The sequence below is a fragment of the Denticeps clupeoides genome, chromosome 1, assembly GCF_900700375.1.
Source record: "Denticeps clupeoides chromosome 1, fDenClu1.1, whole genome shotgun sequence".
In the NCBI taxonomy this organism is placed as follows: domain Eukaryota; kingdom Metazoa; phylum Chordata; class Actinopteri; order Clupeiformes; family Denticipitidae; genus Denticeps; species Denticeps clupeoides.
In genome coordinates, this window is record NC_041707.1 from 33,312,926 (window position 1) to 33,457,104 (window position 144,179).

Genomic DNA, 144,179 nt, shown 5'->3' on the forward strand with positions numbered 1-144,179 from the left:
AAATATCAGATGAGAGATTATGAAGCAGCCCGTATATGCAAATAAGTGTGTTTGTGTGTATGAATGAATGAATGTATGTCCACACCTATTTATTTATTTGGAAGGTTTGGTGAAGTCTGTGCAAAAGGATTTTTATGCTCTCTACTTATTAAAAAAATTTTCTTAAATAAAATGAAAAGTGTGTAAACACTGTGAACTCTGCATTAATAAAATTTTTATAACATTACACTCATGTCTACTGCCTGTCATGTACTGCTACTTCCTCATTCCTTTTCTTTTTTATTCCTCGCTAGACAATTCCCAGAATGCTCCACTTTATGTCTTTATTGTGGTAAAACAGTTTCAATTTATTTCGTAGGTCAATTTGGGATTTTATTTCTATTTAGACTTGTTGACGAGAGTTTTGCACTTGTATCCTTTTTTAGCATTTAATACGTTATGTTACTCAATGAACTACATGTTTACCACTGCATGATACGTCTGTCCATGGTTCAAATTACAGGAGAGCTGAAATGATATGTCATTTTTTTCCACCCATTATCCAAACATGTCCCCTCTGATTCAAGATTCAAGATTTTTATTTGTCACGCATAGTAATAGCAGTACAACCAGCAGTGAAATGCATCCTGAGCTTCTCTCTTTTTAACTGTGCATAGAAAACAAAATATAGTAAAAGAAATTAAAAGGGCTAGTAAAAAATGTAAGCAAACAGTCATCATGGGTAGTGGCTATGGCTTCTGCTAAAGTGCATAGTGCACAGACGAGTGTAATGATCAGTGTAACCGTAACAGATTGCAGTCAACAACAATAAACATTCAGATGGCCTGGTTGGGAGATGTGAGGTGTGGTGACATGTCCTTGTTTAGCATGCTTATGACCTGAGTATAAAAACTCCTTCTGAGTCTCTCAGTCCTGGCCAAGAAGCTTCAGTCTTTTGCTTGATTTTAGGTATTGAAATAGATATTCCGTCATTATTTTGCTGTGATTTGTCTTTCATAACCTTAATAACCTGGGTCCTGAAACTCTAATAACCTGGGTCCTGAACTTTTTCAGCAGTCTCAGGTGGTTCAGGCAATGTTTTGCCCATTTGGTCTGAACCTGGATTTGCTTAGACCACGTCAGGTCCTCCAATATGTAGACACCCAGGTACTTGAACCTGCTCACCCGTTCTACTGGAGTCCCACTGATATTGAGCAGCATGTAGTCCTGTCGCTGTCTCCTGCAGAAGTTCACCACCAGCTTCTTGGTCTTACTGATGTTCAGCTAGAGGTGGTTCTCCTGACAATGCAATGCAAGGTTCTCTACCACGTCAATGTAGGCTGTGTCATTGTTGTTTGAGATGAACCCCACTGAGGGTGGAGTGCAGGACGTGGGAGATAGCGTCCCCTGAAGACCTGTTGGAGTGATTAACATTATTCATATGAAGCCATTAAACTGTTATAATCTTTCTGTCTATTTTACTGACAGTATTAACCTTAGTGTTGTAGTAATAACAGAATGTTGTTTTACAGCAACCCTATTATTGATCACATTGCCACGCAGTTTCATATACAGGGGTGCAGTGGGAGTGGGACACAGGGGAACCCTCTTCTTCCAGCTGACCGAAAAAAAAATATGATTAAAAAGAACAATCCCACTTCTCCAATGTGTCTCTGCTTCCATTGACCTATGTTCAGCCCACTTCCCACTTCATGTACACGCAGTAGTATAAAGGAGTTATGAGATCCTTGCTTATCCACCCACTTACTTGAACCTCCTTAGATCTTCCCAGTTATATGATAATATCCCCCTTTCTCTCTCTCCCTCCTTTCATTCATGTGAGAAATAACTCCCCCCATCACTAGGGTGCCCCATTAAAAATTGCCACAGTAATTCTGCTGCAAAAACACTGTTGGTGAGAGAAAATTGTCTTTATTATTCAGGATACAGACTTGGCTGTGGGGCATTCCTTACCCACAAGAGGAAGTAATTGTAATGAGGCAGATGTTTAATTATTGTTATTTTAAACACTGCGCATTATAACAAAGCACATATTATATTACCCGCAATCATATCCATGTCCCTCATTTAACATGTGTAATTAATATTTCTGTCTGATAAATGTAGCACTTACATATTTGTACAAAACCTTGTCATTTCTGTTAACTCATCCCAAATTATAGACAAAAGACTGATGGGAGAGGGGGGTTGAGTTGGACGTTCTAGATCCTAGATCCAGGAAGCTCAAACAGAACATGGCATTATTGCTGGTCATGACAGGCCGGTGACGTGCTGCGGAGTGGATGGAGTCTTACTGTGGGCCCAGCTCACCCAGGAAACCACCTACACTGGTCACATCAGAAACACCAGGGAGGAGCAACAAGGAGGTTTCCCGGTCTGGCCTGGAGAAGAGATGGTAGCAGATGCTGTTTTCTGATGGATAACTTTGGTCTTGTCATTGATTTGGATGTTATTTTCTACCTATTTAATGATTGTTGCATGAAAAGTGTAATTCGTTCCCGGACGCCAGAGCCAAGGATGCAAACCAGGAAGGCAAATTTCAGAACCCATACTGACGGCTTGCTGCCAGATACCACAGCATATCTTCAGAGGTGTATGGTGTTCTTAATGTTTGCTTTAGAAGAGGTACTAGACCACTGGAGAGTGATCACAGGCTGATAGGATTGGATCAGTCTCTTAACAATAGAAGCAGCCACATGGGCTGCTGAGAAGGAAATTAATAATTCAGCTGAGGACTCTTAGATGACTTAGATGGCATCATCTACCAATATGTATGTTTTATGTAAGAACCACAACAGTCAAATCCATGAAAAATTTCCAGTTAAAGAGAATTTGTGAGGCGCTGCTTTTCATTTTTCCTTTAATTGTAAATTCATACCCATTGGCAATGAGGCAACGATGAGCCCTTTATCACTGAGGACCACTGTGATTCAGAAACTTCATTTTATGAACGCAGTAATTACATGGTACAAATCCTTGGAATGAAAGTAATCAGGGGTTAAAGATTTGAAATGTTCCACCAGGACACTGGTGGATGGGATGATCTATCTATCTATCTTTAAAATGATTGACAAATGAAAAAATGATCTGCACAGATCATTTAATGCTTGTACTGAAAATGCTTGGTCCCTGACTTATTGAAAACACTATATACTTTCTACTGGAAACTGTGAAACTGGCCTTAAATAAAATTAGGGAACTATTCAAATGGGCCATCAAATTGACATTACACTAGTGGACAAGGCCGAAGCAATGCTTTAGATTATTGAAATAGGGTCTCTTGACTGTTCCTTTCCAGTACCACTAATTTGCCTCGTAAAGCCTACAGAGGAAATTAAGCGGTTTCTAAACTGTATTTAAACTTCACCTAATGCACAGAGTAATTTAATAGAAATCAGTAATCCAAAAATTAGTCTTTGATGAATGATTTCCCCTGTGAGTCATTAACTGCAGCATTTAACCTGAAGTCCCTATCTCGCTCTTCCACCCTCACTCGCTCTTTCTCTCGCTCTGATTAAAAGTATTAAGTGTTACAAGCAAAGGTGAAATATATATTTGTGGTCAAGCTGCATCCCTAGAAGACTTCATCATGTAGACAGTGTCCATACATCACAGGCAAACGTGGTGACAGCCGGTCGTAAGCGGTGCAGTAAAGAAGAGAGCAATGATCCCAGCCCCCAGCAAGCCTGGCCAGTGCTTCAGAGGAGAACACAGCGTCTCAGGAGCGAAGCCTTGTTGTGAAGGTTTGCAAAAGATGACGTTTTCAAGCTGACCCTAAGCAGATATTTGCTAGTCAAAGATGACCTCAGGATTTACATAAATAAACAGATCTTTAATGATGGCTGTGGTTTGACGCATCCATTAATGAGGAAGTAGAGGGTGTAGTAGACCACTCAATTTACAAAAACTTCATTAAAGGTCCTTTTATTTATTTAACATTTACGTTACCATGCAAATCAGGCCCATAGTGCAGTGAATATCTCAAACTTGACAATAGTAGCCACACAGAAACAAGGCGAAAGGCTCTGTCGGAAAAGTCAATCGCTACCTGTAGAGATCGTGTTCATGATATGAGCACTAAAGGACCCCACATGGACGTCCATCTGCCTGCCTGCCTGAGAGGGCAGATGTCTCCCACCATACGGCCTCTTCTCCTCGTTCAGGGGTCCCCTACTCTGATGCAGGAGCTCTTTTAATCAGATCGCTGCGCTTAGCAGCAAGTGGAGCATCCACCCGCTGTTCTTTCCCATGTCCACCTGCACGGGACCGCAGCCTGTACAGCCATTTATAGACCTGCGTGTACACGGCATGCTGGGATGGAGACGTGATGGGATCAGACAAGATGCAAATTTCTCCCATCAGGAAAAAAGACTGAAGTAGTATGTGCAAATGAAGTAGTATGTGCTTGGGACAGTGTGCAAATCCAAGCACCAAATGTGTTTTTACATTGTTATTACATAAGTATGGCATCTGACAGGTGAGGAATTACTCAAGTTTCATGACAATGGGAAACACAGAAGGTGGGTATAAACCAAGGTGCAGGGAATTTAGGCTTAATTGTTGTGAAGATCATTCAAAATGTTCTGTCAAAGACCAGGGGGAGATCCCACATCTCACCTGCCTGCCTGTTGGCTCCAGAGCATAAGTATTTCAAACTGGTTTTTAAATTTGTTTTCAATGATCTGGAAGGTGTTTTTTTATTTGTTTTTTTAAGACTCCCTCTAGGTCACTGAGGTCCTCAGACATTGGGTCTGAAAATTGAATAAAAACCCCTTAAGACCCCACACTGATATGTACCTTGCATTGCTATCAGCACATATGTGCATATCAGCACATATCAGTGGTGGCCTAGCGGCTAAGGAAACGGGTTCAAACCTGCCACAAGTGCCACTGAGGTCCCCTTGAACTAGGCTGTGTTCTCACACACTGCTCTCTTGGTGTCAGGATCCGGTCCGAAATGGGGGTTACTCCGGTCCGGATCAGGATCAGGATCCGGACCGGAGTTTAATTGTTGTCATGTGTAATGTTCCCTAATCGTTTTCACATGTGTTAATTGTATAAAGCTGCCCTGTTCGTTTCTGTCCGCTGTCAGGTCTTTGAAGTTATGTTCCGTGTTCACCAGTGTCTACGTCTCGGATGTCTCCCCTGTCCTGTGATTTACAATTAAACCCCGGTTTCGTGATGTCAGGTGAAAGCGTCCTTCATTCCACGTCTTCTCCTCACTCTTCGTCCTCCTCTCCGTTCACCCGCCGCGTCATGCCCGCATGGACGTGACACTTGCCACCTTTCATGTCTGCTCACTGCTCAGTAAGGGTGATATGTTAAAAGCAGAGGACACATTATGTTGTGCACCACATGCTGTGCTGTGTTGTGCTATGTATTCACTTTCGAAAATAGCTGACCCGTAAAGAGAGCATGGCAGTCTTTGACCTGTACCTGGAGATGGTTGGCCTACAGATTCAGTTTCGGCTAAGCATCAATCATAACCCCAGCAATTTAATTATTTATGCATTTATTTTCACGTTTCAATGATTTCATCAAGAAGGCAAATTAAGTTCTACTGCAAAGAGAAAACAAAAAAAAAAGTCTGCCAGTCAGCAATTCTGCTGTACAGGAGGAGAAAAAGGCCCAGGAGATGTAAGACAGGTTCAAGGTGCGGGTGGACGGCGCATATGCAGTCAGACAACACAATTAAACCTACCGCTGACAGCCGAACCCCAAACAGGAGCTAGCAGCAAAAAAGCTGACAGCAACGCATAGCCATAATGATGTATCTTTTCTGCCGAGCTTGTCTGTGCACAGAACCAAAAAGCCTCTCTGTCACGTCGCGTGACGAGCCAAATCCCCCGCAGCAACGCAGGAGTGAATGGAAAAGAAAGCAGACTATTGACCGGCAGGGTGGTTTTGTGGGAGCGAAGACAGGATTAATGCCAGAGGAATTTTTGTTGGCAGCCGCAGTTGTCCTCAACTATTGGAACATGTGTTTTGGAGGCACTGTTGCATCAGCAGTCAATCACATGTACAGTCCCAAAACTGGGATCTTTGGAAATAAGCTAACATTTCTCTTTGCTTTGCTTGTGATGTTCCAATTTAATGTATAAATGATCTAAATCCAATAATACTTAAAAATAACAATTTATTACATTTCAAACAATTTATTAATTTTTTTCCCCCTGTTCTCCAGTTTCCTCCCAACATCTAAAGGCATGTACGCCAGGGGAATTGGCAACTCTGAATAGGCCATAGGTGTGAGTGATTGGTGTGTGTATGTGTGTGTGTGTGTGTGTGTGTGTGCACTGTGCAGGGCTGGGGCCTCACCCTGGGAGAGTCCCCCTGTGATCCCAGTGTCCCAGGATGGGATCTAAGCGGTTATGGAAAGTGAGTGAGTAAGTATGATTTACGTATAGTTTATCGTGGATTAGCAGTCAAGCTTAAAGTGGGAATTTGAGAACATTCCTCTTCACAGACTGGGGACTGAAGATGCTGGATGTAGCGAAAAATCTTTGCGTTGAATTAGAAACATGTCAGTTAGATACATGCCCAACAGGAGATATCTTGAGTGTATTACCGCTCAAATATAATTGTTAGGATTGGCTCCACGTGCTGCTTCCAGCTGTAGCCTACGGCTTTTAAAAGCCTGGGACTCCGCCCCTCTGCAGCATTTTGGTGAAATCTTAGTGGAGCCTGCACCGGTTTGAGTTGTGTTAAGAAGTTCTGAGTTCTGGCGATCGGAACACGCCTGCGGGCAAATTTTTGTTCTCCCCGTTGTTCCCACTGTTTTCGCCCATCGTGCCCATTTTTATTATTTATTAATTTATTAATAAATCATTGTTTCCCTTATGTCCCGCCTCTGCGTGTCCTTCCCCGACGTGACAATATGACGTGACAATAATGGAATCCACTGATAGTTTTGTCAGTATGTCAATATTAACATTTGTATTATACAAACCCAATTCAGAAGTTGGGACAGTATGGAAAATGCAAAAAAAGTAGTGATTTCTAAATTTACTTTGACTTTTATTTCATTGCAGACAGTATCACCCCAAAATATTTCATGTTTTGTAAGGTCAACTTCATTTCATTTGTAAATATTTAGACCTGCAATATGTTGAAGATGGGACAGGAGCAATTTAGAGCTAGTAAAAAGGTGAATTGGTTAAATAATCATATGATTTTAACCAGTTGATGATTGAGAAGATTGTAAAAATGATTTGGTATAAAAGCAGCATGCAAGAAAGGTATAAACCTTTAGATGGGCCAAGGATTGCCAGTTTGCCCACAAATACATAAGAAAATCATTAAAATCATTTAAAAACATTTCCTCAAAGAAAGATAGGAAGAGATTTTAATATTTCCCCTTCAACAGTCCATAACACAATTAGAACATTAGGAATTTCACTGCGTAAAGAACAACCATGATCTCCAATTCCTTGGGCGGCTATATCAAGCTATATCACCACATGGACTCAGGACTACTTTGGCAAACCTACGTCAGGTACCACAATACGTAGTTGTTACATCCTCAAATGCCAGTTACAACTGTTCTGTGCCAAAAGGAATATGTTAACAAAGTCCAGAAAATTCTCTGAGCTTGGAGGCATCTGGGATGGACCATCGTACAGTGGAGTGGTCAGATGTACTGTGGTCATATGAATCAGTATTTCAGGTATTTTTGGAAGAAATGCATGCGGTGTCCTTTAGACCAAAGAAGAACAATGTGTGGTGCATTCTGAAGCATAAAATGCGACAACAAAGACCCCATACTGTAAGACCTGAAGACACTTCTTCACTTGGTGTCTTCAGTTTCTAAGTCCCTAAAGTGTTCTGAGCAGGAATGGCAACATTACAAAGTGGTAAATGCTTTACCTTTTTTTTTTTTTAATGTTGCTTGAACCAAAATTGGAAACACAAAAATGTGTCTATTTAGAAAAAATTTATCAATTAACACATTAAACAATGTGTTGTTGTATTGTTTTCAATGGAATACAGGGCAAATATAATTTAACATAGTTTGATTTTAAGTTAACTTTTTCTGATTTGGGGTCTATACAACTAAACAATTCACTTGAAAAATACCCTCATCCTTTTATTTTGATTGGATAGCATTTATGGAATTATGGGGTAGGTTGCATCACAGCAATATGGCAGAAAGGACAGAAGTCGAGATCTTTAATACAACCAAAATATATTCTCGGAAAGTAGCTTCCTTACAGCCTAATACTCCTAGTATTAGTAAAAAAAACGTACCACAGGGTACAAAGAAGAATTTAAATTACTTCTAAAAGAAGGATTTAGCAGGATTTTACTTTATGTGTAATTTAATATTTATATATTTAGAATGGCACTGTGACAGATGGAAAGAACATTAAAGAAATGGCGCTCCATGGAATGTAATGTGACAGGTGTTTATCTGTTTACCTCGCTGGACTTTCCAAAAACACAATGCCCATTAATGTCTGAACATGGGGAACAGACAAGCTTTCCGTAAAAACGGTGCTTCATTGCACTGAAATACGATCAGACAGCAGCCTTCCCGTGCAGAAAGACAGCTTCAGCGATGTTTTACGGCACGCTGGCGGCATTAGCGCAGATCAAATGGGCAAGAAGTTGTCCCCAGAGACAGCTGCAACAGTGCATCTCGTGCCATCGTATCGGCACCCAGGCTTTTTTATTCGATGCAAAGTGCACTTAAGGCTTTGAAAGTGGCATGATCGCATTCTTCTACTTATGCAAGCAGAGCCGCCTGGCAGATGTTCGGCAAATGCAAGAGCAGGTAGATGGTGGCAGTAGCCCACTAAACTGTGCATTACTGTCAGGTAGAAGCAAGCAGTAATGCCAGCCTGCTGTCTAACTGCCAGAGTGTAAATAACATGAACGATGCCATATCCATATAAGAAAAGGGTCTGATGTGTCCACTGTGTTCCTGCAGACGTTCCACGTCCCCTTCATTTAACCACATATAAATATATATATATAACCACATATAAATAGAAATGACGGCAGCTTTTTTTTTTTTTTTTTGAGCTGGATCAAATGAATTGTGAGCAGCGAACGCAAATATACTGTTCACGTGACATGATGTCTTCACACAAGCGGAATAAATTTCCTGGCGTGCAGACAACCATGCAGTGCTAGCACACTCAGTTTTTCTAAAGATGAACATGACAAGTATTTTGAGTATAATCATATTTAGTGTCAATGTTTCTATTTAATTTTAAAAACCTTTGGAAAGAATAGGATTGCTTCTGTCAAGTCAAACAGGAACAATAATGGGGTGTTTCATTCCGATTTACCTGGAATCCAATTATTAATGCTTTGATAAGTTCCATGTAAATGCTGCTGTTGAGGTTAATGATAGAACACTGGAGGTGTCACACAGTCTTTGGCTCAAACCCAAGGTAGACAGGAAATCTAACATAAACACAAAAGCAATGTGTGACTATGTGAGTTGCTAAAAAGAATTTATGCATCTGGCCAGAAACAATGCAAAGGGGTGAATGGCAGGAACGTGACACGTCCTTAATTAAACTCTGGTCTAGTCCGAGCTTTGGTCCTGCACTGTGACAATGTCATTAGCTACAACATTTCAACCAAATAACTTAACAAAATTAAGAAGACCTTTCAAATATCTATGAGAGAGATCAAACAATGACTAGCCCATGACATGACGAATGTTGAAGCAGCTCAAAAACCCAACGTTTCAGGCTACTGTTGGTACATCCTCACCTTCTTAAACTAATCACAAAAAATTGGGGGGCTAAATTAATTCATCATCTTGATGCTGGCCACGTATGGTAAATTCACCTACACCCTCAGTTGATCAGATCATTTGAACCACTTGCCTTTGTGACTTAAGCAATGAATGGTAACACTTTTAAGACTTCTGTTGGTTCAGGAAGGACACCATGGTAGGCTGCCGGCTTTTATTGCTACTCTTTACTTTAATAAACACTGTCTGTTTTTAAGCCCCAAAGTTTACACTGGTTATTGTATTCTTTCAATTGCTCTGAAAAAGTGTTCTGGGTGACCGTTTTATTCCAATAAACATAAACATTTTTCATTCAGATATGTAAAATTAGAATGTGTAAATTGCTAAATAGTCAATTCACATGGAAATAATCATGAATTGAATCAAATCAAACTGATTTGGAAAAAAAAAAAAGAATCATAAAATTAATGGCTAGATAAATTGTTTAAAAATAATTATCATTTTGCCTAGCCCTATTCTGGTTATGGGCCTTTTTGAGCTTCGCTCTTCACACTTTGACTATTTTTCCTTGCTCTTGGCAGAGCCCAAAGCCAGAAGATCAGTCTTCGACATTCCGAGCTGGAGACTTTTGTTCCAAAAAGATAATGTACCATCTGAAATTCTTTTTGCTGGATCCAGTCGACATTGTATCATTATAGCTGTGCTCCTCACTGTGGCAAAAAAGCAAATAAAAAAAAAAAGCACTCCTTTTAATATTCAATCTGCGCTGTGAGATTTCACATGAAAGCATGTCCTTTGGACAAATGGTGATTTTCAGGTTTTTGCTATAGTTTGCTTGGATGCCTGTAATAACAACCTCGCCTTTACCCTCCCACACACATGCCCCATCACACACACACACATACACACAATACCGGATCCCTCTGCAGGAAAATAAACATGGTAATGTTTACAGATGAGTGGAAAAGAGTCAAAACATGGCAGAGTATGAACGAATCACTATGGTAAATGTATTACATATCCAGTACATATCCAGGTCCTACATGTCGAGATACACAAACACTAAATACACACACACACATTCGCACCTTTCCATTATACTGGTGCTCATGATGAATCATGCTGACGTAACCTTCAGCACATTCTATGTGTTAGAAAGAAGTGTCAAGGCCCTCAAACAGCAAGGCTTTACACTGGTGTACCAGGAAGCCTCACTTACAAGTTCATGAAGTGGCTCTAGGGGTGCATGGGTGTGGCTACTGGTCACAAGGCTGACTAGGTTGCTTAGATCATCATTATCAAGTTTAGAAGGTTGACCTTGTACCTGATAATGCCAGTCATGTTCATTCAATGACTGCACCTGAAGACTTACATTCATCTGACTACATCACCCGAGACAAGACAAGACGCTTGGTATAAAGTAACCAACCATTTTTAGCATTGTTAATTATGGTTTATTTGATTTTTTCAGATCAATTAGGTTACAAACAGAGTCAGTAAAAAGTAAAAACAATTAGAAAAATGTACATATTAATATGCCTATAAAGTTATAGCAATATCTGTAATATCGGCACCACCGGCTCCCTCTCCCACCTGGTACCGATCATCATCTCCAATCTAGCCATGCCCCCTCGTCATTCATTCTATATTCTTCTGTTGTCTTTGTCAGTTCTCTACCCCCCTCATTCTTTGTGTGTGTGTGAGTGTGTTAAGCCCCCATCTCCACTTTCATGTGTCTATGAAAGTACTTCCTGAAGTACTTACTCTGTATGTCGTATTTCTGTTTTATATATATATATATACACACACACACACACACACACACACACACACACACACACACAAAACTTTTGGCCTGTACTAGGTTGGCCTAGTACAGGCCAAAAGTTTCGACACACCTACTCATTCAATGTGTTTTCTTTATTTTTATGACCATTTACATTGGTAGATTCTCACTGAAGGCATCAAAACTATGAATGAACACATGAGGAGTTATGTACTTAACAAAAAAAGGTGAAATGATTGAAAACATGTTTTATATTCTAGTTTGTTCAAAATAGCCGCCCTTTGCTCTGATTACTGCTTTGCACACTCTTGGCATTCTCTCGATGACCTTCAAGAGGTTGTCACCTGAAATGGTTTTCCAACAGTCTTGAAGGAGTTCCCAGAGGTGTTTAGCACTTGTTGTCCACTTTGCCTTCACTCTGCGGTCCAGCTCACCCCAAACCATCTCGATTGGGTTCAGGTCCGGTAACTGTGGAGGCCAGGTCTCCATTTTCTGTGAAGTACATAACTCCACATGTGTTCATTCATAGTTGTGATGCCTTCAGTGAGAATGTACCAATGAAAATAAAGAAAACACTTTGAATGAGAAGATGTGTCCAAACTTTTGGTCTGTTCTGTATATATCTAAAATAAAACCCTGTGGTCTACATCTGTGCCTGGATCCAATTCTGCGTTTGTGTAATGACAATATCTCTCAACTGGAAGATCAAGCTAAAAGATCTTTTGGGCAAATTGATTAGGTCAATATTTTCAACCGATTGAAATCTATGAATTGTTGGAGCTGAATGGATTTTCTTTCCCGGACACAAGTTAAATGCTGCAAACATACCTATGACGACACATGCCAAAAAAGAGTTCTGAATAACCAGATGATTTAATCACGCTATGCAGTGAGCCACTTACGAAGAATACGCTCTTGGCTTGTTAGGTTTGGGAATGTCTTGTACTCTTTTTGAAATAAAATGTAAAACTCGGTACTGGCAGGTTAATTTAAAATCCGGTACTGGCAGGTTACTTTCCCTGCCGCTGATACTGCTGCATGTTCAGTTCTTAAACACATGAAGATGATTTCCATTTTTATTCATACCAATAGAATCAACATGTGTTTGAAATCATTAAGAGGAAGTACGACAGGTCTGTTATCTGAATGCAATGTCTTCCCCTAATGCACTTTCCTCCCAGTAGGTGTTCAATTGTGTGTGCGCTTGTGTGTGTGTGTGTGTGTGTGAGTGTGCGCACGCATGCATGTGTGTGCTTCTACAAATTCTACAAACAGCGTGGACTTTGCTTTTAACAATGTCTGATGAATATTTAAGTGTCCCCTTGCACTGGAAAGGAAGTCCCCACCAAAAAGAAGCCATTTCACCCTAAGCAATCATTAATTACAGAATAGCGAAACGTCGATCTGATGCTCCCGCCTGCCTGATGCCCCCCAGCTTTTAATTAAATAAATTACTGCACACTCTCTTCCCACCGATCACTGCTAAGGGAATAGTTTTTCCCTCAGCACAGAGTGAAACAGGGAATTAGAAAAAAGTGGCAGGGCAACGGAAGCATTATGGCTTTGGAAATAATTTTAAAATAATTTAAATAAATTCTGACCAGAAGGGATAAATGCAATTTTAGTTTACATTTGTAATGCTATCTTGTATTCCCCAAAAAATAATTATGTGGGAGGCTATATGAAACAGAATAAAAATACCACCCAAACCAATCAGTTCAGAAACTTTTGTGCAAAGTATATTACCACTTCAGGATATTCAAAGATGAGATATCCCCTTATTAAATATTTGTTTGTCCTACATGATAATATGAGACAAATCAATAAATCTGAGACTTTCACTTTTTCATTCCACATAATCCTCAAATCTCACTCATGACTAATTTTCCAAACTAGTGACTCCTCTCCTCTTGGCTTTCCTCTCAAGCTCTTTATCCTGTGCATTTTTAGCTGAACTTCCACGCAAGCAATGAATCATACTGAGCAATACAATTTATTATGGATTTTGACTTGTGGAAAATATGCTGACATTTAGTTCTCTAAACTTTTTTCTATCACCACGTACCGGATACCATGATGCTGAAATGACACAAAGTTAACGAGACAAAACTTCATCCCACATCCTACATCCATACAGCACATGTCCTTCAAACCAAGGATGTCACCGCTGGACACATGATGATGATAGCCTTGGGCCTGTACTGGGGGAACCAGTGCCACAAATGTCCAAACTCCCTGTGGGATGCACACATCCCACACACACACAACACGCACTCTTCATCCCATGATTGGAGTCAGCAGGACACAGTCCTATTTCTCCAACCTAAATGAACCAGCCAAGGTTATTTGAAAGCCACAGGGGTGGGACTCTGGAAGAAAAAGTGAGCGACTGAGAAAGTGAGAGAAGGAGGGAGAGACGAACGGAGAGGGGGGCCGAGAGACTCATCCCTCTCCCTCGGAGGGCTTTTAAAATGTACGGACAGGCTGAAATTGCTGGGTTAAATGGGGAAGATGGGTTGAAAATGGGGGTGCTGTTTCTCTTCTTCACAGCCCTGGAGTGTTTATCTGGCAAACTGTGTGATGCTCTTGTTCTCCGGAGAGAACAACCGCAAAATAGATCTTCACTGCCTTTTATTGCATTCCACACTTTATCCACCATATGGCACTTTCAGGTTATTTTGTTCGATAAAATAACCTTGGGTATGTTACTTGCTCTGTTCATCTAAACTTCATTGCAAAATTCCAACAGAATAACCGAAATTGTTAAACAAAATTCCTAAAATGCATGTGCTACACTCTCTTATGTGTTAATTGCAGTTCATCTCATTTATTTAATTGTACACATTAGTGGTTGTGAATAATGGGTATCGTGGGTGAGGGAATCTACACACACACACACACACACACACACACACACACACACACACACACACACACACCTGCTTTCACAAGCAGCTGAGCTTCATTTGAGCATGAAAGCACACCAAGTGTGAGGCAGCATCTGAATAGCACTGCATACGTTCAGCCTGAGGCTCGCCATTGGGATGCTGCCGGCTCTGGATTTTTATATGTACCACACCCGCTCCACCCCTCACTCCAAAGCAGTCAGTATGGAAATAAAAATGGAAAAGATCATTTCAGTAAAGCTCACAAGGGTCCGTGTGTAAGACCCCTTCACAGTGTAGGCATGCGTTTCATATCAGTAGCTGTCGATGTATAAAATTGTGATCCCCCTTCCCATAATCCCCAGGCTTCCCTATAGCGATATCGCGGCCTTAAAGCACAATTACCGACTAGCGCCTTGCCGAGCTCTGCATAAGCTGCGTAATCGTTATTATTTCTGAGGCTGGGGAACAAAACCCCTGCAGAGCAGAGAGAGATCTGAGTGACAGGCGGGTCATGTGATACACTCAGTCGAGTGTGTGTGTGTGTTTAAAATTGGCTCTGCTCCCATTCTACAACCTCTTACATGCTGTTTCCACTTTAAGCTCCTCTTGGCCCTTTTATTGACTCCTTCTCCACTGTCTCCCTTCTTTCGCCCCTGTTCCTGGCGTCCTGTTTTGGTGGTCTTTCTATCGTACAGTGGGCATATGGACATGTCTTCCAAATAACAAGGGAATTTGCACTCTTGTTGGAGTGGCTCTTTTTAAATGAGGACGTGTTTGGGATTTTGTCAGCAAAATGACATTTAGCTTTTGGCCAATAAAAAGTATGAAGTCTGACGCACATTCGGTTTTTCGAACTCGAACTGAACGTGCACTTTTTTCATTTATATTGCTTGTGTTTGAGTGAGCAGCTGATTCTTTAACGTAATCATATGAAACTGACCTAGCTTAACAAACTTGGACACTCACATTGACATTATTTGCATCCCTGTGCTTTAGGCTTTGCATTAGATCATCAAAATAGAGCCATCCGAATCACGCATAGTCTGGGTTTGATGCAGTGTCAGTTGACTTTGCCAGTGTTTTAATGCTTTTTGAATGTCATTGTGTCACTGCAGGAAAGATTACACACTTACACACGCACTCACACACACACTTTAGTTTGGGGGAAAAGGCTTTGAGGAAAATGCTTCAAAAACACAGCGACACACTGGGACCCTGTTGCAGCAGATGGGGCTTTAACTGGCACCGTTTGGTTGAAGTACCTGCTGGAGGGTCTGGCAGCTGTCCCCTCCTTAAATCCTAATATCGCCCTTTCACCCTCTCCCGCCTCCTCCTCCACCCACCATCAGCGTCCTTGGTCCATTCTTTGAAAATCCGTCACATTGTCCATGCCAATGTTGGAATGAATCCAACTAGCTAGAGAGGCCTAATTAATTCTATTGAAATTTCCATGCTTCCCTAGTCCCGTTCATGAGGCAACTCTTCAATAAATAATCATTCACAGCGACAATATTGATGAGTTTTTCAAATATTAGCTCATGATGCTCTTGTGAAAATCTGAATTGTTGAACAACCTCACCTGCTGGGGAGAAGAGAGCTGTAGACCTAGTGGGCGTGGCTTTTCCATTACCAACACCATGGTCTTTACAAAGTGCCCCAGCCAGGCCATGGGCTTCCAGCCATGGGGCATCCTGCAGTGGATAAAGACAACAGAGGACACAGAAATACAAGACATTACACACACACACACACACACACACACAAACACACACAAAAGCATTTGATTATAGTGACTATTCTCTAGCAAAGACAGTGAAAGTGAAGCGATTGTCATTGTGATACGCAGCACAGCACTCGGAGCACACAACAAAATGTGTCCTCTGCTTTTAACCATCACCCTTGGTGAGCAGTGGGCAGCCATGACAGGTGCCGGGGAGCAGTGTGTGGGGACGGTGCTTTGCTCAGTGGCACCTCGGCGAATCGGGATTCAAACAAAGATTTGGGGCCACTTCCTTAACCACTAGGCCACCACTGCCCCAAGGTTAAAGATACTCGAACCTCGGCATAGTTCATCTTTTTCTCTCTCTAACATTTTTCTTTATCCACGTTTGGGACCGGTTATGATTGACATCCGTCAACAGCAACGGCCATGAAGCCTCTATCCCTATAACCTTGGCTTCATATTTCTCAGCGCAGTAAAAAGGTCCGTCCAGGTTCTACTGAGTTATGTCACTCAGCTACAAATGACACTGTGACATATGAGGTCCACCGAATACCCCATTCATCTCTGGATAAAATGCGTCAGCCAAACCGCCTTTGGAGATGAAGAGGCAGCTGAAGTGAATAATTACAGGACAGGGATGTTTTCTGTAATTCTTGCATCATGATCACTAACGTGCACTGCTGTCTTTGATAAGGAGAGTACAAAATTTGTTGTGAATAATTTGTATTATTATTATTATTATTTATGAAACAGTGTGCTTACTGATCAGCAAATTTAGAGGAATTTTTCAGTCTGGAGCAGCAGAAGAAGAAATGAAGCTGTGACTCTTATAGTACTGAAGTAGCTGGTTTAAGAGTCTTAAAGCTGTAGATTTATCACTATTTTATCACTTGCACCTTGCAACTCGCCCATTGTTCATGGTTCATGAGGTTGGGCCACATTTAACAATATATAAATACCGATAATTGGGAATACTACACTTTGTTTGCCCTAGTGTCTTTTTATGGATGACTATGGGAAAAATGACATTTCTTATTCACTCCATGTTCATTTTTACCTGAAATCGCTTTTCGTAACAGTATAGCAGCACTTTAGCACTTTAATTCTTACAACACAGACTTTATCAATTCAACACCGTCAATCCTGTTTAATGTTGATGGATAATGATAAATGATCATGAAATAGCTTCACTTAATTAAAACTGGCGAATGGCGTCATGTACATTTTGTGTCTAAAAGTTGTGTTGCTTCTTTTAAACATCGACCTCAAAATGGTTCTTTAAAGACACGGCCTCCTGAACATGCTACACTTCTTTTTCACCATCATGAAAGTAAACATTAAAATAAATTAGGCTGAGCTTAAACCAAACCCAAACGGTGGAAAGGACAAAAAAACGAAACAAAAATCAATATTTGAAGAGCCCTTCCTTGCGTGTGCATTTTAAACAGAGAGCACCACAGACCTTGAAATTCCAACGTGAATTATTCACATTGTGCTGTGGCAATGATCACCAGAATGGGCCGGGGCAGAGAGACCTCAACCCAGCCCGCCTTTGCCAAAATCCCAATGAAAACTAAATGAGTTTCAGCGCATTTCTTTGCTTCTGGCACTTGAGGTCCCATTGTTTTCTACGTGTTGGATGTTTGAACAGTACAGCATTCAGTTATGACCTCATTGCTATTCCAAAACCTCCCAGCAAACATCCATAGCTCTGTAGAAATGGTTGTCCCCACCATACATCTCTCCTAAACAAGATCCCCGATGGCCACTTATTTATTTGCACTAATCATAATGCAGAACACACCGCTTACGCCCGCTTCTGTAGGCGCTGGCAATTAATTCTCCCCACATCGGCATGGATGTGCATGCTAAGAGAAATTCTGCATAAATATGTATGCAAGAATCAACCAAAAGGTTGGGCAAAGAAAGAGATGAGATGCTGTATACTGGCAGTTACTCGTGTACAAATGAACAATACGCCAAAATGTCAGGGAAGAAAAAAGCCAATTCGTCGTTAAATATTGTAACTTCTAGATATTTCCAGCATCTGGATGCCAGATATTTTCTTATACTCCTTTATTCACAGGTCTGGTTCGTATAGTCTTTGGGTCCTGGTGCTCCACGTAGCCTGCCGGCAAGAGGCCTTCCCTTCCAAAACAGTCTGAATTATTCATCGTGCCTGACCAGAGAAATTACCATAAGCTCAGCCAGGTTTCCAGAGCCCCCACCACCTCCCACAAGAGCGTCCTTTTGACCTGAACTACAAACCGAATCAGCCCAGGACGCTCCCATCAATATTTCCATCACAGGCCTCAGACAAAGCAGCCGGTGTACAGCTATCAAGCGAGAGGAGAGAATTTAATTTCAGATGGCGGAGATTGCGGGATGTAATTGTGAAAAATCATTTTGAATTTTATTGCGCCATCGCCAGGGATAATGTCATTGCTTCAAGTGCTGCGCTATGATATGAGGTCTTCAGCAAATACATTTATTAACAGTGGAATTCTGTTGAAACTCAATATAATGAATGAATAAGGTAAGAGTTATCTTAATAAAAAAAGAGTTGGATCTCAATGGTTGGATACAGCGCATGGATCTTGTAGATGTTTCCACAAAGAACCCAAAAAACTTTGAAAGGTTTACACCACTGATTTTTGCACCTGGTGTTCAATTTCTCGCACAAGCTCATCGATTCAGACATTGCAGGACAATTGTTTTAAAAGACACGAGATGACAGAGTACAAACCCATGTCCGCTACAATCAGCCGTACAGCCACTGCTCAATCACAGTTGGAATTTTTGAAAATCGATTAAGCAGTGATGTACGAGCATTACGTATTAGTTGTTGAATAAAATAGTACCAGTGTTCATTTTTTATTAATTTCACAATGAAGTATAAAATGTATGAAGAAAAATGGATTTGGAAAAATCCATCCAGGACATTCCATGTCTTCCCTAACTTAAAACTGAGCTATGAACTCATCTCCGTGTCACCCTGTAAAATGTATTCTGTTTGTTTTGGGTCATCCAGGTTCTTCGAAGATTTACAGTCTGAGTTGGGCCATTGGGCATAAAACAGCAACGGTCTGGTTTGGTCGACAGGCTGGCAGCAATGGTAATGTCATGTAGAGTTTGCGAAATCACAAACTACCAAAAAATAAATAAATACAATTCTAAAACCAATTGCGTTGAAGGGTTTTGCAGTAGTTGGTCTGTGCAGATGGAAATTTGATGGTGTCATAAAAAAGAAACCAAACACAAATGCACGGTAAAATTACTTACAACCAACAATCGCAAAACCAGACACGTGGAATCTGACTGCCTTTACCACCGGGGTCCAGACTGCACCAATTTGCTCACCGACGGTAGATAATTTCATCAATGAGCGGGGGCCGTCATGCCCTGTCACATCCAGGGTATTGACTCTGACGCCGATATAATGAGCCCAGAGGCCAGTATCGGATCAGGCCTGCGGATTCTGCTGATGCATCATTGTGTAAATAAGAGCGTGTCTGTGTTCAACAGCATCGCCTCGCCTCTGGACAGACGATAATTCCCCGGCAAACGTGCAGCCGACAAATCGCTTTGCACACTTTTGTCAGCTTCTAAACAACCAAAAAATAGAAAGGAAGTCCAGGAGACAGCGCGTGCTACATTCTACGTGGACAGTACACATGTGGCTTACCGGTGCAACACTGGCAAAACTGGTTCTTGGGAATGCCACAGTCGTGACTGGTGATCCTCCATTTTAACTGTAATATTATTTTGTTGCATTGGAGGTAGAACCTTACAACAACGTAATTTATTTAATTTCACCATCTCTCCAAACAAACCAGGACAAACAGATGGATGCTGCAGCAGGATGAGCATGAAATCCTCATGAAACCTTTTGCCGTGTTTGCTAATTTTTGCTTATAACCTCACATTTGTTATTTTATAGTCCTGTTTCTTTTTGTTGTATAATATAAGAAATGCAAGACCCATAAATGGTAGGTGCGTCTATCTTTTTGTAGGTACCAGTGTAGGACTGATTATTATTATTAGGAACAATGGCGGTATACTGGTGAGCATATCTGCTTCCCAAGCAGTTGACTCAGGTTCAATTCCCAGTCAATGCTGTTGTCCTTTAAGGGGCAGTGGTGGCCTAGCGGTTAAGGAATCGGCCCCGTAATCAGAAGGTTGCCGGTTCAAATCCAGATCCACTGAGGTGCCACTGAGCAAAGGACTGTCCCTATACACTGCTCCCTGGGCGCCTGTCATAACTGCCCACAGTTCACCAAGGGTGATGGTTAAAAGCAGAGGACACATTTTGTTGTGTCACCGTGTGCTGTGCTGCAGGGTATCACAATGACAATCACTTCACTTTCACTTTTTCGCTTTCATTATGTACATCACGTGGTCTGAACATCTCCATATTTGACTCCTTGAGTTACACCAACCTTAACTAGTGCAGTAGGCCTAAGTTTTTAACCAAGGAGTCCATTTTATTCCTCATAAGAATATTATTTATAATTGACTGTCATCCACTGTCAATACTGCAGTTAAACATATTATTAACTGTATTAACAGTAATCAACTGAGGATGTTAATAGTAATAATTACACTTCTTTACTATAGTTACTCAAGGCTTTAGATCATTATAAAGTTGTTCATGGGTATTTGTAAGAAACTAGTTAGAAGATGTTAGTCTGGCAATGGTCTGGTGGATCTGATGGTCCCTCATGTTTTTAACAAGCTGAAATGGGTAACCTCTCTCTGGATTTATGGTTGTGAGCCACTATTTAATAATTAGCCAGCATATGACATGATGGAGAGCAAAAATACCAAGAGCGAATTCTTCTGCTGGTAACAAAGCTGTGTGTGCTTGTAAAGAAGGTGTATTGGTTCTGAATGCACCACAGTGTGATATCATTCTTTGTTGAATATATATTTTTTATTTGATCGGGTCTGGTCTATGTGTGGTTATGTGGTTGGAAGCTACACTGCATGAAACCCTCTAAAATGAGAAAAATCCTTAAAAAAAAAAAAAAAACTCAATCCAGTCATTCCTTTGGTGTCCATAAACAATGGACTTGGAAAACAGGTAAATGCAAAGGGAGCTGGCATGACATGCGTGGTTTACAGTCGGCAAGGAGGAGTTCGGTGGGAATGTTGATCTTACGACAGGGGTTCAAAGTCAGGCACTTCTTCAAAGCTGCTGCCGGTTGAAAGGCGCCGAAGAGCAAGAAACAAAGCCATGGAGCAAAGGCGGGAAGAAGAGTGCCGCATGGATGCGGCGAGCTTGGCTGCCACTCCAAGCGTGACAGACACAGGTCTGCAGCAGAAGTGCAATGACACACTTCGTTCTGTTTCTGTTTTTTTGTTTTATTTTACTTTATTGTTGCTGCTTTTTTTACACCACTGTACATGGAGTCCCATCAATGACCATTTCGTTCCAAACACACCATCCAGTGCAGGAGCTCTGGCTTTACCTGCCCTCTATTTCATCATTTGGACACTAGCTTTTTAGGTTGATTCATTTAAAGTTGCAAAAAATGGTACCAAGCACATACATTTGTCTGAAAGTGTGTGCCCTTGATAAAATGCACTGAGATAAACATAGCAGCAATCTTAGTGATGTATAGTTGTGTAATGCAGGACAAGTTAAACTTCTTCCTCACTTTTACAGATTTCACATGCTAAATGTTGGAATTTTGGAGGGAACCATCAGAACAAATACAGTGGGGTAACAAATAACAAAAACAATAAATTAGATGTTTAAAGCTATGCCATAATGTATGGGAATTTGCTTGCATGTCACAGAATACTGACTAAACTTACCAACAGATTTTTATTTCTGTCTGGTATGTCTGGTTCTGTATGTGCTGTATATATTTTTTTCATTAAGTGCTGCTGTGTTTGAGGTTTGAGATGTTGGCTGTGGGATGTTCTCAGAAGATATGCCTGGTACGATTACGATTAACTGCTTGTACATTTGGGTGATTATTTGATGAAATGTAAACTTGAGTTGCAAATATTGGTGATGTGTTTTAATTATCATGAGAGAGATGCGAAAATGGATGCTGAGGAGGTGAAATGTTGTAAACCGACTTGTTTCCCTGCACATTTCCTGTCCGTATTAGTCAAGAACTCGTAGCACACGCACAGAAACCAAGGTTTTTAAAAAAACTGTACTGTGTCGGATTCTGTTGGGCTCGGCTCGGGCTACCTCAACTTAGAGTTGTGAGCAGGAGCCACTGTGTAACATCGTACTTATCTATTCATGTCACATACACTTAATGAGGAGCGTTTTATGAGTTTCTGTCAACTTGAACCTATTGCCAGTCATGCAGAAGACCAGTGCTTGATGTGACACTGGCAAATGTGCATTCATCACCGAGAACAAATTTGTGCCACACAGACTGGCCTTAAAATGCAGAGCTAGCACTACGTCTGAGAGGAACTGTAGAAGTCTGACAGAAATGAGCTCATAGTGCTGTTCTCCTACTTATTTTTTCACACTCCATTCTATTTCGTGGCCTGGTGGCCCTTAGGCCTTTACGTTCTGGAGCCTATTACTCTGAACCCGACAAATTGGGAGCAGGGTTTCATCCTCTGTGCCATTGTAGCTCAGTCATTATCTTTGCTTCCATCCCTCAGCCCTCTCTGCTTCCCCTGATAGTGTATAATTTCATTAGGTTCAAGAATTTGCTGGTGCGGACATGCTCCCATATCTTCACCCTTACTCTTCCTTTAATCATGACCTTGAACAGTAATAAAAGCCTTATCCATGAAACTAGACCCCCCCACATAGTCATCCTCGCTTTTCTCCTCCATTCCTGATAAAAAAAAATAAAAAAATACAGCCCTGCCCCCACTGTGTTGAGTGCGAAACACTTGCTCTTCGTAAATTTATAATATATTTAATGACAAGGTCCATTCTTTTCAACTGTTCTGCTCAGAATTTCATTTCACTCACCCTCCAGTTGCCCTTTTCCGCATTTGTTTCAAATTTGGAGCTCGAGTTAGTCAAAGGGGAGTGGTGGGGGCTTCATTATACTGACAAAAATGTTGCTTCATTTAGTCCAAAGTCACGATGAGGCTTATGTGACTGAAATACAAAAGGCTGTAATGAAGTGGGGAAAGTCTATCAAAGTGAGTGTAAGTTTTTTTTCTGCCAAATAGTGAGAACCGTCAAAAGACATTTAAGTGACGCTTGCCCATAAACTAATCTGACTGGGGCTACCAGGGTCACATGGGGCACCCCAAAGTCACCTGAAAGATACTGGTGGACAGCCCATGATTGGCTTGGTACAAATTACAACCAATGCAATACGGTGGACGAGGTCAGAGGCCTAATCTGATCCGGGAGCATCCAGCACGCTTCATAACAGGATTAGCATTCAACATGCAGAGGTAATCACATCTCCAGGTTAATATCAGCGTTCTGATGCCGATAATCAAATTCATCATGGAGTGGGAAAACGTAGCTGTTAAGTTTAGCAAATTGGGTTAGGCCCTATCGTTCTCAGCCATTTGAGGGATTTTCAGGCCAACTGAATGGATGATTCACTCTCACATAGTTCCCTATGGGGGCTGAAATGGAAAATGGACTTGATGTGTGGGAGAGGGGACTTATCACCCATCTAAATAAAGCATCAATCACAAGACAGAGCACCAGGATGCAAATTTGCCTCTCATTTTTATAAAAACTGTGGTCATCATAGAGAATCAGCACAGTCAACATGCCTGCCCAGAATACCTGAGGATCTTAGACCATACAGAGAACATGATTTTAGAAGTGATTCATACGTTCTGCACATGTAGTGTCAGCTTTTTTAGACATTTAGCTGAATTATTTAGCTGGATTACTCACTGCCAGCATGTTACTTTATTCTACATTTTTTCCCTTTTCTACTTTTTTCCCCCTTTTGACTGTTGCCCCTATCCCGCATCTTGCTGCTCCTTCTCGTTAATGATTGTGTATTTCAGTATTTTCAGTGTATTTCAGTTCAGTTTCAGATTTCAGATTTCAGATTTCGATGTAGTAAACAACAACTCCTTATATAAATTGTCAAAGGTGAAAGTGCAAGTTACCATTTGGCCATAATTTGACAATGTGAAAATGGCACAGGTACAGAAAAGGTCCAAAGAACTCTATTCTTTAAGTTAAATTAACTTAAATTGTAATGTTTTATGTTGTTGCAGTGAACGTTAGCCATCAAATACATTTCATGAACAGTCTATGTTGTTACGTTACACGTTCGAAACCAAAATTGGCCTCCAAAAACCTCCAACAATTCATTAAATGTATAAAAGTGATACAAAAGTATCACTGGTGGTGTGCCCACCTTTGCTCTTGAATGAGTGTTTGCGCTTTCATTTTCATTTCTTTGAACAGGAGAGTTATACATTATTGCTTTAAAAGCCCACAAGATAAAACCCAGTCAAAGACAATACATTTTTATGATTGTGCCTGCTGAATCAACACATTTTCCATCTCACAGAGTGAATTAGACTGCGCGGGTGAATAAAGTGCGGTAATTAATTTCCTCCACGGTACTTTGTTTTTTGTACGTTTACCTGTTCCGCCTGTTGAGAATTCTGATTTGTCACCATCGTAGGTGTTGCTTTTTTTGGTATTACTTACACATCGCCTGGACACGGAGGGCTGGAATGAAGTGGACAGGTAGGCTTTTTCGAGACCCTGGCTCCGCCCAGTGCAAATGAAAGAGGTCCTAATCCTTTCCACAATTTTTTTCCCACATTTTCATGCATGCATTACGCACCAACTCATTCATCAGTATTGAGTTGCGTTCAACGGGAGACAGATTGATTAAGATGGGAGAGGATCAGTTTTTTCGTGGCAGTCCATCTGTCTGAGGGCAAAATCATTGCAAATGAAATACAAAAGAGGGAGGGAGAGAGACTTCTTTAAACGATGGGACAGGAATAAGCATGAGGACACGCAGTACCGACTCTTTCCACCTCATTGTTTTGCCCTCCATCTTTGTGATGTGTGCTTTAATAAATTTAGCATATGGGGGGTAATCCCCCCCATTACCCCCTCACTTTGACAGACTAGACCTATTCCTTGCAAACTGCCATTGTAAGAAACCCCTCTCCCCCCATGATTATTTGAACCCACTGAAGAGTTGAAGTACTCGGTTCAAACACAAGGTCCTGACAGACTGGCTCTTAGGTTGAGGTTTTGCAAGGACTCAGGACATCTTTTCATGTACTGCAGCATCTGCGACAGACCCGTGATGTAATTAAAAGGCCAGAATCATATTTATTTAATGTGTCAGATACGCCCTGGCTGGGAGCAGGGATTTTTAATATATCGATATGGGGATTTTTAACACAGTTAATAAGCTTTTGTATGTGTATGTGAACGTGTCTGTTAGTGTGTTAATGCATCCTGGTTCATGTGCAAATGTGCAATATAACATGAAGTGAGATGCAGTTGGGTGTTTAACGGTCCTTCACATTACTTTGGTAGAAATACGGTGGGCTGCCTGTGCAATTTTATCTAGCAGGAATTAACTGCATACTACTGTCAGTGCAAATCTAAAAGAATAATTTAAAGCAGTATTCTTGCATCGTTCCTTTCCTGTCTAGACATACAATGCAGGATATTTTAGAACATCATCTGACCTGTAAATATGGAAATATGCCTTTTTCAAATCATCTGAAATGCCCCATCAGCTGTGTATAGAACATATTTTCCTCCCAAAATTATCCTTTGCATTTTCTTTTTTCTCATTGTACTTTGTATTGCAGCAATTTTGGGGGTTTTTGATTGTGGAAAGGTGTTTTGATTTGTTATGTTCAGGTGCAACATGGTCTGTTTTCTATCACATAGAAGACGACAGAGAACATTGTAAAAATCTGAATTGCATGCGGCTTTAAATGCTTTCCAAATGCAGAAAGTACATTTGAGAACAAACTGCCGAAGACTATGCCAACCGCTTCATCCGTCATTCCACCGCAAGCCCACTTTCTTACCAAACGGCGAGGAATGAAAAACGTAAGGAAAACGTAAGGAAAAAAACAATGGCTGATCCCAGATTCCGCATTAGATGAACTGTAGACATGATGCACGGGCCCTGTGTAAACACTCCTCCGCCTCCAGTAGTACCCGTCAACAGCAGAAGACATTTCCAGACTGCGGACTGCTCATGCTCGCTAAGCCGTAAGTAAAGCGAAGCAAAGCAAAGCGAAAGAAAATGAATATGACTTTGTTAGTCAGTAAAGTAGAAAATTTGCGCTCAAAATTGCTGCTATGCGTGCTACGTGTCTTTTTTCAAGCTATTCCTTGCTGCACAGAGAAAAAAAAAGGGTCTGACAGTCAGCGGCCTGTCGGCCTCCATAATGCACATGTTTCAGCTCCAGTTCTGTAAAACTCCCAGCAGATTCCCAGCTTGTCGCTCATTCTCTGTCTGTTTCAGGTCTCTGAGCCCCTGACTGATGCAAGCTGCTCTGTTGCTTTTTTTATGAGCACATCAGTAATTTACACATCCGTACCATCACCCAGTCCGTGTGGTCTGTCCTTTCCTGTCCATTTAGAGCCAGTTATAACATTCGTTTATTTTCATAGATTGCATGAAGATTGAATAAAACTCAGGATTTGCTGTTCAGTCGTAAGTGATTTTCAGTGCTTTCATTAAATAATTCTGATTGCCGATCAAGTCAGCTTAACTTTCCTATGCAATGTGCAACATGTTAAATATTGCCAGTAAAATATATCTGTATGTGTCCTTATGGCCACTGATGCCACAACAATGCAACTGGTAGAGGACAAGTTTTACTATGTGGATATATCCTGGAGGTCAACAGAGGAGGAGGAGACAGGATCTTGCTCTCAGTGTTACCGGATTAGGCAGATCAGGCACATCAGGGTCCATTCACACACACAGACGCAATCAATCAGGTAATCAGAACGATACGGATCCAGATCAAAATTTTTTAGGCATTTTCAAACAATTGTGTGTGATTTTGCCATATTTGTAGACTGTTTCAACACCGATTCATCAAGTATCTGGCAACACAGTTACTTTGCACATGTGCCATATTGATGAGCACAGGTTTACACTATCATGGGTGACAACTGTCATTCACTGAAAGTGAAAGTGAAGTGACTGTCATTGTGAAACACAGCAGCACAGCACCCGGTGACACAAAGAAATGTGTCCTCTGCTTTTAACCATCACCCTTGGTGAGCAGTGGGCAGCCATAACAGGCGCCCGGGGAGCAGTGGGTGGAGATGTGGCACCTCGGCAGCACGGGATTCGAACCGGCAACCTTCTGATTACGTTCCGCTTCCTTACCCATTAGGCCACCACTGCCTGTGGCACCGCCCATATTTAACTCTGTTTTAACACTGTGTTGGAACATATTAAAAGCCACTTTCCATAACTGTGCCCATAATCTTTCCCTGGGATAAATTAAAACACAGCATTTAAACTTTGACTCATATGGAGATGTTGCCATATTGCAGTGTAGGCAGCAGGGCAGTCATTTTTTGTTTCCTTGATCTCCCTCGGTTGTTGCCAACTAACCTTTTTATCAAAGCATTTGGAGTTTTATATGTTGACGTGATTTATACAGAGTTGCTGCGCATTAACAATGCCAGGGAGACTAGCCTTCCATCCATATTCATGAACAACTGTGTAGCTGGGATTGGTGGGAGTAAAGTGGAGAGGGGAGTGGAGTTTGGTGGTGGGATTGTGTGTGTGTGTGTTTGTGTGTGTGCGCGTGCCTGTGTGTGTGTGTGGATTCTGCCAGAGCTCTTCCAGCCACAAGTCTGGGTAGCAGCAGTGCCAAAGGCAAAGCTTCACTTGCCTGCAGGCCTTAGCCCAGCATACAGTATATCACAACAGACGTACTGACAGAATACTGATGTGAGTGTGTGTGTGTGTGTGTGTGTGTGTGTGTTTGTTACAGAGAGAGAAAAAGAGCTTGATGGCACCAGAATACTGAATGCTGTTTTAATGGAGCACCCCAGTAGAAGTAATAATCCACAGATGGCTCCCAGACAGCAATCCATACATCAGATAAAGGTAATGCAGCTGCTCTTACTTCCTCTAGAGCTAAAAAAAAATTATTATATGATCCAATCTTTCCTTTTTTTGGAACTACATTGTATTCAATGGGTTCTAATCCATAGTTTCTGGTGATGGTTTGTGTTCAATTCTGGCATGAGCAGAACCCCCCCCCCAAAAAAATAGTTTGGTTCTGAAGAACATATTAGGTTGAGTCAATTCTACAGGAAATTCAATGTTAATGGCATCATGAGCAAAACGACAACAGAATAATTACTCTTCCTGGTGGAAATGGACCAAAACTAGAAGACGAAATCTAGAAGAACGTGCAGGGGAAAGGCGGAGAGGAGCGTTTGCCTCCTCTGTCATCTATTTCAATGAAGGAAGCGTGGGGATTTCACGTCTTATTAGCCATCATGCCCTAATCAATGAGGTGTGGCCCTAAAAACAGCTGACAGCTAATTAAGAGGGCAGTTTTTTTGTTTTTTTTATCCCACATACCACAGTCAGGTAACCAGAGGTAATTAAACCTGGGCAGAAATATCTATCAAAGGCACACAATGGGGGAGGCAGGCGAAGCAGCACAGAATGAATTGTTCAGCCGCCTCCAGAGCACAAGTCTAATTTGCTCCACCAAACAAATCAATAAAGCCTTTTCATCTCGACCGCTGTGGAGGAACAAGCCCTATAACACAACCAACATGTCCTGTAGTTATGTTTCGTTAAATAAAGAAAAATTGTTACATGCAGATCTTCTGGGGAGAAAAAAAGGTCCCTCTGATGTAAACCCCTCATCAGGTTATTTCAGCATTACTTCATAGGGCACAAGATGTGCCAGCGTGTGTCCTCCATGTGTGAGGTGGCCACTGTTATGGAAAGATGTTGCGCTGTATCTGCGGTATGGAAAGTTTGTGTAGGTCAGGAGGTTTTCAAAGCTAAACATTTTGCTGAGACCCTGATGGCTGCTCATGCCCATACATATGGAAAATTTCATGAAACTTCCTCTGGTATCAAATTAATCCTTCACGTTACCTTAGGAAAGAATTACACATACTGCCAGCACACTGCAGCGTAGCTCATAAAAGGGCATCCATTAAACGTATCCTTCTGGTTTTAGTGCCTTGAGGGATTTCCATATACTCTTTCACATGGAACAGCCATGCCATTAAGCAAAATAATTAATTCAGCGCTCCACTGCCGTGTACATCTGTAGATTTGCAGGCTCTTTCGAATGACCTTTGACTCTTAGATAACGCACTGTTCTCTATTCTTCCTCAAGTTACTCAATTTCTTTTTTAAACTGTTAATAACTGCACTTTTTTCAGGCATATAAGCCATACATATTAGTATCTAGCAATGTTACATTAGTTAATACCACAACTCATTCGAGGTAATGTATGCAATAAACATATTTTAAAAACATATGTAAATTTAATTTATGTTATACCTTATGCATGTGACAAAATGTTCTAAATTGTCTGAATTTTTTTTGTCTACCATGTTTACCATCATAGAAGTTGAAAATGTAAAACATTTGCCAATGCAGATGCCAGTACTAAATAAAACTATGAAATATTTTTAGCATATTCAAGGATTGATGCTGTGTGATTACTCCACTCCAGCTGACTGAGGTACAAAAGTAGCATTTAGAACATTTTAATTTGGTGTTTGTTGAAACACCTAATTGAGAAAACACATTTAAAGCAGCCCTCCCATAAAACGCACTTATTTATTCAGCGTGACCCCTCAGCCCTCATCCCTGACCCTTGTCAACAGGCCCATCTGTCTTCAGGAAGACCCTGGATCATGTGGTCCAAGGCTACATTGTGACATCAGAGAGAGTCATTTAGTCACACCATGAGAATGACTAGGTAAGATGAGTCTCGTAATTATTTTGCAGATGTAAGAAAAAGTAAGAATGTGCACCTGCTCAGTACAGTCTGTATGGACAAATGATGGATATGTACTTCACTGACATGGCCTGTTTACTTTTGTCAAGGGCCATGAGGGACACCATAAAGAACTGAATGCAGGATGGACTAGGAGCAGGGAACGTGTGAGAATGACGGCCGGGGTTTTATGGAGCAGCTTAGGTGTAGAGAAGAATGACTGGATGGTGACACTGCACAAAGTGACCAGGAGTTGCTCTTGAAGTGGATTGTAATAATGCTGTTAACAGGCCACTCCGTCAGAACGCCAGCAGAAATGTAAATTAGCTGGCAGAGCTTGATCCAAGTACTTCCAGGAGAAGTAGGTAGGTTTTTATATTGGGTTGAAGGTGTCTTCCTGGGGCCAGTAGAACAGTGCTGGAGGACTTGGGTTGTAAGCCAGCATCTGATGAGGGAGCTCATCAGTTGAGTTGGGTTAGAGAATTTGGGGACAAGGATTGGTTGGAGGCATACCTACCAGGTGTATAGGCAAATGTGCTTTGATGTTGAGCTACGACAGAAAGGAAGCCCTCTGCTTCAAGCCGGAGTGTCATTGTTCCCAGACAGGAATCTGTTGTTTGCAAAGGTGACCCTTATCAAGACTGGCCAGACCAAACTGGATGAGCGGTGGCTTCCTCCTCATTAGAAGCATCAAAGCTTCACGATTGCTCCTCTCCTCTGGCTGGCTCCCGATGAATAAAGATGAGAGACATGCGAATGTACCTGCCTGCCAGCCAATTCGCATAAGCAAACAGCAGGACGCGCGGCACGTCGCCAGACGCGGCACCGGCGCATCAACTGTTGCCAAGGAGCAGACGCGCCAGTCTTCCGTTTGATCAGCGTGCATCACAGTGGCTCTAATGATTCGAGGAGCAGCAGCAATGGAGGGGGCTTGACGGACAAGTGGAAAATAAAGAGACGGGAAGAGGGGGAGAGACAGAGCTTGTACTTCAATGAGCCGTAATTAACCTCTTCACTTCTTCACGTGGCACTTTAGATGCGGTGAGCGGCGCCGGGGTTCAGTCACTGGCAGGCGCTAATCCTTGTCTAATCTCTGTGCGAGAGACAGCAAGGGCAGAGCGATGGCGTTCAGTCACTGGCAGCGAAGCCCATTCACAACCGGAGCTGGTCACAGCTTCCACCTCCGAGGAACTGTTGTGGTCCATAGATTGCTTCATTACGGGAGGATTCTATTATTCAGTATATCCAGTATGTGTTCAAAAGAACAAATAATGAATAAGCAGGTTCACTAGGACATAATTCTACCACGTTGAAATTTTGCTATATTAACTGATCAGCCAAAACATTAACACCACATTTTTAATATTCACAAATAAACACACCTTGACCAGTCATGACGTGGACTGGACCGGACAGGTATGTTGTCTTATGAGTAACCACATCATTAAAGTCCTCTAAGTTGTGAGGTGGCGCCCACAGGGCTCAGACTTGTTTTTCCAGCAAATCCCACAGACGTTCTACTGGATCAGGCAAGTCCAGTCATCACAAAAAAAACACATCATGTTATTTGCTTTCACCCACAGTGGTGCTAATGTTATGGACGATCGGTATTTACGTTCCTGTTGGGTTGTTGTAACAAGTACATTTCCCCCCATGTGTGTTAACTCATCTTAGAGGAAGTAAGCTTTACACATCCAAGAATAGAGCCAAATATATATGATCAGTATGTGATTAAATGTTTCTTCACTCTCTCCTTACTGATTGCAAAGCTAATAAGGACGGAGCAGGACGCGCTCTACCATGATATTGCTGTAATCAGGACTGGTATGAGAGCACACTTCAGACAGCCTTTAATATTTCCCTTTCATTCCCAGTACGTTCACGCACACACACGCACACACACACATGCACATCGCCTGCTTAATAACACTATAACTGTACTGCTGATCCTGACAAAAAATCCGAGGCCGGACAAATTAATGAATAATTCCTCCAGTCATTTTAGGGGCTGCCGACATTCCCGTTACAATCTCCCATGCCGGCGTGTCGGAGGATGCATTATTCCACTGAGTGACTGGTTTAACTGGCCCATAGATTGCGGCATTGCTTTCCCCATTCCCTTTGCATTTCTTCATGGAAGCTTTATTTTTTCAATTTCAGACTTCAAGAGCCTTTCGGTGCCTTACCCCCTCTGCTTAGACAAACGCCGCATAAATTTGTACGGCTCTCTGTGAACTGGAGCCACGGATGTTACACAAACGGAAAACACTGCCATCTCCACTTGGTCCACGCCGCAAGATGCTGTATGACACAAGACGAGGCATGCTTAGAATGCAGATGCTCACTGGCGTGACCCTCAAGATGTGTCTCCGGGTTTTTTTTTTCAGCAGAGGACAAATAGGGAGGCTTCCTTTAAAGCAGGATGAAGGTTAAAAGACCAAACCCTTGAGCACAGCAAACACGAATAGGCAATCAGAGAGCGGCTGCAAAACCAAATCATGCTGAGAATAGAATCAACAAAGGATTTTTCCTGAATAAAGCTTTGTGGGGGAAATCGACACGCTCAAGGCTCTGATTTGGCCAAAAAACTCAGATGATTGCATTTACGCTATAGAACTACAATGCCAAAACCCTGGCCGATTCGCAGCCATTTAGCTTATTTTTAACCAAAGAATTTCACCAAACTTTGGTGCCAAGTACAGGTATGAACCATCCCTGGTCTCACAATTGGATTTGGTGACTGTTATCAATGCCATACATGTTTTCAATTCTGTTTTCAATTAAGTCAGTGAGATGAGAGTTAAGGCCCCAATCTGAACCAGGCCTTTTTCTGCCATTCATGTGTCAGGTGAGCGCCGACTGAACACAGACCGTTTTTTTCTGCCCATTGGAGCAAAGCAAAGCTTCCACACAGGCGTTCAGCATCAGCTGTGCATTCAGATGGCGTCAGATATACGCAACATTTTCTGGATTTCAATTTTTGCCAAAATTCCGATGAGCGTTAATCAGTGTCAGACGCAGACGCAATTGAACGCAGCTACAAAGAGCAGCAGAAACATATGGTGTTCAGGGGGCGTTCATTTCGAACGTCGATGTGGAGGAAGCCGAACACCTGCCCGGAGCAGCACTGTATTCAGATCAGGGTTCCACAGTAGTAGAAAATCACCAAGCAACGTTATTATGATTTAATTGATTATGTTCTGCACTGCATCAACGCAGAACCATCCCCGTCTTTCAACACCCCAAGTGCCAGGGTGGGGCATGGGGGTGCTGTAGCCCGTCATTATGTCTGCCCTGTCTAAATATTTAATCTATTAACATCCAAAACAAGAAAATAACCTTTAAATGGATGCTAATATTAAATGGGAAAAAAATGTCTACTTTAATGTGTTCAAGTGTTTCACTGAAAGAGGGTCATCTGATAGACATTGTTGATGGTGTGATGTTGCATGCATCAACAATATGTATTTTCCTTCAAGTACAGACTTGAGAAGTCTTAAAAATTAATTAATAAACAAATCAAATGTGTTTAGACTGGCGACCTACCAAGAGGTGCATCACATGTTGAACCTTTGACCTTGCTTTTATGTCCTGTATTTTAGCACCTTAGCATTAGCGATCCATCAGCAAGATCATAATCCTGTTGGAGAGTTTAGTTTAATTTGCCCGCCCATCGGAGATGATAGCAGCATCCTTCATTCACTGGGAAATTCAGCCATGTCAGCACTAAAAGGGCGGAGCATGCGTTCGTCCTATCCTGTCAGTCCACGTCTTTCCGGACCTGAATGAACTGGTTAAACATGATTAATGAACCACCGACTCTGCCCCTCATCATACCTCATACCATCAGCAAGTCCTGTTACAGGGAATCCAGTCGGCCCCCCTTGGATCCAGCCGCTCGCCGATGTCTCCTGGTCCGTTTCCGGCTCACTGGAGTGGGAAGTACAAGATAGCCGCCGTGCCACCCCGGTTCTACAGCTGACCAGATGGTGATTTCTGGGCACCAACCACAGTGACAGGTTTGGTCAATGAAACTTCGTCTGGTGGGGGACGGATATATGGTGAGAATAAATGTCTACGGACAGACTAATTAAAAGGACCCTTTTTCATTAGTGGGGCCCATCTGTTGGAGCTGCCCACTGGTCAGACGCTCTACAGTGAAGCTGGCAGCGGGGACACTCTTGATTGGTCCTGTCAAATCATTGGAGTTGTCCTCACAGGACCAGGAAGATCTCTTTATGGCCAGAAGATTAAGCATTTTAATCCTGGGAGCCTCCCAAAGGCTTGTTGTCTCTCCAAGACACTGAATCCACATTTGCACCTCGCTTTGCATAACAACAATAACAAATCAATATTAATGTGAAACCATTACAGTGCCGCTACATCCTGCTAGTCATTTCCAGCCACGACATTTGAGGCATTTTGTAGTAGAAAAAAAAAAGACAAATGCTCGTGTCAATTATGTCATTCTTTTATCTTTACACAGCACAGCAAATCACCTAAAGCGAAGGACACAAAGGACAGCTAACAATGTCACAGGGACAATGTGTTTGGCCAGCATGTCTATCCCCACTGATCCAATAAAAGTTGGATTTTTTTCCTTTTTACAAAATTGCCAGGGATTATGCTGTGTTTACATCAAACCAGGCTTTATAATGCCACACTTTAAATATTTGTCACTATTCACAAGTTCACAACTTAAATTTTTACTGGGTAACTGAATAAAAAAAAGAGAACAACCAGCTTTAATTGAATTCTGTCTGCCATCAATGCAGACAGAAGAAGCTCCACTTGGGTTCCACTGGATACCCCACCCAGACCGCTGGCAGGATATGCCCAGGTCTGCACTGAGAGCTGGGCTCCTGGCTGAGCGTACACAATGAAAAGGATGAGGCGCTGACCCCACTTGCTGCCAGCTTGCTGTCAGATCGGATCAGGCCGGTGCTGGGAGAGCGTCTCCATTACAAAGGGGGAGGGGCTCTGCCATGAAGGGTGGGTGTGGAGGCAACAGCTTGCCATAAAGCTTGGGGTCATAGCCATAACTGACCCTTCTCATTTCATTGACCCACAGCCAGCCACACATGTTGATCCAACCAAGAACCAAGGTAATTTTTCACCTATTGGACTTTCTTTGATGACACACCCACCAAACCCACCAATTAATCAGTTCCATGTTTTTGTATTAGCAACAGTCCATTGCATGCACAAACATCAGGGCCAATTTATTTTCACCAAATCTGGACTGCTGGAGGAGGACAATGTTAATATGTGGAGATCGAATCTAGATTTCAAGCATTAACCACAGCTGCACCCTGGCGCGATGTTTTTTTTTTTTTTTCAACCAATTGCTCGGAGGTGCCTGAAGAACAAGGAGCTTGCACACAGAGGAACTAAATCTCCAGATCCACCGTTTGGCCAGGATCTGCTCTAAAATGTAATGGGTTCTACCTTGGCCCACACTTATCCACCACATTTAATGGAAATGGGCAAGTGACAGGTCAAATAATTGTGTCCATAATGACTAGGTTTTATATTGAGCTCCTGTGCATATCTGCCACCATAAATGGAAACAAAATGGTACAATCAAAGCAAAATGACAATTCGCACATTTCCTGGTACTGAATTGGTCCAGGTTTGTCTGCACCTTGATTCCTAGAAGCATCAGGCTCTTTCTTAGAGCCCTCTTCTTGAAGTAAACCAGTGTCTAATGATGTGTGGTGTTTATTAAGGTTTGTCAATAATTATGGCTCCCCTGCAGCAATGGAGACTTAGCGAGGAGGGCCACGGTTGTGCGTTTGGGAGTTAATTTAGTGTCCTCCTTCCAAAAACCAGCTTGCTTTAATTAGTCAGAGTAAGTGGTAGCATTTGGACTGCTTTTTATGGCGCCTCTGAGAAGAGTGGCCCGACTGAAATAGAAGCCGAAATCTGCTTGATTGCAAAGCTTTAAATCCCACGCTAACAAAGCCGGGGGGCAAGCGGCAGGTAACCTCGGCGCCAGAGGGCACTCGTAAATTCTCTTTTAATTTGGCACCCGGCACAAGCAATGAATGCCAAGAAAACAACCTCGTGTCAAAAGCCAACGCAACAGACGAATGGATTCACTTCACAGATATTTTGCAAATAATAGACAAAACCCAGCGCAACCCTGAAAATTATGTCTTTTTATATCTTTTAAAGGCACACAAAGGTCTTGGAGAGAGCCAAAGAGTCAAATTCAAACAGCGGTTCGTGACTCTTTTCATCTCTGTATGCTTTGCTCCGCCCCAGATTCATTTGATCCTTCACTAATTCATTAAGTTTTTGTTCTGTTCATCTCTTTTTGTTTAAAATCAAAACCGAGGACACTGTGTCTTCCCCTCTCAGGCAAAATAAATAAAGTCCTGAGCTAAATTAAAACATGAATATTTGATGTCACGGCCGAAACCAAGATAAATCACGAACGGGGGGCACAACTCTACGCCTTGATCTTCCCGAGCAATATAGAAATTGGTTACGCTTCCTCACAAATCAAAGGTGCATTTTTATGGAACTGACCAATAAATGGACCCTGTGTCATTAAGGTGCCAGTGACCTTGCTCATTAGAAACGACCGGTCGCAAGTAAATCTTAAGGCCACTTCCTTATTTATGAGCTGCGGGTTCAGTGATTGTGAGAGTACACACTGTCAGCACAGAGCTGCGATTTGCTGCCTTAGACTGATATTTAATTCACATTTTTGGACATTTCTCTTATTTGTACTTGGGTGGTGCTCGAATCTGTTGGTCCAGCTTTAGCATTTACCAAAAGAAAATTTCTGTAAAGTACTATAATTTAAACCTGAGATTTCTTGATTTGGCCATTTTCAATGGCTTCAGACTGTACACCACCCCCTTGGTTAACTTTGGCATATTAGGCTTTCAAGAAGGAACTAAAACATTTTTCTTTTTGTGAACGTTTCTGATGGCACTTCAGATGTCTTATAAAATCTATTTCATTGTCAGCTTGTGCACACAACACGCGCCTAATATTCAGCCAAAATATTTCTGTCACAATGTGGAAGAAAATACAAACTGGATATTCAATTGAACTGAAGGACACAAAAGTTCCATTCCTATTGCTAAAAAAAAGGAGAATCAGACAATTGTAGCCCAGTGTAAAATAACCATCAATTTCATTTTTTAGAAGTCAAACAGGGCAGTGAAAGTTAATTTACTCTGAGGGCCATATTTTACTGGGATCTAATCAGATGTGCTTGCATGTGGCATGTTCGCGATTGTCATTAGTTTGCTCATCAGATTGAATTAAAAAGTACACATATTAGGGATGTTTGGTTTGGTAGTGGTGTGGTCCAGAGATTGTGTCTGTCTGGTGCAGTGGTGGCCTAGTGGTTAAGGAAAGTGGCCCCGTAATCAGAAGGTTCGAATCCCGATCTGCCAAGGTGCCACTGAGCAAAGCACCGTCCCCACACACTGCTCCCCGGGCGCCTGTCATGGCAGCTCACTGCTCACTCAGGGTGATGGGTTAAATACAGAGGACAAATTTCACCGTGTGCTGTGTATCACATGTGACAATCACTCCACTCACTGTGTTTGCGATGTCCACCATATAATGGGGACGTACCAAGACAACAAAGAATAGTGTGAAATGGAGGACAAAGGAAGCAGATGGGTTGTACCTGGATATGTGACATTTTGACAGGTGCAGGTTTAAATCTCAGCCACATTAAAGTAATTTAAATCTTTGTAAAGAAAAGCATTGTCCTCAAGGGTTTTGGAAATAAATACATAGACGTGGGTAGCCAGGTTTTCCTCTTCTTATTTGGTTCTGTTAATTTCTACAAATCAAGATAATATACTATAGATGCTGCATGCTTTAAATCTTATTTGGATGTAGAGCACATGCCTGAAGAAAAGCATTGATTTATAACTGTGCAATTATAAAACTATGTTTAATCTTTGACTTCTCCCTGTATTTTTGCCATGATACTTGTACTTTTCAACTGATGAAAGACCAAACGCAGAACCCATAGTCTTCAACTTCATCAGCGCCAATGCATATGGTTCAATTAAAGAGAGCTGAACTCTTGTCAATTACCAGGCAACATAAGCATAGTGTGAGAGGAAATCCATTTCTAAAAGGGACACAAGGTCCTTCTTCATACAGAGGATGCCTGTCAAGGAAGCAATTTTCAGTCGGGGGGGGGGGGGGGGGGGGTAGCATTTTCTCTGGAAAGAATTTCCACGGTGAAGAGTGAGGGGGGATCATGTGACTTTTCCCTGAACTCTCGTACTCTCTCCCCTGCTTTCTCACTGCCTCCCACCACGTCTCTTTCCTCACACAAGGGGTCCAGAGGAAAACCAGGGTCAAGCCGGCCCTTAAAGATTTGTGTGCCTCAGCATCCCTTGGACAAGACATTTTTTTCGGATGGTTTCCATGGAGATGAAGCGGCTGCTGAAAGAGCAGAGCCATGCTGCGTTATTGACTTAATCCCTCCTTTCTCACACTGGGCCAGAGCCACGAGATGTCCTAGACAGCAGCATGACAAAGAACACTCTCTCAGCCCGCCATCCACAAATCTGGAATTAAAAGCTTGAAATGTTACAGTCGGTACCGATTTTAATGTGTGTGTGTGTGTGTGTGTGTGTGTGTCTTGGTTGGTAGGTGTATCAAATTATATAATTAAGAGTCAAACCTAATAAAACCTGTACGCTTAGAGTCATGCGTAGGAGAGGAGCATGATTACGTCGCATGCTTCTGTTCAGTGTCATCTCATAAATCATATTCCTCTCCTGTCAAAAACGTTCAGCGCGCTCACCAGGCCGAGGGCGCAGATTCGATTAACGCTGCCGCTACCGGCAGCTTCCACCCGTCCGCAGCGGCGTCCCTCTACCGCACGCGTGTTAATCGAGTTAAATAATGGGAAGGACGTGGCTGTATTATTATATTCATGCTGCACACTGGGGTAACACACTTATCCACTTGGAAGGTGGACTGGGGCATGAAGCAGTAATTCCTCTGTTGTGTGGAGTTCACTGGTTTCCAGTACCATTAAGAGTACATTTTAAAATTATTTTACTCACGAGGCACTAGGACATTCACATGGGACTGACCTTTTAACCACTCACACTCTATCTAGGCCTTTAAGATCAGCCTTGTCCCAGAATCACCAAATTTCAGGAATCAGTAAGAAATGTAAAGGGGACGTAGCTTCTGTATATTCTTTTTAGACCCATTTTTCTCTTGTTTTTGGCTGTTTACTCATTTTTGACATTTTATCTTGCCTTTCAGGTTACTGTTTTTAATTATTAATATTCATTTTTTTATGCACAAGTTGAGGGTTAATGGAAACATGAGAGCACCAGGAAATGAAACTTTATTTATGTCTGCTGCTATTTAGCTTTTTGTGAAAATGTCAGTATATCTCATCCATGCCACATGGTACTATAGAGGTGTCAACTTGTTGATTCAATAAAATGCCAAGATCTGTTTTCTTTCATTTTCCCTCCTAACAGAAAAAAAAGGTGATGTTAAATTCTGTTAAACAAATTCATGCTTCAGAGTCCTTCAAAAGTAAGTAATTCTTTTCTCAATCTCAACAATAGAAGAGTTGCATGGATCATGAATGATCAACCTTTAAGCAATAAAGTGTCCCATGGGCGTTTAAATGCAAAAGGAAGTGCTTACAGTCAGGATTTGAAGAAGGTGGGGTGACATTAATCTGTGCTTGCTTTTGTAGAACATCCAGTCAGTCCTGAAGAGCGCTGCAAAAAAAATGCTATATTTTATCCTGTTAATCTTCAATAAATAGAACCCTCACAATGGTCACGCTGTGAAGAATGGCAGTGAGATTGGTATCAAGCTGGATCGGTCAGCTGACAAACCAGCGAGGGATCTGAAAGGGGGACATGAGATTACGGCACCAGGATTTCACCTCATTATTGGAAACAAGCTGCTTGTGTGATGGGCTGGTCTGTATTGTTGCTTTCTGCAGAGATTTAGGTGAACTCTGAACTGCAGTGGGCTTCATATGTGCATGTGTGTGTGTAGGTGGGTGTGTGGCTTCCCATCACACAGTGCATCCATGTGTAAAACTCTGAGCAGGTGGCAACGCAACAGGATGACACCATGACAGACCAGCCTGGTGAGGACATGGGTGGTGGTACACCAGACGTCAAGATTGTAGCTCTCACTTGTAGATTTTTCTATGAAATTCATGCATGAGGGTTACCCAAAACTGAACACAAAATGTAAAATCTTTGAACAGCTGGCGACATGAGAAGTCCCAACATCACATTCCCACCTTTGTGTCCCCCTCATTCTTCAGTGCTCTGTATTCCGCTCCAGCTTTTCTACGCCTCCAGCGAGCGTTTTAATCAGGATCATTCATCTGTCTGCGGTAAACATGTCCAGAGAACATTATTCAGGTGAGCTTGAATAATTCTGCTTAGCAAAAATCACTTAAGAAAATCGCTAGGTCGCAAAAAAAAAAAAAAAGGAATTTGCGTGCATTTTCAAGCAAATTCCTTGATACACTTCCTCAGAAAATAGAAATTACTTGAAATCCATCATTGGCAAGAATTAGACAAAACTGAGACTCCATAAGTCAACCTTCATTGTGATTCTTCATAGAGCAGAGCATAGTTGTAACAATTAGGGTGATAAATTGAACACTCAACAGCAGCGTCACAGGATGACGCCACTTGGTCATTCTTTCGCCAGGATCCTGACTCTGTGGCTTTAATTTGACCATATTAAGATGCAGCACTGGCACTCGTTTTCTCCTAGGGCCAGTCCCTCATGCTGATTTGCAATGTGCTGCAATATTCTCTGTAGGCCATGAACAGAGCACAATCCAGAAGACGTGCCAAGAGGACATGCCATGATAGATGCATCGGTCTCAACATTCACGGCTCATTGACAATGGTTTTAAGAAATCTCAAACATTTTCAGGTTTGTTGTTGATTTGATTTTGTAATTCATACACACAGTGGGCCCTGTTTTCAAACTGGTGCTACGCGCAAAGCATGGAGTTTATTTACTACTCTAATTCTCTTTATTTATGGCTTTAAATTGTGCCTTTTGAGTGATGGTTTGGTGCTCTTTGTACTCCATGGAAGTCTGAGTAATTTCCATATTGTTAGAGCCATAATAAAGTGCAATAAAATCTCCATGTATACAATATAATCTCATCTAATCACCTTTAAATCTAATCTAAATCTAATCACAGGGCTTCACAGTGGCACAGCACTTTTCTCCAGCCATTCACTTGTGCATTCTGTAAATTGGTGACTCTGAATTGTCCATAAGTGTGAGTATGTGAGGGAAAGGTGTGTGTATCTGTGTACCCTGAAGTGGCCTGGACGAGGCCCCGCCCTGGAACTATTGTTCCGGGACTAGAGTGAGTGAGTGATAGGAATAAAATTCATATAAAAGGAATAACCAATGCAAGAAAATTACAAAACATTACGAAGAAGCAAGATTTTTATTCACATGTAAAACACAAGCTGCCGTATTATACATTTGTACACAGGGACTCCAAATCTTATACAAAACAAAAGGAAGATTAGAAAATATGATTTTGATATGAAACATGACCAAACATACACAGGTTCTTAAAAAACTGATTTAGGTTTGGTATTAGTCGGTAAGGAAATTCAGAAATACACAATTAAATGTAGAAGTGTGCACAGAAGTGTGTGTTTTAATGGACTATTAAAAAAGAAACTCATGCAGCATTTCAGACAGGGCCTGAGTGTCGCTTCTGAAGAACTAATTTTTCAACGCTCACATGTGTCATGTACCTTTAAATGACCATGATACCAATATGATATAAAAAAACCAACTGCATTTCAATGCATATTCCGCTGACAATATCTTCTGTTGCACGGTTGTACAATTCACTAGGCTCAGGGTTCACTACATGAAAGAAAAAGACAATGCCAATATTACACTTTTTTTTGTTCAAATTGCAAAATTGACAAAGAATATGATTTCCATGTTAAACTGCAACATGATTTGATGGGAATGAGTGAGGAGATCTCTATCCTGACTGATGTTTTGAGGCTTGATGACAACTTGTGGAATGCATAGAACTACTGAACAGCACCATTTTGCACAAATACAGTGTACTAGAATATACACTGGATTACAGTCATTTACCCTGGCTATTTGTGTAGCTGTCCTTCTGGCCTTTTTTTTAATGCAAGGACTGTAAATCAGGCTGCTCCTTCAGCCACTGGTCCTGGCCGAGTTTATTAAAAGCCGGTGCAGCAGCAAAACGATGTATTTTCCGAAACAGCCCGTCTGTTTTGTCTACCACACGTTTAATATGAAGCAGTGAAAGGGCAGCAGAAGGAAGGTGAGTAATGCTTTCTTAAGGTGACTTCCCTCTTCCTGAAGGTCAGGGGAGGAAAAGCCCGCTATGCACATAAATCACAAACACAGATGCCTTTCGCAGCGAGGGCCTTATTATGTGGGCTTGTGCATTTGTCTGGACTGATGGGTTTGTTCCAACTGATCTATGGCCATCGACACAAAATTTGAATAAACAAAGTGCAGCCCATTTTAAAATACTGCAATATAATGAAAAAGGTCATTTGTTCCCATAATTTAATTATGGAAAAAGTATTCACGGTATAAAAACATGTGAAAGTAGGACAGTAGGGTCCAATACCGGATCTTATTAAAAGTACTGGCTGCCTATCAAAGCCCATATTTCAAATCACAGTCGCACTTTAAAAAATACATAAATAAAAATGCTAAAGTAATCTGATTCAATTATCTGAATCGCGTATGAACCATCAGATCTAGACAGAGCCCAATTATAATCAAAGCAAAAATATTTCACTCAAGAGTAATGAATTTTAAATATAAATAAAACCATTTCCATAATATTCTTAAACGGACTCGTAATTCCACTTTTTCCAAACCTCATGACCAGGATACACATATACTGTCACAATGAGTGATTGGGTTAAAATAAATGATCCAAATCAAATCACTAAGATGACTTGCTGTGAATTGATAATGGTGATCAATATCAGTACCTACATTTTTAATAATCAAACCTGACAAATGAAGCATATAATAAATACTCAACAGATGCAGGAGAAATAAAGGTTGCAATTAAAAAGCGCCTGTATGAAGAAGATCTTTATGGAGAGATGCTCAGTGAATACACCTTCACAGACTGTAGCCACAGTTTTCTCAAGGCAACTAAGGGAAACTGAGGATAAGTCAAGATTATTGTAGATCCTAAAACAGTTATAGTCCTTGGTCATGTTAGAAAGACGGTAGAAAAAATATGCACATCAGAAAGAACCAGAAGGCTGAATGAACAACAGCTCAATGGCAAAGGATCTGAAAAGGGAGGAAGGCAAAGCTCAGGAAAGGCAATAACATTAACTTATTGCTTTTCTCTTCTCACTTTTGTTTTCTTCTCTCACCACAAATGATATTTTTACATACCATATCATATAAATACCTCTACAATATAAAATAACTTCTTATTAAAATGAACATGTTCAGGGTGTCAATTTGATATGCTGGTTACAGATACAAGCACCAATGCAAAAAAAAAAATAAATTTAAAAGGCACTTCTTGGTGTTTCTTAATGACTCTTGGATTCACAATGATGGTCGTTTTCAATTTCCATGGTTCTCTTCACAGGAACCACATGGCCGTCTGTTGCAAGTCTCACGAGATTCAAAGTTCTGAACATGAGGCACTGAAGATTATATGAAACCATACAAAAAAACCCAAATGCTCTGCTTCCATGCAAAGAAACTTTAGTCCACTGGGGGGGAGGGGCGACTCCATTCTTGTCCTTTCTTCACAGTTGTCTGTCCGCTACATATCCTTATCCTTCTGTTCCAACGTCCATGGGTCTCTCTTTTCCATTCCTCCTCTGGTCTGTTCTCACACCTCAACCTCTCGAGGTCCTGCCTCCTGTCCTTCTGATGCCACCCGGATGTCAAAGCAGGTCACCATCATGACACGGGCCTTGCATAGGTTGACACAATACTCCAGTTCACTGGTCATCTGCTCCAGGGCTTCCAAATACTCTGGAGTCTCTTTGTCCAAATCCTGATCCACCTCAACTGTGTAGGAGATAATTTCACATTTTCAGAAATCAGACTAATTATCGGGTAGTTTCTGGACACTTATTGTTTTTCTAGACTTACACTCTCCTATCCACTTTCGGGGGTCCATCATTAGCTTTTTCTTGGTTTCCTCAAGTTCCTCCTTCAGATCCTCGTGTTTGGCTCGCAAATCTCTGATCTGCTGCTCACGCTTCTCGGCCGCCTTCAGCTTAGAGTTAAAGTATAGCAATCCCTGCAAAGAGACGGCATCTGTTACTCATAAAGCTACCAGTACCAGTGCCTCAGGAAGCACTGTCATTTATTGTCAGTATTGTTATTGTGTAACATATGACGTACCTTCTCCATCTCCTGGAAGGGCTGCTAAATGAGACAAAAATGGAAAATATATATAATATAAATAACAAATTAAAGTATCTACTACATTGAACACCTTCTACACAAGTTATAAGTGACAGTAAAAAGAGTGACATGGAGAAGGGCACACAGGGTGGAGACAAGATAATAAATGGCATATTGCATAATGATGCCATTTTACTCTCTGCCAACACCCCATCAACCCTAATCACACACACAATTTATATCTAAACCAATTGACCTTAGGCAGTAATTGACTCTCATTCCTTCAGTATGAGGAATGAGGGCTAACTCGGCTTTACTACAATGCTGGGTTGATTAGAAACCTCCAATCACTAGGCATTTGAGGTATGGTCTATCTGTGAGCTTCTGTCCTTCAATCAATGTAAAAGACCTGCACATTATGGAAATGTGTCGACATTCCATTAATGGTGATGAAGTGGGATATGTGGTGGGATCAGTAATGTGGCAAAAACACACACATATGTGTTTGCAACACCCAATCCGACTTGAATGAACTAGACTGCACTGTGTGTGAATGTCAAATGGCAGAACAGAAATGAATCATAATGAATCAGGTTTAATTACACAGCAGTTCACAGGCAGCTCTGTGGGAGGATCACATTCACTTTTCTTTGACATTCATTTTGACTCTTGAAGACATTACGGGCCAATACGCAAACTTGCGTTCCCATCATGTGAACATAAGAGCCCACACTCACCTCTGTCATCTCTTCCTGCCGTCGCCTCTGTAGCCGTTCAACATCGTCAATCTCATAGACCTTGATCTCAAAGGGTTCCTTCAGTGTCCCAGACATAGGAGGCAAATCCACCCACTGGCCTGTAGCACTCGTCTTCTTCCCCAGTGATGAGGTGTCCGGCAGGGGAGTAGGAATAAGGCGTCGCCTCTGGAGGCCTGGATCATGGAAATATAAGCAACCTGGTCAGGTGCAGCCAAATACATACAAGAAGGTAAATAAGATCTGAATATATACAGGGCCTAAGGGTAAATATTCATGAGGTTGTAAAATATGATGGAAATTGATGCCAAGCCCCTTGGACCCCATGTGGCTCAGTGGTTGCATATGTATTTTGGAAATGTTTGCTGTATCTGTTTCTGCACAGGCATATGAATTACCAAGGTCGCATAGGTTTTACTGTGCCTGGCAGGTTTCATCATATATTTTGTTCAGTTGAGCATAATATACTATAACTACACTTAACAGTACAAAAACTCATATTTTGTTTATTTTGTTGTACACAGTATTTTGGTTGCTTGCATTAAATGTTCTTTAATGCAAGCAATTTAAAGTGTCAACTCACCATTAGATCTTTTTTTGGGAGATTTGGAGCTCCTGGTACGTCCAGAAGATGACATGCCACTCTCACTCATTGATTCGTGGGCCGAGGAAGCACTTCCTGTTGCCTCGCTGTCTCTGATCATGCTTTCATAGCCACTGCTGCCACCGCTGTGGTAGAATAATGCAGTGCGCCCCATGGCTGGGGGCAACTCCCCACTCAGAACGCTGCTGTTATCGCTGCCATGTCCACTGCTGTACCTCTGTGGCCGTCTGGGTGCGGTAATCTTGCTATAAGGTGAAGGTAAAATGGGCATTGGCATAGGTTTGTCATCGCCAACGTTGACCCCACTGTCATTGCCACTGTCTGAGTCTGCAGATCCACGAAGGTGTTTCCCTATTCCACTACCAGATGCCAGTTCACTAACACGGCTATTGGCTGCCCTCATGGCTTGTTTGGTGCCCATTATGGTGCCCCTTCCTGGTTTATTATTGACTCCGGTTACCCGGGGCACAGATGTCTTTCCTGATGGTGGAAGGTTTGCGTTCCTTGTAACTGGAGCCACAAGAGATTTTGTGGAGGTGCTCAAAGCCTTTGAATTGCTTGCAGCTAATGTTCTGGCTTTGCTTACATTAGCAGCTGTGACTCTGGGATTAATGCTACCTTTAACCAGTACGTTTTTGCTATGAGGTTCAGGATTGATGCAAGAAGGTGGAGAGGTAGCAGACACCGGGGCTCCAAACCTTGTGAAAGACCGACTTGATTTGCCATTACCACCCAGGTTGACTCCACTGTTCTCTCGACTGAGGACTGGTTTGGATCCAACAGATGACAAGCTTTCACACCGATCCAAGGACGATTGACTGCCATAGTTTTGTCCAGCATCACCCCTTGCCCGCCGTGTCTTAAGGCTAGATGTTGCTTTGGCTGAGCTGCAGTCCATCTTTAAACTGGATGTTTTGAGGCTACTGGATTCTTCAAGCAAACGGACATCAAATTCATCCTCTGACCCTGTCACTCTGGCTGTTGATGTCTTTGCTCCATCAAACATAGACTTTAAGGCACTTGGGGGCAACAATGTCCGGTTCTTTTGGTCTAAACTGGACTTACGCACTGGTGGGGGAGGTGGTGATGCTCCTCCCGGCTTTGGCGGAACGGTGGCTTTCTGTCCATTCGTCCTGTCAATTTTCCCCAAGGATGAAAATTTCAGACTGCTGGTTGACACTGTAGCTTCCTGACTCATCTTGATATCAGCTGAACTATGAATTACAGGAATTGTTCCAAGCGTGGTTGCCCCTCGCCTGAGCTGTGGCATTTTACTAGGGGGCTCCACCTTTTTACTGTTGGCAGTGGTAGACTTTTCACAGCCATCTACCACTCTTTGAGTTGAGGTAGGCCCCTGTGACTTTATTGACTGAGGTACGCTGTTGCTGTTCAAACCATTTTTCCTGCAATGAATTCCTGTTATTCCATTCTTTAAAAGTTTACAGGATGAACTTGATTCAATGGGAATATGAGATTCGGTGCTAGCTCCCATGCGTTGCCAAGGGTTACCTGACTTTCCGTCCTCATGCAACATTTCACGATTCCAGTTGCTACTGCTCCCACTGGTGCTACTACTCTGTGTGACACTTGAGGTAGGTTTCAGTTTCCTGGGAATACTAGAGTGCACATCATGTTGGCATTGTGATGACTGCGGCTGTTGTGTAGTGAGTGTGTTTGATTTTGTTGCTTTGGATGATATTCTAATGGATGCTTTGGTAGAATCAGGGGAGGATGGGCACTTGCTTAAGGAAAGCTTGCTTGATGTGGCACTGTCGCTATCCATCTCAGAGAAGCAAAAGCCACTGTCGTTTAATGAATTTTTGGGTTCCTTAGATGAGGAATTATGGAACATCCCTAAGGCATCCAAGTAGAAGGTACCCTCAGAGCCAATGCGTACCTCCTGGGGTATAAAGACATCTGATGAGTGTGCCCCATCGCTTCCTAATGTGCAGACACTTACTTCACTGAGCCAGGAACTAATGGAGGGGCGTCTGTTCTGCAGGCTGGCAAAAGCCCCTTCAGGTAAAGTTGCAGCCACCTCAATATTGACCTCAGTGGAACCCATGTTGGATGTATATGCATCAAACTCATCATTGATGCTGCTAATGATGCTAACAGGCCGAGAACCTGATGCCAAAGCCTGTAAGGAGCAGTCGCTGTTGAAACTTACTATGCTAGAAGGTCTGCCATTGTCCACAATGCCTCCAATAGAGAGCTCCTCCACCAGGGTGAAAACAAGCTCATCCTCACCATTCAGCTCTACTGGTCGCTGGAGGGTTACAGTGGTTCTCAGGATGTCCCTGTCCATGCACCTTTCCCTGAGAGTAGAGCGCATATGACACACCTCCACTGGAGTTCTGGAATTTACATGAACCCTGCCAAGGACTGGGGAGTTCCCACCTTGGTGGCTCATCCCAACTGGCGGCATCCTGGTGGAAGAGCAATCCTCTGATTCTCCACTGGGTTTTCTAGTGCTACCCTGCTGTGGAGGTGGAGGAGCAGGCTTGGGCAATGACTTTTTGCTGAAGACCTTTTCTCGCACCACCTGCTCACAGTTCTGTTGGGTTAGGGATCCACCTGGTTTTAATGGGGGACTCAGCTTAGGCATGCTTTCAGATATCAGCACCTTCTCACCATCTGCACTTGTCCGGCAAACATGATCTGAAATGGTGTGAGCTTGCCAGTTGGAATGTTCAAGTTTTGACTTATTAAGAGGACTACTGGGCAGACTGGTGGCTGAAGCTGGTGGGGAGTGTTTGATTGACATACAGTCTTGTAAAGAAGAAGAACTTTTTGTTGCAGTTTTCATGGTGACTGAATGAGAGGTGGTCCCATCTTTAGACTTAGTCAAAGTACTGTCCATTTTAGGGCTTGCGTGATTGTTCCTCACCTCCCCAACAAATGCTGTGGGCTCCTCGCTACCATCAATACACTCCAATCGCTCCTGCAGTTCAGCAAACGTGTTGCATTTAAAGTGGTCCCGGTCAACTGGTCCTTCCTTCCCTCGCTGCTTCCTGTTCAGGGAAGGGATGATGGGTACAAAGGCAGGTGGTCCTTCATTATCACTCAGCTCCTGGTCAGAAATAGCTGCTCCTCCCGGACCGACATAGATAACTGTATCACAGGACTGTTCACTGCTGGAGGAATAGTCCGGATCACTGAGGAAGGAGGGGAGGTCGGGGTCTAGAGCCACAGTCCGGGGGTGGAAGGGTCTTAAGTGTGGTGGCCTACGGATTCTTCCTTCTTCACACGAGCTTTCTCCTCCAGAGGAACTAGATGCATACTACAAGATGATATTAAGAGAAACATAACTTATTATTTTCGCCAGATGATGTATGACATCTATTCACAAACATTAGTTTGAATGTTTACATGTCTAGTGTTAATACATAACAATCAATAGTTCATTGCTGACAATACTTGTTGACAATCATTTACATATATATAGTTGAATGATTTAGTTCCAAATAATTCATGAAGCAACAGAATTATAGATCACAGAAAAAATAAATGGCACCTCATTTTCTGATCAATGTGTTTAAATGTTAAGTGTACCCAGCCAGCATGACATTTCTGTAAATAATATGGATTGGCATGTGCAGAAAATACACAAATGACACTTTGCAATGTAAATACCCACAGTCATTCTGCCTAATTAACTGAAATAAATAGTCGCCTAATCTGAAGGAAAGAATCGCACACATCCTCAGGCTGCGGCATTGATTTCATGATTATGGGGTGCAGAGTCCACAGAAAATCTCCACTGACTTACTGCTCCAATTTTATCAGGAAAATATTTCTATTACACTTGAGCACAGTTCTTGCCCAAAGCAATCAATATAGAGTTTTTTTTAAAGCCTTGTTGGATATCGCAAAAATTATGCAATCATTTATTTATTTATTTATTTTCCCCCACATATCTATCTATCTATCAGACACCCTTATCCAGAGCAACGTACAATCAGTAGTTACAGGGACTGTCCCCCTGGAGTTAAGTGTCTTGCTCAGGGACACAATGGTAGTAGTAGCAGCCTGGTTCATAGGCAAGTGTGTTACCCACTAGGCTACTACCACCCACAGTTCCACTTGCTATGTTTTCTATATTTACAATTTGGCAGAACAGAAAACCCTCAAATGGTTTTCTATGATTCAGATTTCCTCCCTAATTCTCTGGAGAACAGTTTCAAAACTAGTAGGGGTTTCTCAGCCTGTTGTATTATAATAAATAAGGGTAGCTTTTTACTGTTATGAAGACATTTAGGTAGCTGACCTTTGACTTCTTCTTCCTCATACGATGGATGCGGGAGGCAAGCTGTATCGTGGGCAGAGACTCCACGTAGTTGGCGGGCGAGTCAGAGATGTGCGCAATCATGGTTGTCCTGCAGTTGATGTTCCCCAGAGATTCACGCAGCAGCATAGTCAACTTACTGTCCCTGAAAGTCAAATGAATATTTGAAGACTCAGGTTAACAGCACTTAAGTTGCTCTGCTATTGCAACAATAATTTAATTTAATTGCCCATGCTCCTTAGCATTATGTTTTTAACAGATCATTTATCCAGTCAGCACATAAAACAGCCTGAAGCACGTTCCTGTGCACCCTGATTGCAGATTTTATCCTCTGTCGCTCCTCTTGAGCACTGATTGAAGGCAAATGTCACCTCTTGTCATCTTGTACGCACTGACTGAGTCAGTCGCTGCTTACCTGTATGGGACGTGCTTTGCTCCATTGGCCAGGGCCAGAATCACGTTTCCCAGGGCGGTGAGCGACAGGCAGAGCCCCCCTCCCCCGTCGCGGCTTTTACTTAAGACCTTCTCACAGCTGCCCAGATCAATGAGGTGCAAGCGACTCCTACCACCAGACACTGAGAGGGAAATGGACAGAGAGAGAGAGAGAGAGAGAGTGAGCGAGCGAGAGCTGTAAGACGGAGGTTACTGGAGCGAACAGACACTGAGTGACAGACACCACCAAGATCCTACAGAGAACAGACCAAATATATACGCAACAGATTTTTGATGATAGAAATAACACTTATTCAATTATTTCAGATGACGTTCTAACAGCAAAGATGTGACTATAAACAGTTAGTTAGCAGCTGGAAGTAGTCACAGCTAATACAACACTGAATGCTGGGTGAACAAATTGTAATGCCTGACAGCCATGATTACGCCTTACGGTCTGCTGTGATTTACACTTGACTCAGATTGTTCCATCAAAACCACCGCAAGAAGAAGCGGCGCTTGAGACATATGTGAGTCTGAGTGAAGTGAAAGTGTATCTCTCTCTGTTTCTGGGTGTTATACCGCAAGTCTGCCCACATTGCAACTGTTATGGACGTGTTATTTCACATGGCTGTGGGAGGAAATGACAAGAGGTTTAGAGCTGACAGTCGTAGCAGCCCATTATACACTTGAAGAAGTGCTCTCAAATCTCTCCCTTGCTTACACGAGAGTCAGGCTTTTGTGATTTTTATCCCAAAAAAGCTATTGTGCGTCCTCAGCCACAAACAAATGGAAATGAAAGGGCTTCATCGCCAGGGTGATTAGCTATGCAAATGTATTCCTCGGTTATTGGATTTCCAAGCCACATTGTGCTTACCTCCGCTAATGATGGCACTGAGAACGGGTAACCACAGTGACAGGCAATGCTACGTTTCCCACCGCATGTGCTGGTTTTTAATGAAAGGGAATTATTGTGGCCTGCTAGGATTTCAATTGTGGCTTAATAAATTGGTCAGGAACGAGGTGATTCATTTATCTGCCTGATTGGGGGAAAGATGAAGGTGGCAATTCCACCTGGCTTTCTGTGATCTCAGGTGAGAGTAGCAACTGTGGGAATGTGGTGGAGATTTCCAGAAAATCACAGGCCTACAAACGTCTGATCTTTTCTGCCTGCTGCATCCATGCATGAATTGTATATGCATGTACACAAATCGCTGAAAGATTATATGTAGAGGGAGTGGAAAATGCACACTTACTTCCACCCTTGCCAGTCTTCTCCATGCGGTACTGGTAGATGTGGAGGGTGAAGAGCATGTGTGAGTTGCGGTGGTCCTCCTCATCTGCATCGGGTCGGCTGGTGCTGCGCGCTGCTATGGCTGCGTCCAGCAAAAGAGCGGCCTTCTCGGCCGTGGCAGCCCGCAGCTCACTCTGGTTCTGAAGCTACAGAGTAGATATGGACAAAAGCCATGAAAAAGCCATGAAAGCCATCTTCAAGCCATGAACCTTCAGCATTGGCATAGTGAAGTCATTGAAGGTTTTATTAGCAAATTTTGACCAAAACGTTGCCCTCCACGCATGCCCTCATTTACTATTTATTGAAAATGCAGTGAATGGTTGTGAAGCCTTGCAGATGCACCGAGCAGCAAGACCTAAAATGGAATGTTCATAAAAGCATTGAAGGAATAAATATGAATAGAGGGAACGTCACAGAATACTAAACAATAGAAGTGGGATAATAAAAGTGTGACAAAAGAACCATTAAGCCGACAAAAAAAAAGAGCATAATTGAAGGAGGAAAGCAAGCGGTCAAAACCGAGAGCAATACAGAGACATGAAAGATAATGGAAGTCAGATGGAGAAGACAAGACACGGTTCAGGAAAAAACTGAACGATGGGGAAGATCACAAATGGCACAGGAAGGAAAACGAGTGCCTTCTAATTGGACCCGCGCTGACTCTTTGCCCATTAGACCGGGTCTCGGAGGCGATTAAAGAGACACGTACATGCAGAGAGAGGGGAGATTACTGGTGGGAGAGGAAGAGACATTCTTCCTCCACAATGCACTGGGTGTCCTAAACGGGCCATAATGGCCGCTCCAGCCCAAACTTGAATTTTGGGGTGAAAACGGCCAGTTGGGGTGCCACCAGTAGAAAGATGGGGGCTGGAGAGCTTTACGGATGAAAGGACAGTGAAAGCAATTGGAGTAGAGAGGGTTGGAAGGAAGGGGGGTGTGATTGGGAAGGTAAGGGACTTCACAGGACCACAGGCAGTCTTTGAAGTCTGCGCGGCCCCCCTCCCCATAAAAAACATCTGACAGCAACACCTGGCAACACTTTCAAATATCCCATCCCCCCACCCACAACTCCAACTGCCCCGCTCTACCTACCCACTCACACAGTGGGGGAGAAAGTCAGGAGACAGCAGAATATGGCGAGTAGGCTGGAAGTAAACAAGCATGAAAGAGGGACTGCGCAGCTACAGACGGGTGAAAAATTATACCGAGGAATTCAGTAAATATAAAATACTTTCACCATGACCAACCAGAACAGCTTCAGTGCTTCTCGCCATACATCCTACAGCCTACAATATCTTTACTGCCATTCAGGCGAGGCAAGACAAGGGGTCAGATCCGACCTTCTGAGCTGCTGCTCTCTGAACGGCGAAGCAGAATGGACACGGCACTCTTTAAACAGAGACCGTAGACAGGCTAGGCGAACTCTATTAATGTTAAATAATCTTTTCACACGTTTAAATAACGTTTAATATAACGTTTAATAAATAAATGCCCTTTTAATCATATAATAATAATGTGCAGCATAGTGGTTAAAAGCTTACAATTTGTTCCCTGTTGGTATGGTAGGTGTGTATTCGTTAAACATCTCTCTCTGTCTCTGGGGTACCTCAGAACCTCCTATTCCAATTAAAGATTTTTAAACCCACATCAATACCATGAAATCAATGCTGGAACTAACTGGAGGCCAATTTAACATCTTTTTGGGTTTTGTCTTCTGAATTAGTTGGAGCTGTTTGAGGTTTTTTTCTTGGTGACCGCTGCTGTAGTCAATCTACCTGATTGATCAATCGATCAATTAGACTTCATTTCAATAACACCTTTAGTGCAGATAGCAATACAAGGCATGAATGAGTTCATTGACAATTTTTCTTGCTTTTTTGCAATTGTACCTAAATAGTTTCACCAATTTGCCCATCCGAAGATTTAGTTATGAAGCAAGAAATGCTCAATCCAGAGACAAGACGAGAGACAAAGACAAGCGGAAGACCAGGCAAAACTTCCTTCACACCTGAGTGCCGCAGATGGGATCCTCACGCAGGTAAACTCCGGGTGACTGGCCGTCCTGCAGATTGCCTGTCGAGACGTCCGCCAGAAGGTCCTGGAGCGTCTCGTCTTTGCCACAGATCTCCACAGCCGAGACACGGACGGAGAACCGAGTCCCTGTCTTCTCTTTGCGCTCGTTGATGAGCTTGAAGAGCCAGGAGATGGCGCAGGGTGCGATGCCCAGGCTCTGGGCGGAGGTGTCTTTGCCGATCATTGTGTATGTTTTGCCTGGAATAGTGGGCAGACAGACAGAAGGATTTACTGGCACTGCCAACAGTGCGGCTTTCTAATACCACTTGTCAAATGAATGTGTAGCAAGTAGCATTCAGTGAAGAGCATTAAGTGCATTTTATCGAAATCAGCTACACAGACCAGCCACAGCATTACAACCACCTGCCAAAAATTGTGTAGTTCCCCTCTGACTCTTCTGCACTAGCCTTATTTTTTCCAGCACATCCAACAGATGTTCAGTCAGACGGACTTCTGGGAAAAATGGGACGTTCATGAACCATTTTTTGCAATGCCATCAGGCAATGTTGTCCCCATTAACGGATGTACCTGGTCAGCGACATACTTTAGGTATGAGGTAGGTATGTGTCACAGTAACATCCACACAGGGCCCAACGGTTTCCCAGCAAAACATCACGCTGCTTCTGCTGTAAGGTCGTCTAACTTTCTTTACTTGCCATATGTACCCCAGGTAAATAAATAATGCGGGTGTCCACAGGACTTTAAGAAAATGGTCTGTCCATTTTATAAACAGAGTAAGACTGGGAGGAGCCAAATGACTGGCAGCTCTCACGCACGCAATTTCCTCAGTCTGGATTATTTAAACCTATGCCCATCAACATGTTACATGCGCAAACATCATGAAAGATTGTGTGTCTTTCTTGTTGAGCCAGCAATACCTACATGTTTTAATGTTGTGGCCAATTGGTATAAATTCCTTACCTTTTAAAAACAGAACGACCACAAATCAAGACATCCTACAACTGCAGTCACATGTTTATTCCCAGGTGACATTTTGCAGATTCAGTGTGTGTGTGTGTGCACTGCGGTGGCATACATGTGTGTGTGTGTATGTGTGTGGCAGTCGGTAAACAGACAGTACAGAGAGAAGAAAACACATAGCCAGCAGAAATGAGGAAGGGATGGAAAAACCACTTAACAAGCGCGAGAGGCAGTAACAGCAGACTTTCAGCCTGTCAGACGCAGCGCACTGTGAGGGTCAACTACCTGGCTTTTAATTACACACCATATCCTCTGGCCACACACAAACATATATAAAACGTAAGATTTTTTTTCTTCCCATCCCCCACCCACCCTCTTTATCTGTCTCTCACCACAAAACCTTTTCCACCACAAAAGAAAAGAGGACAAATTCAGGCTCCGACTGACGGCTGGCCTCATGAAAGTGAAAAGTGTAAAGTGATTGTCATTGTGATACACTGCACAGCACACGGTGACACAACGTGTCCTCTCTGCTTTTAACCCATCACCCTGGGTGAGCAGTGGGCATTAGAACCGGCAACCTTCTGATTATGGGCTGCTTTCTTAACTCCATTGTCACCGGTGAGAGATGTGAAGTTTCTCGGAGAAGGAAAGTTCTCTCTCACGGAGGGACGAGCTGCTAAGCTTCACTCAGAAAGTCGGGCAGAATTCCACACCTGATCATTTCCCCACCCCGTCTACGAACGGACGCACCCAGCTGTCTGAGGACAGTCAGTGGTGGGCTGGGCAAGTCCGCAAGTCCAGCCGTGACCCTGAGTAAAAGGGCTGATTGGTCTGTTTGAGGCTCTGGGTTTAGGGTTAACTGGACTTGTGGTCATTCAGCTGCCGTTGGCCGGACTTACCGAGTTTGACATGTCCAAAGCAGAAGATGCAGCCGTCTGCTCCATTCACCACCGACTGGATGACCTCAGCCACAGTCCCTGAGCACACTTCAGCCTGTGGATGAGGACAGAATATTACACATCAAGCCTCTTCTAGGTGTACTTGCAATAAACAATGCATTTAATATATTGTGACGCTAAGCATGTCATCAAATTTATTACATCAGAAAACCAGGCTGCTTAGACTTAAAAGACACATTCACTGCAGCAGTGGGGGGAAAAAAACCTACTTTAAGTGGGCAGGGATAATAAATGCAGCGTAATGAAAATGTACCTATGTTTACTGGCCACTTTAATAAGGACGCAGAGAGTTTATGCATTTTGCATTTGGCCCTTTCTGTTTATTCACACTCACACACACTCTCACACGTACAAACAAAGCCACAAGACCAGCCGCATGTGAATGCACATTAATCACATTTAGAGCTCGGCGTGCAGCAACAACTTAGCAATCTGTTCAACTCGCGCCGCTCCGATGGGACGACATACAGCGGCAGCCTGCTCCTCCCATCCATCACCGCCAGCAACAAAAAAAATGCCTCTCTGTTAGCGCGCTGTGCTGCGAGAGCAGCGACCCTCCCCACCCTGACAGAGCAGACTTCTCCGCCCCACTTCCGGAGACCCCGGAGTTGGGGTGTCTCCCGCCTCTTTGATGTGTCGAGGCTGTGCTCTGGAGTGGCTGTGGTGCGTGATGAGCTGTAAATGGGCCCGTTGGATATAAATGTCTGGAATTCAAAACCTTCGGCCTGACATTAAACACACAGCTGCTGGCCGACATGCGTCCCGAGGCAGGCATTTTTTATATTAAGCCCTGCCCACTGTGTGTGTGTGTGTGTGTGTGTGTGTGTGTGTGTGTGTGTTTATAAATGCCCTTTTGCCCTTGAGAGTGTGTTCCATATACATTTACTCAAGAATGCAGACACACACACACACACACACACACGCACACTGCACTGCCTGTTGCTCGTACTTGTGAGGCATCTTGGGTAAAGACTGCATCGAAGGCAAACATCTTTGGGGCGGCCACGGCCATGCGTCTGTGCCCTGAGTTGGGAGTGGTGCCGAGGGAGGGGTCGTAGAGCGTCAGCTGCTTCTTGCGCTGGTCCACCTTCAGAAAGGACATGGACTCCGAGGAGTCATGGGCACCCAGGGATGGACAGATCCGCATCATGACCTTCACCTGCACGGGGGGGAGCGAGAGATGGAGAGAGAGAGAGATAAACATTGCATGCCTGGAGAGGGAACACACACACACACACACACACACACACACACATACAAAGAAAATCAACTATCTAGCCCAAAACAGGAAGTGCAGCTCAAAAAATTTTTTTTTTAAATAATTTCATTTCGTTCATGGATGTTTTTGTGGCGCTGTTACAGACAGCTATCTGCATGTTTGGCTTAGAACAGTTTACAGAAAAGAGTGACATTTCATTAGTGAACTCTCCCCACGTGCCACGTCTTATACAGTTCCGGGAATAATTTGTGTCCTGTTTTTGAGTCATGTGATAACACTTACAGTTAACCCGAATTATCTCGAGACGCCCCTTGGTCCTGTTCAAGTCAGAAGGACATGGATAGTGAATATAAAAAATATTATCATTATAATCCCCACAAATACTGTAAAAAAAAAAAGATCTGGGTCCAACTGTAGATTAGTGTATCATTACACCCCTTACAAAGCACAGAAAATAAAGCTTCAAGTATCGAGTACAGTGGTGTAAAATCTAGACGGGAGTATCCTATAGAGTCCCACCCATTCTCCATGACATGAACCCAGTGCAACCAGTCCTTCTCATCTGTCATCTGAACTCATGCACACCCTCCCTGCAACACTCAACATCAAAGACCACACACGCACACACACACTCACACACTCACTCACTCACTTATCAACATTCATATACATTCTGCATCTTTCAGGCTCAAAAGCTACAAATTAAGGAAGGAATTATTCCCAATGTCACAATGTGAGGCACGCCTTAATACACACACTGGCATGAGATATTATTCCCCTCTCTCCCTGAAGGTGCGTTATAAGATCTTATTACAGAATCCAGGCACCAGGCAAAGCGTAACAAGGCCTGGGATGGGATGATTTATTCCAAAAAAGTTTTAACAGCGTCGGCAGAGGACGATTACTGTGACGGACGTGCGCAAATGTCGTGCAGATTGCGCCCGCTGCGAGGCTGGACGCGAGCTGCCTTATATGACCAGTGAGTGTTGGGAGAGGGAGGGTAGCTCTCAGGAAGAGCCTGGCCGGGCTGAACTAACAATCTTCCCGCTACATATACATTCACCAGTCATCAGATATACATCCTGCTCTGATTTGCCCACCAGAGTCGCCCTGGATTTTCCACAACTCTCCCCCTCCCTGAGGACTAATGGTCCCGAGTCGCTATCCTTCGTCTTAAATCAATTATCCATTGGCTGAGACTTTCAGACTTCGCTGAAGGTATTGAGTTCATTAGAGGAGGACGATGGTAGTGAGTGGGTTACCGAGGGCCGTGCTTCAGACATCCCACAAAACTATTTCTCAGCTTGTCCTAAAAAGAAATGTGGCTACATTTTTATAAAAACGATGAGTCTTTCCATCTCTCTATCTAGCTATGAACAAACATTGATCTGGATGATAAGATAATAAAACCGTGTTCTCCAGATCAGAGCATTCACAGTCCAGCTACATGATAATAACATTAAATCACGGTGAAAAATTCCATCACCACACATCTGTCATGTTGGGCCATTTTTACTTTCAGACAATATCAAACAATGGATATGGTCATAAACAAGAAATGTCATTATCAAGAAAATCTGTTATATAATATAATAAAGACAAAGTCTCAAAACACCAAAATAACACAAATGAAGTTTTGTAGAAGTATATAAAAAAATAAGCAAGGAAAATTAATAGTTTTCATAGTTTAGTCACTTAATTGTTTCCCTGAATGAGTTTATATGCTAATTACTTGTTGACTGCGATGGTCATATCAGGAAGATGCTTATGATGGTGACATTAGTAGTGGTGACAAGCACTCATGGCATTTCAGTTATAGAATAAATGTTCAAATCAATTCCCATTTCAAATGTGGTAGAACTCATACCCGATCCAGAATTAATACAATCAGAAATAATACAAACTGGATTCAATCACCAACAGATGCATGACCAAATATATGTGTGTGTATGTGTGTGTGTGTGCCAGTTGTCATAGGAGGAAGCTAATTAGAGCACTGAGCTTTTGCAAATCCACTATCAATGGGTATTTAGCAGTCATTTACATGAGCTGCATATCTGGCAACATGTGCATCCATCATCCTTTCCTAGCAGGTGCTGTCTAATCCGGTACAAGATCTTCTCCATCTCTATAATAATAGCTGCCACACAAGAGGATTTTTTAAGTTGAACTTTCAGCGTAATCACAACTAATGGGCTTTCTGCTGTTTCAGCAACTCACTGCCTTTTAAATTAAAGGTTCCTTTTTTTTGCATGCTTTATAGTGTTTTAAGTAAACGTTTAATGGTGCACAGACTTCCCTCTCTCACCCGGCATTCATTCTGGAATGTGCCAGTGCTCAGAAAAAATGGCTGAATTGATGACATTACAGCCATCTTATCTTGCTCCATCTCTGCAAACTGTTCTGTTGAGCGACTAACATGTCGCCTCATTGCATTTCTTTCAACCGTGAAGTGTGTGTGTGTGTGTGTGTGTGTGTGTTTGTGTTACTGAAACTCAGTCTAGGTGTGTGTGCATTTGTTTGCATACACAATATGCACGAACGCAAGTATAAAACTGTACAGGCTTTGTGTGATATAAAGGTGCATATATGTGCACACGAGTATAAATGCATTTGTGTATGTACACATGTACAGTACAGGCCAAAAGTTTGGACACACCTTCTCATTCAATGTGTTTTCTTTATTTTCATGTCCATTTACATTGGTAGATTCTCACTGAAGGCATCAAAACTATGAATGAACACATGTGGAGTTATGTACTTAACAAAAAGTGGAGACCTGGCCTCCACAGTCACCGGACCTGAACCCAGTCGAGATGGTTTGGGGTGAGCTGGACCGCAGAGTGAAGGCAAAGGGGCCAAAAAGTGCTAAACACCTCTGGGAACTCCTTCAAGACTGTTGGAAAACCATTTCAGGTGACAACCTCTTGAAGCTCATCGAGAGAATGCCAAGAGTGTGCAAAGCAGTAATCAGAGCAAAGAAACTAGAATATAAAACATGTTTTCAGTTATTTCACCTTTATTTTGTTAAGTACATAACTCCACATGTGTTCATTCATAGTTTTGATGCCTTCAGTGAGAATCTACCAACATAAAACGTCATGAAAATAAGGAAAACACATTGAATGAGAAGGTGTGTCCAAACTTTTGGCCTGTACTGTGTGTGTGTGTGTGTGTGTGTGTGTGTGTGTGTGTGTGTGTGTATATATATATATATATATATATATCCAAGTGTGAACACACCCTTTGTAATAATGTGTGTGCGTTTGTGTGATTGCACCTTAATTAAACTGAGATGGTGTGTGTACATGTGTGAATGTTTGTGTGTCTCGTGGCGCTGATCTCACCTTCCCCATCCTCGTGTTCTCCTTGGCCTTGGCTCCAGCCCTGAGCAGGCATGGTGGAGCGGGTGGAGGGGAAACCTGCAGGATGCCGCTGAAGTTAGTGGGGTAGATGGAGGGTTCCTGTGGGTGCAGCAGGGACGGCGGCTGATGCTTCTTCCGTTTGGCGGACAGGTTGAGCTTCTGTGCAGCTCTTAGAAAAAAAAACGAGAGTGAAAAGGATTAGCTTGCGGTGTTTGAGAGCAGAAGAGGAGAGGTGGAAATCTCAGCTGCAGAGAGGATCACAACTACAACGCAGCCAATTAAAGCTGGGCTCTCCATGAAGTCGTGTTAACAAAGAGAAATTGCCCTGCTGTGCGCCACTGTGGGGTCGGGGGTTTTAAAAGTTCACCCACTCAACATAACTCAGCCGAGATGACTAAGCAGCGCGTCTGGCTTCAAAGCGCAGAAACTTGTGGAAACGTTCGACTTCAGACAGGAAGTGTGAATGAGCAGGAACCCTTAAAGATTTTATGAAACGGCTTTTACACACACACACAACTGCCATACCACCAACAGCGCAATCGAGCTAGGAAAAGCTTTTCTACATTTCATAGACCTTCCAACGATACGAACAACATTTTACTGGAACAAGAGAACAAGGTTGGAGGGCTGGGGGGGTAAAAAAACTGATCACTGATTGATTCGGTGGTACGGTGTGACATTTAAAACAGTGGATGGTGAAATTGTAGCTAAAAGGTCACAGCCTGCTGTTACACGGTTGCAGAAAGAAAAAACACAGACAGCAGCTCTTTCTACACCACCTCCATCCATCAGCCAACTGCTGGGTATGTGCCACGGATTTTAGTCCGAAAGAGCATAAAGAAAAACCCTTAAAGCAGCCATGAAACAGGCCTGCAAAGAAAAAGGATGAAGATGCTGGTTGAAACAACAGTGATGGATGCATTAAGGTTCACGAAAAGAGTTAATAAAGGGGCAAAAGCAGGCATTCCATCCATCATCAGCTGAAGATCAGGATTCTGAATGTTCATCAAACCAGTGTAAACATTTACATTTATGGCATTTATATTATAATAACCAGAGTAACTTCCCCCTGGGGGATGTGTCAGGGTTATGTGTCTCGCCCAGGGACAAAATGGTAGTAAGTGAGGGTGTAAACCTGGGTCTTTTAGCTCATAGGCAAGTGTGTTAACCACTAGGCTACTACCACCCTGGGTACACACACACAGACACATATACATTGGTAATAAATGGTAATAACTGTGTTATAAAAATCTCTATACCTTCAGTAGTCAAGCGAGGACAAGTGTCTCATTTCTTGTAGCCAAACTGGGGACAATTATGAATACACAGATCTACTTTAACACAAATTCTGGTCTGTTAGTAAGATTGAATAATAGTGTTTATGATGTCAGAGTATTGTGTGTGTGTTTCTGTTAGTGGTACAGGTATGTTTATGGGACAGGCGTGTTTGTGTCTTTATGAGTTTAAAACATTGTGTGTTGGTTTATGGGGTCTGAACACTGTAAGTGTGTGCATGTTTTTGTGTTTATGGGGTCTGGACACTGTGAGTGTGTGCATGTTTTTGTGTTTATGGGGTCTGAACACTGTGAGTGTGTGCATGTTTTTGTGTTTATGGGGTCTGAACACTGTGAGTGTGTGTATGTGTTTGTGTCTTTATGGGATAGTTGTATGTTTTTTGTTTGTGGGGTCTGAGCACTGTGAGTGTATGCATGTTTTTGTGTTTATGGGATCTGGACACTGTGAGTGTGTGTATGTGTTTGTGTCTTTATGGGATAGTTGTATGTTTTTTGTTTGTGGGGTCTGAGCACTGTGAGTGTGTGCATGTTTTTGTGTTTATGGGGTCTGAGCACTGTGAGTGTGTGTATGTGTTTGTGTCTTTATGGGATAGTTGTATGTTTTTTGTTTGTGGGGTCTGAGCACTGTGAGTGTGTGCATGTTTTTGTGTTTATGGGGTCTGGACACTGTGAGTGTGTGCATGTTTTTGTGTTTATGGGGTCTGGACACTGTGAGTGTGTGCATGTTTTTGTGTTTATGGGGTCTGAGCACTGTGAGTGTGTCTGGTTCGTTGAGTGAATAAGTGAGAGTGAAAGCAGCCTCTGTAGGTAGTTAGGCTCGTCTCTCATTAGTCGCTGCCTGCGAGCTCTTCTCCACCGCGCTGCTGTGACGGGGGGGTTGGAGGCTGGGTGGGGTCAGTCTGGATGCCGCTCTAATTGAAAACCCCTGCCGGCCCACTGGAACCACCAGTTCTGGCATTCCTGGGCAGTTATGTGTCAGAAACCACAGTCCCACCACCACCGTCATCACTAACCCTCATCATTACCTACAACCCTCATCATTACCAACATCCACCCTGCCTATCATTTCAATAACATCATCTTATTACCTCAGAGCACAGTAAAGAGTGTGTGAATTATTTGTGAACTTATGACACCCGCTCCTTCTTCCCTCTCATCTCATCTTATCTCATCTGCCCTCTTCTCCTCTCCTTTCCTGCCGTGCCAAATCCAAGCGCGCAGTCAGGAATCACACTGCCGGCTGATGAAATAATTAGAGCCTCCAGCGGGGGGCACACGGGGGGGTGGGGCATCTCCGGGGACGTCAAGCCAGCCAGTGGGAGCGAGCGAGAGCCCCGGTAGGCGGGGGGAACACACAAATGAGATGTAGAGATCGGCATAGGCGGGAGGGAGGGGTAAAAAAAAAAAAAAAAAAAAAAAAAAAAAAAAATGACAATGAAAGAAAGTGCCTGTGGAAAGAGGGTAGGACAGACAGCCTAGAGGGTGATAGAAAGAAAGAAAGAAAGAAAGAAAGAAAGAAAGATGGAAAGAAAACGTGTTCCGTTCGTAATTGAATTACGGCCCCCGTAGCTGTGCGGCAGGTGTGTCGTGGAAGTGCGAGGGAACTGCACGGAGCTGGTGGAGCGAGGCTCTGAGAATCCTCTCGCCGTTCAGACGGGCTTGTAACCTTGAGCTCGGCATCAATCGCACAATGGCCAGGAGAGACGCGTGCCGGGCAAAGTAAAGAGGTGTGGAGGGGAGGAGAAAGACATGCCGTGGTGAAGGGCGTTCAACAACAGAGCTCCTCGGCATGACAAAACACACACACACACACACATACACACACACATTCTAATGGGAAAATTAATTGCTTGTCACAGCGCTCTCTATTTCTGAAAATCAGATTCCACTTTAATGGAAAGCAGCCAGCGAATCCATGCTCTCCCCCCACAGGTCCACCTGTTCGGCCCCGTCCTCGTGTTTCCTGCCGCCGAGACCCCAAACTCCCGCAACGCTTCGCGGCGTAACATCAGATCAACAAAAGGGGCAGGTACTCACAGTTCTTTCCAATCCATCACACGTTACACGGTCATTTCCAAACGGCGCTAAAATCATTGGGACAAAGTTTGTGGTCCACGTGTCTGTTGGCAGGCTTCCCCTTCATCGCGCCGCAGGAGGAGCGGCTGCGGAAAGGTGGAGGGGCATTATGGGTTTTCCTCCCAATTTCACCCCTGCCGGAAAGGGGACGGGTCACGCTTTAGGGCAGGGGAGCGAGAGAGATGCGAAGGAGGGATGTGCAGGCGAAGGGGACGGGTGAGTGACACCGGGGGTCAGAGAGAGAGAGCAGCAGCAGACACGCGGCACCTATTCCGCTCCCGGTGACCCCGCGGCATTCCGGCGTTCCCGTACTTTCCTGTTGCTCCAGCGTTAGTCCCGGTGCCTGTGATAGATCCCCCCTCTGTCTTTTCTTTCGTGTAGCTCCTCTTGCCCTCCTCTGTCAGTGTTGGGTTTGTTCAGTTAATCCGTCAGGCTACACCTCCTCCTCCTCCTCCTCTTTTTCTCGTTTTACCCCCTCGTCGGGAGTCGGACGGGGGGAGAGGGAGCTGGAATCCAGCAGCAAAGCTTCGGCTAGGACTGCCGGAGAAATACTGGCAGCTGTCCTGCCCTTACACACATACATGCACACACAAACATGCACACACTCACACAAACACACACACACCCTCACTCCCACTCCCTCTCTCTTCAGTCAGCCCGGCCCCCTTTGCTCCTGACAGCTAGACAGAGTGTCTGCGCTGCACTGCTGAGTGCTGCTGTGTGATCTGCTTCTCTCGCTCTCGCTCTTTTTCTGTGACTCTCTCTCTCTCTCTCTCTCCCTCTCCCCCCTTGCTGCATGAATTCTTTATGTGTAAAGGAGCACCCCGTTTCATTCCGTCCCTGACATCAAACAGATTTGGTGAGTATGCCTTAGCGAGTGTGTCTCTTTAAGAGACTTCTTTGTCACGGAGGTAATTGGTCTGATGGGTGAGGTAATGTGTCGGTCATAAATAGACGAGTGGGTGTGTGTGTACTGGATGGACAGCATGGCAGGGGGATGATTGTCAGCTCATAGAGTTGCGTTTATACAGGACAGGTAGAGGGGGAGTCATTGGGAAGGGAGGGGGGCCCTGATTTTCAATGAGCCCCGACCACCGTATGAACTTGGCATGAGAGCGAGCCGTATTCCCACCACTGCCAATTTAACCGAGTTCAGCTCCGGGGGTCTTCCTCATGAGACACAGGAGGAGGAAAAAAAGCCTCTCACGACACACTGCCCTATTTATGAGTCTGGCATGTGAGGGTGAGCTTGAATGCTAGGGGAAAGGGGGCTGAAGGATCAAATCCCCAGGAAAGGACACGGTGCCACGGGTCCATCCAAAACAGCCGTGGACGCAGCAGTTTTTTTTCTCCCCCTAACAACCACAGATTGATTGGCTGCGCTCGGATAATGCTGCTCAGCGAAAATATTGTACCGGTGATCCATTCAGCCTCAGAAGGTTGGAGGAGGCGAGGGGGGGGGTTCCGGGTTACAGTGTGTTTTGGACAGGGTGACGGAGCTGAAGTCGATGGTCTTCCTGGCTTTGCATGGGCTTCCATGTTGCTTTGTGTGTTTCACCCGCTGAAGGCTAAATGAAAAAAGACCCCACCGATCGGACAAAAACTCAATCAGCACCTTCCTCCTCCTCACTGTCTCAAGGACGGATCGCTGGAACAATGTGTGCTTACAGGTGAGATTAATGTACGACCGTACTGTCACAGTAAATAAAAGCTTTTGTTCAGGGTGGAATGGCTAAAGTGTGTGTGTGTGTGTGTGTGTGTGGGTGGGTGCGGGTGACTTGTGGTCATTAGCCGAGGCTCCCATTAGCTTGTTTGAGGAAATTTGTCTCTGTTCACCAGCCCCTGTTCAAAGCCCCCTCTGTCCAGCTCTTTGTGGCTCTTTAGTTAGTCTTTGTGGCTAATTACCATGTCAGTCCCATTTACCATCGCTGACATTTCTCCTTTTTTACCCTCCTTCCTCCTGTCCGTTTTACTCCAGGCAAGATAGTCTGATCAGTGAAGGCCAGAGTTGGAATGTAGGACCCTTCCCATTTCCTTTAATAAGTCTTCACAGCCAGGGCTTAGGAGAGCCGCCTGCAACAGCCCCGTTGCATTCAGGTGAAATTCCCAGGAAGCAGATGGCGTCTCGCAGGAACTGGCCACAGCCCCGGTATCCAACCAGTTGCTAAATTAGAAATAAAATGGTTCCAACAGGTAGCAGCATAGGCTGGTGGCTTTACATCATTATGAAGGCGGGTACATAATCTTCTCAAACAGGCATTCAGAAGGATGAATCTTCCAAACCGGTGTTAATCACGGACACTTCCACCATATCAGGACTCGGGACTACAGCCCCTGGAAACCTGGAAGCTGTTTCAGCAGCTTAGAATGAATCAGTGTCATTTTTTGCTAGAAACCGCGTAATCTGCAAGTCTCTGGACTGCGGGGAGAAACCCACACAGCACACAAACGCCTCAACACACCACACAAACGCCTCAAATGAACCCATGATGACATCACTCTGAGCACCAAGGAAAATGATCTCACCCAGCACTGGTCTGAGCTCCCAAAGGACACAGCTGGTGAACACTATAGGTCTGAGGGTCCACTTCCGAATTGAGAATACAAGCGTCTTCTCACACGTTGAAGTGGAAGGGTCTGGTCAGGTATTTCTCTCTCAGTCCCATTTCCTTTTTGGCAGCGCATTCTCACCAAAGCCAGCACTTCAGTGCAGCACTAGTACGTGTTGGGTCATGTGTAAGTGTGAGCTTTACACGACTGATGGACACATGTGAACTGGGTGGCGCTGCTAAGTGTCCCCTTACTAACCTGAGACGTGGAAGCATGTGTGGGGAAATGAGCCAGGATCAAGAGGCTCTTCCCACAAACGCCAGGAGGAAAACACGTTGCCTAATCTGTTCTAGACTCTTCCATGTGTGAAACTGAGAGTGAGAACCCCACATGTGACATCGCTCACAATCTGCCAATCAGGACCTTCATCAGGGATAAAATTCCTGCGGACAAACCCCAGAGTCAGTTGATCACCATCCATCGTTCTGTCCTTGCCCTCTGCTCTGTTTCTCCACTCCTACTGGTGACGTTGTGTAACCCTGTTCCATATCTTTCAGAAGTGGAAGCTTCCTTGCCCTCTCTGCACCATATCTGTCTGTCAGTCCGTCTGTCTATGTATGTGCATATGTAGATATAATGTAGCAATAATGAAAGCAATGTCCATTTCTCAAGAATTCCTCATGTGCCTTTTAGAAGGTCAAAGGAGTACAAATAGGTTCCTTACATGTCACTACCCCAGTGATAAGCTCATTTATCCCTAAAAGATAGAATTACATACTTTATTTCCTGAGAGTGTGCAGTTATTGAACTGTAAATGTTGTTATTTTACTTTTTTTAATGTTAGAAGTGACGTCATTTATTACCAGTAGTGGCCTTGAAACTACACTCCACATATTTCCAGCTGCAGCCATGCCACATTAGATAGGTTTAGGTATTGACCTAACTGAGGGCAGGATTAGGAAATGTTTAGGACATCTCATAGAGTAGCAGAAGATGCTGGAGGGGCGTTCGTCATCACCAGCCTCTGATCCTCCGCTTATCTCTTACCTGTTTCTGCTGAATTCAGCCCCTCTTTCAATGCCATGACGGTAGCCTCATTATCTAACCTGGCATGAAGAAAAGCTGGGAGCAGAACGGCGAGGCGCTGGGCGGCATTCAACACGGTCGGTCACTAATGTGTCCGGCAGGCATCAAACGCTGTTAAAAAAATTTAATTGCCATGGAGCACGCACACAACTTTTTAGTAGGCATTGAATCGCTCGGGTACCACGTATGTCACTGCACGTCATGTATTAGCTGTGCAATATGAGTGATATGAGAGGCACCATTTACAGACTAATGGATAAATCAATCATTACAAATTATTTAATCAATATTTAATTTGATGTATTCTTTTTCCAGGTCAGACTTTTTTCAGGTGGCAGGGAACCCTGTGATACACAGCACAGGACACGACGACACAACGGAATGTGTCCTCTGCTTTTAGCCATCACCCATGGCGACCAGCGGGCAGCCATGACAGGCGCCCGGGGAGCAGTGTGTGCTCAGTTGCACCTTGGTGGCTTGGGATTCGAACCAGCAACCTTCTGATCACGGGGCCACTTCCTTACCCGCTAGGCCACCACTGCCCTTTACACAGGAAGTCCTTTTTAAACCAAACATTAAAGCGAACGCAGACAGAACAGATTCAGGCCTTTAGGCAGTGCTACCTTGCATTTGTCCACACCGACGCATAAAGACAGCCACGTGGGCATAAGCTCACACAGTCTGTGTGATCTGACGCCCCTCGCCTGCAGAAACCCACCGTGCCCGGTGGACCGGGCGCTTTCTTCAGACGGGGGAGGGTGCGTCTCGGTAACTCCAGGGTCTCAAATCGAACCAGTTGTGTCTGCCAAGCCACAGGCAGACAAAGACAACAGTAGCATGCGCTGCCTGTCCCTTCATGCTCAGAGAGCTTCAGCGGCTTCCAGAATACAACTTGTTTTTCATTATGTAAACAGTGTAAAAACAGTGTGGGGAAGCCTGTACGGTCAAGCCTGGAGCTTTACGGGGGAACGCACCACACAAGACACGCTCTCCTCTTATCAATTTTCAATTAAGGCAATGCTGAATGGACTCAAAAGGAACGTGAAATTGGAAAAGCGAAAAAGGAAATCAACAGAGCATTTCCCGGGCAGCCGTTATTAAGCGCTTTAACTTCCTCCTGAGTCTCTCCGATCGTTCCTGTTCTTTATGGACATGCAGTAGCGGAGGGACGTGTGCAGCCAGAGGGCTGAGGAGAAGTAGGATAAGGGAGAATAAAAATAAAAAAGGTATGCAGGATAATAGAAGAAATAATTGGGGTGAGATGTGATGGGAGACGGCAGGACAGGAAAAGTGGGAATGGGGGGTGTTCAGTCGAGAACCTCACTTGCTCAGCTCATATTACTGGGCTGGTCCCAGCTCACCAAGGTAAAATATTCTGCCCGGGAAGAAAGAAAAACAGAAAGACAACAAGCTTCGTTCCCTGCCGTGTGCCCGGCACAGGAATCCCCAGCTGGCCTAAAATAAATGAAACAGTTGGATCATAAATGAAAAAAAAAAACAGCTTCTAATTAAAATGAAACGGGGAAAAGAAAATTCCCAAATTCAGTAATGCGCTGGGAGAAGTCACCGCATTTTCTAATGCTGGTCTGAAGATACATTTTACAAAACTACAATTTCCCAAAATGAATATACAATTTTTTTTAAACAAGGTAATAAAAGACTAGACTAGAGTAGTTTTGTGGGGAAAAAAAGTCATTCTCTCTGTAATGGAATTAATTGTTTGATTAAACACATTCTAGTCAATTGAAATACTGAATTTCATGCTTATGTTGAATGAATATCTTAATTTCAGATTGGATAGTGAGTTTGTTCTAACTAAACCCCTGTCCTGTCCACAGAGGTGCTGTAAAAGAACATTTTACTTTAAAACAGTAGAAAAAAAACACACGCACACAATGGCTCACATCAGGTTCATTCACAAGTACCCGAGTGTCGCGCTTCCGTGTGACTCTTCACTTCAGACCAAACAGTCGACTTCCTGTGCTACCCTCAGCGGCCCATTAAAAAAAAAAAAAGTTTACTTCCCACTGCGGTTTCACCCGACACCTCCCCCCACACCCCCGCCGGAAAAACAATGCAGCCCAAGTCCATCCTGTGGCTGAGTTTTAAGAATACTTGAAGAGCTAAAGGTGAAGAAGGCGGGGGGCAAGAGTCAGGGTCTTTTATTCTATTTGCAGTTTCCTAAATTGCCCCCCTTCAATGGCATCCACAAGCACGCGGGATTTCCTGCTAATCCCGGCACCGCCGCTCGGCCTCGTCTAAATCCGAGTGCACAGGGGAGGTCGAGGCCATAAAGCTCGGCTGGGTATGTTTGTTAGGCAATGACTCGAATCGTCCTATCTGGAGACCCCCGGGGGACAGCGGTGTGACAAAGCAGTAAGAAAAAAAAAAAAAAAAAAGGCACCAGTGGATGGATGGCGGCCATTTACTTTATATTTTTTCGGGACTAGAGTTGCCGAGGTTTATGGGGTGTGAAAGAGACGTTCACATGTCAGCGCGTGTGTGTTCATTCAAATGCCTTCTGAATGGAAGCTCTATTTTTCTTTATGAAGAATTCTTTTTTTTGGTCGATAGCCTGACAGAGCATAATTACGTGTTCGGCTCCCTCTTTTCCTCCTCTCCTGACAACTGGATGAAGTCTTATTCTCGCTCTGGAGAAAATTTCTCTCTGGAGTTGACATTTCAGACAAAACTCCCACCTAAAATAAAAAAAAAAAAAAAAAGCCCTCCGGTCTGATTTGTTAAGCCGGAAGTCTGCGTGTTTATTACAGAACTAACATGACATCTTGGAGCCGGGCTCTAAGTTTGGAGCGCGGCTCAGATTAAGATACAGAGCATCTCCCTCGTCGCTCTGTCGTACCGACAGCAGAGAGGAGAGCGAGAGAGACTCTTCTCTTCTCTTCTCTCCTCCTCCTCCTCCTGCCTCCTTCATTAATCACGTTCTGGCAGGAAAGACACCTAGCGATTATTTATTTGCACTCTCTCACGCCGCGGCTATCACAACAAACCGCTAGCGGTGGCTGCTGGGAACATTTTGTGCAGGATTAATCATGACAGCGCAGGAAGGGGGGCGTTGGGGGGTCAGACACGTGCCCCTTAATCTGTCAACTTCAGACGAGTCGAGAGGGAATGTGGGAAAGAAACCACATTCTTTGTCAGCATTTTATTTTGTTATTATCCATTTTATCACAAATCAGATTTTGTGATATGATTTATGATCAATAATGATAATTAATGCATGTCATTAGGTCATTCAATCAAAATATAATGAAAGTTTCCCTAATTTAATTCAGAATTGACTTTATAAATTAGCATAATATTTAATTTGATAATATCACATATTAAATTATCATTAATTTGAAATATTTTTATTACTGGTATATTATTTGAGAATATGACATATACTTGAATTACAATAAAACTTTTTTAGATTCATTAGAAGATGTAAAATCTCAGGACACCCACACACATACACTCACAGAGAGTTGGGCGCTAGTTCTGTGGGAATTTGTAGTGTTGCATGCTGGGTCGTGAACTGATTACTTGACATAATCCACCCCATTTCTAATGCTCCGCATGCAGAGATAAAGCTGTCGGTCCCCCCGTCCGCTGATGGCACATCTTACCTTCGATTTCCAATTGTTAAACACACAAACACACACACATGCACACACGCCTGCCCAGATGCTCTTTCAAACTTGAGCGCCACTCAGCATTTCATGGCACTGGATTGTTCAAGAATAAAAAATTAATCTCAATAGATGTAATCCCAGTCCTGAGCACCAAATAAATCACATTTTAACCCATCAAAAGCCCGCATCTCGTGGACTTGTGCAAGGCTTTGTAACAAACTAAACATAAACTAAATTTCAGCTAGGTTACATGTACAGTGACAACGCATGGCCTGATGGGAGTGGGTGGCTGACCCCTCGCCGTCCTGGACTGATGCACACAACTTGAGGACGTAATAAATGATATAATTGGACTTAATAATAACCATTAGAGATAGAGAAACAGAGGCTAATGGACAGATCTCCCTAACAAGAACCGACAGCAGCGTAGAGAACGGTTCTAGCGCCATTAATCCCCGGGGACATGTGACACCATTCAGAGGTGCCCATCACACTCCTACTGATGACTGCAAGTGGATTCATTCGAAAACGTAATTAACGGAGTTGAAGAGGCGGGCTGGGGAGCCTGGCAACGTGAATACAGATGATAGCGAAGCGGAGAGCGGGTGGTTTGGGAAATCATCCGGTAGGCTGTTGTGGTTACGACCCGTTGAGCAGGGGTGTGAGGTGCCATGTGTCTCTGTTTACCTGTGGACAACACTGAGGAAATGTATTGAGCTAGGCAGGCACTGTTGTGTTTGATGAGACAATAGGTCATAAAGACTGAAAATGTGTATTCCATTCAGCCTGGGATTTCAATTAACCTCCTTCCTGCATGGAGACCAGGAGAAGGTTGGAAAGCCCCCAGAGAGTCCTGGAAGCGCCGTACTAGACTCTGCTGAACCAAATTTATTTTTAGTGTTCAAAAAACTCTGATTTGCTGGTTTGATCTGACTAGCAAGATGGTGATGATGTTTCTATCAGTGGAAAAACACACAAATATTCAGGAGTGAAGAAGAATGGGCTAAAAAGACTATGAGAGATTAGTAAAAAAATCTCCAATTCCTGATTCAAATGTGTGCAAAGGTGACCTCGTGTGCAAAAAGAACATCTACAGGCACCATTTGTTACCGAGGCTTGAGAAGAGCTCAGCAGCAGGCCCTGCTCAATCACCGCTCACCAGGACAGCAATGCTGTAAGCGCTGTTCTTGTTCTGCCAAGGTTCTCCCTTTTTTTTCGGCTTATTGCGCACAACCATGAAACGTGCTTCTTAGAGCAATGATGCTGACAACTGACTCCTAACAAAGCCGGGAAAAATTAAGAAATTAATTCTTTTTTCCAGTCACACGAGATTACGCCCCACAGCTGGTTTTACATTTCTGTTTAGCCACCATTTTCAATTCAACACTTAGTTTAGATTATTTTGCGCAGGACCTCACGATCCCCTGGCCAGATGGCAAGCCCGTAGAACATATTGCGGATGCTTAAAGCTACCGGTCCTCTGCTGAGAAATTGCGGATTTGTTGTCCCTGACGAGAGGGCGGCTAATGCTGCACGGGCCTCCAACAGAAAACAGCGCCGCGATCAATCAGCACCATCAACAGCCTGGAGTGACGCAATGAAGGATGGAGATAATTACAGTCCTTTACCACTCCGTCCACCTCCCCAGACAATTCTCTTTGCTATTTACTTCCTTTACAACAGGAAGCGAATACCCTGCTCTTATCTAGGGGCAAGGCCCACTCGGCGCTGATTGACAACTATTTCCCCTACTATTGCCCCCCACTTCCTCTCCTGTAAAGGTTCTGCTGAAACACACCCTCCCGCCGTCCCATCGGCCTTTTCAGTAACAACTTGACTCAGCGGTTTCTTTTTTCCCCTTTTCCCTGATCCACGGAGCTTTCTAACGCCCCTCTGTGAGTGAGCAGGCCGCACTTCCTGACAAAGCAGTTCATGTAGCTGCCCTGCGGCGGTCAAAGCTTCTCTATCTAACCAACCAGCCAATCAACAGTGCCCCCATTACTCTGTCAGCATGTGACAGACGACTAGCCGGTTACCAGGCAGAGTCAAAGTGCAGAAATACAGATGATCGTGACAATGTTCTGCGGTGGAGCCATAGTTCCTGGGTGAGTCTCGCGAAAAAATGTGAATCTTTTAAACTTAAAATGCCATACATGGAACTTTAGGTCCTTTACAAATATAAAACTCTTCTTGACTCTGCGACCTAACAGTTCATTTTGAAACCTGACAAATATTTTAAAATCATGCACCCAAAAAAGGCCACACAAGTTTCAGCACAAACATGCAAATGATTACGAAACAAGTGTAGAAGTGTTGGTCAATGGCTGGTATAGACTGGTAGGCCAGCGATCAGCCAAATGGTTAAGAATAAGAATAAGGTGAAGCATCCATCTGCCCTCCGCCGCGTTGCTCCTCCCTGATCCCAGAAGGAAGAAGATGCCGCAGTGGTGGCAGTGGCATCAGGCCTTTAGGGGAGTCCAGCGGAGCGGAGTGACAGCTCCATCAACAGCCCCACCACCCCCACGCCTCCCACGGGCCACTGAAACGTCTTCACACCTGGGCTTATCTGTGGCCCACGAGACCCCCCGCTTAATGCTCTTGCCACGCCACCGGCCCAGCTGCTCACACAAAGCCTCACGTGCGCACAATCCAACACCCACACAAGCCGTGCGTTCACTAATAATAAAAATATACTAATTACATATACACACATATAGAAACACACTCATATACACACACACACACTAACAACAACTGAAATACTCACTAACGTACACAGATATACAGACACTGTTACAAAAAAGGCCATTAAAACAATTATGTGTGCACTCACAGGTCACTGCTTGAGCACACACACCAACCTTTTATATCTGAATACACACAGGCCCGGGTCTGTTTATGACAGAGTATACCACCAGCTGCCGTTTCTGCCCCAGAGTATAGAACAAAAAAAAGAAAGTAGCATCAAAATAACGCTTCGCCCATCCAATCAGAAGCGAATGCAGATTTAACACGTCCCCTGACTGCCTAAAAAAGCTGGTGCAGAGGCGCAGGTTTCCAGCTGGGCCACAAACGGCTCTTTGAATATCAGCATAAAACCCCCAAATGTCAGGAATTTGGAAAAGGTTTACATATCACGGCTCGTATCGTGACGTCGCGTCAGAATAAGTAGGTGCACCTCGACAGGCATGCCGGGTCACCACACTTACTTCGTTCTCATGGTGGTGGCCCAGTTGGCTCCTTCCGGATCCCCGCCGGCTCTCCCTCTCCAGCTGCCGAGGGCTGGGGCGTGCAGGGTCATCCCCAGCCTGCCCATCGCGTGGGAGTGGGTATGAGTTCGGCAGCTCAGCGCGACTCTGGAGCCGCGCGTCTCAGCATGGGAGCAGTCTGCGCTCCCCCTCGCTCAGCCGCACAGCAGGGTCCAGTGGTGTGGTTCTGCTCCACAGCCCTCGGCATTAATCTGTTTTGCCAATTTGTCGCCGGCGGGGATTACCGCCGTCAGTCAAAACACACAGCCGGCCCGCACGGATCATTTGCCTGCTTTTTTCCGACTCCCCCCGCCCTCACCGCCTCCAGTCTTCTCCCTCCATCCGAAGCCCCTCTCTCTCGACGTTATCTGCTGGGTGCTGAGCGAGTTAAGTGAGGGAGACTTGCGACCGCGTCTCCTCTCCTCCTTCTCCCACGCCTGAATCCCCCACCCACTCCATCCACCACCACCACCACCACCACCAAGCACCCACCCACTGTTTCACACAACAAGGCCACGGTTCCTGGGGCCATTAGCACAGACCCCAGGCATATGAATAGACCAGGCTAATGTCCCCCACTGTTTACAGCTCATGGGGACATTATGCTACAAATCTTTGTATGGTGGGTGGTGGAAACCAATTAGCTTCATAATATCAGTTACACTCGAGCAATTTACAAGATGCGTTGAATGCGGCGGAAAAATAATTCTGTAACACTTTCTGAATGGGGAGCAAAATGCCTTTTATCAGGCCCCGGAGCCTGTTTGGGATAAATACAGTTTTTTATCCATTTCTAATATGTTCTACTCAGAAGTGAAATTTGTAGATTAGGCCCAAGCAATTAATAAAAATGTCTTTTCGATTATGATTTTATCTTCCAGACATTAGAAAAATAACATACTATGGTAAAATGATTATTTCCCTGCTATGTCCTGCTTTTGCTTTGTATCACATTTGATGTTTTCATTTACTTTTTATTGTTCATTTAAGACACATACACACACACTCATACCCTGCTTAAAGTACAGTATCAAACCATTTCAGAAACAAGACAAAATGTGAAGAAGCAGAAGCAAATTAAAAGTCAAGCTGCACATGTTCGGCTATGTATCTATGATGCATGTGCACCCAGTCTGGTAGGGAGAACACTCTGCTTCTCTGCGTATTCTCCCGGGGCTCTGGCAACAAAGCACTCTGTCTGCTATAAAGGGCAGCCCTTGTCTGGCGAGAGTCTGAATTGTTCTGGGGGGCAATTACTCAGGAATGCCTGCCTGTCCCAATCACCGTCATTATAGAGCGTGCTCACCTGGCCAAGACTCTTGGACTATGTGTGTGTGTGTGTGTGTGTGAGTGTGTGTGTCTGAGTCAAGAGCGCCAAAAAACAGCTGCTTCCTGCATCTCAAATCTACTGTCTTTCATAGACAATGAACTCTATCCCCATTCTAATGTCTACGGTCTCCATCAGCCGAGCACGGGTCTGACTTAGTGGGACAACAGAGGGAGGGACACGTTCCAGATGAGCAAAAAATGTCAGCATACGCCTGATTATTGGCCTGCAGGTGTTCATGAGAATGGACTGTGTCAAAAATCTGTCTCCCTAGGCAGCGCTACAGCCCAGAGGTTTGTGCCCATCCCCATAACAATAAGCTGCTTGTTTGAATAGTTAGAAATACTTTTGTCTCAAAGATTCAGACTATTGCTTGTTGACAGATACATATCATGTGTGTCTTTAGTACACTGACATGTTGATTTGGTTTGGACCCAAGATCTTTTCCAAAATTGCTGGAAAGGATGCAATGAACATCTGCGCTGCTGTGATAAAGGCAAGGGGTGGTTAATTATTGGATGAAGCTCATACCTGAACATTCCATTCAATAACACATACAACAACCACTCACTTAAATGTAAGTATTTCTAACGTTTTTCTCACAATATATTTTTTCCCAGGCCGGAGCCAAACTTCTGACCCGTATTAGGAGAGTTAGAGAATGAATGCTTATGTCCTTTTCCCATGTTACCACGTTGGTGTCGTAACAGACCATTTTCCTTCCACATGGGGACCCTTTATTTTTCTGCAATCTGTGCCTAAGAACATCTCATATCAGGTTATCAGTCCTCTGTTAGTGCCCAGGTGAGATACCAATTTCCTGCCAATGATTGTTCTGTAGTTGTGGGAAAAGGGCTTTGGTTGTGTTAGCGTTCAATTGGGGGTTTGGAGGGTCTATCAGCAGCAGAATGACATGGTCTACCACACAAGGGTCAGATAGCAGCAGCTTAAGTAAATCTTATTTTCATTCTCCCCTTTCAACAAACACCCATTCCACACACATTAAGCAGTCTGTATTTTTACAGGGTTATAAAGAGTTAAAAATACACCATTTAATCTGTGTGGGCACACAACAAAAACTAAAAAAGGAGATTCAGGTCTGGATGAAACAAATTGGCATTCCCCTCCACACTTCCTTCACCCTCTGCCTTCTTAATTGTAGGCTAATTAACATCTCATTTATGAGTCGATCTTCATAGGTTGAGCAAGCATCCTGAATGTCTTACAAGCAAGTTAAAAGCCTCTTGCGCTCTTGGACCGAGAAGGCCCAGGGTCTGGGAATCTTCCTTGCATATCCCACGGTTATCCCACTTTGCTCTTTCATATGCGACTCCTGTAATGATTCCTTCTGAGAACAAATACGAAATGCTAATTGTATGCAATGCTCCTCGTTGGGGGCGTTGGGCCCTTTTTGAAGGTCTTGTTCAAATTCAGTGTGAAGGAGTTTTGTTAGAGAAGTTCCCCTATTGTTGACGTGGATGCCCCAAAATGGCAATGAGGTGGGGGTTATTTTAGTAACATCAAAGGCTGAGTGGTATCCTTTAAAACCGCTCCAGTAGGGTTGGGCTAGCATGACAATAGTGTAACGACAGATGTAGTGATGGGTTTTAACAATAGAAGATGTGGTAGCACTGACACATCTATTTCACTTCCCCGTGTATTTCAGCAAATGTATAAACACCAGAAATTCTTGGCAAGGGTCTTGAAGTAAAAGGTGGTGACCGCCATCCCTTCCTCCACATCTCCACCTCTATGAAATGAAAAGCATGGAAAAAACACCACCCTGCCCACCTGCTTTCTGAGCCGCCATCCAAAGAAAACATGACCAATTATAAATCAGGCCACTGAAATTAACCCTGTCTTCCCAAGGGTCAGTGCTTACTGTTGTTTGGAGGAGAAGCGGAAGTCATCTGACAGGAAGTTACATGTAGGGAGGATCTCAGAACCCCAAATTCCCAACCTTATTCCCATTAATCCTGCCAGGTCTGCCAAAGGGAACTTGACCTCATATCCCAAAGTCCAATGCAGTCACATTCCAAACTCTGTCTATAACTGACATTTCAGGAAAACAACCAATCTGAGGGTAGTTTCATGCAAACCGATTACAGTTATTACTAAGACACTGGGAAAGGGTCCTAAATCAGCACCGATGGCGACCACAACTGTACCCTTGGTGCCATGAAGTCATGAAGTTCAGCATTTTAACAGCCCAATGAATCATTGTGACCAAGCATCCCCAATGACAACCATTCATTACAAGCCAGTCTCTTATGGGAATGTGAGCTGTCTCCAGGAAATGTCTCTCAGCACAAACAGTTGGCGAATCCATCAATAACATTTTATTGCATTATAGCCCAACGCATCATCTAACACCACTGGCCCATATTTCAGAGCAGAAACAGCACAAGTGCAAAGTAGTTTCTTATGTCAAAATAACCATTGAGGCAACATTCAGATTTTTCAGTAGATTCAAAGTAAAATGTGCAGTGTCGTCACACTCAAGATTTTACCTGATGAAGAAAGATGCTGCTGCAGAGGTACCCTGGTTGTTTGATGGGTTTATGGACGAGCCTAGCTGAACCTGGTTCTTCTGCCTGGCTGGTGTCAATGAGGCGCTGGAAACAGAGGAGCTTGATGTTGGGGTCTCCCATTCTGCTGAGCTCAATGGACCCTGTGTCTTAAGGCAAAATAAAAAGTGGAGAGAGAGTTCAGAGGGTAAGTCATAAAAACAAAAATCATGGATCATATGTGGTCATGGTTATGCTGTATTTATGATCATGTTAGCTGGCTGATTGTGTAAAGATGAATATAGATTAAAGCATAAAACAATGTTGGTTGGAGAAGCTTGGCTCTATTTGTACCATTAAGTTGCAAAGGCATGCATGGGCCTCAGATGGTTATGGGCACCCTGACACCACAGCAGATGAACAAGAACAGTAGAGCCACAGTGGTAAACAGAATGTGCCTCTAATGATCCAAGTCCCTCAGGGCACCATGACATGGAACAACCATGAGGTGAGGGCATGTCTTTAGGGAGAATGGAAGGGCAGAGAGTAGGAGGGAAGTTGGTTGAAAATCACACCTGAGACATGTTTTTTAATCTGGTGGCATGTCAATAAAAGGCCATGTTAAGCTTCATCAGAGCTTCTATACTTCACTCACTTGTCCTGGTTTACCTAACATGTTGAGACATCCATGATGAAAGCTGATTGGCAATTTACACAATGGAGGACAAAGAGGGGAAATTCCAAGACACTCACTCAACTGAAAAATGCATTTCTAAATATGCATATCAGCATATTTAATCACTTTTTTTATTCTGACATTCATTAGAGGAAGTAACCGGACACCCTAACCTTAATTGATAAAAGGAACACTGAAACTATCTGAAATTGTCATGATCTGGTCCGGCAGGGGTTACTGCAGGTCCGGAGTTCGGACCGGAGTTTCATGTTGGTCTTGTGTAATGTTCCCTGATTGTTATCACCTGTGTATCATTTTATAAAACTTTCCTGTTCCTGTCTGTTCGCCGTCGGGTCATTGTGTGATGATGTTTCCGTTGTCTTGTCAATGATGTATTAAACCCCTGTCCTGTGATGTCGTGCGTATGCGTCCTCCTTCCTCGCCATGTCCAGCCATCATGACAGAATGACCAATACAGATTTGGACGCAGCCGACGACGCCCCGCTGAGATCCAGGGAGCCGTGGTTCGCCGGGAGGAAGATTCCGTGTGGATTCCATGTATGCACCTCCGGTAATCGCCAGTTCCCCGCCCTAGATCCATGTCATGTTTTTATCGGCTCCCCAAGCGTGACAGACTCTCGGCGGCCTACAAACCTACCGTGGGGTCGAGAGGATCTGTCACGCTGTCCATGTTCCCCCTGGCGATTCGGGATGCAGGGAATACCAGCGAATTTGTGCGGCCGGACCTCGACGGCCTATGAAAGCTACCGTCGCACAGTTCAGGTGCTCCCGGCGATAACGAAGACGAGGAAAGCGGCGGACTTCCCAGCAGTCTCCCCCACCAGGACCCTGACCGGAGTGGCAGGCGCATGTGGACGATGGACAGGATGCCGGTTGCCCACGAATGAGCCGTGCTTTGGCACGGGCCTGAAGCCGCCAGTGCAGGACAGCTGCCAACTCGTCCTTATGGACTTCCTCCCCCCCTTTCTAGGACCGTTTCTAATTGCACTCCCTGAGGTTGTGCCTTTGAGGGGGGTACTGACATGATCCGGTCTGGCAGGGATTACTTCGGACCGGAGTTTCATGTTGGTCTTGTGTAATGTTCCCTGATTGTTATCACCTGTGTATCATTTTATAAAACTTTCCTGTTCCTGTCTGTTCGCCGTCGGGTCATTGTGTGGCGTATGTATGCGTCCTCCTTCCTCACCATGTCCAGCCATTGTGACAGAAATATGTAATGAACAACCTTCATTAACTGAGCTGTACCTTCACAAAGAGGTGTAACATTAATGCAATGCATTCCCTGAGCATTTGCCCTATATACATGCCTAAATATAGCATAATTATATATTTTGGTGTAAAGCGTATGCCTAGTGTGTGCAATACATCAACTCAACTTGACATCAAATCAATGTATAAATGAAAAGTAACATTCTAGCCACTCTAGACACACTGGAGAGGGTCTTGGAAAAAGCAGACTAGCAGTCTTGTATGGTCAACTAAAACGACATATTAAAAGACCAGGCAAGCCGTCATCTCTTTTCAAATAGGGGGGATATATTTGGGGACATGGAGTGCCGCAAGAAACTACAGATTTGACGCAACACTCGCAACCCCTGGACTCCCTTCCTTCTAACCTCCAGCCGTGCAAGATCAATATTAATATTTATTAGCATCGAATACTGTGCAATATCTGTATACTGTTCAATAACATTATTCTCACTCCAACACAGTCCACCACACTACTCACCACTTGTTCATCATTACTGTGACTACTAGCAAACAATGTGAAATAAATGTGCAATAATTCTAATGTGCAATGTAACCCACACACACTATATTTAATATACACTGCATATAAAACCATACTCAGTTATTTATTCTTCCCATATGTATATAAAGCTGTCACTTCACTTTTTTGTATATTTGTATTCATGTCTGCACTGAATGAGCTGCTTTTAATCTCATTGTACATGCGTATAGTTACAATACAAAGGCCTCATTCTATTAACTCTTACATAGCACAAGGATGCCAAAACTGATATTTTTTTACCTTCCCTAGGAATTTTTTGTACCAAAAGATAACAAGGTACCTTCATTTACCTTAATTGGTTTGCCATGTGCTTTTTTGTCATATCTTTTGCTAAATTATTACATATTCTGGTCTATTTCTACTTCATGAAAGCAAAATGTATGTTATGATTGGCTGCTTTGTCTGTAAAAATTGTGCAAATTAAACACATTCGGCATGTGACTGAACAAATCTTATTGCCAGATTATAATTTGAACAATTATATTGCCTATTATGCATCTGTCATTTATTGTTTTATCTTTTTGAATGCAGTCGTGATCCAAATTGCATGAATAAACTGAAAATGTAGTTGTGCTTCACAATCGACTCCATTTCAAGTGCTGCAGCTCCTGTAGAACTCTGGTTTGGAGATCTCGTGTCAAAGATCCAGCTAGCGACGTGCTTAATGGAGAGGAGGAGACGCCAAAGCCAAATGAGGCGAAGGCGAAATTCCACTCTCACACTTGTCAGAGCGGAAAATAAAAAAGGACACCATGCGGGGTCCCTCGCACGGCGGGAGCAGAGAACCCCCCCGTCAACGCATACCGCTCAGGCAGCACATGATCCGGGGTAAATAAAAAGCAGCTTCAACGCCTTGCCAGGGCTGCCTATCTGGACACAACATCAGGCTCCAAACAGAGATTAAGCAAGCGAGGTGTCCGATTTCGGCCCGACAGGCAGGGGGGTTAAGAGGGCCGTGCAGAAGTGCCAGTGGGGGGTGAACACACACACACACACACACACACACACACACACACACAACTACTACAGGCAAGAAATGACTTTAAAAATCAGCAACACACACACAGTGGACACATCAGGCCTGTCAAAAAAGCCTCTCTAGGGACAGACACGTGACCTAAGCCCTTAAGTCAACCAGTGTTTTTTTAAGGAGCTGAACCGCGGGCGAGGAGGGTCAAACGCGCCGTATCCCCCAGTCAGATCATTAGGCAGTGTTAGGAGGCTGCTCTGGGTTAAGGTCCACTCAGGGTCCATGTCAGTAATGAGCCAACCCCCCCCCCCCCAGCCCGCTGCCGTTTCTGAGGGGGGCTATGTATGTGAAGAGAAAAAGAAACAGGAACAGAGGAACAGAGGTCACTTAATGTATGGTGAAGCACCCAATCCTACTTTCTTTCTTGCTTTCTTTCTGTTCTATCGTTTTCTCACTGCTGCTCCCTCAGGTGACCCCTGATCCTCTGATCCCACCGGGTGAGCTGGCAATTATCGGCCAAATGAAATCCACATGGCTAATCGCCACCCGCAGAGCCACACAGCTCGCACCCATTACCTACAAAGAGGTGCCTCCAGAGGAGGAGGATAAGATGCTGGAGGTGCTGAAGGTATGAGGTACGGGAGGTAAAAGGAGAAAGAGAGATTGGGAACTAACGACAATTGATTTTAACCTCTCACGTTCAATCAGTCTCTTTCTCTTCTCTCTCTGTCTCTCTCTCTCACACACACACACACACACACACACACACACTGAATGGCAGGGTGCCATGTAGGCTCTGCAGTGCAGATGGTCCACAGGGTTTCAAATCGGAAACAGACGACAAAGGAAGGTCAAACAGGGACCTTACACACACACACACACACACTGCATGCATGCCAACACATGCAATCAACAATTATAACAGACACTCACAATGTACGCAAATACAGAAATGTGCAAATCTGAAAAACAGTTTCTGATAAAAGCTCAGTGGGCGTGGCTGTGGAAAAGCCCCTGGTCAACAGGCACGAGCAGGGGGGGGGGGGGGGGGCAATTCGTCATTTGGAGCAAACACAGGGTCACATGGGTTGACACTACAGGCGAGTTTGTATAATATTTATACAAGGCTGGTTGTATAAATGAAGCCGATATACCGCGTGCTCTTTTCCTAGAGTGTTGGCACGAGTGTGTGTGTATGAATCACTGGTCAGACACCCTCACACAAAGAGAACGCACATCATTTCTGACTTCTTCTGTCCTTCTTTTAGTCCCTCCTGCCTTTAAAGCCGCTCAATTATTGGGTCTTTCTTTTCGCCGTTGGAGCCCAAGGCAGTGCAAGGACGACTGTCGTACACTGGTTGCCTCTGTTCCTTTGTCTCCTTTGTGCCCCCCCACCCGAAGTAACCTGGTGAGGCTCGGGTGAAAGCGGCTGCCTTTTGTCGTTTTTGCCTGTAACGCCATCGAGTTGGCACATTTTCTCCGGGGAAGTCTGAATGCCCTGGCTACGAGTGGGTCTCCAAGGTGGAAGGAAGTCTCTCTCTGTGTGTGTGGGTGTGAAATGCTTTGCAAAAGCAGAATGTTTCAGCAGCACAGCACCTTTTCGACATGGAGTGAGATTTTTTTTTTTGGTACCAACACATGCTGGTTCTTAAAAGCTCTCATTCTCAAACACAACAGTAGTTCAGTTCAATTCAGTAGAGAGAGAGAGAGGCAGGGAGAGAGAGTAACCAAAATGCATAATGCAAATAAAGCCTCGTCAATTTTGTCCCACAGAAACAGAAGGCCAGAATAGATGGCAGGGAACCCTGCAGAGAAGACTTTGCTTAGTACACACCGGCTTCGCACTCAGATGGACACACACACACACACACACACACACACACACACGTGAATACAAAGAATCCTCAATCCACAATGAGTTTAGAACCTGTGTCACCTGTATGTCATATCTTGTGCACAAGTTTAGTTTAGTTGTATAACTCATGAACAGTTACTACACACTTTTTAACACCCACGCCATGGCGACAAATGGAACATGTGCTGCAATTGATAAAAATAAAGCTCTGTGTGATTTGGCTGTCAGTTGTGTAACCGTGATTGCCGAAGAACAAGCAGGACAAGGTCAAGAACCAAGCAGAGTTCTGACACAATGCGGGTGGCCCGTTTCCAGCATCTTCTTCTGGATTCCAACCCCTTTTCTTGACCCCCAGAAACAATAAATAATATGCGCTGCTTTAGCCTCATTGTCGCCATTAATCCAATTTACACTGCAAATTGTTCTTTACTTACCAAGATTTAAAATCTTAGATCTATAAATATGAGTTGAATTATCTTGTTTTTAATGGAACTTATTTCTAGATTTTAAGATCTCTTTACCTTTAAAATGATCTTGCTGCCTGGACAGATATAGGACTATGTGTGCACAGCAGTGGCTTTAAAGTTGGGATTTTTCTTTTCTTTGCCTGCTACAGGCATATAGTGATGGGGGTGTTGCTAATATTCACTAGTTCAATTGAGTAAAAGCAGGATGTATGCATGTCGGGTTTGAAAGTGATCATGTTGTAGAGCTGATGGCTCCAGAAACACAGGTACCACGAGCAAAGAAAGGGAAGAGATGGATGCTGGTGACATATCAGCACGGTGGCCTTGAATAGTCCAAAATGAGAACGAAGGCTGCGTGAGAGCTGTCAATCATCATTACACACCCCTCATATTTTATAATATAAACATCTTGTCCTCTCCAAAATACCGATAATTACAAAGCAGTCGTCTCTTGTTTTATATGACAATTTTTGTAAATCCTGAAGATGTGACACTGTAGGCTGGGTTGTGTCACTGCGCAGGGACCTACCGGACTGGGCTGAGGTAAGAAGTTGTTGACGCGGGAAATGCTCCACATGCCTTCCAGGTACTGCTGAGCTTGGATGGTGACGGAGCCGAGGGCTCCGGTCAGCGCTCCGCCCCCGACGGTCATCTGGACAGCGGGTTTAGATGCGATGCAAGGAGAAGGACCTTGCGTCCACCCAAGCCCCCTCCGCTTCTCCCCCACCGGTATCCTGGAGCCGACTTGTCGGGGGGTGAAGGTGAGCACGCTCTGCCTGGTGAAGGCGCTGGGTGGGGTGAAGCCGGGCACCTCTGAACAGAGACCCTGGAGGGCCTGATGTCTAAGCTGCTGGGTGGGCGTGGCACACACTTGGCAGCGTGTCCCCTCGTGCCCACTGGACTTCACTGGAATGTCAGGCACATGGAGCTGGTCAACCAGGAACGCGGCAAAGCCCGGATCCTAGACAGAGGGAAGACGAGGGAAAAAAATCATTTCTAAATATGACAGCAAGGTCCAGGTCGTTCCTGCTTCAAGCACAAACTCTAATATTCCCTAATAGTCACTTCCCCTCCTTAAAGACACAAGCTTATTTAGACTTGGGTGGTGGATAACAAACCCTCACAGCAATTTCCTGGGCTCCGGAATCTGTTCAGATACGAGCGTGGATTTGTTTAGTCCGGTGGAAGTCCCGGGGATTAAGTTTGACCCCACAGGCCGGACCACCGATCTGACTACAAACAAGGGTCAGTTTTTAGAGAAGAGAATAAAATAGAAGAGAAGAATGGCTAAAGGCCCAAAGCAGCTAAACTCATAAAGTAAGCGCTGTTGCTTTTATGTCAGTCTTCCCTTGGGTGGCATTTAACATAAAATTGAAGATCCCCGCCCCCTCACTCGCCCAAAAGGCACGTCACAGCTGGAAAGCAGGACCCGCCGGGGCCCGTGATGGAAAACAACAGCTGCGAGTCCCAGCGCAGCATGCATTTTCATGCGATAAGGCACGAAGGGCCCATATATGCGAGAGCGGCAGCGTGAAAATAATCATCTCCGACCCGGCGGCAGAGGCACGCAGCCCACCTGATGCCTGCAGACTTGCATCACTCGTCGCGGTCCGCAACCGCGAGCAGACTAGCGCTCTTATCTCTTATAACTTCTTATCTCTGAGGGACACTTCCAGTCAGTCTGTAACCCGACAAGAACCCAGTGGCCAGACTTAAATGGATTTTAATCATTTTAAGACAAAGTTTGAACTTCTCCGGTTCAGAAAACGGGTCTAGCGGTAAGGAAACAGACCCACAATGGGGTTGCCAACCGAGATGAAAGTGAAAGTGAAGTGATTGTCATACACAACACAACACAGCACACGGTGCACATAACAAAATGTGTCCTCTGCTTTTAACCATCACCCTTGGTGAGCAGTGGGCAGCCATGACAGGCGCCCGGGGAGCAGCGTGTGGGGACGGTGATTTGCTCAGTGGCACCTTGGCGGACTGGATTCGAACCAGCAACCTTCTGATTCTGGGGCTCTTTCCTTACCTGCTAGGCCACCGCTGCTTACCAAGGGTGATGGTTAAAAGCAGAGGACACATTTCATTGTGTCACCGTGTGCTGTGCTGCAGTGTTTCACAATGGCAATCAATTTACTTTCACTTTTTTTTCAGCAGTAGCACATAAAGGGTGCTAACCCTGGGCCCAGAGGGGCAAGCGGGGCTCATCAATAGAGCCCTCAGGAGCATAAATGTTTATGGTGCCTGAGCGCCGCAGAGCCGCAGTGCTAATCATGAGAAGTGGTTCCAGGGAGTCATTTATAGTCGCAAATTACGGCACTTGCCAGTCACGATCGCATGCTGATATTCCAGGACGAGAGCGAACCTTCTCATCTATTTTGTGCAATAAGCGTGACTTCCACAACTTCACCAAACAGTGCACTGTAGAGGACTTTATCATGAATGAATTTCCCATCAACTAACTACAATTACATGTTGGTAATGAATATATCAGAACACCTGCATATGTGCAGTTTCAATAACTTTCAATAATTTGTACCAAATCAATAAACTGGAGTTAGGAGAAAGCAATACGTCTAAATAATGGAAAGTTTGCTTCTCTAATTCTCTGTGAAAATGAATCGATCCAATTAAGGAGTGGTATTCAGTAGCAACTGGATGAACAGTCTGGAAACTTGACTCCGATCTGCTGTGTTGCCGTGGAAAAGGTCTATAACAGCTCTCCCCTGTGTCTATTTTTTCCAGCTCTATAAATAAGCAGATGCATCCCAGGTATAAATACACACTGCCCCATCTTTCTATGTATAGATATATATGGACGGAGAGAGAGATCGAGGGCGAGAGGGAATCATCATATCAGGCTTTAGTAACCCCAGCTATGGGGCCTGTGTTATTTTATTGCCAGTCAGTTTGGATTTCCATTAGACTCCGGGGCTGAATAAAGCTGCACCGCTGTGGTCAGACTGTGAATGAGGGGATGTGATGAGTGTGTGTGTGTGAGTGTGTGTGTGTGTGTGTGTGTAACCACAGCCATTGGAAGGATCTGTGAAGAGACACATGCCTGCACCTGGAGGGAGCTCTTCATCACAAATCCTTGACCTCAGCATCTGAGCTCAGCTGCATCCTTTAACAGGGAGCAACAAAAGCATGCCGGAGATTTCTCTCTCGCGCCAACGCGGTTTATTTTCCACAGACATGCTGAGCGACATCCTACCGTATTCCTACCAAGTCAAAGATGGTGAACACTCCGGCCTGAGACTCGCAAACAAATTATTTCTCATGTTAATCAGGAATTACAATGAACAAAAAAGGAAGTCCTGCTTGGTTGGGCTCCTCTTTACATACATACTTGATATAAATGTCCCATGTACCAATTGTTAAAAAACAAGGGCTCATAAAATTTATTTTTAATGGGAGACCTTAAAAAAAACATCATGTATTCCCCTCCTTTTGACAATACGCCCAGTATGCCTCAATCAGCGATCCTACATCAGTGGAAGTCATTGTGAAACACAGCAGCACATCACACGGTGACACAATGAAATGTGTTAGCTAACATGTCCACCGGACGTGAGACCAAACAGCCGCAACATTGAAACCACGTGGCCGTCATCACCTCAGCCCCAGCAGGCTTGACCCTCCTCCCCCCACGCCCACAGAAACCTCCACCATGTCTGTGCTGGCATCCTCCTACCTGTCTCCTGACCGATTTATTAAGTGTCACCATCAATCAGGTTCCGGTACCTCCCAAATTTAGTAGGTCCATGTTGCACAGTGTGTTTTGTAACGATCATATTAAAAAAAGATATCAGACGACGTGACCTGAAGATGAATGCAGGAAATGAAATTGGACCAGCATCCAGTTAGCTTGTTCCGATCAATGTTTTATTCCTGTTTCCCACGTGAAGGAATCTCATCTGGCTGACTGAACTGAACGTGAGAGATGTCGATTCTTTTTAAACACTCTCCACACTGGTGGCTGTGGCACATCTCTCCCTTCCCTGTCCATTAAAAAGGAACCAAGTCACCCTGGCACCTTTTAATTCACATATAGAGCAACCTTCCATGGAGATGGAAAGCCTAGACAGACATGGGGCAGGACACAGCACCACTGTCAGAGTCTTCCCCAGTCAGGCCTAAAAAGAATGTGACTTTTCACAATTCAACAGTTCAGTGTCTTTCTTTCATCTTTTCATCCGTCTAGTCTCCATTTTTTGAAAAGTGCCTCATATCTGCCCTCTTCTCAGAACTGCCACTACCATCACTTCTGGGAGACGAAAAGCTTTGGAAGGCAGAAAATAATCTTTCAAGGCAGAATGATTCTTTTAAACCTTCTATAAACCAGACCAGTGCAGTGGCTGAGGTGGTGACACAACAAAATGTTTTAACCATCACCCTTGGTGAGCAGTGGGCAGCCATGACAGGCGCCCAGGGAGCAGTGTGTGGGGACGGTGCTTTGCTCAGTGGCACCTCAGTGGCACCTTGGCGGTTCAGGATTTCCGATTACGGGTTCGCTTCCTCACCCACTAGGCCACCACTGCCCAGAGGGGGGTAGGGCTTTCTCACCACAGACCATAAAGTCAGAGTGCTCCTTCCACCAAACCGGTGAGAGAACATCAGGCCGCATCCAGACCTGGTCTCTAACCATCAACCACTGTCCAAACTTTCGCCTCGGGAACTCGGACCAGCCGAAAATCAGAGGCTATAAACCCTGAAACCTCCTATCATTTTTATTCTTCTCCAGGTGTTTCAAAGAGCCTTCCCACCTTCCACCAGATCAGATTATCCTCATAATGACGTAATTATTCTAATATAAGCATGACATGTCCTGACCGAGACAAGGAAGAATCTGAGCCAGGAGGACCGGCTGAGAATGAGGTGGGAAAAAGTTGTTTGGTGCGTGTGTGTGTAAGACAACCCTCTTAATGTGTGTGAAAGTGTGTGTCTGTGTGTGTGCAAGGCAGAGCATCTGGACTAGTAATTAGCCTCGAGCATGAAATCCTAGCGGTGCCGAGGCCTACTTGAAAGGCCTGAGCTAATCCACCACTCCAGCTCTCCAGGCTCTGCTTAGTAAAATTGTCTCCCTAACCCTCCAACTTCACGAACAACGGCGTGGACATTTGGCCACTTAATGGCTCTTTTTATTGCCAACGGCAACAGAGACACCACCTGTTAATCCTACTTTACTGCTACTGTGTGTGAGATTAAACTCCCACACATGAACTCTAACACACACCATGGCCTCCCAAACAAGGTTCTGTTAATGATGGTATCAACCGGTGGTTCTCTTATTACTGATCAGCTGTAACTGTAGTTATTCAAGAAAATAATCAATTTATTTGAGCGTGATTTCACCCAGTGAATACAATACGTGTTCATCTGGGATTACAACATTTTTATTCTTTGTTCTGTATCTTTCAGGACAGTCACACAGATGCACAATGGTGAAAAACTCCTTATCGAAGCCTAGCAATGGCATAACTGCAAGCACAGAGTCAACGCACAACTGCTGTGGACATTTGGGTCAAAACAGAAAGTTTTTCCTTTCTATGATAAGTGAATGTGTGTGTGTCACATAATTCCCATAAAGCCAACAAAACAACACCCACCTATATTGAAAAACTGGCCAAATCAAATCTGTGACTTTTCGTGGTGTGCTGCCACCGTCTCTACGGCCTCTTCACCTCCCTGCTCATGCAAAATCAAGCACCCTCAGTCCATTAGTCCTCCTGCATCACCCAAGTCCTTCACTATGTCAGCACATGTGCCGCACCAGCATAATGTGCGCAACTGCTGTGTGTATATACGACCATTAAGTAAATCAGTTTACTTAATACCCAATAGTATCTTACTCAAAGGTCAGAGTTCAGGTTGTGTGTAAAAAATGCACACTCCAAACACAGAAACACACCAAAAAGTCCCCAAACATACAGAACCGTGCACACACACATACACATAGTGTGTGTTTAAGGATGCTTTCTTGTCATCTAATTACAATACCTTACTTCCTGGACCAGGAAAATCTGTGCTTGTTTATTTATATTTCTCATGAGAAAATGACATGAAGGTAGTCCTCTACATAGAAATGTTCACAAATAAAGGTCTTGTGGTGAATCCACAGGAATTCGCTATTTGATGATGATTCTTAAAGTGACTACAGCAACAATTGCCAAAAGTATGTGTCTGTGTAAATACACATTTATACCCAACATGGTAATATATAATAAAATTGAGCTTAGGAAGCCTTTAATCAATCAAAACAGGATGAACTATGTCTGGTATGTCCACGAGTGGTTCCCAAGTCTTTCTTCATTGGCTTGACCAATCTTCTGTTCAACAGCTCATAATGTTAAATGGTTGTTAGTACCGGAATTTTTAAGCATTTCCTATAAATGATGTGAGGTCCCTCAAGTGCTTGTTGAAAGGCCACTTTTGGAAGGTGTGTTCTCACCATACATTTGGTTTGTACTTGCTAAATCATTTAAATCAAAGCCAATGCATCCACACAAGTACATAAGGGACTGCAACAGAGAACTGAGGACAGTGATGAATGAAGACTGATTCTAGTGGGGACTTACTGTGCATTACCGTGCTGTTCCATTTACCGACTACCTATTAGTAACCATATGTAGTTGTGTCAGTACCTTCAACGTGACTGACCAGAGGGTTGGAAAAGCATTGCTACTTCACATCTAAAGTGACTCTGAGGGGACATGCCAGGTGTGACCCAGCAGCACAACTTCTTTTATGCACAAAATTTTATTTAATTCACTGGGAAAGTTACATTCAAAATTGATCCACCAATTACGTCTGTTGATCTACATTGATTTCATCTACATCAACCATAAATCCCACAGCCCCTCCAAAAAGGATTTGCATTTACCCCTATTTTAATTCCGCTAAGCCCTACGACTGCATCCCAAGATCCCAGAGGGCCCAGAAAAACCAGATGTTGTCAGCACAGCCTGACTCCCCAAGCTCACAGCACACCATACCATAAAATAAAGTTAATTATTGAAGGAAAATGCAAACAGTCAGAGGTAAACATGCGCAGGGGCAAACGTAATTGTGAGAGCTTCCTGCCAATATGCTGCTAAAACCTAATGAGATTCCTGCTCTGTAGCACTGGTTTGTATGCCTCAATCTTCCACTGCTCCCTTAATTAGAATTCCTCATTTAAAAGGATATGAAATGAGGAAAAGAGACCATGCATGCGCATTAGTGCTTGATATTAAATCACAGTATTAGATGCACAGTATATCCTATTGTGTGTATGTAGGTGTGTGTGTGTAAATAATTATTAATCATATCTTGACTATTTAATTACTTATGCAAAAAAAGTGTTCAAGCACTGTATCCAAATGAATAATTATGCAAATGTCCCCATGGTTTCAGTTAATTGCTCTTTTAAAAGATATGATGCTGATAACAGCAGTTTATTTATCATCTGATGAGGTATAGTGGACAAAACCATTATTAATTGTAGATGACTTACTTACAAATATCTCAAAATGGGCTTTATTGCGTTACTGCTATAGTGTTATGTTATGGCTCAAAGTGCTAACATGAAAATTATTACAATCTATAAAATCATAAGAAGCCTTTGCAAAAGCTCAATTTTAGCTAGATTTAAAAGATAGCTACAGTTATGTTACTGTACACAAAACAACTTTAAACGATTGTGTGGAAAAATTGAATTCACTGCAATGACTGAACTTACCCTACATACTTTACACAACCATATCTATCAGACAAGAGCCTAAAGGGTTTTTTAATAATCATTAACAGCCTACTGATCATTTTGTAAATTCCGGTCACTGTCATATGACTGACAGCCCCTCGTCTATTTTAAATGATCAGCTCACAGCATTCACCATTTACCGCGGTACTCTACAGTGGTGGCCTTAAGCAAGACTACGTGGCCAGGCAATTAACCAGTCAGTGAGCATGCCGGCACTCTTAAAAGACGGCAATTATTACTTATAATGCGGCATGTTACGCACCAAAGTATGCCGTGCTGCTGTAAATGGAGAATTTAATAGCAATCAAAATTGCAATCAGCCAGGGTATTAATCCTTTGCATTGTATTGTGGGTATTTGGAAAAAGGTTTGCATTATAAACACTTCTAAGACAAGCGAGGGGAGAGCAAGGATGTTTTCTTGTGAATAATGGGGATGTCTAGACGTATTCAGAGGAAGCGCAGGAGATAGCCGAGGCACAGACTCCCCGACTCCTCACTCTATCTAGTCCTGGCACGTGGTGGACCTCACTTAATCCACTTAATGACCATAAAAAGAGCCTTTTCCTTTCTCGCTCTTTTTATCCTCTGAGTGAATGGCATGTGAACGATGACAATGGCCGTTTTTGTCACTTTGCTGACAACAACGGAGGAGAGTGTGAGCAACAGAGAGGTCAAAAAACAAATGCGGCGCTCAAATGAAATGTATTCTACATTCAGCTGAGGCTTGAGGGGAAAGCAATGACCAGCCCTGAACCTATAACTGGGTGAACAGAAATGACGAACAGACACAAAGACCAGAGAGAAAAGCGGAGCGGAGTAGAGAGACCCACACACACTGTAAATACAGGCATTTATTCACCCTTGTGAGGATATACTGTGCTGGGAGGTGATAAATCACCTCTGTTTGTACAGGTATACTCGGCATGATGTGATATATATTATTACTTTTTTTGTTCACTTTGCCTCTGTATTATCTGGCTGGGGGTTCAAAGCGCTCACATAATGCAACACACACACACACACACACACACACACACAGAAGAGAAAGGATGGCCAATTTGTCAAGGCCTTGAAAGCCATACACCTGCATGAGCAATGCTGCACTCGTGCATTGGTGAGTGTGTGCGTGTGTGTGTGTGTGTGTGTGTGTGTGTGTGTGTGTGTGTGTGTGTGTGTGTGTGTGTTTGTGCATGCAGTCTGAGTAAAAAAAAAAATGCGGGATCGCTGCTAAGGCAACAGGCCACTGGCCTCGGCTGATCAACCAATTACTTCCTGAAAGAGACGCGGTGTGAGCCTGGGAGTCTCGGGGCGAGCAGAGCCGGGCTGGATCTGCATTTGAATGGCCAGTGCCTCACCATTACACTGGCCCTCTCACTCCTTTGTGCAGCAATGCACTTTGGGAAAGGACCTGAAGGTGGTGTGAATAAGGCTGTATAGAGATTTGAGGGGACATATTTTTCTGGTGTGATATATGGTAAAAACAGGTTAGGATCATATCTATTGATCTCTATAAACCAAACGTTTGCACATGTTGTATATAATGGCAAACAGCAATGTATTTCTTAAATATTATAAATCTTTTCAATTTCAAGGCAATTTTCTGGGATTATGTTTCAGGGTCTTCTTCATAAGGTAAACTATGATCAGGCTTACTCAAAATCAACCCCTCAATGGACTGCCCTGCCCAGGAGGTTGTTCCTCCACCCGAAGATGAAGATGGATTGAAGTAACATGCTGCTGATACAGCCATTTTGATGTTTTGCCTTGATGGCGAAGAGCTCGGGCTCAGCAGGAAACACGGCCTGTGGAGAAAGACCTGTTCTCCTTCAAAAGATGCACTTAATGGCACGTGGTGGTTGCGCGATCACACTCACCCTATGCCAAAGGCCATAATAGTATGGTAGAAGGGTCGAGGTTCAGGGGTCAGCTAATTATGCTGCTCATGCTGGGCGCAAACCTCTTTGGGGTATGTCAGGGACGCGCGACCTCTGACATCCGGCAACCCACTTCAGCAGTCACGGGTCGTTGCTTTATCCGCGCACGGAATTGAGACAAACAGACGCACAAGGCCTGTCAAGAACAGCCTGGATACACAAAAAGGGAAAAGTGAGCGACAGAGTGACAGAAACAGAGAGTCGACATCCTCGCTTGATTAACTGGCCGACACTAAACACAGCGCATATCAAAATAACGTCCTGATTTAATATCCTTCCTCCTCTTGTATTCGGCTCAAACGATTACATCTGCGTCGGTCGGTTCCCAGTTTTTTGGTAAACAATGCTGCTGGCTCATGTGCAGGCCTACCCAGCCAAGGCAGGAAGAGGAAGAGGAAGTGCAATGGGCTCACGTCTTCCTCCCCAGGCCAGGGCAGCAGGAAAAGGAGAATTTCGGGAGCACGACGATAAACACATGGCAGGTTTTGTACTTAACGGAGAACGTCCATAAGGCCTACATGGAGTGGTGATAAGAGACCCGGGTGGATGAGCTGATCTGGGCACATCTCCGTCCTTATTTAATTTCATTCTTATACTTGTATATCATAGTAAACCTGAAGCACACACCTGATTTCCCTGTTTAAACTGTGTGTCACAGCACAAAAATAGTAGATAGTAGTAACTTTTACTACTAAAATGTTATGCTGGTCAAAAATATTCACTTTCACATGGACCAGAGTCTACAAATTCTCAGCATTCAGTGAGCTTGCATTCAGTGAGTCGGACCGACAGTCAAAATGTTAAATGAGCAACTTTGTGCTCATGTTAGGTTGCTACCTTAAATATTATGAAAATGATGTTCACAATGAACACCACCGTGCTTTCAAGCGAAAGGCAAAGACTAACGACGATGGAAATATACACAGACTTGTTGATATATGGTGGTAATAACTGGATTTGTTACTTAACAAATCTTTAACGTGTTGAAATAGTCTGTGTATGAAGAATACCCGTTACTGTTCCAGGATCAGCGTTTTGTGGGAGTTCCCGGGTCGTAAACAGCTTGCTTTTTTTGGTGTGTGAAAGTGGTAAAAATAACACTGTCGAGTGTCCAGCAGCGTGTCACACCCTCCACTGTTTATCCAAGGGAGGAGGGTCACTGTGGTAACAAGGCCAGGCCTCCAGCCAGCACACATCAAGGCAGCACTTTCCTAACATGTCATTTCCTGTTTTGACAGGAAGTAGCTAGAGATAGCCCATGAGCGCCAACACCAGAGGGTGATATACTCCTATCCAGGACTGCCAGCTGTCCTCAGGTGGCAGCGAGAATACGTATGCACACACACACACACACACACACACACAAGAACCTGTTTGTGTTGAAGTGTGTCTGGGTGTGTGCAGCCGGCTGCTTCAACTCTTTGTTTGAAAGCCAAGAGAAGGTGCTGATGGGTGTTCCTCCCTCAGCGGTGTTTCAGAGTCTTTCATGTCGCAGGAAACTCTTCGAGGAGACACAACAAACCTGTGATCGCTCGGCCCATTGTTCGGGAGTTAATTGAGCCCTGACAGAATCTCACGTGTCGCTATGGGGGGTCGCTGCGGCAAACACACACATTTCATCACTGACACTCACTCGCGTTAGGCAAGAGCCAGCAAAACACAAAGCATGATTGTCAATGCATTACAGGCCACAGTTTACAAAGACTTTACAAACGTGCCACTTTTTCATTCAAATAATTCATGGATTTGATTTTAACAGCTTTTATGAATACTTCAACATACTACGTGGTATTATTCCGTTAAATGTTGAGGCAGAGACCAAGAATTACATTATGGATGAGGTTGTTATTGGAATATGGCAAGAAAACCATATGGAAAAAGTGTCAATCTGCCCAACCCCAGTCATAACAACACATCTTTTCTATGCTACAGTTTTCATTTATTACAATTTATTAATTGCTCGTGTCTCTGCATAACCCTTGTCCTCTGTTGCATCCTCATGAAATTATGTCAAGTCATTTCAAATATATTACAAAGAGATATATTTCATGAATCTTTGCATGTCAAAGCAGGCAGTGCAAAAAGCTCAAGGCTCAGCTGCATTTTGCCTGTGTGTTTGTGTGTGTGTGTGTGTGTGTGTGTGTGTGTGTGTGTGTGTGTTTCAAAAAAACTTTTTTCATGCTTCTGTGCTTTTTGAGGACACTTGTTTGTCCAAAATCCTGCCATACTCCCCGCTGGATGTGTGTGATGAGAGACTCAGATCTCGCCCAGGGTCAGACTCCTTGACTGGGAAACACTGGCTGTGACTTTCCTCTTCTCTCCTTCTGGGCACAAAGACCCGCAGGAATCTGAGCAAGGCCACAGACACAGGTGCAGGGTTCCCCTTCCGTCTTCTGAGGCCGCAGTTGCATTCCTCTGTGGGGACATAATGGCTATCGCTACAAAAGAAAAAGATGCCAAGGAACACATAAGGAAGTGCGTTTTGCGAACACAAACCACGAACCGAGGCATCGCGCTGGCAGGAGCCGATTTTAATCAGCTCTCGCTGATCCCGTGATCACAGCTGCAGCTGCTGAGCTCTCCATCCGACCGCTGCTGAGCTGACCTCCCACGCCAACCAGGAGCAGCAATTCGGCCTGCGCCGGGCGACTGGAGATAAGCAGGACGGGGTCGGATATTAACGGGGGTTTAAGCGACCGACTGGGAGGGGTAACATACTTTCACAGGCACGCCCTCGCGCAAACACCAACAAATAAATAATTAAAGTATATAAATAGATGAATTGCACAAGGCCGGGGCAGGCTTTAGTCTGAAAGGGCAGGGATTGTCCAGGGCAGACAACAATGTGCCTAAAATACACACACTGAGTCGTGCAGAGGTGGGCAGTGGGATTAATGGCCGTGCTTTTACAGCTATGCTGGAGCCGGTACCAGCTGCGTGGGAACGCAGTGGCCGGACCCCGTCCTCGTAAACCCAGCCGTGAGTTTAAGTGCCATTAAACACCACCAACTCGGCTGGACACCTTCTACAGTGACATCTTAACGCTTCCATGGCGACAGAGGGGCTCATTGGGAGTGACATCATAAACAATGGCCTTTTTTTTTTTTTTTTTTTTTTTTACTGTGACATCATAAATTGCCCAGTCGTAACAGGCTGCATAAAGGAGAACCTATTCTGGTGTGACATCATTAAGAGTGCAGTAACAATTGTATGGCCAATTCACAAGCATGTGTACTGCGACATCATAAACATCGCCAGCGCAACAATAGGAACAGGACCTAGCACCTTGCAGGAGAACACTTCGGTTGTGACATCATAAAGTGTCGTTACAGTAACACAATGGCTTCTCTGTCATTCATGTGCTGCTTGAGGAGAGTCGGCTGAAGATGCACTTTGTGTGTGGTGTGTAAGAGAGAGCGAGATCTACAATGTTAACCCCTCCTTTGCAAGAGCTGTAATCGGCACAAGCCCGGCAGAGTCCGAACCGTCTTGGCAAGTACAATTTTTGTTAAAGTTTGTGTTGGCTGACCGCTCATTGCTCACTGTGTTTGCAAGCTCGACCCGACCTGAGCCTGGCTAAAATGATACATATTGAGCCCGAACCTGACCCGGCCCAACCAAGGCCAAGATTTACAGCTCTATCCTGTGCTATGTAGGAAGAAAATGAATACTAGGGCTGTACATTACTACTCCAAAAACTGTTTTAAACTTTGTTTAAAAAGAATGTAAATCACTTTCAGGGTGCATTGTTCTTGACATCTATCTAATATTGCCATCGAGTCAGTAGGTTTCGTATCATGCTTTTTGTGGTATAGTTTATGTACAGTATGGTACAGTAAGAAATACTGGCAGTTAAATACTGAATTATGGGTCCTAAGAAGTGAGTGGTTCTACATTTACATTTTTACATTTACAGCATTTATCAGACGGCCTTATCCAGAGCAACTTACAATCAGTAGTTACAGGGACAGTCTCCCTGGAGCAATTTAGGGTTAAGTGTCTTGCTCAGGGACACAATGGTAGTAAGTGGGATTCGAACCCGGGTCTTCTGGTTCATAGGCGAGTGTGTTACCCACTAGGCTACTACCACCCACAATATTCTGCACAATATTCTTGTGCTGGAAGCTCTGTTGACTTGGCATGAATCAGTTTGTTTGTAGTTTATATTACGATCAATCAATCAATACTTATTTTTAAAGCACTTTATTACAATGTATGTTAGCACAAAGCACCTCATATTAGAACAGTGCTCATGGCCACTATTTAGCAAGCTAAAGGCAACAGTGGCAAGAAAAAATAAGAAATAGGAAGGATGTTCAGTGAGATGACAGCATATAGAGATTATTGTAATGTATTATGATGTAGTACTGAGGTAGAATATTAGAGTTCTAGCAGATGAGTATCAGATGGAATCAGCTTATGACTTTTAAAGGCAAAAGAGGGAAATCCATAGAGGCCAAAACATCCTATATCAAACAATGAAATAATTAAGAGGTTCTTAGATTGCACCGATTTTATGGCAGGACATAGATTGCAAATCACTGCCATTATGGCCACTTTGTAAGCTTTGTACACCCCCAAACAGACACACGGAGAGAGTAGTTATTAAACTCATTAGGGATCATTATAGTCTGTCATTACCCCCAAATACTGTCTGGCAGTGCTAGTTGTTGACCTGTTGTGTAAAGGATCCAGGAGTCGCAGTGTCTGGGTATGCGCAGGTGTGTAGGGCGTTCTGTGTGAGCACGTGTGTGTGGTCCTTAAAGTAATAGCTCTCTTCGGCAGCAGGGACACAAATCCAGAGAATCTGAATCACCATCAATGAGCACCAGTAATCTGGGAAAAGGCATCAGGAGGCTCTAATTAATGGGCAATAAAAGGATAATATATATAGCAGAGAGTTTTCTAATCAGCGAGACCACAGTCCTGTAGGCTACATTGTAAAAATGAAAACCTTACTTTAGTTTAATACTTGAACTTCATAAACGCATTGCGCTCATAAAATGCTAAAAATAAAAAAAACATTAAAATAATACTTCAGGACAGTCTATCAAACATCTGTCAAACATATACACATAAAGTGTATATGATGTATTCTACATTCCTGTCTTTTTACTTTATAATTTAATTCATAATGGATCTGAAAATTATAAATGAATGTTGAATGAGGCAGTTTATTAATACCTAGACTCTTCTTTTTGGCTTGCTTTCATTTCTGATAATGACCGCCCAATGTGTTCAGTCCTGTTTACAGAGAAGGGAATAAAGTGAGGTATGGAAAAGGTGTAATTGTTCGTTTAGATTTACATTTACGTTATCCAGAGCGATTTACAACGTGCTTTCAAGTTACCATCACTGAAGTGATCAGTTCCGGTCCCCAACTATGAATACAACTTTTTATTCACTCTGTTGTAGGTTCTGTACACAAGTTTGACAATAAGAAAGTTACAAGTTAATCTAAATATTCTCTAAAGAGGAAGGTCTTGGGCTGCTGTTTGAAGAAGTGACTGAGCTATTCTGACCTCAAGGCGAAGTTCATTCCAACACCGAGGGGCCAATACGGAGAAGAGTCTAGCTGAGTGTCTTCCTTTTACCTTCAGAGATGGAGGGACCAGGCGAGCAGTACTGGAGGCTCGGAGTATACGAGGTGCAGTGCGAGGTGTAATAAGGGCTGTGAGGTAGGATGGTGCTACTCCATGTTTGGCTTTGTAGGCCAGCATCAGTATTTTGAACCTGATGCGTGCAGCTACTGGGAGCCAGTGGAGGGAACGTAGCAGAGGGGTGGTGTGGGAGAATTTGGGAAGGTTGAAGATCAGATCGTGCTGCTGCATTTTGTATGAGTTGTAGAGGTCGGATGGTACTTAGAGGTAGACCAGCTAGAAGGTAGTTGCAGTAGTCCAGTCGTGAGATTACTAAGGACTGAATCAGTATCTGGGTGACCTGGGTTGACAGATAAGGGCGGATTCGTCTGATATTGCAGAGAAGGAATCTACATGAGCGGGAAAGGTTGCTGATGTGAGTCGAGAAGGAGTTTAAGGAGATTAAGTTTTTCAGTTTGCTTCCATGTTTTATAGCTCCCTGTCTGACAGTCCTGCTCCCCAGGGTAACCACTGTGTAAGAAAATCATCTACAGTAACACCATGCTTTCAGATCTTCTGTGCTTCTGCAGGGCACAGAGGTCAAAGTGCCTCAAATGACTGACACTTCATGGGTTCAGACTCGGTGTGAGTTGGTCCCTAAGGCAGAGCACAAGCTCGCAAAATCCAAATGCACCCCACCTATGCAGACACGCATGTTCAGTCCAGGAGAGAGCAGACAGGATAAGCACCGCCACAGAATTCCTCTGTCGAGAGATTGAAGACCCAGTGAAAGTCAATACCCCTGAGAGTACCTGCCAGATACACAATCACTCACATACACACACTTGCATTCTGGTCACACAGGAAGCCAGCGTCTGACCACAAGCCTTTTCACTCGGTGTCCTTCATCATTCATCCCCACTGCTAACCACGTCGTATTCACAGCCCCTTTAACAAGCCCCGCAATCAACTATCCCAGGGTCTACTGGCTGTGTCGTGAAAGCGATTAGCTGTCACATGTGACACACCACAGCACAGCACCCAGTGCACACAGTGAAATGTGGTCTCTTCATTTAACCCATCACCCTTGGTGAACAGTGGGTGGCCATGACAGGCGCCCGGGGAGAAGTGTGTGAGGACGGCGCTTTTCTCAGTGGCACCTCAGCCTTCTGATTACGAGTCAGCGATTAATGTAGGTTCTACGAAGAGATAATTTTGGACTCAGACTCTCCAGTATTCTTCACTACTGTGTCATTGTTCTGAAATGCATAGGACAATACAAAGAATAAATATCAGATCCCAAAGACAACACTCAAGTTGTCACACAAACTCCCATACACACATGGGACACACTCAGCCATGAAAAAAGACGGTGGTGGACTCATAATAGTCATTTTTCGTAGGCTGCACAGTGTGCTGTGTACCACAATCACAATCACTTCCCTTTCACTTTCAACAGAAGATTTAAAGAGGTTCTGCATATTGTGCATTTCCAAAATTGCCTCGGGAATGACAGACAACATCAAGTGTAAAGCTGAACATGAGGGACGCCTTCGATCTGCTGAAGGATGGCATCCCATCCTGCAGCTGGCATTTAGTTTTGTTTGCTGAACAAAATTACAGAGCCTCCGTAATCCACCCACTTAGCGCCGTCTTACCGCTCATCAGCTGCTATTGTCAGGAAGCTGCTCATTGGCTCGTTTGTCTACCCACGGCGAGTGCTTTTGTGCGGCTAAATGGAGGCAGGAAACACAAACCAGCTACATTACATTGATCTTCCCAGTGGCTTCAATTAGAAAGCCAGTGTTTATAACTACAGGCTATTTGTACATTTGTACACTGTCGGACACATCGAAACACACACACACACACACACACACACACACACACACACACACACACACACACTCTCACTACTGAGTCGTTATCATCTATTTTGGCTCTCGACCTCGGTTTGCTTTGGCAGCCATTTCCTCTGTGCCAGTCATGCCAAGTCAGCATGGGCATTTAAAAGCCTGATGATGGTCGAACGCAAGCTCATCCAGTCTGAGAAATAAACGAAGAGTGTCTAGCAGATACTGGCTGCCAACTTCTTCTTTCTGTAGGTGGATTTTGTTTACGTCTGGCTTATACTTCAGAGCCAAAGTGCTGCTTCTGGAGAGCTGGGTTAAATTCAGCATGGTCAACAGTAATGGCAGGTTTATTGGATTATGAAATTGGCTACAAGGCCCTACAAAAACTTCATTTGAGTCAAGGGCCATCGGCGAATCAATACCAAGTGGCTGCGAGAGATCTCTTGTATCCTACGATGAAGTATTCCCATTCTGATATGGGTGGTGTCCCTACCCACAGGAAACCAAGTATCACCAATGCTTGAATGGAGGTTTATGAGAACAAACATCGGCAGGTATCAATCCACTCAAAACCTGTTGGAAGGACATCTTAGACGGAATCTCTAGCACCATTATCAAACGTTGAAAGAATGGATCATTCCTACAGCATGTAAGGCCATGCTTATTTGGCTGAAAGTCCCTACTGGGACCTCTACACTGGAAGGGTTAAATCCAAAGAGGCAAACGATGGCATTGATAAACTTGACCATATAAATTACCCACAAGGGCCACTTGAGGAGGCCGATTTTGACATCTCCCCTGGTGTTGTGGGCCTGTGGGTACATAATGAAGACTATGGCATGTCCATAACCATTGTACCTCATGTTGACTTTAAACAAAAGCAAAAGAAAGCATAAAAGGGCCGGTTCTTGTCCACTCATAGTAATCACTAATGCCACTGATCAAAGGATCAAAAAGGGGGAATGTTTGCTCCAATCTGATTGGGACACAAAGGGAATCTGCAGTGTACACTGGAAGCCCTCCCTGTTCTCAAAGAGACAGCGCCCAGCGAATAGCGCTTGTAGGGATGGTACATATCCCAGCCGGGCCTGCAGCCTGTGCAGAGGCCCATATTAAGCAGACAGGCCAACGCGTGGAGAATTCCAGGATGGGATCGTCTCTCCAGCCAGTGTATGCGAGGTCCCACAGAGCTAAACAAGCACAACACACAACAACACAACCTGTTTCCTGTGATCCGCCCTTCGCAGCGGAGATGTTTCCTCTTGTTGTTGCCAGAGTGCAGCGTGGTCCGGGGGAGCCATGGGCCCACGATATTATTTCCCTCTTTATTACATCTTTCATTACTAGTCCCTCTGGTCCAAACTCCTCCCGCTGCACAAGCAATCGCAATATATCAAACACCACCCCGCAATCCACACACAGTTGTGAAATTAACATAAAATTATGAAACAGAAGCTCTAAAAACCCACCGAGATTTAATTACGTTTTCGAGATGTCCCTTTCTCTAAGCCCCTTGGATGTTCCCGCTTCCCCTCACAGCCCACACCGCAGTGTGATGGATGTCTGCTGTACCTCCTCGGCACTGTTTGACATCAGATTATTGCGCAGCAATTTAATATGGTACATAAGACATAAAGTGCAGCCACGCCAAGGCTGCATGGTCGGAAAGGGAAGGCTGTGAGAACACACACTCTGTCTGGGCTCCTGCTCTTTGGTGCCTTGTGTGTGTCTGTGTGTGTGTGTGTTTAGAACAAATGCAGCAGCTATTCCGGTATCTTGCATACACTTTGTTCCACAATAGGGGAAAATTTAGCTTCGTGTGCGCATGTTAGAAATAATGAAAGGTTTGAGACTGATGTTTGCATGGATGTGATTTAGAACGTGCAAATGCCTGAGGGGAGTCTCTCAGCCTCTTTGTTGAATAGCCTCTGACCTTCCTGTCATTGCGCATACTCTTTACCGTGATATGGGGTTTCCGAAAAGAGTCTTCACAAAGAAGGGGGAAAAACGTGGCAGAATTTCTCCCATTGTGCGGGCAATCGAAACTCCTCCGCGCTGTTCGGCTCAGGTGATCAAAACGCACGAGATCCATTTCCGAAGGGAAGAAACACAACCTCGGCTCAAATGATCTGTTCCCCTCCATTTCGAAGCAAACCACAGTCCCTACTATATTAATGTGCGAGCTGTGCTCTCTTTTGCTGTCAGGGGAGTCTGATGGAATGGTCCAGCTGCACCCAGCTGCATCACTCACCATGGCAACCGCGGAAATTTTTCATCTTCCAATTTATAAACAAATTACACACAATGTACATTCCCATGACCACTGAACAGGAACATGGGTACACACACGGAAACCAAGCAAACACTAATGCATTTTTTTTCTATAATCAATGCAAACTAATGTATAGGTATTAAAAATCACAAATGAATAATATCACTGTCATGTAAACTTTTGCACAGCGTACCCTTATCAAAAGGCATTTGATGAAGTTCCCACTACAAGAAGAAATTCCTAAGAAGTTTAAAATAATATCAACATAAAAATAAATTATATTTAAAAACCTATTCAAAAATATACAGTCGTGAATATCAACGTGAGGGAGAAAAATCCCTGCATTTATGAAGACAGTTTGAACAGACAGAGAAAACAAAGGCACATGTGCCCCCAGTGGCCAGGACCTGTCATTGCGCCGTCTATTCACTCGGAGCCAGGCTTCCACTGTCATTTGGGCAACTTTTCCGTTTCTCTCAGTTTAAAGCACATTTCATCAGGTGCAAGGAAAGACATTTATTAATCGCCAAAAGGTCAACTGACAAACAAGCCCGAGCACCAGTGTGCACACCAACACATGCGAACATGCACACCCTTGCCACTAGCAATTCACCTTGATTTATGGAATGACAGTAAGCAATGAGAGTCATCAAGAGTCATCAACCTTTCATTTCTGACATCATTACTGTTATATTAACCTCTGTTAACATTTTGCTTGTGTCCAGTGCGAGAGGTGAGATAAGAACGGTAAGAAAAATATGGTGCTCCTGCTTTCATTCTACGGGCAATCAATGTGCTCTTTGGATAAATGGGGTTTGAAAGAATTTTCCCAGTAAAGCTTGAATCTGAAACTCTAGCACGTCATGGCCTTAGGGTGACCTTCATTGGCATACAGGAGAACCACAATTGCCTGAAGCAGAACTCCTTGATCTATGTATTTTCACGTCACTTCTGCCGTCCAGTGCTGTCCATTTCATGGCTTAATCGTACGCCAAAGCAATTAGTCCACTATAACTAATTTAATGATTCATTTGGCAAAATTAGGCAACTAACCCTGAACTAAGTACAGCTCGTGACGGAATGATACCTGCGAGAGCACCTGACAGATTTATGAGCGCTGCTGAATATTTTGTGGAACGGCCCAGCCCTGTACGTTTGGGAAAAAGCAGTTTAACAATAGCTATTAGAAATCTTCTTGCATGATAAAAAAAAAAAAAAAAAGCCGTTGAACTTTTTTCTTCTATTTACTGGAATCATAAGAAGGGCGGAAAGAAAATTCCTGTTAACTCACATTGAACATAAATCACATATGAATATGCCAGTCATATTGCATAAGTGAAAATGTAACCTTTTCAGTGCAGCACTGTTGGGCGGATTGTACCTGCAAACGTGAAGCGACCGAACAAGTTTATAACGAGTTTATGTCTTTTGGCACTTCAGTCCAAATCTTTTATCAGTGGACTGGTGCAACAAGCTGCCTGTTTTAAACAGATATATGAAATTAATTAAGTAATTAATTAATTAGTTAATTAAACAAGGTCCACCCAACCAAACCCATTTCCTGGGATTCTGTCTCATGTCACCCAATGTCCAGTGACCTTTAACATGTGAAACAAGCACAAAGTCTCAGCTCAGGTGCTTTTGGTGTCGCCAGGCTTCATATGAGTACCAGTACCAAAAACAAACCAGTAAGGTCATGTGACAAAATGATCAGAATGCATAAAAACTGAAAGTGGGAAAAACGTTTTTAAGAATCATTTGGCCTCGTCTGTCCTCGGGGCCTTCACTCTCATTTTGAAGTGGTGAACAAAGACGGGGTCTAGGCTTCCGATTTCAGCCGCAGTATCGAGTGACGGACGGATAAGTCCGCACTAACCTGCAGATAGCTCTTCTCCGGTTCGCGGCGAGGACTTAACCCTTCTTAATGCGCGCGGCAACATGAGGCTCGGCGGTGGGCACGGCAACGCAGCGGCCTGTTGTTTACCAATGCAAAGGCAAAAAGAAAAGAGGGAGGGAGAGAGAGGGAGAGAGCGAGAGAGGGATAAAAAAATCGTCTCAGAGCAGACGATTAATCAGCAGTTGGTGACACCAAATATGGAAGGAAGTAGTGGAGAAGGAAAGGTGACGTTCTCGGACGCTGGGTATATTAGCCAGGTGTGAGAAGTGCTGAAAGTTTCCGTAATTACGGTGGCCGTAGAACTTAGACACGATCCTAAAGTCTCCGGGTAATGCGACACGGACGTACTGACATGAAGGATTGCGTCTAGGACAAGGAGTGCCGTCGCTGTTTAGCCGAAGACGAATTGACCAAGGCCGAGCCGCGCATTGCGCAACGCGCCACACATGTGCACAGCCTGTACTCAGGCATTGTGAGAGGTTAAGCGCTCGAGCATTTAGCACTTGATCCGGTGGCAAGTTCCCTCATTGTGTTGTGTGCGAGGAATTTCAGTTGAGACATTCATCACGTCTTGAACGCTGCAGCCGGCGTGCGAAAGAGAAAAAAAAAAAAGAGCATCTGGGGCAAGAGGCTCAGAGCGTTGTACGAAACGAACAGGCCATTTCCCGCAGCTCGGCGGGGAAAAAACATCATCAGACAAACGTCAGCAAGAGACGGTGTTAGGAGTGCTGATGGGACTTCGTCGCCGTGGTGGTCCATGCTGAGGACCTGGATTCCAGGACATTCTTCTACAGAAGCAAACTTTGGGAAAGCTGCCTCAGAGCACTGAATTAAGACAAATGATGAACGACGCCAATCATCATTAATTCCACATGGGAAGAAGAACCTGCCTGATGACCTGGGCGCAGCTCCCGCTCTCTCAGCGTACTCCGCGTTGACCCTCCTGGCCTGGGTGTGGGCAGCGAGAGGAAGGACGTACATGAAAGCGCCTCCGCCATTCCAGGTCAGGCTTTGTGGCCGTGGGCTCATTCATGGCCAATTTCCTTCTGAAGTTTCCCTCAAGTACAGTGGGCTCATTCAGCCCCGCACAGACTTGGCCTTAGTGCACCGCCTGGCCGCGGTTCAAACTGTAAAGGTCGGCTGAACTCCTGGAAGGGTGACAGGGCGCCTTAGGAGGAGGTTCACATGGAGCTGAGAAGCAGGACGCGTCACCAACCTCTTTTGTGCTTTCCGTGCGATACTGGCTGAACCGCGGAACTTGACAGAAGCCTCGAAGCACAGCGGCGCCGCAGGTCAGAATTCGTACGCCAATGTCATGTGTGTGACACCGTTTACAAGGTGGCACGCTTTTATCCTGCCAAGGAGTTCGAACCCCGGACCAGGTGGGCCGGCTGAACCCTCGGCAAGACAACGGACCCTTTCTACTCCAGACGGGAAGAAACCGATACATCCAGGCCGGCTCTCCCACGTCCTTGTGTGCTTTACTTGAGCCATCCAACCATGATTAGTTGATGTATGCACATCTGGGGATCAGCTCAGGGGACCCGCCCACTGGCCCAAAAACTGCCACAGAGCCTGAAGCGAGGGAACACAAAGCCCTTTCTGTCCTCTCTGGTCACCTGGCCCATCCCAGGGATCGTAATCCAAACCAAGCACGGGACCCTCTCCTCAAATACCACGCGGGGGGCGGGGGGCTGGAGTGGAGGAAACAACCCAGTCTAGCTCAAGCTTCAAAGCAGACAACAATGAAAAAGTCTCCGGCCTGCATCCGACAGTGGTGGGAATTCGCTGCAGGTTGGGCAGGAATCGCTCGCATGTGTTGTTGAAGGTCAGCTGGGTTCCGACCAGCCCCCCGCCCCAGACCGCTGCACTAGCGGACCTGGCTGTTTTCTCCCTCCGTAAAGCTGACAGACAAGGAGCGAGATAAGCATTGTTTCCCCAGAACAATGGGCCACTTCCAAGAGTTTTCTGTTTAAATCTCCCAGACTCTGGCGCCCTAAGCTGTGTTAACAAGTGTGTGAAAGTCAGCAAGGGGCTGCAGGGCGAGAAGGACCTACTCCAACAACCCCGCCCACCTCCCTTTCTTTCGTTACTGACATGTGAAGACAATTTACCCGGTGAGGTGAAACACTGAACTTTTACTTCAGGATACACAGAACTTTTACTTTAGGATACAGAAAGTGTTGGAAGCGTGGTGTGATGATGCATGGTTTTACACTCTTAAGTAAAATCTGTTCATTCGACCCCGTATTTATACTATGTGTTTGAAGTATTCAGCATCTGAGAAGCTTTTGTTTTTTGGAGTCGCCCACAGAATATAACAGAATGAAAGAAGAAAATTAAATCATGATCTCTTATCATGTTGATTTATTGTACCACCCCTAGTTTGGATGTCTGTTGCTGTGATCCCCTTCGCTGCAATCATCGGTGGTTTTTCAAGTCTGACCATGAATATTAATACTTCATATACAGCATGTACTGCAAAATGTCGCTATGGCAAGTTCAGGGGAGGTCAAGGGTCCCTTAATAGTGATTGACAGGCATTCTATCTACTTATATCTACTAAACTATAGAAGAGTGGCATTACCTTCAGTGAACCCGGGTCAGACAAGGCGAGCGCCTGCCTCTTCAGCTCGGCCACCTTGGCGTGACACCGCTTGCACAGGTCAGGGTGGCCCGGGTCCCCCGGTTCCAGCTCGGAGACGCTCACCGACCCCGCGCCCTCCGGAGGGGGGCGGCGGTCCCATGGCGCGTCCTCCAGAGAAGGGAGCCTCTTCCTCGGGCCGAGCTCCTCTCCGCCCGGACCCCCCTCAACCTTCGCCATGCAATGGAAGCAAGTGAGAGAGAAACGAGGGAGTGAGCGCTGGGACACGTGTTGCGCTTTTTTTTTTTTTAAATGCTGTGAAAGTGAAAAGCGACTTAATTTCTTTTCTTTTTCTTTTTTTTTTTATATTTTTTTTTTTTACTTTTTACGCGACGGTGTACACTTACGGTGACCCCCAGCCCCGACCCCCTGAGAAAAGGGGCATCCATGCCGTCTCCGAGTCTCAGCAACACTTTCGTTTACAGTTCACCCCCAAACTTTGTTCGCTCGCGTATCGGCCGCGCGGTCATTTGTTCATGAAAAGTTACAAACTAAAAAAAGAAAAGGAAAGAAACGCGTTGAAGTCCTCGCTGCAGAGCGCGCCGCCGGTTCCCATGGCGGGCGGGCGAAGTGGGGCGGTGGGCGGGGCCGGGCGGCGACGCGCTTTACCGGCCGGAGCGCCGAACACGTGACCGGGGGGGGACTGTGGAATTGTGGACAATTCAATTAAAAAGGGTTTTTAAAATGGAGCTGGGGCTTCACAGAGCAAATCGACGATTACACTTTAGAAGGCAGCAGATGGAAAACTAATTAACTAATTAATGTGTGTTCCACAAATATACATTTAAAAAAGCACTAATAAATAGCAGACGCGGCTCGAGGTGTTCTATGACGTCACCTCCCCGCACGCTGCTCCGTCGCACGCGGCGCGCGTCGCGTTGTCGCACGCCGCTCTGGCGCCATCATCTGGCCAGTTCAAGGAACTGACGCGACAGTAAAAAAAAAAAAACGAGTGAGACGCGCCAGTAAAAATGTTAAATATTTAATTTTTGAACGTTTGAATATTTCATGACGAAAGAAGGCTCGGGGGGTCACATGACGAAATGTCAAAGGGTAGACTAGTTCCCCAGCCCCGCGCTAACCCACTTCCAGCCCTTTGTTTCTTCAGGAGCAACTAGTAGGTCATTGAAATAATTCTCATTTTTATAAAAACTCATAATACAGACAGATCGCTTTTGTTTTGTATTTAGGTAGTGTTTTCTCCGCTTATAAATGTTAGATATTGCATGCTTAACGAAAAATATTTCCCGTTAGGGTGTTACTCTGTAATCGGATTTTAAGGGGAAAGTTGGCTGAATTCCGTCCACGTGACGCGGTAGAATTAAACGCAGTCGGACCTGATGACCGCGGGATTGTCCCGATTAGGCGCCGCGTTAATTGCTTCCCGCTCGTGCTCGCGGTGGACGGTGACACTGCGTCCCTCGGCGTCCCTTAATTCCCGACTTGTTGCTGGCGAAACCGACATCCTCTTTGTAAATGTATATATGTATATATATATATTTTTTTTAATTATTATTATTATTATATTTCTTTTGGGGAGTTCCGTGAGAAGCGCGCGTCAGGTGGTCGCGCCTCCGGGAGCTCTCCGCGGTCCTGAACCGGGAACCCCGGACCCTGCCGGACATCCGGGCCAGCGAGCAGACTTACGCGCACTTTCGCCTTCCGTCTCAGCAGGTGACTCGTAAATCCGAAAATGATGTCGGAGTCCACGAAGAACGCGCCCAGGTCGATGAGGCCGGGGTTCGGCTTGCCCTCCCGAGAAGCCATGGGTAGCGCGCGGGTACCGACCCCCGCGCCCTGGGTGCCGAACAGCCGCTGTCTTGCTGAATGGAAGGTCCACCCATGGGTGCGTCCGCACGGAGACGCGCTCTCCACGCCTTGCCGCCTCGCGCTGCAGCTTCCCAAATGAAATCATCCGAGTCTGAGACGCGCACGCCCCCCCCTCCTCCTCTTTACCCGCGGCCCCACTCCCACTCCCACCCTTCCTTCTCTCTCTCTCTCTCTCTCTCTCTCTCTCTCTCCATCCCTCACCCTTGCCGCTCAGTCCACCGCCGATTACATGTGTTTATTATAATAAGAAATAAGTCGTTAGAAATGAAGGACAACGGTCGCGATTTTTACGGTGGGCTCTCGTGCTTCTCTCTTTAAAGGGGTACATCTTGGCACGGGTGGGAGACCACGCCGTGTTTTATATACGAACATTTTAAAACTGGCCACTTAATGTCACTACTGTCACTCAGGCAACCTTTCATCCGACGAAAGGTAGGACGCGACGCCTCCCTCCGACCAGCACCGTTCCAGAACATGGGAGTTGTCAAGTCTGGTTAAGATACGCTTACACACACACACACGCACACACACACACACTTCACCCACGTACAGTGGTGCGCGCAGAAGACAGTGTTTGCTGTTCTGTACGCAAATTCACCAGAGCAGAGAGAGAGAGAGAGAGAGAGAGAGAGAGAGACTACGACTGGCACTTGGAACCACATCACGTGGCACGATCTTTCAGATCACTTTCGCGCAGACCGTGATGCAAGGGTCACATTTTGTAGCATTTTGTGAGCGTACGTTTTTGCGCACAGGAATTTCCGGCCCTGCCTCCAGCCTGGTGTGTGTTTGTGTGTTTGTGTGTGTTTTAACGAAAGTCAATAATCCTGAAACGCTCGGAGCGAGAGATGCTGTCGGCGACATGGCCCTTATTTCTAATTCGGGTTTGTAAATTACAGGGGTCATAAATCGGAATGAAACGCCCTCCCTCTCCATACAGCGTCTGATTAAGGCGTTTATTGCTCCTCTTCATTATAATAAAAACCTCCTTATCGGGAGCGCGCCTTAGGTGGCCGGCTTCGGGACTCCGGCAACAGGGGCGTTTCGTGTCGCCGTCGCCGTTCTGGCCGCGCGCACGCGCAGTCTCCGTCGCGCGACGTGTCTGGAACGTCCACGGGAAAAAAAAAAAACGAATTAAGGACAGGTTTAGATATGTAGTTATTCATCATCGATGCGGATACACTATACTGCGCACAAGTAAAAAACCAGTGAGATCAGAACCGGAATCAGAAGAAACCTTATTAATCCCGAAGGAAATGTTGATGACGTAACAGCTATTGATCTACTTTACTTCTTTTTCTGAAACTACAACATTGTTGTCCCACTTTTTACTTGGCGGCAATACAATATTGTTCTCCATCTGTAGACTTTTTTTTGCTTGTAGGGGACCGTTCAGTAGTTTGTAGAGTTGGGAGAGACCGACACCCAGTTCTTCTATGTCACCACATCAAGAGTTTTTTTCTTTAAATCAAATTTCACTGTTTAATACTTACTCCTTGTGCGTTTTTACACTTTTATAGAGTCCCTTCCTGAACTGAAAGTTCTGCACAGTATCGGTAACTAAAGAAACTGTATTTTGGGGGGTTTGGGGGGGGGGGTTAATTGCGTGTGTTTCATGTATTCGCGATAATTGCGTGTTTTACATGCGTGGGTGTGGGCGTCACTGGGTTGCGGGGTGTGTGTGTGTGTGTGCGCGCGCACGTGTTGTTGATTGGATCGTCGGAGGTCGATGATCACGATCCGTCGCGCGTCCCACGCCCCCCATCCTTCCCCGCGGGATGCTGCGTGGGCTCGGCGCGCCGCTGATGAAATTCCCTGGATCGGGTCTCGGGGGAGCCCGGGGCGCGACATCTGCTGTCCTACACGGAAATCGCTTTGGGCTCGTCATTATGACCACGAAACTACAGTAGCACCCCACGCCCGCCCCCACGCGTAAAGGAACCTGCTGGACTGACTAGTGATGAATAATGGGTTTTAAGAGGACAAGACAAATGTCATGCTTCGTAGCTGCTCACCGTGCTTTATTATTTGAGTATTTAGTAATGGTGTTTAATGCAAAAATTTGACTTTAATATTGATATGTTATTTAAGCATCCAGTAACTTCAGTTCCACGGACAGCGAAGGGAAAACTGGCCTAAAGTGGCGGATTTTTGCGGTTAGAATATTTTTGTATCACTTCTTAAACATGGACTTTTTATACTTTTACTGCGGAGATAAATTCAGTCAATCCGTCCCTCCACTAAATCCATTCAGTTTAGGCCTTTCTAAAAAAAAAAAAAAAAACAGCATCAGGTTCAACTGGAACAACGCAGCCTTGACATTGAACACCAGGGGGCGACAGAGAGAAACCTGCCTGTGACAGCTGATGGATCGTCTCTGTAACTCTTTATTCTTAGAAAATTCTCTGACAGCACAGGTAATGCAGAGTGGAACAATTTGTGTGTAAAATGAAAGTAAATGCAACTAGTAACACAGTCCACAGAAATATTGTCACCAGATTGCCCGAAGAAAAAATAAAAGCCACGGCCGTCTCACAAGACTGCGTCCTCGTGCAGTCCCAGGTTGCGGACTCCGTCCCCCTGATCAAGTGGTCCTAAACATTTCACAATTTTAGCTGAGAACTGTTGAACTGTTAAGAACCACTTCACCAGAGGAACCAATGGTTCTGGTGCTTCTGGATGTGCATGATTTTGGTCTTGATTCTGGTCCACGGGCAAACAGGAAAAAAGCCACACAATTCAAAAAGCACTGCAGAGCATTCCTACTATTCATGCACAACCCATGCTTGCTGTCATTTGCAGGTCAGACATTTGGTTTACCTTGAGCTGGGATTCCTCCCGGAGTGGCTTCAACTTCAGTCTCAGTGAAAACCAGAGTGAGACGCGCTTCTTTTTATAAGCCAGAGAGAGAACTGTTCACACAGGCCTTTTCATTCAGACTGGAATGACGGCCATGCAGGTCCGACCGGCTCTTCTGGGTTCCGGAGCACCCGCTGCCTTTCCAGAAACGAACCAACGATGGGCCAACAAAGACTAAAAGCTGTTTTTTTTAAGTATACATTGCATGAGGGAGCATAAACATGAAGATTTAGCATTTTTATGTTTATGAACATTTTCTAAGTATTTATTTATATATATTTATACATAAATAGATATATTGTGTGCGTGTTTGTTTCAGAGGGAAGAGCAGATTTATCATCTGGTGTGTCCACATTCCTCGTCAGGTTCTTTTGAGGGACTTTCCATTGAGTATTTTTTTTTTCTGCTAACTCTTCCACATTGAATAAAGTGAACAATTGAAATCAACCTGTTCAACTATTATTACTGTGACATGATCCACATTTATTTGTGAGGTCATTAGAACACACATAACTCCAACCTTTTTTGTATGGGCTTCATTTGTCTATCAAATTGTATTCAGGTTGATCCAAGCTGATCTCAATGAAGGCTAGACAAATCATTTTCTTAAAATGTTCTTTTTTGGCAACACAAATATATTCGAGAACAGAAATATATAGACCTATATTTTCAGACCATAAAAGCCATATATATAGAAATAAGTCCAGTACACTGCTGGTCTAAATTTGTATGCGGCCAGAGTGAGACGTCTAAACTCAAATTTCTGTCTTTATGTGTGTAAAAGTAGGCAATAAAATGTCCAAAATTCCCATGTTAAAGGCCCTTGGTCAGCTGCTGGACGTCCCCCAGTAGACATTATATAGGTGACCAAGCTGGATAGCCTGGTTTTTCTACTGATTAACGTGGAGTTCCGTGGGCGGTGCTGGATGGGAGGGACGCCGTGTGGCCGTTTTGCTTAGGGACTCACCGCGTCTCCAGTGTGAGGCGAGTTAGCAGTTAAGAAGTGCATGAGCAACTTCATTTTTCGGGCCGCAGCCGAGTAATCTCACATTTAGCATTTTAGGGTATTCGGACGCACTCTCTTGCTTTTGAGACATTGGCACACTAGTCACACACCTGACTGTAAAATCAAGGGGCGCAACAAGCAGCACCAACCAACAATATATATCATGATACCAATATTAAAACCAATATTTTAAAGTGGGAGAAAAATATATTTTGGCATTGAATTATGAACAATACAATCAAACCTCACAGTGCTTAAAGGCACCATGCAAGGCACAAATGTATATTAGCAGTCACATTCACCAATGCTCTCTTGCACAAATACAATTCCATTTTATTGAAACGAGGAAGAGGCTGTATTGCTAGTTTAATGCAGCGCTGGGGGGGAAGGGGGGCCTATCGTCTCTGCCAGTGCTTTGCTTGCTTTCATTAAATGCTGAAGGATCTTGCTACATATAGAAGCCATCTGCCAATCTAAGCCTGGCATGTTTAGGAAATGCGCCAACTGGACGACACATTTGCAGCCTTTCTCGCCTCCTTCTACTGCAAGGCCACAGCCTAGAACAGATATCAACACGCCACTCCCACTGGCCATTTTAAAAAGGTCATAATTGTTACAGGACGGTTGCTTTCAAAGTATGTGTTTTTTTTTTTTCTGCCACGTGGATCCACAAAGAAAGATTTTGGTAGATACAGATTTATCGTTAAAATTCCCAGCATGTCAAGGGCGTCTCACAGCTATGCTGTCTGGGTGCATTCTCTGTGGGCTAGGGCAAGTCAAACCTGCCCCTTGTCCAAGGGAGGGGGTCTGGGTGGCATGTGACGGAGTGAATGCCCATCTTTCTGTGCACAGACACATGAATGCATCAAGGTAAACACAATCTTCGACAGTTCAATGTGAAACATTGCATAACTTGATCTCTAATGCTGCATCAACACCACCTTTACTGTGGTTTGGGTGGTAGGTTGGTAGTGGTTGAGGAAACAGAAGACCACAGAGTCACAGGCTCAAACCGACTTACCACCATTGTGTCTCTGAGCAAGATTCTTAACGCCGAGTGTCTCCAGGGGGACTGTCCCCCAACAGTGCTTTTATAAAGCTTGAGTCAGAAGATAAATGTGAAATAACTGGGCTTCTCTGCTTAAAATGGAGACTTGCATCTTCCAATGAGAAGCTGTGTTTTACAAAGTGTATATCTGTACACACCATCAATTGCCACCGTGAACGGTGACACACTGGTGTTTTGTGTGATTCAGGTGCAGCCACATCAGTTAGACAAGCACAGACACGTCCGTCTCGTCCAAAACTGTCTTAAAGCACCTGCAAAATGCAGAGATTTAAGGCTTCATACCCTCACATATGCTACTCTTCAAATGTTTAGGTCGTTTAGAAATGTCCTCATTTTTGATAACAATTGTTTGGTGCATTAAAAAGACATGAAATGGGTCAAAACTGCAGTCCGGACGTTGTTCGTGTTGTAAATGGATCTGGGAGCTGGAAAATATCTCATAATGATGGAATATCTGCAAACACTTTATCAGCAACAATTAGTCTTGACCTCCAGTGGAATGCTGTGTTTGGGAGACTGTCAAGTCTTCGCTCATTATTAACATTTTCAAATATGTTAGTACAATTGAACACAGTCGCACTGATTAAAGAAGCAGTAAAACTGGCCAAATTCACGCTAGTACAGTATCTGGTGCATCAGCAGATTTGGGCTCGAATGCATTATTATTTCAAGCTTTGACAAATTGGTATTTGTTATCCTTTTTGTTATATTCTTTTATATTCAAACCTATTCCTTTTTTGAGGTGTCTGTGGTCTGAAGAGTCACACCTGCCTTACCTGTCTTAGGAATTCTGATACCAGCACTTCTTTAATTCCTAAATGTCTTTTTTTAGCAGCTAATGAGCTGCCCAACCCATCTTGGAGCATTGCATTGCTACACTAGATCATGGCCGTCTGGCCTGTTTTCTTCTATTCTTACCCGCCCGCGTCGACTGCTTGACTGTGTTTCCTTTTAGAAGCCAAGAGTATCTATAAGCTGTGAAAGCAGGTCAGGCCAGTTTGAGGAACATGAAGCTTTTTTCATAGGAAGTGTCACGTCGAGGGTCACAAATAATTGCTCTGGAGCTGCTCACTTGAATGCAAGGAATCACAATTTGGGTCTGAGACATACACGACAAGGCCAAAATGCCAGTTAATATGTAATTTGTATTACAGCAGCAACGTACAATCATCTGGATCACTTTGCTCCCTGCTACTTTAATGCACATTTCCTCACTCTGCGTGCCACCTTTTGTAACTTCTGCCCCCTTCTGTACACTTTGAACAAACAGCCTCAAGTACGATTTTGCATGTATATGCGCTTTACATGTATTTTGACTTTATTTTGACATAATGACACAATTAAAATTGAAATTAAACTCTGAATGCCTAGTCAATCGGCTCATGCTGGCATAAAACGTAACCTGTGGGTTAAAGTTCCATTTTTGTGCCCCACTTGTGCAACACTAACCTAGTTACTGAATGTCACAAAACCGTAGTTTCTTACAAAAACACGACGTCCACAGTTTCAGCGGCACTTGCCAAGATGTTGCACCTCACTGTGACTGCAGTAAAATATTCTAAAATCTGTGAGCTGCAACAGCAAAGCTAATGACGCAAACAGAACGTGCTGATGAAGGCAAAAAAAAACTAAAAATAAAAGAACATCATGGCGTCAGAATTTCAAAAGCTCAAGAAAGTAAGAGCCTGGCAACAACAATGCGATTATTCTCATAAAAAGCCCTGTATGAACCGAAATCCAACTGGTTTTGGTGGATAATAATTAGGTTAACTGCGTCCTAATTGATCAGGCTTTTGATCACCGGGGAATAGGCCGGTAGATTCATATCTGTTTGTTTCTTTTGCTTCTTCCTCTCCTTCTTGATGACTTGATGCTTAAATTTAGCCTCTTTTAATGAGGTTCGCTCTCTGGCTGCTCAGAGTTTGTGTTAGGCGTCTCCTACGAGAGCAATCAAGCTGCACAGCGTGCCGACGGCCTGCAGGGGAGCCGGGAGGACGAGGGACCAAGGGCTTTTTTTCCTGGTTTGCAGATGTGCCACCCTCACATTCCTCAAGTTCACACCGATGTGCAGGGGTGTGTCACCATCAGGATCCTTGGAGTGCATGGGTGACACCCCCTACCCCACCGGCCACGGCGAAACACGCCCGAGCAAAGACAGCCAGGGTTTTCCCTACTCTTACGCTGCTTAAGCAACATGAATGCTGTCTGAAAAACTATTAAGAACTTATTTATTAGAATGATTAGTTTTCCTGATTTGAATGAGACTAAAAGTCATTAGTCTGTGAATTCCCAGACATTCAAGGATGCAAAATGTGAGAGCTGCTGATTCTATGTTGAGATGAATTGAATTTATTGTGCAGTCTGTGGGAAAGTGTCTGGGCTCCCACAAAGGTTGGGGAGTGTTGCCAATAAACATTCGGGGACACCATTGCATTATCATAAAACTGCACCAGTTGGTGTGCTAAATAGCTTTTGGAGCAGAAGAAAGAGCGCATCAAGAATTTTCATTTAATTTCATTTGAAGTTTAAAAATGCCATTTTAAGCCCTCTGGTTCTCGCCCATCAATAATTTATTATGTTTAATTTAAGAAATCGGGTATTCAGTGCCAGCTTGTGTTCTGACAAAGTTTTCTGCCAAATATGTGTGTGTATGTGACTGCTGCAGAGTGAAACTGGTCTGAGAACTGGTCTTTATCTTGTCTGATTCCGAATCTGAAAGTGAAGATTTGTGAAACACAGCACAGCACACGGTGCACATGTGAAATATGACCAAACATCTACAAAACAGCACGTCTTGTGGGGTGCTCCTGAAGTACATCTGTGCAGCCTTGGGTTATTTTGCTTATTTTGACCATAAAGCCCTGCTACACTACTATGATTTAGCTCAGGAATGATTCAAGGGAAATTATAAAGAGTCTCAGGTCGAGCATCTCTGGAAACAGGCTGGAAACAAAGAAGCTTGATCCATGGAGGATCTACTTATCAGTAGGCACCAGACACAACAGGACACACAAACAAACTCCTTGTGGAGTCCATGCCTTGATGGGTCAGCGCTGTTGTAACCAGACAAAAGGTGACTTGCTGAAGTTAGTTGTAATGTTCTGGATGACTGGTTGCATCTTTTTGTGGAAGAGATGCACTCACCTCACTTTCTGTTGCATTTTACAGCACATCTACCGCAGGTGCCAACACAACGGCTCTAAGCGAAGATTGCAAATGTGCTCCGTTCCTGGTCAAGCAGCTCTTCTCTGAAAGACACTGTCATTGGGTAAGATCCTTACACAAATGCGGCACATTAAAAATGTGCAAGCCCAGCTAGTTGGGAAGTGTTCCTCAGGGGGGTTGTCATCACATTGCAATCGCGTGGGAGGGGCTGTGTTTAGCTTATAGATTAAGTAGGAACCAGGGAAAGGGGAATTAATGGTCCTTGAGAAATTAAAACCATACCAAGGCTCGCCACAACACAACCTAACATCTGGACACTTGTTCCCCCATCTGCATACTTCCAATGACAAAAGAGCAGTAGAAAGTAAATCTACTGGAAAGCAAGTGCTGTTTGACACTTTTAAAGTGTGTGTGTGTGTGTGTGTGTGTGTGTGTGTGTGTATATATATATATATATATATATATATATATATTGATCGTAATACCGCAGGCCAGAGGGATTACGATGCCTCTGGATAAATCAGCGTTTATTTTATATCAGCAGTGAAGTGAAGTCGAATTGTGCTCATTGAACATAAAAACTGAAAACCCATCAATATTCCAACGTGAAGATAATATAAGGGCAATAAAGAGAGGGAGGCAGGAATTAAAAACACTCAAGCTTGCCTCACGCATGCATCATGAAAAGCTATGGTTGGGAAAAGTGGGCCCTCTCACAGCTAAACCGCCTAATAAGGAGGCAATAAGGGTGAGACTGCACAAGCCCTTTACTGTTACCTGCCAAATTAGATATGCTTCATAAGCTCTTCTCATTTCTAGCACAAAGCAGCTCACCACACAAAATGGAGTCTGGCGACACAGGCGTCTGAGGAATGCCGTCTGCTTGCGCCGCTCAAGATGAATTCTTCACATATCTGGATGCGAGCTTTGCCTTCTCTTGTAATACAAATGATTTGGTCTACCATGTACTCTGGGGTGTCAGAACACCAACACAGCAGTAAAACAGTAGGGCATTACATTTTATGTCTAGTTCACTGCTAGAAGGGCATTATGGACCATGGATTCACAACTGTATGGGGAAGACAGAAATAGAGGTCAAGAAAGGTCAACCTCTGTCACTTTTGAACAGCCTGTTAGACCAGTGTTTTAATGGCAGGAAAACTAAGATGAGACAAAGATGAGATGAATGAGCACCGTGTGCTGAGATAAATGACCACCGTCATTTAATGAGGTAAATTTATTCCGAGGAAGAAGAACGCAACAGTCCTGCAGACCTTCTCTTCTTCAGGTCGCCCCACAGGTCTTCAGTAGGCTTCAGATCAGGGGATCTGATTCTCAGATCCAGCGATGACCCAGATTTTGAATCTTATAAATTTCACAATGCCACATGGTTTCCTCGACATATCCAGAGTGAGCTTCTTTTATTTTTTGGTTATCTGAATAATTCTATTTTAATGAAACACGGGTTTATCAGGGTAACATGAAGCTCCTGTGGTCAAGGTTAAAAGGTTTATTCTATTTGATTGATTTCTCGCTAGAGGTAATTTTATGTTGCAGCATATGGAGCTTTGAAATGAACATAAAAAAACAGCTGGAACCCCTCACCCTGTGACTCACAAACTGTCCAGCAGCGCCCCCAGGAGGTTGGATTGGCCGTTGTTTTATTTTTTATCTAAAAAAAAAAAACTGACACAGGATGAGCAGTGACGTTCAAAGTCATTACACTGGTTCTGCAGACCCAGGAGAGCAAAACATGCTTAAAAGCTTGATCCCGAGGCAGAGGCTTCTATATTTTAGCAGTTCTGTTCTTGGATGAAAAATAAAAAGCTCTAATTGCCCAGCACTAAACAAATTACATTTGCATTTGAAAGAAACATGATCATGTTTTAGGCAGGTCTTTGAAATAAAAACAAAAACTAAATATCCAGCACTTCAAAATTGTAATTAATTGCTGATTGCATTTAATAATTTATCGCAGTGTTTGCATATAATTACACCCCACTTACACCAAATTATGAGGCATGCATGTTCTCCCAAATTCATCATAAGGCATTATTCATTTATTTATGCATTATGTATTTTTTAGCTTATTTATTTATAGTTCTTTTGCTATTACCTTTTCTGATGCATTTACTATTAAATTGCTTTACTGAATTGAAGGGTTCACTTGTCCATATTTCTTCCAAACAGCCTGCTTGACGACAAGGTTTTTGGCAGCGGAGTGAGACAGTAGGAAAACACAATATACACACACACACACTCAAACAAACTGCAGACGACACGAGCCCACAGTGTGGAAACAGCCACGGTAAATCCACGGAGCACTCTCTGTGATTTCGGGATCAGGCTCAGATAGTCGTTCCATTTTTTCATCAGACACAAGGAAAGGAAGATAAAGAAAGACGAAATGGATGGCCCAGCGCTCAGTGCCTTAGAAGTGAGACAAAGTTGATTTGGAGGAGCCTTCTACTTAAGCAGCAGGGTGCCCGAGACTCTCAACACACTCACACACACAGACAAAAAAAAGTGGAAAATAGAACAAAGGTACAAGGGAAAGGGGCAATGGAAGATTATCTTGTATTGGGAGGAAAATGACCGGCCTAAATATATTTATATATTTATATATACTGTGTGTGTGTGTATATATATATGGGCACCCTGCTGCCTAAGCAGAAGGCTCCTCCAAATCAACTTTGTCTCACTTCTAAGGCACTGAGCGCTGGGCCTAAACTCATCCATCCATTTCTTCTTTTTTATCTCCCTATATATTATATTATATTATATTATATGGGATTTTATATACATACATATATATATATGAGGGATTCTTTTTTGATCAAAGCAAGGTTATTCATATTTGGGATGACCCCCATGACATAATCAAAAGGATAGGGCTTGTCTTGAAACCGGCATGCATATTAATGTGGCCTGTAAGAGCTGCTAAACACAACGCCCTCATGTTGGCACCCACAAGGGGCTAATCAGAAGGTAAGAGCGCCGTTGGCAATCAAATGATTCAGTTTTTTAATCACTCCTTCTGAAGACAAGCAGGAAAGGTCCCAGGCCCCCCTCACGTCCAATTCCCTTTCTTCACATGCACACAGAGCTGGGGGAGGGTACTGGGCTTTTTTTTTTTTATTTGCCCAACAGAACAGTGGGAGACTTTGTATGGGACAGCCAGGATATACATTAAGAGCAGCCCCTTGCAGTGTCCCGCCCCCACCACAGCTCCGCCCCACCCCTCAAACAGCATGCTGATTAGCCTTCCACTCATGATTCAACTACGAAACATATGTTGTTGATAATCCTAAAGGGAGGCCGCCGGAGGAAAAGCTAAACGTATTAAAACAGCAAATTATTCATCCGCCCAATAGTCCTTGGGGGGGTGAGTAGGGGGTGAGGTGCCACATGTCAGGGTCTTGTTCATTATTCATATTACTTTATATATAATATTATTCATATTCACAAGCAAAATGAAGCTGTAGACAATGTTAAAAAAGAAGACTAGAGTATATTCAGGCTCCAGAAAATCATTTCTTTTTCTAGAAGAAATTATTTGTTATTTCCAAACAGCTTGTGTACTAGTTAAAGACAGTCCTTATTTAAGCACACTGAAGTATACACTGCAGAACTAGAATGGTTCAAACGCTGAGATGTAAAAATGTAGTATAATCAGTTAAGGTTTGATCAATTTGGTCAAGATTTGTCCTGCACCGGTCCGATTCACCCACCCTTCACTTCAGGTTGTTGGCCAGAGTGGGACTCATTTTCAGCCCTGGTGTTTCATGCCTCAGACCGGCCCAAGTTAGATCATGACCTACTTAAATCATCTAGTTATAACCTTACATGTTACAAGTCTACAATAGTGCACTGTTCTGTAAAGCCTTGTAATTCAATGTATTTTTCTAAATATTTGCAAGTAAGGGTTGATTCACAATGATTATTTCAACATGAGGCACATCTCCAACATTACTGAAAGTAAAGTGATTGTCATTGTGAAGCACAGCGCACTACCTGCCCACTCTGGCTCATAGCTAGTGCTGGGTGCTGCTGGATCTTCTGACGAAACCTCCCAGTTATGTGGTGCTGCATCATATTATTATTTAAATGATATAATGTTGTGTAATATGCCACTATGCCACATAATTCACCAACTTGATAATTAATTTGAACTTGGACAGTGGTTTGCAGGCAAAGTTCAACATCTTGCCTTACCCATTTCATCGTCCTTATTTGGCGCTACAAACTGCAAGTTCACTTTAGTGGATAAATTGGCAATCATTGCACCTTTAACTGCATTGGTTTCCAGAGATTTCCTTCTTTTAATTCTTGCTTTCTCCGCGCCAGCCTTTTTACTTTCCATCTTTTAAACACTACTGACCAAGTAACTGACACCTCAGTTAACTTTTCTCTTACTCATGACTGCACCTGTCATGACTGCTCACTGCTCACCAAGGGTGATGGTTAAAAACCGAGGACACATTTCGTTGCGTCACCGTTTGCTGTGCTGCAGTGTTTCACAATGACAATCACTTCACTTTCACTGCAAATTCTGAATAATACAGTCGCTATTCAAATTTGTGTGCCTCAGTGACCCTAAGGTCAGCCTTCAGGTTGGAGACCCGAGTTGGACATGACTTAGGGTTGTTGCCTGACAAAGTGAAATCCAGTTACATGACAAAAATCAGTTATCCAGAGCTGCCTCACCGCCACCCCACCCATTTTCCACCTCCATTGCCATCATGTGCCTCCTTCACATTTCTTTCTGCCCTCATATATGCCTCTCTAGAATGGGCCCTACAGGGAATGGGAATACAGGCCTGCCAACAATTGTGACAAATAAACATTTGTTTTTCATGGGGTTTTGTTTAAATTATGATCATTTCAATTTAACAAAGAGTGTAAATAATAGTGGAGGGCACTGTATAGCGATAAATGCTAAGCTGTAATTACAGATGACGTGTACACACATTCAGGCCTTCTTTCTTTATATTCACATAGAGCATTTTCAATTATATTTCGGCTGTGCACTGAGCCTGTATTAATTCAACACATTTAAACCAATGTGCAGATGATCACACTGGATTAAGGATGCCACTGATTTATTTAATTCACATTTAGTCAGTGGTGCAGGTAGCCAAGTGGGTTTGTTGTAACCATAATATTTTGGATTGAATCAGTTGAGGGCTATATTTGGGGTTGGACAGAATTGTTCCAATGTTCATAAGAAATCAAAGCGCATATAATTCTGCAAAAAGTCTTATGTTAATATGCTAAAATATAGGATTGCATTTATTTATAAAAAAAAATCATTATATAAGATTTTTCAATTGTGGACAAAGTACTGAAAAATGTAAAAGTATCTTTACCATCTAAAAAAACTCCTTGACTAAAAGTAAAAAAATACTTTATTTAAAATTTACTTTTAATAAAAGTTACTTAATTACTTTCAATTATATTATCTAAATCCAATACAGCACTTGTTGTTTTTATTAAACTTGTAGCCAGTATAAATGTAAAAACTGTGTTCAGACCACCCCATGAAATCCCGAACCGCCAAGGTGCCAATGAGGTGCCACTGAGCAAAGTACCGTCCCCACACACTGCTCCCCGGGTGCCTGTCATGGCTGCCCACTGCTCACCAAGGGTGATGGTTAAAAGCAGAGGACACATTTCATTGTGTCACCGTGTGCTGAATTTTTGTGCATGCGCAGTCCAAATCAGTTTTCCGGTCAAAATCGAGTAGCGACAGGTGCCAACGCACTGCTGGTAATCACTGAGGGGTAGAGCCACGCCCGCCATGTCTGGAATTTTACCAGGGATGCATAAAGTTATAGGAGTGCTGTATATTTGTTCTGGATATAAATTAATAGGTTAAATTATAGCCCATCCTGTCTCATAGCACCACTGTGGATTGTTAAGAGACAGAAACGGTTATGGGAACACGAATGGCAGAAGAAAGAAGTAGCACTGTGTCAAGACAATAATATATAACCATACTACATAACCATATAACAATGGTTTATCTAAGCTGCAAGCAATTTTGTTAATGCATTTGAACAAACGCTGAACAAATATTGATTTTCCTCAACTATTTATTGCACAATTTATCTTAAACAATGACAGACTTTTGCTAGGAGATCATTCATTAGTTTACCTAGTTGGGTGTCATGTAAGGTGTACATGTGACTTGTGACCTCTCTGCTGAAGAATTTATGCCATGGGTTCTGAGGCTGAGAACATTGTCAAGTCCTTCACGTTTGAAGAGGAGGTGGATAAGGAGAGGTCATGATACAGAAATACAATGAAAACTTCTTCCCAAAATGCAATGTGATTCACGAGCGTGCTTGTTTCAACCAGAGAGTGCAGCGGTCCAGTGAAAAATCTGAAACGTTTACAGAGCCCTTTACAAAATGTTGGAACACTGTAACTTCGGCATATCGAGAGATGAACATATTCGCGACCGCATTGTTGTGGGCATCGTGGATAAAGATATGTCACATGAATTGCAGTTGATGGCTGATCTTACTCTTGCCCCAACAATTCAAATTCTTCAGTTTGCACGTCAAGATGTCAAGAGTTTGACTTTGTACACATTACCTCAAGACAACACAATCCTCTAGGGAATGGACATGCAGAGTGTGGCGTTCAGATCGCTAAAAGAATCTTACAGCATGAAGACCCTCTGCTTGACCTCACGAGTTTCCGGTCAACACCTAGCACCACCACAGGGGAAAGCCCAGCAGAGCTAGTAATGGGCTGAAAGATTAAAACGACTCTTCCAACGTAGGAGGCAAAACTTCATCCAAGGTGGCCTGATCAGGAAGTAGTTAGGAACAAAGATGTCAAAGAGAAACAGAAGCAGGCCTTCTACTTTAAACGGCACCACAGTGATAAGCCCCATACTACCATTACAGGGGCAGTGATGGCCTAGCGGTTAAGGAAGTGGCCCTGTAATCAGAAGGTAACGGTTTTAAACCTGATCCTCCAAGGTGCCACTGAGGTGCCACTGAGCAAAGCACCGTCCCCACACACTGCTCCCCGGGCGCTTTAACCTTCCGAAATTCTCCCACACCGCCCCTCTGCTACGTTCCCTCCACTGGCTCCCAGTAGCTGCACGCATCAGATTCAAAATACTGATGCTGGCCTACAAAGCCAAACATGGAGTAGCACCATCCTACCTCACAGCCCTCATTATACCTCACACTGCAACTCGTATACTCCGAGCCTCCAGTACTGCTCGCCTGGTCCCTCCATCTCTCAAGGTAAAATGAAGACATTCATCTAGACTCTTCTCCATCTTGGCCCCTTGGTGGTGGAATGAACTTCACCTCGAGGTCAGAATAGCTCAGTCACTGAGAATTTTCAAACGGCAGCTCAAGACCTTCCTCTTTAAAGAATATTTAGATTAACTTGTAACATTCAACAAGAGTGAATAAAAAGATTGTATTCATAGTTGGGGGTCCTAATGAACTGGAACTGATCACTTCATTGATGGTAACCTGAAATAATATATTTTAATATTTTGGCTGGTCACTGCAATGTAGTTGATAATTGTGTTGTTTTTTGCAGTCTGCCTTTGATTTGTTGTCTTCATTCACTTTGAAATAGATCCACACACCTTCTCCCTACTCTGAGCTGCAGCCGTGGCCTGGGGGTGGGCACTCGGCACCTGTGATTAAGCCCTTACACGCTGTTCAAACATAGACATTTTAACTTTTAACGAGTACGAGTACTTTAGAAAATGTTGTATCGAGGCTGATACCAGATAGCGGTATTGGTGCATCCCTAATCTAAACCCAAAAGAATACGATAGTCATAAACGTCATCTCATATCAAACTGAGGCTCTGAAACAGCTTTTTAAAAGACATATAACAGTAGTAGCCCACCATACCAAGAGGAGATCTGCTAATGAGTGGCAGACTGGTATGAGCAGGAGGATGTGCCACCTTCACTGGATTCTTGTAGAGTAGACTTGCATTTGTCGCAAACCTGAACCGCCAAACCCAATTTCCTTTAAGTCAAACTATCCCAATGTTATTTAATTAAAAGTAAAGTGATCATGGGGGTTCATAAATAATCAATTTACATTACATTTACGGCATTTGGCAGACGCCCTTATCCAGAGCGACTTACAACGTGCTTTCAAGTTACCATCGATGAAGGGATCAGTTCTAGTTCATTAGAACCCCCAACTATGAATACAATCTTTTTATTCACTCTTGTTGTAGATTCTGTACATAAGAACATTACAAGTTAATCTCAATATTCTCTAAAGAGGAAGGTCTTGAGCTACAGTTTGAAAATACTCAGTGACTGAGCTGTTCTGACCTCAAGGGGAAGTTCATTCCACCACCAAGGGGCAAAGACAGAGAAGGGTCTAGATGAATGTCTTCTTTTTACCTTTAGCGATGGAGGCGAGCAGTATTGGAGGCTCGGAGTATACGAGGTGCAGTGCAAGGTCTAATAAGGGCTGTGAGGTAGGATGAGGTAGAATCCCGTGTTTGTTCTGCAACAGACAAAGAAGGATGATTGAGTCATTTCGGGGCAAAACTAAAACTAAACAAAAATAGAGAAAAATAACAGAAAAGAGACAAACATAAATTTTTTTTTTCGAATGAAACATTTTTCATTCTGCAAAAAAAAGCTGAGGCTCAAAAATAAACCAGGTGTCTACTCAAAAATAGCTTAGAAGATACGCCAACTACAACCAGACTTGTAATTAGTAGGTAAGTAGCCTAGTGGGTAAAACCCTCGCCTGTGAACCAAAAATCCACTTACTACCAACAGATAGATAAAAATGAAAAACAACAATGTTGAGGGGCAAACCATTAATTTCACCCTGGCCAGGGTTCGAACCTGGTATTTCCACCATGAAGGTGAATGTGTTACCAATACACCACCAGGGATTTGTATTTGGTTTGCCAATTCATACTGGTTCACAGAACAACCAGTAGTTTGACTAAATTTAACTGCCAAATTACAGTTATTACAAGTAACAAATTTGAAATAATCCAAAAAAAATTGCTAGATAGTAGAAAAATGTCTGAAATAATGTTTTGATTGTGGGAAACCGGAGTACCCGGAGAAAAACCCACGTGAACACGGGCAGCGCATGCAAACTCCAAACAGAAAGAACCCGGGCCAGGACTAGAACCCAGCTTCTTTCTATAAGGCAGCAGCTCCATATGAGGCATCCCTTAGGCCATATATCAAGTAAACGTGTTGTATGTGCGAGGTTTGTGTGTAGATGTGTGAGGAAAGGCAGTGTATGTTCAAGCTTTTCTTGATATATGGCCTACGGGTGGCTCATATCTCCAAGCACTGTACTACCGTGTCACTAGAACTACACACATAAACACACAGACATCATATGAATTATATGTCCTGTCTATACTAATTACCCTATTTACTACATATAACTAAATAGTATAACCTAACTTACTACATATTACTAAATAAGTATTACTACCTAACTTATTGCATATTACTTCACTTACCTCTCACTTACTTACCATTAATTAGGCCAGATGTACGGGTAGTGCCAGCGGTCAGCCAGTACACTGCAGTCTACCCCATTACGGGTGATCCTGGCCGCCTCTTCTCGCTGCCGCTGAGCCTCTCTCTTCATTGCTTCTCGCTCTGATGTCGTGCTGGACGACATGAGGTGAGAATGCGGCTTCCTCCAAGATGGAAGGCACACGGCACTCGGTGGATTCGGCTTTTCCTGAGTGCTGAAGAGACGGACCAACTTGTCCCGGGGCAGCTGGGTACAGGAGGTGGTCGGGTCTGGCTGTGTCCTGGGGGCCATGAGGTGTCGCTGGGGCTTCCTGGCTGCAGGGTATTGCTGCACCTTCTTCTGCCTTTTTGATGGTAGGGGCATTGGCTCAATCATAATGGCTAAACCTTCAACAGAGACAATAACAAGATTTACCACGAGTGTAAAGACTACAACAGTAACATGTAAGACTTAGTTAACAAGATAACTGGGAATTATTTGCTTGTTGAAATGGTCGTTTACTTTAATACTGTACTGATTCTGAAATAATCACATTAATTATAATTCATGTTGGGATGTAAAGTATAAAATGTCTCCCTCAGTCATGTGAAGATCACAAAACATCCAGAAATTTTTATTTTAACTTTCCTCTCACGCCCTCCTGTCGAATTAATTATTCCTGGGGCAGTGGTGGCCTAGCGGGTAAAGAAGCAAACCCGTGTTCACTAAGGGTGATGGATAAAAGCAGAGGACACATTTCGTTGTGTCACCATGTGCTGTGCTGCAGTGTATCACAATGACAATCGCCTCACTTTCACAAAACTCAACTGTAAATTAAGGGATAGGTGGTTTTTATCATTAATTTGTTCAAGAAAACACCAGAAAAAACATGCAAAGTTTTACCCTCAGTCGGTTTAGCACAGGCCCGAGAACCCAGTAGATATGCAGCCGCACACCGCTGAACTGGGTCTGGAACGGCCGTCGTCTTCTCGCTCCTGTCGGATCCTGGATGTCCTGGTCCTCCTTGCTGCTCTCTCATGGTCTCCTTTCTCTTCATTGCTTCTCACTCTGATGTCAAGCTGGACAACATGAGGCGAGAATGTGGTTTCCTCCAAGATGGAAGGCACACGGCACTCGGTGGATTTGGCTTTTCCTGAGTGCTGAAGAGATGGACTAACTTGTCCTGGGGCAGCTGCATCCTGGGGACCTTCATGCCTGCCTCTGATGAACTGGTCACAGCGGTGACAGGCAGAGGCAGCACAGTGGACGTTCCAGGCTGGGGTCTTCCGTATGGACAGCTTGTCTGGTTCCTCCTGGACAAGGTGTCTGGTCTGGTCCTCTTGGGTACTGTGTAGGGGACAGGTGGCTTGGCTGTGGTACCCGTCAGGGGCAGCTTTGTCAGCACGTTGACCCGTGATGGACCAGCCTTGAAGTGTCGCTGGGGCTTTCTGGCTGCAGGATATAGCTGCACCTTCTTCTGCCCTTTTGATGGTAGGGGCATTGGCTCAATTAGAATAGCCAAACCTTTAACAGAGACAATAACAAGATTTACCATGAGTGTAAAGACTACAACAGTAACATGTAAGACTTAGTTAACAAGACAACTGGGAAATATTTGCTTGTTAAAATTGGTGTTTACTTTAAATCTGTGATGATTCATAAATCTTCACATTAATTATGATTCAAATTTGGATGTATGGTATAAAATGTCTTCCTTAGTCATGTGCAGATCACAAACATGCATAAATTTCTAATTAATTCGGCCCTCAGCGAATTAATTATGCCTGGGGCAGTGGTGGCCTAGCGGGTAAAGAAGCGAACCCGTGCTCACTAAGGGTGATGGATAAAAGCAGAGGACACATTTCGTTGTGTCACCATGTGCGGTGCTGCAGTGTATCACAATGACAATCACCTCACTTTCACAAAACTCAACTGTAAATTAAGGGATAGGTGGTTTTATCATTAATTTGTTCAAGAAAACACCAGAAAAAACATGCAAAGTTTTACCCTCAGTCGGTTTATTAGAGGCCCGAGAACCCAGTAGATATGCAGCCGCACACCGCTGAACTGGGCCTGGACCAACCGTCGTCTTCCCGCTGCTGTCGGATCCTGGATGTCCTGGTCCTCCTCGCTGCTCTCTCACGGTCTCCATCCTGATGAATCTCTCAATCTGGGAAATCTCAATCTGCTCACTTTGCTCAGCTTCTATTTCTGTTTAAATTAAAACACAAACACAATGACGTCATTGACCAGAGCTCATTGCTGTTTTTAAAGTTCTTTAGTCACCACGTGATTTGTAGTGACACCTAAAAATGGTGAATTCATCTTCCTGAGCAGTAAAAGTACACGGGCAAACACAGCAAATGACAACCAGACAACAAAATGATTTTATTCCATGTGTTAATCACTCACCTTCTCCCCGTTTTTTAAAATTGTGACGGTGAAGCTGCCAAATATGCAAATGAACCGCGAATTTGCAGAAATACATATATAAATAAGGATATCTGCGTGAATAGTCGTCTGAGAGTCTGTTTCTGCGAGTATAAACCTATTCGCTGTGGAAAGCGCAGCTAAACCGATGTCGGCTGTATAAACGGAGACTATTTTAATTAGTAAAACATGGCGCCAGTCCTGCGCTGAAGGGTTAGAGGTAACAAACCAGCCGCTCAGCGAAAATACTACTTTTTAGTTGCAACTCACCAAAAACGATGTCGCTTCTCTCGGTCGCTTTACAGCTCTGAGGATCAACAAAATCCGTTTCCATGACAACGACGTTCTCGTCCGACGCGACGTGCGCGCAGCGCGATTCTAACGTTAAACACGGAAGCGTTTATAAAATGCGACGGCGAATTTAAATAAAGTAAATGGGGATTTTATGTTAATAATAATTAATTAAATAATTTGCTGCTGCATTAAATGAGTAATAAGCAGTAATATATGCAGATAAATACTAAAACCAGTAATAAATAAACTTGTTGTAAAGTCCAGTTTTTCTACTGTTAGAACAACTCAGTCGTCCAGTAATTGCTAGACAGAGTAGAAGTTATTTCGACTCGTGCACGCAGTGTTTCCTTCATACTGCCATTTATTTTGATCAGGAAAATGTGAGGCCACCTCAATCACTACCGTCTGTACAGGGGAGCTCACCGATGGAACTATTTTACCTGCTCATGCCCCTCTAAGTGTTTCCTAAACCTTTTTATTCTCCCTCTTCACTTATTTCTGCATTGTGCTGCTCTCTGAAAGCCGCTGTTTTCTCCTGTTTGCGCGTCTGAAGTGACAGCGTTAACCACGCCCACTTGTCGCGCTGAACCCCGCGACAAGAAGTGCTGTGTAACACCGTGACGTGTGACTCTAGTGGCGCTGGGTCATTATGTGCTTTTTACGTGACGCTCCTCTCTTCACCTTTTCGTGGCATGTGTGGTAGAAGCCAAGTGGGAAACACGCTCGCCTACAAACCAGAAGACCCAGGTTCAATTCCCACTTAGTGTCTCCAGGAGGACTGTGCCTGTAACTACTGGTTGTAAGTTCCTCTGGATCAGGGCGTCTGATAAATGCTGTAAATGTAAAATGGCGCCAGCGTTCGCGTTTTCATAGTGTTGTCCGAGGACTTTTTTATAGGGGGGGAAGTCGTGCTTTTAAAGTATAATGGCGACTATAATGCATCGTATGTACTGTTGTTTTGTGCTCAGAATGTACTCATAGTTTGGGAAATGTATGAAATTAATTTTTCAGACTTTTTCTGAGACTTCAGTTACTGATTTTTAGCTTTTGTGGGGTCTCGAGATACAATGGCTGATGTCAGAAAATGTCAACCCCGCAGCAGGAGTAGGAACACGCCAGTTAGTCATTCTGTAAACGATTATCATTTGTAGTCATGACGGGTCATCTGAATATGTTTTGGTCCCCAAGTTTCTGTTTAGTTCTTTTTTCTCTGTGGGGTCACAATATATGATGACTGCTGTCACAAAATGTGACCGCGTTCCCCTGCACGAGGGTCACCTGGACATGTAATGTGAGCTGAGTGCAGTGACACCTTGCTGGTTTGTGGATATTAACCTGTGATGTTCCAGTCAAAATTTCACAAGTCTAAATGATGGGCTATTTTTCATGTTATGAAATAAGACATCCACATTCCTTTGTGTTTATTTAATGCTTGAAATAATAACTCTGGAAAAATAAATACAAGTGGGGAAAAAAAAAACTTATGCCTCTTTTTGTATTTGTAGCTGTGTCACATAACTCTGTCAGCAAGGGGCTCAAACGAACCCCGCCTCCAGCCCAACTCCTTGCTGCAGCGTTCACCTCAGCCTGCACATCTCCATGGTAACCAGATGCTTGCTACTCCTTCCCACCTGTTGCCGGTGCGTGGACCTGCCTGCTACTGAACTCTTTCACATACCTGCCGTGCTGCATGAGAATCAACATGCCAAACAGAAGTTGTTCCAGATCACCTCTGCGCTGCCCTGTTTCCACAAAGCTCTGCCTGTACATATCTTCACCCCACAGTCTGCTTCCAGCTCCAGCCCCATGTCGGCGAATGTGCCCCCTGGCCCGGCCTTGACAGCATGAATGAACCACAACAGAGGTCAGCGGACATGGAGACCTTGAAGAAGATGTTCGCTCAGCTCATGAACACTGTACAACAGCAGCAGCATGAAGATCAGGGCCTGCAGGCACTACAGTTTGACTTGGCCTAGCTCTCGGCACGTACACACTCCAGGCCGCGCCGTGGAGCCATGCACGCCCAACATCGCAGGGGGCACTTAAGTGTCAGCACCGCCACGTTTCGCAACATCTGTCTCAATTCCATGGATGCATCACAGTGACACCGCCACCTGCAGAGGTTCCATGACCGTGATGCCTGATTTTAAGATTACAAGCATCCCAATTTAGAGACAAGAAAGGCCAAGTCACATGCAAATAAAATATTGATTATTTATATACTATGTTCAGTCCAGAAACCTTGGCATCACTCAAAATATTAGCACTCTACTGCAAATACAATGATTGCTTGAAATAAAAATTATTCCACACCATTTCCTGCATCAACCCTCCCCATAATTTTTTTAAACTCAGATCATGAGCTTACATTCAAAGTTTGATGTACCATCAGTAAACATTATATTTAGAAATCTACAAATAAGTAAGTAAGGGAACAAACAACATATGTACAGTTCCATTTGATACAATAATATACTTGTAGTGCATAATATGTTACGAACATATTTTACTTTGTGTGAAACTTCAAAAACAGTTATTCTCTGCTGTGTAATAAAAGGTGTACCCAGGAACCCTGCACCTTCCCTTTTTTCAAACATTATTATCCAGTGTGAAGTATTGGTCATGTGACATCTTGGTTCGGAAAGGGAGCCGTGGGCCCTTGTTTCCTCCTCTTCTCCTCTAATTGTTGAGAAATCCCACCACTGGTTCATACTGTCTTCCTGGCATTTTGAATTTCACAATCTGGTGGAGGGATGTATAGCCATGCAGGATGTAGTAGAGAGCCATCTGAGTGACGTGTTCCCTGGAGCCCTGAAGGAATGTCTTCTGTCATCTTCATATTCATCTTCATTATCACTGGTATCTGTTTCAAAAATATAAAGTTTAAGTAAGTAAAATGGCAACAAAGGCATCAGAAGAAAAAAAGCTTGATATTACACATCAAATTTGATATTAAAAAGCTGTATTTTGACTTGAGTGGGGGTAGAGATACCTTCTGGTATTTTTTTGGTGAACACAGAAACACATCAGTTGACATAGTATATGTCAAATGTGCTTTTTAATGCATAAAAGTCTTCAGTTTTGCTTAATTCCACTTCAAATTGTAAATAAGTTTGTGTGTTATTAGCAATTGATATCACCAGGCCATAATAATGAACACACACACACACACACACACACACACACACACACACACACACACACACACACACACACACACACATATATATATATATATATATATATATATATATATAAAAGTGATCGTGCAGGATGTGAGGCACGAGTTTGACACCCCTGCCTAAAAGAATCCTAATATATTAAAATGAAAGAACTAATAAAGACCAATTTGGGCAAATTAAATGGAAATTAATAATACATAGAATCGTGAAGAGCATTACAAATTCATGACAACGTAGATTCATTACAACTTAGCATTTAGATATTTAACATTTTCTTTGCAGTCAGCAAAGTAAATTCATTTTTGGGACATTTCAAAATCTGTATGATGTCACATCTGCCTGTCAGCATGCAGCAATGTCGGCGCCATATTTTGACGCGGTTCCGAGCTCATGCAACGTTCTTCCCACCCCACCCCACATGAAGCCACAGCTTCTGTACTGGCACTTCTCAAATTTACCAGATTATGTATTCTGTATTTTGTATGACACCTTGGCTTCCAGATCGTCATTCGTTTAGGAGCTCTACCAAGTTCCAAGGCTCTATTGACGCATCCGCTTAATCGCATTGATTTGCTGTCATAGTATGTTCATTTCATTACATGAAAAAAGTTGAAGACTGAAGACTACTTGGATTTCTGTCTTTGATTTCAATTCATATAATAATAAAGAATTCCCATGCAGTATGGTGTTCTGGCTGGTCTGCTCCCAGTGACATACAGCTCTCATTTCGGTCTCTGACTCTCCTGTGCTGCCACCATCTGGCACTCAGATTCCTGTTCAAACAACTCTGCAAAACCCACAAGGTTGTAGGGGGTATCTGGCTTCGCTGTGCGGGCATGTCTGGCAAAGGTTGCCATGAGGTCTGAAGAGAGCTTGGCCAGGAGCTGTTGTACATGTGACGAACTGGCCAACTCTGCAGCTACCTGATTAGTGTCCAGAGACTGGAGCATGCCTTATAAGTACTGCAATGTCCCTGAAGTGTTTGGAGTCACCAGACCGCACGGGAGGTAAATTAAGAATTGTGCTTATTTCTATCAATATTAAGTGGTGGGGCTGCCCATATCTTTGCTGAAGGGCTGTAAGAGCATGTTTGTATGGAAGCGGGCTATGAGCATAGGCAAAGCAAAGGCAAATATGTGCAGAATCCAATTTAAGGTGATCAAGTAGGAGGTGATATTTATAATGCTCAGATTCAAGATGAAGTTATGCAGAGCCATTTTCAACATATCAAACTCTAAAGGATCATTATGAACGAAATTAAGAAAGGAAGGAGCTTCTATACATGGCCAGAATGTTCTTGGGTGACTGGGAACTTGGCACGAACTGAAGGAAGATCTACATTCTGGGAATATAAAGTATCAGGTACCTGATTACGGACCTGAGTGGGAGCCTCCATTGCTGTGCTTCTAGTTAGAACTCCACCTGGTGGTCGTGGATGGGATTGGCTAACACGCTGTTACATGGACGTTATGACAGAAATACGTGGCTGCAGTACTGGATTAACATACGCTGTGGGATGTACAGAGTGTAGTGGAGCTGCATCTGAAACAGGCAGAATACTAATGGCTATCCGGACATGAAAAGGTGAAGCGAGAGGTGTTACCTGGGTAGGTGGAAGAGCAGGCAGATAGGTCGATGGCACTGATGGCAGCTGATAAGAGACTGACTCTCGTTCTATTGCGGTCTCATGCTGAGAAAAAATGCTGCTCACTGATTGGTGGAGGAGAATTGTTGAGCAGTCACATCAGTAGGTTGGGAACTCGATACCATCTCATGAGGTGGTTCTCTTGGACTCTTGATTGAGAGAAGGTGCTTGATTAATACAGTTTGCTTGACAAGGCATTTGAAGAACATGCTCATTCAGACTGGCACAGCACATGGTGACTCAACAAAATGTGTCTCTGCTTTTAACCATCACCCTTGGTGAGCAGTGGGCAGCCATGACAGGCACCCGGGAAGCAGTGTGTGGGGACGGTACTTTGCTCAGTGGCACCTCAGTGGCTCGGGATTCGAACTGGCAACCTTCTGATTACGGGGGCCGCTTCCTTAACCACTAGACCTATCAGAATACATGGATCTGTGTTCATAGTATTTCAACTCTGTCCTCTAAGGCCCGGACAGTATTCTTTTAATTGAATCATCACCTACAGGGTAGGGGGTTCATGAAGAGGACACATTTCATTGTGTGCATGTTTGCTGTGCATGCTGTGTATCACAATGACAAAAAAACAAATGCTTTTCACTTCACTAATTATTATAAAACCCTTTTTAATAATCTTAGTACTGCACTGAATGGTAGTAGCAAGGAAGACACTTAACCCTAAGTTGCTCCGGGTGGGACTGTCCCTGTAACTACTGATTTTAAGTCGCTCTGGATAAGGGCGTCTGATAAATGCTGTAAATGTAAATGTAGAAGCTATTAAATTGGCCTTCATCACTCAACAGATGTGGATTTGACTACATCATTATTTCAAACTTTGTCAATAACTATTTATTATCCTCTCAGTAATTTTTCTATACTTACTGTGCCTCTTTTAAATGGAAAATGACCAACAAAATTTGAACTATAGTGTAAAAAAACATAACACTTTTACCTGTATGTTGAGTTGTCCGCGGTGGGGTGCCAGGCCGGCACGCTGGTAAGACAAGGCAGAAAGCTGCAATTCGCTCAAACACTCTAGGTCCGCAGGAGGACATGCTATTGGAGGGGGTGGGTGGGGGGGGGGGGGGGGGGGTAACTCCAACTACATCTATGCAGCAAAGGATCTAATTTTCATTTTTCTTTTCCACAGTTAAAAGAAATATTTGCAGGAGTAAAAACTCCCCAGTCTCACGTCTCTGTCTCAGTCCTTGTTTATCTCAGTTTCGGGATAGGAACTAATGTGAGAATTACAAGGGTGTTAACATATAACATTTACATTTACGGCATTTGGCAGATGCCCTTATCTAGAGTGACTTACAACGTGCTTTCAACTAAGTTACTATCGATGAAGCGATCCATTCCGGTTCACTAGGACCCCAACTATGAATACATCTTTTTATTCACTCTGTTGTAGGTTCTGTACACAAGTTCGACAATAAGAAAGTTACAAGTTAATCTAAATATTCTTTAAAGAGGAAGAGCTGTCGTTTGAAAATACTCAGTGACTGAGTGTGGCTGTTCTGACCTCGAGAGGAAGTTCATTCCACCACCGAGGGGCCAAGATGGAGAAGAGTCTAGATGAATGTTTTCCTTTTACCTTCAGAGATGGAGGGACCAGGCGAGCAGTACTGGAGGCTCGGAGTATACGAGGTGCAGTGCGAGGTGTAATAAGGGCTGTGAGGTAGGATGGTGCAACTCCATGTTTGGCTTTGTAGGCCAGCATCAGTATTTTGAATATGATGGCTACTGGGAGCCAGTGGAGGGAACGTAGCAGAGGGCCTGTGTGGGAGAATTTGGGAAGGTTGAAGACGTGCTGCTGCATTTTGTATTAGTTGTAGAGGTCGGATGGTAAATGGTAAACCCCCTGTGTGCACTGTGTGCTGTGTATTACGTGTGACAATCACTTCACTTTCTAAAATAGTGGTAGACCAGCTAGAAGGGAGTTGCAGTAATCCAGTCTTGAGATTACTAAGGACTGAACCAGTAGTTGGATGGCCTGGGTTGACAGATAAGGGCGGATTCGTCTGATATTGTAGAGAAGGAATCTACATGAGCGGGAAAGATTGCTGATGTGAGTCGGTTGTCTATTGTTACGCCAAGGTTGCCAGCTGTTGCAGAAGGAGAGAGCTGCGAGTTGTCTAGGTAAATAGCAAGATCCTGATGTGGTGAAGAATCTGCTGGAATGAATATTAGTTCAGTTTTGGTGGGATTGAGTTGGAGGTGATGGGCTGCCATTCAAGACGAGATGTCGGTTAGACATGCAGAGATTTTGGAAGCAGCATGTAGATCAGAGGGAGGAAAGGAGAAGAGGAGTTGTGTGTCGTCAACCTAGCAGTGGTAGGATAATCCATGTGAGGAAATGACCTCACAAAGTATATATAACAAGTTTAACAGATTAAAACCTAAAATGGGAAATAAGAGTGTGTGTGTGTGTGTGTGTGTGTGTTGTTGTTGTTCACTTCATAAATCCTGAACAGGCAGCGAGGATGGAAGCATCTCCCAATTTCCTTCATAAAATCCGATGCCTCTCCAAAGCCTGGTGGTTTGTGCAACACTGGAAGGAAACGGGACCATAAATGTACATTCAGAATGGTTCTACACGCATATAATAAGTTGTTACTACAACTGCCAACGTTCTATAGTTCATGTAATACCAACAGAACTAATGTACTGAATTACTAAACTAGTTAACTTCCCCAACATTCAAAATTAAATAACTCAAAGCTGCATTACCATAGAGCAGTGGTATCAAACTCCACTTTAGAATTTATTTTAAACGGTGTAATTCACATAAAACTTTTTTGTGTCTTTGTTTCTATCTTTACTGTGTAACAGCATTCACTGCCTTCAACATGCCTTAACTCCACCAAATTCTACCTATGAAAAATAATGAAATATTAATGAAGGGGACAACATCACTCACTCAGAAATACAAAGTCGGGGTGACGACGCGCAACTTGGTGAAGATGGAACTCGCCTCCTTCCCTTGTGGCTCTTTGTTTCTCTCCGGTCTGGTTTCGCCAGGCGACGCACTGCCTGTAGTGTCATTTTTTTTAACTTGCTGAGTTAAAACTGTCTAAAACGCCATCCTCACGTCTCCGCCACAATCAGAGACAGAATCTGCCGGGTTTTCCCGACTCTGCCGTAAACCGCCGTAAAGCGCCAAAAAGACGCGCTACGTTTGGAGCGAGAAATTGATCATGGTCGTAAACTTTGTAATAGCAGCGACCCTCGAACTCCCACATTCTGATCCTTTTTTACAAATAGCCTAATAAAAACATTTAATTAGGCGCAATTTAAAATTAGCCCTTAAGGTACACTTCCCGCGAGATTACTTTATATAGATCTATTATTATTGCTCGGCGATATGACGCGCTGATTATACACAAACTACAGATCCCAGAATGCCATGCGCAAACTGAGCGCCCTGAAGTTAGGCTCATTATTCGAATCATCCGTTCCACCTCACATGCTGCAATACACACATTACGCCTGTAGTGGGTATAGTTCAGCTCGACAAATAGTCAGGAAAATAAAGCTCTATATCAGGGGAATTCAACTAAAATTTAAGGATGATCAGTTAGAAAAGATTTCTAGAAACAAAGGCCCAGAATCAACAACGATTATAACAGAGAACTGAACATACATGTATGACTGCTGATATGCATGTTTTATAGTTTACTAAATAAGGGCTGCATTTCAAAATAAAAGTAAATAACAAAAATGTAAAAATTGTGCATTTTTAAATAAAGTTCTGAACTTTCCCCTTTTCTGTGTCACATTTTGACTCAGAAGTCGGAACCACTTTTATTAAAAATAAACCAACACATTTTAACAGGTAAACAGTTTTAGACGATCCCTTTCTTCCCTTGTTATATTCAACTCCCCTGCTTTTTTGTTCAGTGAGAGAATCGAGCTCTAGCTTGTCCTGCCAGGATTTTAAACCTGGGCTTGAATGGAGTCAGGGCCATTCTCATACACATGTGGAGGTGCTTGTTCATGAGCCTGGAACAATATTTAGGTTGAATTATATTCATTGTGCAGAAAGATGTCTTGCAGTGGTGTGTGGAGCCCTAAAATATCTTCCCAGAATTCTTTGTGTTGAAATACCTGACAGACCAACAGCTGAGCATCATCACGCAAGTCATTGGACTCATCCACAGATAAACCTTAACATGGTGCCGTACGCATGGCTTCATCTAGCTGGTTTAGCACATCCTGAGACAGTATTTCCCCTTTCTTTGTGACAGAAGATGCTAACAATGGTATCTGCTTTTACATCCTCTCCATCAGTAAATGGCTTTTTGTGTTGAACACTCATGAGCACGTTGTTGGGCAGTGAATGTGTGACTCGGGATCCTGGTGGATTGGGTGTATTGGATGCTAAGACTGCTTATTTTTGGTGATCTCACTTTTTCTCACTGATTTGAGTGGGTATGCTTCCATTATGTCTCATAATGGTGTTTCACATTGGCGCTTTTAATAAGTGCCACGGTTTCTGAACAGATGAGACACACTTGCTCATAAGAACAAATGTATTTATGATGAACATGGTTATTTGAATGCATGCAATATAAAGCTTTGAGCCACTGAAATCTCATTTATCTAGGGTAAAAGAGGACATGTACAACACTGTTTTCACTGTAGAATTCACATGGTAACTTTGCTCTAATGCACATAAGTTTATTAATATGTACAATTCCATGTAATATAAATAGGGTTTAAACATTTTGGGCAACTGTTTAAGAATGACCTTACTAATATAACATCGGACCCAGGGGGAAGGGGGATCTTTCAAGGCCTTGAGAAACTGGTCACCTGGCAAGGATGTGCATATGAGAAAAGTTCCAATGCAAAGTGAAATTTCAGTGGCTCAAAACATTTAATCCCTATTTATTCTATTAAGTAAAGAAGGCTGCTCACCTGGATGAGCAGATGGATCACTGTTCATAGCGTTCCATTCTGTCCTCTAAGGCCAGGACAGTACCTCCTAAATTAAGAAGTAGTTTTAATTGAGCCATATCCTATACAAACTTATTGTTGGTGTACGGGTCGCCAGCAGATGCTGCAGGAGCAGGTAGGCCCGCAGGATGTGGTCTTTCTGCAGGCTGGTCCTGAGAACTTGCAATACACGCTCCGGCCACAGGGTGGCGCACATGGGGCGCTGTGGTCGGTCGAGCGCCGTCTGTTTCTCCAGCGCCCGAACACACACGCGAGTCTCCGGTTCCGTGTTTGAATCCTGCATGTTGAGTTCGGTAATCCTGCAGGGAAACAGGTTGGTAATGTTGCCTGGAAGATCTTCGTAGACTGGGGCCTTTCTCTGCCATTAAATCCTCCGTATACATATCTCTGATATTATCATAATGTCACATCGCAGTGGAACACGTGAAGGCAAAGAAGACTTACAGGGCATATTTTCTATTATATTTATGTTGTACTGTCATTTTCTGCCATGACAATGTACATTTCCAACTTGTGGGACCAATAAATGATCATCTTATCTTACCTGACGTCTGGTCACCCTACCTAAAAATTAGGGGGAACATTTTTGCCAGGTACCCAGGATTTAACCGCCCCTCCACCAATACTACATCAGCAACATGTAATTATCTACCTGAATGTTTTTCAGACATCTAAGCGATTTTTGCATGTTCTCTCACGCATTTTCTGGTGCGCGATGTGCAGCGCAGTGAAAGTTTATACGTTTCGGTAACATTGCTACCTAAAAAAAGTTACCTGAAAAGTGTATAGGTTGCAAAATGGACCCAACTTTGTACAAAGAGGCCCTAACATATTTAATTTATTTATTTATCCCGAAAAACTGACAAAGTCAGAAAATATATGTCATCCGAAGCCGTTCGCATCAGTATGCCGTCAGAGGTTAGTACATGGAAAACTTTTATTTTTTCTATGAAAAGTAAAAAAATTATTCTATTGATAATTACTGCCCTGGGCTGTCAGGAAGAGGGCCTAGCCCACCCGCGGCCGCTAGCATGACAATAGGGTTATTAGCACTGACTGCAAACTTATAGTGTAAATGGCGTTAAAAATCATTCATTGTTATTATAATGTAAGGATAGGTGTTTTGTATCATAGTACATAATATAGTTTTATAAATATAATCATATTATTTTATATTTAATATTACAGATGAACAGCTACATTATATACACAACAAGGGAACTAATAAAGAGCTCCCAGTGAAGGTTCAAAACGCAGACGAAGTTGATGCCATTTTCAAAGAATTCCATGCAAGCCCTGCGGGTGGACACAGTGGCAAGGAGAAAACACAAGATGCCATTTCCAGGCCTTACTTCTGGCCTGGGATGAGTGCAGATATTCAGAACTGGGTGTGTTTGTGTGCCTATACAGTGACCACAGAAAGTTCTGATGCAAGGCTTACAAAAATACTCCAATTCTGATTGTTTTAAATAAATTATGTTTTTTATATATAAAAAACAGTAGTAGAACTGTATTTATTAATCAACAATTGTTTTTGTCTAAGCACAGATAAAACTGTTCAGCATGCCATGGCAAACGTACTGTCAAACAGATAGAAATATACGTTCCTATTATTGTAAGTAATACACTATATCATGACTGAATTTTATATTTATGTCAAGACATATGTATGTCTTCATAAATGGAAGAACTTTAAATATTTTATCTTACAGGTAAATGAGCCATGGGAGTATGTCGGCATGGACCTAATAGGAAAACTGACGATGACTGAGAAAGGAAATCAGTACATTTGTGTACTGATAAACTACTTCACAAAGTGGGTAGAGGCCTTTCCATTAGTTTCTAAAACAGCAGCGGTTTACCATTTACCATGGTTTACCATTTTGGAGCACCTCAAAAGATTTTGATCAATCAAGGGCGAGAGTTCGTCAATCAGGTTTGTGTTGTGTCTTCTTAACCATACTTTCATGTTCACTGTCATTTTGTTCACAACATTGTGCTTGTCAATTATTAGCACCATATAAGAATACAAATGTACTAAGCTAGAGTAAGAAATAATATCAAACACATGATTTAATCAGCAGTTCTGTGCTGTATTTTGTCTGTGTTCCCCATACCACACACAGACAAATGGTCTTGTGGGAAAAAAATGAATGGAACCACACAAAGGGAAGTCACATTTTAGCTTCACTATGACAATTATCATGTATTTGAGAGATAAAGTGATGTCAGTTTTATTTTTAGGGCCCTGGCAAAACCTTGCCAAGATAAACCAGATCAATGGGACCTTACAGACAAAAAACACCTGACAACAAAGTTTTCCCCTTACTTCCTTCTATTTGGCGGGAAGCACATTATCCGTCTGAGGTCCCTGAGTCTTTTGATGTAAGTAATCAAATTAGCACTTAATAATTTTGAGGATCAAAAAAAAGTCAGTTGTTATTTTAAGTCTTATTCAAAAATAAGTTCTGTTAAAGAAAATACATAATTAATTATACCCTATACTTGATTCTGTTTTTGTTTAGTTAAATGAAACAGTGGAGGAAGGACTCCTACAGGAAGTAATAAATCCTGCTCTGTAGATCCAGGATCAGGTGTTAATTCATGTTAAGGAGAACACAAAGACAGTCAGGGACAAAATTAGGCAAAGAATGAACAAGACATCGGATAACATTCCGTTTCCATTCCAAACGGGAGATTTGGATCTCTGAATGTTTGGAGTCAACAGAGAAAAAAATGGAAACTAGAGCAAGACATTTTAAGGCCATTTAAGGGAAAATGCAGACCTATTAAGTGAAGATGGAAGAAAGTTCCTTAAAATAAATGTTGATCAACTTGTTCCCTGTTTGGAAGATGTTTCTCACAGATGAATTCCTCACAGACTGAAAACTGTCAAGCAAAGTATTTCATTTCCTTCATCATCTCCTGCCTCCCACTTCTACAAAGACACAATCCTCGATTCCCTCAGTTCCTAGGATCCCTCTGTCTCCTACAATGTCAGCATCACACACACCTTCACCATCTCCTGTTCCTCAGATCCCTCTGTCTCCTACAATGTCAGCATCACGCCCACCTTCACCATCTCCTGTTCCTCGGATCCCTCTGTCTCCTACAATGTCAGCATCACACACACCTTCACCATCTCCTGTTCCTCAGATCCCTCTGTCTCCTACAATGTCAGCATCACGCCCACCTTCACCATCTCCTGTTCCTCGGATCCCTCTGTCTCCTACAATGTCAGCATCACGCCCACCTTCACCATCTCCTGTTCCTCGGATCCCTCTGTCTCCTACAATGTCAGCATCACACCCACCTTCACCATCTCCTGTTCCTCAGATCCCTCTGTCTCCTACAATGTCAGCGTCACACCCACCTTCACCATCTCCTGTTCCTCGGATCCCTCTGTCTCCTACAATGTCAACATCACGCCCATCCTCAAGGTCCCTCTCAATTCTACAAAAACACAATCCTTGAATCCCTCACTTCCTCGGATCCCTCTGTCTCCTACAATGTCAGCATCATGCCCACCTTCACCATCTCCTGTTCCTCGGATTCCTCTTTCTCCTACAATGTCAGCATCCCACCCACCTTCACCATCTCCTCTTCCTCGGATCCTTTTGTCTCCTACAATGTCAGCGCCATGCCCATCTCCCGTCCTCAAGGTCCCTCTCAATTCTACAAAAACACAATCCTTGAATCCCTCACTTCCTTGGATCCCTCTGTCTCCTACAATGTCAGCATCACACCCACCTTCACCATCTCCTGTTCAACACACTTACTTAATTGTTAAGCATACTTACTTAATTATTTACTCACACCTGCCATGGTGGAACTTGAATTTTTTTTTCTTTCTCTCACTGAACACAATGTGTCTTTTTTTAGTGCCACATACCTAAACATCCTGCGGTTCAAATTAATTTTATTAAACGACTCCTACTAGATCCTGTCAGCACACTTACTGCTGGTCTAGCTGCTCTCATTACAGGTTTTTGTATTGCTTGATTTAAGGCAATGTAGCATTTTATTTATTTTTAAATTGATAATATTAGTAATTGAAAAACTGACACTTTTTTAATAAGACCGCAACGTGTGCATATTAATTTATGCTTTTCAAAAAGTTTGCTTTATGATGTAGTGAAATTATATTAGTTTGGCATGCAACTTTTCAATTATGGCCATCACTTCCCCAATGTGAAAGTGAAAGTGAAAGCCGCCCGGGGAGCAGTGTGTGGGGACAGTGCTTTGCTCTGTGGCACCTGGCGGCTCAGGGTTCGAACCGACAACCTTCTGATTACGAGGCTGCTTCCTTAACCGACTTCATGACTTTATTGTATTCTTTTGGATTTAGATGTTTGGAAGATGAGTTCATTCTAGGGAATCGGAGTGGGTTTCCTCCATTTTCTGTCCTTTATATAGCAGAAGTCACGTTTTCTTCTCTTTTATTTCATTTATTTATCAT

The 144,179-nt window shown here is 43.7% G+C and overlaps 2 protein-coding genes and 2 long non-coding RNA genes across 8 annotated transcripts; 1 reads left to right on the plus strand and 3 right to left on the minus strand.

Moving 5' to 3' along the window:
• Nucleotides 1–41,509: 41,509 nt before the first annotated feature.
• kif26ab (kinesin family member 26Ab) lies at nt 41,510–108,257 on the minus strand. 5 transcript variants are annotated; one of them, XM_028983498.1, is made up of 16 exons: nt 108,129–108,257; nt 107,725–107,952; nt 84,384–84,815; nt 78,077–78,243; nt 60,335–60,521; nt 56,718–56,927; nt 55,709–55,802; nt 53,821–54,083; nt 51,775–51,958; nt 50,502–50,661; nt 50,069–50,231; nt 45,778–49,081; nt 45,177–45,370; nt 44,437–44,457; nt 44,182–44,332; nt 41,510–44,097 (listed from the first exon to the last, which is right to left on the minus strand). In XM_028983498.1, the coding sequence occupies exons 1-16, from the start codon at nt 108,168–108,170 to the stop codon at nt 43,916–43,918; spliced, it is 5,982 nt and encodes a 1,993-aa protein (XP_028839331.1). In that variant the 5' UTR covers nt 108,171–108,257; the 3' UTR covers nt 41,510–43,915. The 5 variants fall into 5 exon arrangements, with proteins under 5 accessions (XP_028839331.1, XP_028839324.1, XP_028839347.1 ...); XM_028983491.1 differs by having other exon boundaries at nt 44,437–44,460; XM_028983514.1 differs by lacking the exons at nt 78,077–78,243; nt 84,384–84,815; nt 107,725–107,952; nt 108,129–108,257 and adding an exon at nt 74,201–74,234 and having other exon boundaries at nt 44,437–44,460.
• Nucleotides 64,410–69,003, plus strand: LOC114792436 (uncharacterized). Its single transcript, XR_003750123.1, has 3 exons — nt 64,410–64,582; nt 65,291–65,393; nt 67,675–69,003. It is a non-coding gene; the product is annotated as an uncharacterized LOC114792436 (long non-coding RNA).
• Nucleotides 108,258–127,126: 18,869 nt separating the features above from the next.
• On the minus strand, nt 127,127–130,018 carry LOC114801327 (uncharacterized). The gene is made up of 4 exons (XM_028999465.1): nt 129,911–130,018; nt 129,218–129,421; nt 128,114–128,734; nt 127,127–127,617 (listed from the first exon to the last, which is right to left on the minus strand). The coding sequence occupies exons 1-3, from the start codon at nt 129,972–129,974 to the stop codon at nt 128,274–128,276; spliced, it is 729 nt and encodes a 242-aa protein (XP_028855298.1). The 5' UTR covers nt 129,975–130,018; the 3' UTR covers nt 127,127–127,617; nt 128,114–128,273.
• A 2,116-nt stretch (nt 130,019–132,134) lies between these two features.
• LOC114795566 (uncharacterized) lies at nt 132,135–136,233 on the minus strand. The gene is made up of 3 exons (XR_003750532.1): nt 135,711–136,233; nt 134,720–134,910; nt 132,135–132,797 (listed from the first exon to the last, which is right to left on the minus strand). It is a non-coding gene; the product is annotated as an uncharacterized LOC114795566 (long non-coding RNA).
• Between the last annotated feature and the right edge of the window lie 7,946 nt (nt 136,234–144,179).

Excerpts from the sequence above, each read along its gene's own strand:
- LOC114801327 (XM_028999465.1), bottom strand. The coding sequence starts at position 129,974 with ATGGAAACGGATTTTGTTGATCCTCAGAGCTGTAAAGCGACCGAGAGA. Across the intron at positions 129,422-129,910 it reads GAGAAGCGACATCGTTTTTG|AAATAGAAGCTGAGCAAAGT; the intron begins GTGAGTTGCAAC and ends TAATTTAAACAG. Across the intron at positions 128,735-129,217 it reads CTCTAATAAACCGACTGAGG|GTTTGGCTATTCTAATTGAG; the intron begins GTAAAACTTTGC and ends TCTCTGTTAAAG.
- kif26ab (XM_028983491.1), bottom strand. The coding sequence starts at position 108,170 with ATGGATGCCCCTTTTCTCAGGGGGTCGGGGCTGGGGGTCACC. Across the intron at positions 54,084-55,708 it reads CTTTGGACATGTCAAACTCG|GCAAAACATACACAATGATC; the intron begins GTAAGTCCGGCC and ends CCACTATTCCAG. Across the intron at positions 50,232-50,501 it reads GCAAAGCACGTCCCATACAG|GGACAGTAAGTTGACTATGC; the intron begins GTAAGCAGCGAC and ends TTTGACTTTCAG.